This window comes from Pezoporus flaviventris, unplaced genomic scaffold (assembly GCF_033815535.1).
Source record: "Pezoporus flaviventris isolate CSIRO_AGI_PZ_B2104156 unplaced genomic scaffold, CSIRO_AGI_Pfla_v1 ptg000002l, whole genome shotgun sequence".
Taxonomy (NCBI): Eukaryota; Metazoa; Chordata; class Aves; order Psittaciformes; family Psittacidae; genus Pezoporus; species Pezoporus flaviventris.
In genome coordinates this window covers 42,542,742-42,686,269 of record NW_026892550.1, presented here as the reverse complement: position 1 = coordinate 42,686,269, position 143,528 = coordinate 42,542,742, and the positions used below count along the sequence as shown (strand labels likewise).

The window sequence follows — 143,528 nt, the reverse complement described above, 5'->3', positions numbered from 1 at the left end:
TCATTTTGGCTTACACTCTTGGAACAGGCTGCTGTTTTCTCTGTAGCTCAGTTGTGCGATATTTCACCTCACTCTTCATCAAGAACCAGGAGGGGTCCGTATTGCAATGGAATCTAAAGAATAACAGCGGTTTTAATTTAACGTGCATTTCATTTATGAGAGGCCTTTTGAAATGACAGGATTTTTATTTTCATACACAAAGACATTCTCTGTGAGGGGAAGAGTTCAGGTCTGCCTTTACTCTTTTTCCTCTGTCATGAAAGAGCTGCTTTCAGTAGTTGACAGAGGCTGTCAGGATTTCACTGTACTAAACAGATTGTTGGCAGCTGATGGGAAGGTAAACTGACTTAATCTACACTGAAATAACAGTTTGTACTTTGAAAGTGGCATTCATTTGTGAGTCCTAAAGCTCTCTACAGATGTGAATGGATGAATGAAGCTTTACAGCAATCTTGTCAGAGGCATAAGCAGAGCATGCACATTTGATTCCCAAGCACAGAAGGCACCTGAGTTGTCCAAGGTTAGACTGAATGCACCTGATCCAAAATCTACTGAAATCAATGAAAGTTCTTCTGTGATTTCAAGGCATTCTGAGCTAAGACCTAAACTAGTGACAGAAATAGAAAATAATTCATGACCCTCAAACCTCTATTCTAATTGCTATTTTAGGCTACTTTCCTTCCTTCTGTTTTAGAGCAGACTTAAACCAGAACATCAGCCAAAACATGATAATTTATTATAACACAATACGATATAAGAGAACTTGTGGTAAAGCTTTCCAGAAAATTTCATATTGCAAGGGCGAATAACAGTACTTTGTGGCCAAGGTAATCTTTAAAGGAAATCAGAATGAGTTGAAATACCCCCATGGGCTTCGTTGCTTGATCACTAATGCACTTATTTGAAATGCTTTATTTACTGCAATAATTTCATGTCATTACTGCGTAGATTAATCGCCTGACAGAAGTATAGCAGAAGTACCACCTAGAAGTCAGGACTCAATAGTGTACCAGGGAAATGAAAAACCCAGACCACTCGGAACTGCACACCATTAGGCTAATAAACAGATGTCTTCCGCAATGAGCAATTAAATCTTCTTAATAATTTTAAATACACTTTTTCAACTGCATAAATAACAGCTATGTAATCCTAACTGTGGGATCAATTCGGAAATACAGATAGCTGCCAGTTATGTGGAAATAAATTATTGTGGCTGGGAATTAGTCATACCACAGGTATGGAAGACACTCCAGCTGCTCTGAAAAAACAAGCTTATTTACTTGCTTGCGGCAGCACCCAAACAGCCCTACTCCTTCCACACCTGAGCTGAGCAACATGGATTTGTCAGCAAAGGCTTGGGACCTCTGCACTATGCAGTCATCAGCGTTTTCCTCCTGCCAGTTGTTTGTAATACCTTCTCACACTCTGATTTACTTAGGCTTTATATTAGCTATAGTTTTATTTTCTCTGGGTGGCCACTTCCTACTTCACTGGATATTTAAACCTACTGAAGTTACAATAATAGAGGATTCCCCCAACTGCCTGCTAACAAGAGTCTTGCAACAGAAAATAGCACGACATTAGCTTCAGCCTTTTCCTCTCCTCTAAACTTCAAACCACTTAATTCACCCCACTCAAGGCATTCTGACCAAGAAGAGAAAGCAAGTTTCCAAGTCAAAGATCTTGAACAGAAAATGACTCTCCTGCTACCCCTTTTCTCTCTCACATTAGCAGCTTTCCAGGCCGAGGGCCAGCACTAGCTGGTGGCTGGGCCAGGAAAGGACAAGCTCCCTTGGATTGCTGGAGCTTGCCGGGCCAAAACTAACATGTTCAAACCAAGGCAAGAAGTGGCCAAAGTAGACTGTGGAGCACAGGCTCACGGGGGATAAAACCAGCTCATAATCTCCATGGTATTGCTTTCTGATCTGATGGAAGATGCATCTTTGTAAGAAAGATGTTGAACAAACCCGCAGCTGGGAGGCAAAGGCCTGGATGAAATGGCAAGGTCTGTTTCCAGAAGGATTCATCAGAGTCAATCCTGGCCAGGCAACAAACAAAAACAACAGAAAATATTTGTCCTGGCTACTAACACGGTTCTGAGTATTTAGAAATCCAGCCAGAACAAGACTGGAAACCCAACCAGGCCTTTGGACTGTAGACTTGGAACAACCTAAGACAGACTTGCTCAAAGGGCAAGATACTCGCTTTGCTTTCTGCTCATGTTACAACCCCCATCCAGACAACATCACCTCAGCCCCCTTCAGATCTGGTTTCAGACATTTTCTTCCCATCTGTGCTCCTTTCTCAGCTAACCTCTGTGTAACGCTGCCATTGATGGATTATACAAAAGAGAGATAAAAGATAAAGTATGTAACTTTAATGCAGTAAAGACTCTCCCATCCACATTTCTTTCTGAGAACTCAGACCCATATAGTAAGCCACAAATGAAGATTACTCCCCCCAAGGTAGAGAAGAGCAATCTTCTTATATTCTCTACAGGTAATTGTTTTAGTTCATTCATGAATTATCATAACATATAAAAACATATGTAAAAAGTATCAGGTGAAATGCTGGCCTGACTGAAGTCAATGGCAAATCTCCCATCTACTCCACAGGGACTAGATTTTTTCCACTAAGTTCCAAAATAAACCTTTTTTTGCGTACATTTCCTTGAATATGCATAATGCATATAAGGCAGACGCTCTGTATTTGCTCAACAGCTAAAGAAAATTGTTCTTTTCTCCCAAAACACGAAAATACACTTGGAATAATTCCTTCAGAAAATGATACCAAATTGTCAGAGTTTGTACTGTCTAATCTGGGTTTGGCATAGCCAAGTGAACTCACTGGCTGCTAGCCCTGCTGCTAATATTGTGCAGCAGCACAGTTTAAGACCCATCCTTCAGTTTTCTGCTCGTACACGTCTCCATGTCCAATTTCAAACACAATCAATCATGAAACAAGGAACAAACTGTGAAGTGGAATGTTTAAGGACAGGGAAATGCATTGAAGCGCCTCTCAACAAGTACAAGGGCAATTACCCACACTAGTGAGAGTAAGCTGGGCAGAGAAAAGTATTCAAAGATGCATAACCATCACAGCAGTGGCACATGACCTACCGCTCCCTGCCCTCTGCTACTCTTCTGCAATGATTGCTGTCCCACAGTCACAGGACCAGACCCAGGTCATCATTTCAGCTTCTCCACACTCCCATGAGTTAACCTTAAGTACCTCAATTTGTATTAACATATGGGGCAGCAAATTGCCGCTGCTGCAAGGGAGGCAGGCTCCTCCTGACAGCTGCCTTAGGCCAGGGCACCATGGCCAGGCAGGTACAGGGTGATGACCCAGGGACTGCAACCCATTCTCATGTACACCCCAACATGAGCAGCAATATGGGATATCTGAGGATCTCAAACTGTTGCAGATAACAGGTAAGAACTCCCCACAAGGAGAGAGATGCTTGGAAAAATAAATATCTCTTGGGAAAGGAGAAAGCGGTAACATTCTCTCTTGGGAGACTTTGATTTCCTACTAAATTGCTGTTCTGTGAACTCTTGCCTGGCTTTCCCCCACACATCAATTCAGGTATTAAAAAGCCTCAACAGAGCTCTGGAAGATGCAATTCTCTCTTCAAAACCCAGATCTAACACAGCCATTTGATGCAGGGAGTTTTTGTACGCCCAAGTTCAGAAGCCACTTAATGTTATTTGACCTTTCTGTTGGAAAGACAAAACACTTGTGTTGATATCCCAGCCTGGGTTTTTTTCCCTTTTTGAAGAAACTTACGGAAAAGGCAAAGGCATAAAAACAAGAAAATGGTTCAAAGCAGTGTTTTAAACAGGTGTTTAGACAGAACAAATATTGATCCTATGATTTATCACTTTCTGAGCTGGGGAAGGACATTAAAGAAAGAAGCAGCACATTAACACTGTTAGAACGTTTTAAAAGGAATGAAAACATCTCATCTCAGCACGCCTAGATTACCCTCACCTCAATTAGCATTAACTGATTGTAACTGAATATACTTTGAGAAAGGAAACCGCTCAGTATGGTAGAAATCAACTCCCCTGTTAGTACAGCTTCGAGGCACAAACACAACTGCAGAATTTGCTGCAAAGGGCTTATGACCAGAAGTACTAGCAGAGAGAAACATCATAGAAAATGCAGCCATGAGGACAATGTAGCTTTTTAATTTCCCCATAGGTGTATGTCGGGTGGATTTATTGCCCTTTGGGCTATGAGGCAAGGTTTATCTGTTGGCTTAAATCTTTGCAAGGGGAGAAAAAAGGAAAAATTAAGGATTTGATAGAGGAAGCTTTACAGTATGAAATCTGGAAGGCTTGATCCTCTGGTTCTACTGCTGGTGAGTTTATAGGACACAAAGAGAATATGAAAGACCTCACTTCAGCATTATTTCTCAATACTCTCGCGCACTCTTTCTTAATCTTCTTTTTTCCCTACTTCCTTTTAAAGGAAGCAAAACCCCTGAACAGATATGGAACATATAGAGGTAGATGGAAAGTGAGTCAGGCAACCAGCTGGGACAGGTATTTAAAGTAATGCTGCTATTTAACCACACCATGCTTTTTTTCACCTGTCATCATCTTGTCTCTGGTACCTCCGGTGCCCTGTTCCCAGCACACTGGTCAGCTGGGCTCTCCCTACCGCGGGCAGACAGCAGGAGTTTGTGTGTGCAGCACAAAGTACACGGAAACATTAAACTCAGTGTGTGGGTGAGCAAGGCTGGCTCAAAGAAAAGGAGTGAAACAAAGGAAAAAAAAAGGAAAAAAAAAGGAAAATGGGTGAAGAGCATGAGGAAAATAAAAAAAAAAACACAACAGTCTTCCAACGATTTATCAGGCCATTGTGTTATTTTTTCCACTTAAAAAGCAATATTTAAGAATAACAAGAAAGAAACTCATCATTTTAACTGAGGCAACTAATGCAAAACAAATGCATGGCTCCAATGAGCCAGATAGGGAGAAAATGCCAATGAAGAGATTTTGGCAAGGCAAAGACCACTTCAGAACAGAGCATATACAAGCAACACTTCCTCTCTTCCTTCCATTATGAGATGCAGCAGCAAGGATTGCCACACACACACACAATACAACTCACAGCATTGCTGTCTTGATACTTCATGTAAAATGAGACGAAAAGAACACATGAAATAGGAGCTGCAAACTTATCTTCCCAAATTTTATGTGCTCAGGAATGTGCATATGCTTTATTTTTCTTGCTTAACGTCCATCATGCAACATAGATGGTTAAGTTGTGAAGCACACTTGGTTTGGCATAAAGATCTCACATTGTTAATGACAAGAGAGATAGGGCTGAGCATTTTGAGCGAAACCCTACCTCCCCCACCAAGTCTGGCAGCATAGGCCACAACAGTGCCCTTATGGATCTAGCATGCATTTCAGTGGCCTACTGCCTCTTTCCCAGAGGGGACAGGGAACGGATGAGGCAGCAGCAAACAGCCTGAACAGCTGGGCATGCTTGCAAATAGCTCACACTGCACTGCCAAAGCTGCTGTCACTGCCAGTCATCCCTAGGAAAGTGAGGCAAGAGGTGGAACACGTATGGAGAGCAGAGGTGGGATCTACACAGGAGGTACCTGTGAGGAAACCTCCAGACAGTGACATGGCCCCCATGGCTGATAGGACTACACCACCCTGAGTCCCGTGGGAAACATTTTATGGGCTTTTTAACAATAAAAATAATCAACACTAGCATCTTCTATCAGTGGCCTAGATCAAAACCATCCAAGCAACCACCAGAGATAATGCAATTTGTGATGAACAAGCTTTACAAGTAACTATAGTCATACAGTCCTATCACCATAGCTGTAGGAGCAGGAGCCCACTCTGCCATGCTCAGTTACTGCTCAGGCTGTATGTTTGCTAGGGACAATGATTGCTGCAGTGAAGCGGTGAGCAAAGCCAGCTATGTTTTATATTCATTTGTACAGTTTCTTTTCTATAAACCACGTTGATCTCACCAAACAAAATCTAGAAATCCAATGGAGTTAATCAGTGATGCTGCCCAGTCCCATTTCAAAGACAAAATCGAAAAGAAGATAAAAATCTGGAAAAAAAGCATGTGAAAATATAACTCCACACTCAGTGCTCGTTGTGGTATATGATAGATCACCAGCATTATTTTTATCCTTCTGCTGCTTTCAGACAAGAGAAAGCAGGAGATCCCTTTCTCATCTCTCAGTATCAAAGAGGAAAAAATAATTCATTCCCTGCAATACACTCACCTTCATGATGGTCTCTGATGCACATGAAGGAAATAAGAGAATACTCTTTTATTGCGCTCATGAACAAGTAAGAGGCAAAGAGGCTTTGGGTATGACTGGAGGAAGGGGCAGAGCTCTGGGTTGTGGCTGGATTTCTGCTCACCACCTCCCTGGGAGAGACAGGCTGCAGATGAGGAAGGAGGGAAGCAGAATTTCACTCTGCTGCGCTGGTACCCTTATCAGCCTTGGCACAGGGTGAAATTACAGCAGCCTAAGGAAATCTGAAAGCACTGAAAGTGCCTTCTAAGAGCTGAGACATCAAACGCATTTTTTGCAAGAGGCTTAGCTGACTGTATCTCCTTTATATCCGCTTATCAACAGAAAAAAGTTAAGCTAATACTTTTTAATCTTTCCCACGTAAAGTCTTAGGGAACTTTACTTTTACCCTCTCTTGCTTAATACTGATTCGGTTCCCATTCTATTGAGGAAATTATATGAACTGCATGTGAGAAAGTGCAGGAAAACCTTTCAATAAAACCCATGGGAGAGAAAAGATGAAAGAGGATGAGGTTTCCTGTTCTTGGCAAAGCGTATCCTTCCATACAGCAATGTTCCTAAATTCCACCACATATTCCTCTGGTCCTGTCTCCACCAGAGAAACACACCAAGTTAAAAAAAGTGTGAACTGATACGCCTTAAAACTGGGGCAGCGTGAAAACACGCTATTGCCCTTAGGTATGAGTTACAACAGCTGTGTTATGTTAACATGTGCTGGCTCCTGGTGGTTAATTGTAAGGTGTCCCCTGCAGATAATCACCAGTTTTGTTTTTCACATGCAAGGTTCACCTCTCCACACAGATATCAGTTTCAAATGAACTGCCTCAGTATAAACAGGGTGTAAAGCATACATTTACACTACAGCACGCAGACATTTATGCTCTGGCCATTCCATTTCTAAACACACACGCACACACATACCCCACCACCCCTTCCGACATTCAGATGTGGATTCTAAGGAGCAGAAAGTTCTCCCATTTCCTAATTGTGACTATAATTGATAGTGGCTTCTTGGCTGTTGTTTTCTTATAGTAAGAGATACCATGTTATAGTAAGTCTTGGGATATTCTGGTGCCCACAATCTTAAGACAATTTAGAAGTTCTGTCCATAATTTAGAGACCTATATTACCTGCAACATTAGGTCTTTTTACTACACTATTCAGAGCAACTATTTACAGTGTTTAAGAAATGAAGAGTACTTTGTGAAACAGAGAAAAGCTAGACACTGTCCCCTCACAAGGAAGACAGCCTTTCACTAGCAGAGTTTTGGGCATTTCTCCACCTCATCTTCCACTCAGCTGAACCAATACAAAGCATCTGCTGGGACAGTCTCAGCTCAGTCAGCCTGAACTTATCTGAGAGTAAGCTCAGACCAATAAACTGGAACTGAGCATGATGCTGAGCAGAACAGGAGGTTAAAGAGAAAAAGCCTACAGATATGATTTACTTAAACAGCTTCTGAATTTGGTTTAGGTTTCCAGGGCATGAATCTCATTCAGTCTTAGCCTTTACCATTTGCCTTTATTCTGCCAAGAATGTGAAAATTGTTGTCAGATTTTGTTAGGAAAATCATTGTGAGGTGTTGCTAGCAACCACTGGCATATGTTATACACAGTGTGCTGTACACCAGAAGGATACCTCAAGAAAAATCAAGTGGGGTAAGAACTGGGAGGATGGAGGGAGAACAGTCACCTCTTGACATCAGGTTGCATATCAGGAGAGAAAATAAGATTTTATCCAGTCAATATTTTCCTCATCTCCAAGAACAACTTCCCACCACATAGTTCAGTTTCCATGTTTGATATAATGAGGCAGAGCCATGTGGACACCTGGAAGAGCAATCCATAGCACTGCACACTGTAACTGGACAGTGTGAAGCTCACCAGAACAGCTGAGGATCTTGCAGGCTCCATGGGGATGCTGTTGATGGAAGAAGACCAGAACAAGTTTGGGTAAAGGAATAAAAGGAGTTACCAGGTCATAATTAATCAGGCTGGAGATACAGGCTAGAGATAGCTTCCAATTTCTTAGCAGTGTTTTCCCCATTAAAGGCTACAGTCACCTTAAAAACCAAAAATCAAGTAGAAATTGAAACCTGTGGGAGAGAACACACTACAAAACGCACTGCCACAGACCACAGGGCTATGTTGCTACAAAGCATCTGGAACTTTTCTTCCGCGTGTGAAAGTCTGAAACACATTGTGCTGTTTTAAGCACAGTCATCCCACTTTAATGGCTGGGGAAAAACTGCATCATTGACCTGGCAACTGCATGTACCTACACAGCTAAAGCTGGAGAAACAACAGGAGCAGTTTTCTTTCCCCTTATGTGATTAAAGGACATTTAAAAGCTCACCTACAAATTAAGAAATAAATTAACAAAATAGACTCGCTCCGGAAGAGAAATACACTGCATTTCACTACATTCATTTTAATTAGAAGCAAGCATTTTTACCTATTTCATTTAGCTACCATGATGACTCCAAGTCGCTAGTTACTTTTGAATTTCCTGTTACACATTGATTTTGAGCAACATGGAATAATAAAACTCCTTCACTGGGATTTTCAGTTCCAAAATAGAACAAAGCCATTAACAGAACTGATTGATCCCTGTAGGTTTGCACTGCCAAGCTTTCTTTGAAAGAAGCATGGTCATTACCATGTTGCATGGGAAGAAAATAAATTGAATGAGCAGGAAAGAATTACTATACTTTGAGATGAAATTTGAGTCATCTGGCAGCTGAATCCATGTTCAAATTTTTGTATGGAATTTTTCTATTCATACTCTATATTGCTGCTTTATTGACAGCAGATCTCTAGTTGTCAATGCAGGAAGCTTGCTTGTCAAGGGGATTACTTGGAAACAGTTAAGTCATGTTACAATTCGTAGTGTCTTTTCCTATTTAAGAAAAGCACTGTTGGATGCAGCACAAAAGTTTTTCTGATTGCATACACTACGCCCTTATTTATCACATGATAGTCTCCCAACAGCAATGCATCCTGTCAGCATGATATCTCCATGGCTAGAGTCACATCTCATTCTACAGCACACCATTGGCCTGTCAGAAAGAAGCATACGCAAGTGTTGTAAGGCAATCCTTACACTCAATCAGCTGTGAAAATCAGTCTCACCGTATTTTAAGCTATTCACAATGCAAACTTTGGTTTCACTCTTCACGCTTTACTCTTTGGTCTTGTTTAGAATTGCACTTGTGTTTCCTTTATAAAAATCCCATTGTGACAGCAAAACCCTCCAGACTCCTCACTGCATTGCTCTGCTATTTTTCATGTGCCACAGAATTTTCTAAGGTATACGTTATACTTCAGAGCATGAGGGTACCTGGACCATGCAGATACATGCAATGCCAGCGCTTCTCAGAAATGCATTTGTAAGTTGCTGTCAAATGAATTTGCATTCAGGTGCTCACGTTTTCACTTTCACCACTGCCTGCGCCCACACTAGCACACTGTTCTCTCCCATTCCTTCATTTATACCCGTACAGCATTCATCTAATCCAGAAATATCTCCTTTCCTCCAGCCTGACAGGTAAATGCAGCATGTTTTCAAACACTTTCTTTCAGATGTCATAGCTCTGGTCTCCTCTACTCTGTTTTTCCACTGTCCTTTTCACCTCCCTGAGAGATTTCCATTAATTACAGCTCTTTCTTATTGGGTCTCTAGGAGGTCTCTCTCTTCTCTAGGTGTAGCCCTTGGTATCCATAATTCATATTGATCTTGCATTGATTTTTCCTTGCTCTGGAGGGCTTAACCCTTCAGCCCTCCTCCTAGCAATGCATCAGCTGAAAAGAAAACCCAAACAAATCCTCAAACATTTGCAGCATCCAAAAAAAAGCTGAAGAGCTTTTCCTGCAGCAGAAGGAGTAAAGGTGAAGTGTCTTACAGGGACACTTACTCTCCCTAAAAATAAAGCAAAAAGGGTTGGTAGAAACAAGTGTTCCACGTACATTACCTGCACTTCTCAAGCACAAGTGCAAGGTGTGTTTTTTTTTTCAAGAAAATAAAAACCCCAGCAGCATAAAGTTTTTCCAAGCCTGTGCAAGCTTAAGATTTCTCATTTTCAGCTGTAGTTTTCTTGTCAGTGATTTCAGTCTTCCTTACCTGAAGACAATTAGCTCAGTTATTGTGTGTACTGTTGAGGTCTAATTTGCAGGAAAGTGCCCCAATTAATCCATGCTTCAGATACACATTTGAGGCTTGTGTACTTATTATATTCAAAACAAAAACCTAAAGAAAGACTATCAAAAGCCTGGTGACAACATGCACCTGAAGGAAGTTATAATGTTACTGACTTTAAAGTTCAAAACTAAACCCTACAAAGCTAATATTACAGTTTCAATGCAAGCAGCAATAGGAAACTAGTTAACACCTAAGGGCTGACCCTGCAAATCCCTAAAGTCAAAATAATGGAAAAGATTTTCAAGTGAATGTTTTGAAAAAAGCAAATCCACACCTAGAAACTTCACAGTTCCCATTTAAAGCAAATCCCATGGAGTTTTCCACACATCCTTAAAAATACCCAAGCATTGCTTCACAGGAATTTGTAAATAGATACTAATTAATGTGAAAATTATGCCGATTAGATCATTTTACTGGACAACCTCTCAAGTAATCTCCAACATCAAAATTTGTGTTTGTACTGATACCGACTTGAAAAATGCTGATACTTTTCTTGGAAGAATCATCTTTAGACGGGGATGGCCATGCATTTTTCATTCAACATTTTTTTGCCAGTTTTCAGACAGCTTCTGTCCTACTAAGCCAGAAAGCTGCTTCTTAGCTGCTGCCATTAAAGTAGCATCAGATGGAGTTTTCCAGAAGTGACCCAAATGACCACCAGTGAAATTCAGCTCCCTGTCTGCCAAGTTTTCAAACCACAGACAAAAAAAAAAGTCAAGAAGCGTTTCTCCCTCTTCATGCAGCCTCCAAGCTCATTTTAGCTGTTTGCCTGCTTTCAAAGAAATGAAGTGATTCACCACCTGCATATTCTGCTTATGGAACAGCTTCCACAGAAAGTCATATTTACACTAGTTTCAAGGCCTGCTAATCTAGTATTAAATTTACAGAAAAATTGCAAACTGACATTTTTTCAGCTGATCAGGCTTATCAGCATTCATCAGTTTCCAAATCCTCACCATTTTCTTTGGTATACTAATAATTTTGAAGCCCCACCTAAAAAAGAATGATGCATCTTGTGCACAAATGAAAACCCTGCACCTTGTGCGGGTACTTACATACATGATGTGCCAGACTTGATGGTTTCTCCAACTCACTTGAAAACAACAAAATCAAAACCAAAGCACCCCACTGAGTGAAATCTTGACTTGAAAAAAAAAGAAAAAAAAGTCAAAATTAATGCTAAGCTCCCATTGATTTCACTGCAACAAAATTTTCGGTTATGTGCCACAGACAGAAATACCCCTTTAATTTGTTCCCCATAAACATACCAAAATTAAACACGATAGAGAAAAATTAATGAACAATACTGCATTTGTTTTGCTAATCCTTTCATGCAAATAGGAAGCTGTGCATAAAATAGCTAGCAATGCTTTCTCTCCATTACAGCTGATCTGCAAGAGTATTTGTTACTGTACTGTGGGAAACAATCCATTTTAATTCTAAATAACTTTAACTTTCAATACACAGTTATTTTCCGTTCTTCTAGCTACAAAACCCCAAATAGAAAAAAAAAAAAAAGACATCATATTGTATTGAAGGCTTTATTGATGGCTAAACTGCTGTCACTTAAATCCGGCATAGCGCTTTTAATTTTTATCTAACAGGACTAAAAAGAAATTGGCTATTAAAGATTTACTTCTGTAGGTCTTTAAGGTGCCAAACACATACCGTTCTGCACAATTTTCATGCTGCCAGCAAATGGCAGCATTCTAGCTCCATAGTTTACATTGTAAGCTTCAGTATACAGCAAAGAGTGATCTTAAAAACTCTCAATTTTACCAGTTACACTTTTTTGAATTATGTTACAAACAAACAAAAAAAAACCATTTTCTTCTCTGCAATTATGTAGAGTATAAAACAAAACTCAGGGTTTGTGGTAGAAATGTGTATGATTTAATCATATACAGAAGATAACAAAATTTTATGAAATAAATTACAATTGTTTTCTGAGATTAGGCTCCTATTAACTGACATTGCAGTGCGACGCTTTCCAGAATCATGGACAATACATCCAGTGGACCAGACCCTCCTATTTTGCTTTACCTTGTGACTTACACGGACAAATCTAATATCACTGTGTATCCTCCACAAACAGATATATGTGTATAAATTCAGGCACACTTTGCACTAGAGAAGAACTTAAATGAAATCCAATAATTTAGACATGTCATGAATACTACATACGTGATGCTATTCACATTACTGTCAAGCGGAAGAAAAACACTGTTGGGATGGAAATGAACATGCAAATCAAATGTTAAAGAATACAATTTTAAAGAAAAAAGACATTTAGAACTGGAACAACATATTATAGAACCAAAAAGGAAAAGTGTTATTCTAAATAATAGTGAGTAGCCTTTTCTGCAAGCCAAATATTTACCCTGTGCACAGGTTCTGCAGGAGACTTTCTGATCGATCTTCAAAGTGATAGTGGAATAAATGCAGTTTTTAAAGGAGAAGAGATGTGCTGGAACTGTAAGCCAAAATCTCTGATTTCCCCTTCCTGACTCCAAATTGTCACAAGAAATAGACACTAAAAAAAACTCCAACAAAACAACTCCCCCCAAAACCAAAAAACCTCACAACAATCCCGCCCACAATCCCACCCCTTTTCAAGTGCATTATTCCTCTCTTCCTCTCCACTCTGGTTACCTTCAGGGGATTTCACTGTGAGCAAGAAACTTTTGTGTAATACCAATAATTCAACGGTTTCTGGAACGAAGTATTAGCAGTAATACAAAATACATCTAAGTCACAATCTGTGTTTTCCCCTGTTACGTTAGTTAACATCATAACAGCTGTAATAAAGATCTAGAAAAAAATCAAATTATCAAAATAAAAGATGTTTAATCCAACTTGTAATACCAAATACGGCCCTCTCTCTTTTGTAAAGATGCTTCAGACAATAGCTGTCAACCAAAAATCAGGTATTTATGCAGCATGGAATCCCTTAAAATGATATTGTCAAACATTCAAATTATAAGTAGAAGACTTCCTGAGTACCATAAAAAAAAGACAAAAATTCTCGTAATTTAAGCAACACCTAGTTTTACTAGCTTTTTGTAAGTTACATTGCAAGTAACTGTCATTTCTCCAACATTAATTCCAGGCTTGAAAAAAGTCAGACTGACAGAGAACAGAAATAATTATTATGAACTCCTTGCTATCAATGCTGCGGCCACAGAACAATTCTCAGGACCTACCCAGCATGAAACTTGCTGCTGCACCTATTAAAACTGCTAGCAAAGTTGCCAACAACTGGATGGCTTGATGGCTTTAACACTTCTCTCCCCCATGAATAGAAAGCGCTTCAGAGCATCACATACATCACAGAAAAGTTGTAGCAAGGAGGCTTTTATGTTTACTGCATGTTATGTGACTGTTTGTAAACACAATGAAAGATTTGTCCCTTCAGGAGGACAAATTATCTTTCAGAAATATTTTAAATTCCTTCAGAAGATCATGGGGAGACAGCAACATGTAAAATTAAGGCTGGAATGACTTAAGAGCTTTTCCTCTTAGACCTCAGTTTTAAAGGTTAACTGTACTCTAATGTCATATATACTTTAGATAACTGAAAAAACCAAACAGGTGGTTTACAAAGAAAGTCAACTGGTCCTAACACTATGGCGATGGTGAACAGTATGATTTGACAGTGGTACTTCCTATAGGAGGTCCACTCTGAAATGAAATGAGTAGTTGCATATGAAAGCTTTCCTAAGGAAAGAAACACTTTGAAGATCTATTTCATTCAATAATACAGCACTGGCAATGCTCAGTGGCTGAGTTTATAAGGTAAACTACATCATTATTATACTGTCCTCCTCCTTTCTTGATTACAGTTACTCTGTAATTTAGTATATATACCGTTTCATTGCAGTATACAATTAGCATATGTACACTAAGCTATACTGGTCTAAAATCTAAAAGTGTCAATCAACAAATTCCCAGTACATGGCTTCTATGCATGAACTTGCAATTAACTTCTGGAGTCAAGTAAAGGTCTTTTAGAAAACCTGGCTCATCAAAATATGTTTAGACCTACACTCAGCAGATTCATACAAAAAAGTAACCACCTGCACACCTATCCTTTTCATGAACTATACATGCTCCACAGAAAGAAAGTTAACAGCTGCAAGTGGTTTGCTGGGATCACACCAAAACAAAAAAAAATACAAAAGGGAAGAGAAATAAGATTTATTATAAAACATGTTGAAATAGCAATGACTTAGCTGACTTCCTGCTCTGCTGTTCTAGACAGAGCAAAATGTGACTGAATGCTCTCAGGAAAGCCAAAACAAAATTATAGTATAAGTATCCTGCTGCACTAAAATCGCTTTCTCTTGATAATTTCTGGCTTCCAGCTGACAGGATGAGTTTCTTCAGTCTAAAGGAAAAAAAGAAAAATCTCATAAGGTTTTTTTTAACACAAAATTCACCTCTAATTAGGGTTTAGTTTAAAATTACTCACATAGCATATATACTCTATGACATATGTAACATTGTAATTACCTAATCTACTATGGAATTAATTTATCCATATGGAACTTTATCCCAATGTCTGAAGTACATGACAAAACTTATTCTGTGGGTTTGTTTTTTTTTTTTTGCAACACGGACAAAAAACAGGTTGCCAGTGGCATTTCAGGAACAACACTGTAGTGATCAAAGCACAAGAACATGAATTCCAGAGACAGTCCTTCCAGCAATATTAACATCAGTACTGGCTGATGCCAGAGTCTACATTCTGCCCAGTCACAAAATGGATAAAATAGTCCATATTCCTTCAGACCTAAGAGTTGTTCCAAGTCTAATTCAATGCAAAAATCCTAAGATTTAATGAAAATCCTTATATCCTTTATATCGAAGACATACGCTGATAAACTATATAATAATCTTCTGTCTTATCTATTAGTAAATGGATCTGGATTTCAGAATAACAGCTTAAAAATAGACTATTTACTCTAGAAATTGCCAAAGCAAATGACTAATCTAAATCATATACAGAAGTACAATAAATCTTTCAAATGTAATCTTTTTTCAAATTCCCATGTTTTAATCAATACAAACACACACAGTCCCCTACTGGCTTTAAAATGCAGTATGCATCATTGTATTAAGATTTCTCCAAGCCTCATCACAAGGGACTTCTGCAGAAGAGTTGACAGGCCTGACACTTATTTGTACTATAGCATATAATAAAAAATTAGGAGTGCAGAAACTAGCTACTGTCCTCTTAATGTTATTGCAAACATATTGCTTCCAAACTTCAATAAAATTGATTACACAAGTCTGTGCATGTCTCTTATTGATCTGCATAACATTAAAAAGCCACTATGACATACCGCAGTATCATCTTCTTTGTATACTTTGATGGTCTTATCAGCTTCAGCAGTTAGCAGTCTGCTTTCTGACTGGTCAAACACACATGCAAATATTCCTGATTCACTGTCCAAAGAGCCTGGCTGCACAGCTGCATGTACTCTCTGGAAGTTGTATCCAGTTCTCCAGTCCCAAAGATGCATTGTACCATTGTCAGCTAAAACAAAGAAACAGTATTTTTAACCAGTTAATTTCTACTAGTTTTCTAAAAACAGTATCATGAACAAGTAATTAATACATCAGCTATAACATTCACGCAGAACAGCTCAGTAGAGCCTACAAGGTTTCCTATTTTCTACTAGTTTCCTTCTCAGTTAAGAAAGGCTGATCTTGTTTAAGGCTGATAGAAGCTTCCTCAGAATCTCATCCAGCTTTGTATTAGATAACCCAGAGAGATGACACACTACATCACATGGCAACTGAAGCAAGGTGCTTTGGAAGCACAGCAAGGACTGGCATTCTCAGTATCAAGCTCCTTGTTCAGTAGCTCAACTAAAGTTGAACAGACATCATCCTGTCAAACAGATTACAGACATTAAGGAGTCGGTAATGGGAAATAGCTTAATGTTTGCAGAGGTTCTATTTCAAATCCAGTTCAAACCACTGCCAGCATTACTGCTACTGTCATCAGCTACAGCGTATTCATAGCAATCTGAGCTCTGTATTCACAAGGATGATCTCAAAGGAATTTTTCAGTTACAAAAAACAACCTCTCCTCCCAAAGCATTATCTAACCAAAACAGATCTATTAAAAAATGCTCCACAGCTATGAGATAGAAAAAAAAAACGAAACAACCAAAACAAACTAAGAAGGGTGTTTTTACAGTTCCTAAGGTAACCTCAACTTATTTTAATTCAGCATCAACTTATTTATACATGCTTGAAAACATAATCAGGGTAAAGTGACTTACTATCAGCTATCTTCCAAATCCTGCTTAGCACATTTCCATCTTATCCACATCCCTAGCCTACAGGATATACTGTATCTAATGAGACCAACAGGGACCAAATCTAATTCCACAGTGTAGCTTCAGTTACTTTTCTTGTTATTCTCTGGTTACAAACACACATACGTTTTTTTGTAACTATCATGTAAACTCATGGAACGCATCTTAAGCTATCATGTGCGATGCTGTGAATTGAGTCCTCTCCTTGCTCGCAACTAGCCAAAGTATTAGACAAGCAAAACTGAGACATAAAAACTCATGCTCTGCAAGTTATGTGGAACACCACAGCCTGGCCTCTTAATTCACTTTTCTCTGCTAGAGCTCTCCCAGGACAATCTCGTAATTAAGCAACTGCTCTAGGACCTCAGAGATTTGGGTTTAAACTCCCATGCAATCCTGAACTGTTACTCTAGAGCTGAGCTCTCAAGCTGTAAAATTAGCACTTTCTTTTTCCACACTGTTTATTCCTTCCCTGTTTATAACAACATCTACATTAAAAACACACCGTCTTCCTATTGGGATTTCTAAAAGCTTTTTTAGTGACAAGCTTTTTTTGAAAGAAAGTCTACTGTCATGGTTTAAACCCAGCGGGCAACTGGACATCTATGTATGTACTTTGTCTTGTACAAACACAGAACTCAAATTTCACAAACTACGGTTTAAGTAACACATACTTCCAACAAAATAATTCTATAACAGTGCTTGGATAACTAATATACAGAAAAATGCTACCTACAATGAGGTAACTGTTCTGACATAAAATTATTCATGATCAGACACAGTAAGCATTTGGGATTCTTCTGCTACCCCAACACAGATACATGAAAGCAAACTAATAGCTCCAAGAGGTCGGGGGCTCACAGACCGCTAAACAATAATGTATCAGATTATTATTAAATTCTGGAACCTTTTGAATGAAAAAATTAAATCCGTGTGTCACAATAGACATAAAATCCTCCCATAAGCACTGGAGCCAAAGGACTAGTTTCTTAATTTCTGAACGTTTGAACACATAATATTGCTAAGTAAACATGGGTTTGATTCACAGTAATATTTGGAGATTAGCCATCAATCTTTTGAACAATCAAAGTAACATCAGAAAACGTGTGCAGGAAACCTTAAGACAACAGAACCAGTCCATTTGTGCTGCATAAGGACCAAGGAAGAGTTCACATTTAAATGGTACAGCAAGCCTGGGCAAGATGTTTCTATATGCTCTACCCATTCTCACTGCATCAACTTGTTACTAACAGAGACACCAGGTTCTTTAGCTGCTCTCTGAGGCAGCTCCCAGTTTCCACACCACTCCTGAGGGAATTCTAATCATCAGGAGATCACAGAAGGTGAAATCTGGAGCCCTGCACAAGCAGTCAGGTGAGAAGAGGAAACCTCTTCCCTGCAGCACATTAAATGTAACTTCAAATACATTTTTGTGCATGCAGCTCGGTAACATCCAAGAAGATAAAAGTGGCCCTACTGACTATGAAATTGTATGCTGTAGCACGTTTATAGGCCCAGATAAAGGACATCTCAGCTAGCATCTTTGTCTAAGGACCTCCAGCCATTGTAGAGGAGTGTAAAGGGGAAATACAAGCATTTGTTTCTCATTTTTACCTCCTGAGACCAGAACACCATCGGAATTTACAGCCAGTGTGTTGATAATAGCATTGTGACCAGACAGGTTCTGAATGAAATTTCCATCTGGGAATTTCCACTGCTTAATATTATCTGGAGAACCAGACGCAAATGTGTAACTGAAAGAAAATAAGCACAGTATGTTGAAATTCAAAACAGCTGTAGGTATAGCAGACATCCTTCACTGAAACTGCTGTTAAATGCTAGCTTCAAAGTTACTTCAAACTGCTTTTCTGACATTTTTACTTCACATAAAATGAAGCAAATTTATGACGTCATGAATTACCTATTTGTACTGTTTTCTTTCTGTTCCATAGACTACCTAAAATTTATTAGTCCTATGCCATATAGAGTGTTAATATGCCAACAAATATTAAAAATGCACACTAAGTTCTTCTCAATTGTTATTCTGGCAAATTTTCAGGTTTAAGTGCACCCTCAGCAAAGGTACCAAAGGAAAAAAAAGCAGCACACCCGAAACAAAACAAATCCCACTATTGGTTAGTCATTCAAAACTATACAACCAAAGATAAAGAACTGCAAAAAAGTGAACTATGAAAGACAACTTGTTTTACCGAGTTACCCTAAAACAAGCAATTCCCTCATTTTAGTATGTGCAAGGAGTTACACTGTTATTTGGGTAGCACATACAAAACCCTGTAGGAATATTTTCAATTGACACAACGTCTAAGCCATTTGCTGTCTATTCAATATACCCTTCAACTAAAAAAATAATTAGGAAAAGAACTAGACCTTTTTAAAAAAACAGAAATACTAAAATATAAAAAATATACTAGGCTGACAGCTGCTATAGCTTGATAAAACCTGTTCAAGTTTAGTTCCAAAGAGGTACAACTGATGAATCTGAAACCAGACTGTTTTTCAGAATGTAAGTAAAATTAGGGTTTTTCTCTGGTCCAGCTAACAGGCATAGCGTAAGACCATCGCAATTTTTAAGACGCACAGATTGGTCAGAATTTATTAATATTAAAGATTCTGAATTTCTGCATTGACAGAATTTTAAAATATTAGAAGTGAAGTATTATAGTTCTATTTGAATTCCTTTTCTGCATTGTTTTAATGTGTATTTATTCAAACAGGCAACTGCTGATGCATCAAAATATAGCATCTAAATTGAGAACACTTCCAACAACACCTGCTTCAAAGACTAAGCTCAAGAAGTTTCTTTTTAAGATCAGTTAGACTGGAATGTTTTGTGCAGAGAACCACATATTCAAAACCCCCACTTTGTATTAATCCCTGTCTCCTTTAGCATTATTCACACATGCATCATTCTACAAACCGACTTCACTTTCTGCTAACAATCATTTAGTTACACCTTTATCATTAGCCTTACTGTGTCACTGATTTCAATGACTTCAAAGGCACATATATAAGAAATTCTGTGGGATGTAACACATTCTCAGGATTGCTAATGTACAGCAATGCCTGGGGAGCACAATCAATGTAGTAAAAGGTATTTGAGAACTGATATACGTACTTTTTACAGCATTCTAAGCTCACAAGTTTTTCCACATTATTATGCCCTACCATTCTAAATCATCACTCACATTGGCTTTCTGTCACCACGCAATGTTCTGAACTGCGAAAGTGTAAAAGAATGAGGAAAACTTACTGTCTTGGGTGTAGCACTACTGCTCTAACAGATTTCTTGTGATTTGTTAAAGTAACACGAGTTTTTCCTGCCACTAAATCCCAGAGCCGTATGGTAGTATCATGACTGCCTACAATGAAAACAAGAAGTAGTAGCAACCATCATATTGATTCTATCACCGTTATTATTTTGACAAGGCAGCCAAAACCTTATATGCAAAAAAGACAAAAACACCATGCTTGTTACAAAAATATTCTATTAAATGCCTCTGTAGGTGAAGAAGATGCTGGGTTGTAGTGGTCTTTTTACACCGTTTGAAATTTAAGAGCTAAGTTACACAGCAAAGCTGAATTTTTATGCAATGGGAAAGAAGATAAACAATATTTTACCATGGTACCAGACACGTCTTAACTTCATTTGGGAGAACTGTGATATATCACAGAGAAGGCAAGTCTCAATTCATAGTACAACAGAAAAAGTAAACACCAGAAACAAAGTGCAGAAAAATATTCTAGCAATGTACATCTATATTTGCTTAAACATACAATTTAATAAACATAACAGCATGAAATAACCACAGCATTGACTATTTTCAACAGAAAACTAATAAGAGAAATTAAGTAACTTAACAAGGATTGCATTATGAACCTCACATAATTAATGAGCACATACAAAAATTATTAGGTTTTTCAATCATGTTACTTGTGAAGTAACCTATAAGCCCACCATACCTGTAATAATTTGTGGTTCTGCAGCCTGGCACTTCACTGTTGCTACTGCATTTGTGTGTCCCGATAGTGTGTGCACGCTGGCTTTTGTCCTTACATCCCAGATCTATGAATTTACAGTAAGTATGTCAGAGGTCAGTAAGAGGTGCACATTCAATGTATCTTAGGCACTGTCATTGATTACATGAATTCCTTGCCATAGTTCTACAGATTAAAAAGTATTTAGGTTGTATTTTTTTTCATCCAACAGTTCATCACACAGTTGCCTCAGCTGGAAAACTGCAAGGGGAGCAGGAAGCCTGCCACTGAATTTTTAAACATACAAATAACTTGAAGTCACCATAAAGCCATACTACCCTTCTAAATGCTAAGCAATCCTATATAAACACTATGAGGTCTACCCACTAAATTAAGAAATAAAACCTTATCTTAAAGTGACACTGCATTTTTGTGTATTCAGGCTTGAGTTTTATCAACAACGGAAGACAAAGCTAAAATAAATCATCTTAGTATTTTCATCTTGATTTCATGTTAACTTTTACAAATGGAAGATGTTGAAACACTGACATACCAAGATATTAAAAAGTAACAATGCTATACTTACTCGTGCTGTTGAATCTCTACTACACGTTACCAGTACATCTATTGTTGGATGCAGGTCTAAACCATACACAGCACTGAGATGACCATGGTAATGCCTAATAACCTAGATGAGTAAAAAAAATGCACACATGCTAACTTGATATTTGAAAGAATTTTCTAAATGCTTTGATTTTTATATTTGACACCACCAATTAATTCAAATTAAAGAAACTAGCTTACCTTATTGTACTCAAGATCCCAGCATTTCACTTGTTTGTCTTCTCCACAAGAAAAGAGGTATGGACTTCTTGCACTTACTATCACCCCTCGCACAGTACTGATGTGTCCCGTCAAAGACAATTTCAATTTGCCGCTAGCAAGGTCCCAGATCTGCATCAAAATAGGGGTTTTGAGGTAGACAGGTAAAAGCTATCTAGTAACAGTCTGGGTAAACAGCCCAGATGTAAGTGACCCTGCTGCACTGTAAATCAAAACTTACAGTAACATAGACATTTGCCCTCCAGCTATTACCATGTAATAAATGAAATCTTAAGAAGTAGTAGTACTCCACAAATCCTTTATGACTAGGTGATAAATTAAAAAAAACTGCTCTGCAGTTCATTATTCTGCAAGCAGTTATGCTACAAGGAGTTGCAAGAAGTTGTTTCCAAGGGCTGAAGACATTTTTAAATAACAAAACAAAAAGCTAAACACCCCCACCTCAACTTTGTCAGCGATTTCTTCCAGCCTCTTACCTTTATGGTTCTGTCAGCAGAGCCAGTAACAAACCACTGATTTCCTGGTTCTACTGCAATACATCTCACCCAGCCCAGGTGACCACTGATAACCTTTAGAAAGAATAAATTTTTTTTAAATAAGAAATAATACACATACATCTGCCAGTATAACTTTCATTTCTCAGCACTGGAATTCGTTTGTACTCATCAGGAAATGTATACTCCCCAAAAAGTCAAATGTAAAATTAGATCTGAAGAGAGCTTGATTTCTACTTTAGTTAAATGAAGAAACTAATGAAAATTTAGAAGTCATACAGACTTTGGGAACTTGCAATATAGAAAGATCCTGTTCCTATATGCAACCTTTTCAAGTCCTTTGACAGTCCATAACACTGTGGCTCACCACTTGAGGCTTTGCAGAGAAAGACTGGACTTAAGCACAAGTTCCTTTTGCTGCTTCATACCACTTACACAAAAATAAAGAACAATTATATAAAATCTTAGCTATTAAATCATGTTGCCATATAAGAACTTGTTAAAGCATACTACCACCTCCTTTTCTCTAAATAAGGGATAATACGTCAGAAGCTTTCTGGTAACAAAATGCTGGAGACAGATCTCATAAGGAAAGCTCTACCAACACAGGGCTTGTTTACAGCCGCTTGTCTCTTTAATTTCTCTGAAGTCAAACAGCTAAACATCAAACCCCGTATTTGGTTTCACTGGATGTTGTATTTCATGCACTGTTACACAGTTAATTTTAAAAAAATCTGAAACAATAAAAGTTCTTAGATAGAAATACTTTGGAAAGCTAAAGTGGATTCTTCTGACCAGATAAGACCACAGCCACATTTGAGATAGCTGTCTAGATTTCTTCCTAGTCTAAAAATAGAAACAGGAATTTCCAGGGAAGAAATCTAAGAAATAGTTTATCTGACCTATTTGAGGTCCTCACCTTTCACAAACTTGGGGAGATCAGTTAAAATGCAACAGACAAGATGAAACCCACATTTACCATTCTATCTATGCTTTATTTCTGAAAAAGCTTCTTCATGCTGAGCAAGGATTTTAACAGCAAACTCCCACTAAAACCGTTTACATGTAGAATTAATACAGTGACTTCAATTGTATTTACAGTCTCTCTGAAAAGAAAGTGTTCCTTAACAAGTACGCATTTTTCACTTATCTTAAATCTTTCATGGGTTTATTTTGGTGCAATTTTTTTCACATGGCATTTGCTTTGATTTTTATGAAGAGCACATTCCACTACTGCCACATTTAGAAAACCTCTGTATTCCTTTGAGCTAAAGTGCTTTTCTCAAAAAGGCTAATCTCAAAAAGTAATTTAAGATTCATGACTAATGCAGCACTCAGTACTCTTCTGAAAATCTAAATGCCTATACATGGTGCTACATTCAGATGAAAATTGCTAATCCAGTTCTGATACCAGAGCATAAGATTTTTCAGTGTCAGGAAAGCCTAACATTCATAATGTTGACCCTTTCTTTCGTATCCTGGGCTGCATCAAAAGGAGCGTGACCAGCAGGTCGAAGGAGGTGATCCTGCCCCTTTACTCTGCTCTTGTGAGACCTCACCTGGAGTATTGTGTGCAGTTCTGGTGTCCTCAACATAAAAAGGACATGGAACTGTTGGAACAAGTCCAAAGAAGGGCCACAAGGATGATCAGGGGACTGGAGCACCTCCCGTATGAAGACTGGCTGAGAAAGCTGGGGCTGTTCAGCCTGGAGAAGAGAAGGCTGCGTGGAGACCTCATAGCAGCCTTCCAGTATCTGAAGGGGGCTATAGGGATGCTGGAGAGGGACTCTTCATTAGGGACTGTAGTGACAGGACAAGGGGTAATGGGTTAAAACTTAAACAGGGGAAGCTTAGGTTGGATATAAGAAGGAAATTCTTTCCTGTTAGGGTGGTGAGGCACTGGAATGGGTTGCCCAGGGAGGTTGTGAATGCTCCATCCCTGGCAGTGTTCAAGGCCAGGCTGGACGAGGCCTTGGGTGATATGATTTAGTGTAAGGTGTCCCTGCCCACGGCAGGGGGGTTGGAACTAGATGATCTTAAGTTCTTTTTCAACCCTAATGATTCTATGATTCACATAAAAATACACAACCAATACAAAATATCAAATTGCTCAAATTTCATAGTAAGAATCAGCCCCTTAAGAAAAAAAGGTACATGTTCAAACAGATGCACCTGAAAAGTTAAAAAGATCTGAACAGATACACATGCTTAGAGATTTTCTCTTCAACTCAGCTCCTTTGCCATACTTATCACCAAAACATTTGAAGATGGTATCAGATTTGGGGGGAATGGCTAAGAAAATTAAAAGGCAAATTAGAGTAATTAAAAGACAAGACTAGAAGTCAACCAATCTAAACCACAGAGATAATTTGTAATTTAAGTATTCAGCTCTTCTCCCCATTTTCATATCAAGTAAAAGAAGTCTTGCTGATTCAGTGACTGCCTTTAAGTGTTTCTGGTGACAATTTTACTGCATTAACAGTATTTCTTGAACATGTTATCAGTTTCAAATTTTGCACTTTGCCTTTAGGTTCCTCTATCAAAGAATCACACTAGAAAAAACAAACTCTATAACAAATTTATCACAACACAGCTACACGTAAGTAAATATAAGGGTAAAATTTACAATGTTTACAAAAAAATTTGCCATATAGAATGATGTTCGTAATTTAACCTCTTTGTTATTTAAGGAAGTGTACATATGCAACTTAGCTGTGATCACTTTTAATTTGATTTAATTTTTGTGAATGAGAAGGAAAATTATGCTTTGAGGTCTTCATAGAACATTAAATACTCATTTACTTTTATGTGCATGTTCATATTCACGTATTTGTAACTTACTCTGTACAGTTTCCAAGGCGGATGCCACTGAGGTTTGGGCATGGTTGGAGCCTTCTTTGCCATTAATGCTGAATTTTTGTTTCCACCAGCTTCCACCATAGCCTGTAAGTCAAAAGGAAGGTTACTCTTATGTTTTATAACTTACCTCCTTACCTAGAACCTAAAGCCTTCTTGCTGTGACATCTCAACACTGATTATGTTTAGTCAGTCAGGAGATTTCCACACAACACACAAATGTATCCAGAAGCAAATCTGGTGAATACTACATACTTTTCACATTAGATGTGCAACTCACCACAGACATCCCAGGAGGCTGTGAACGCTCAGATATTCCAGCATGTCTGTAAATATCACCCACACCAGCAGCTGTTCGACTTGCATCCAACCTAGGTTGAATGAAAATGATTGATGGATTGGAATCAACTTTCTTTTACTAAACAATAAGTTATCGCAGGGCTACATCCAGTTGAGCGTTGTACACCTCCAAGAATGGAGACTCCACAACCTCTCTGGGCAACCTGCTCCTGTGACTGACCACCTCAAGGTAAAAGACATCCACAAACAAAGCCTCATTTTTTCTTTTCCATGAAAACAGTAGGGCACAGAAAAATGACGCCTGACCACACTAAAAGTAGTTTCTTTAATCATTTCATAAATGAGTTCATAAAAAATACTCAAAGTAGCTCCTATTCTGACTTCAGTATTTTGCCTTGAAATCCCCGTAGAAAAGTGTTAATGAAGTAACACATCAGTACCTGGATTGAGAAGCAGGAAGTGCCACAGCTAAGGACTGTGCTGCAGATTCACTAGGCATCCTCTGTACCTTAGTATCTGCTGTCAGAGCCACACCTTGAAAAAAATAAAACAGTAGTGACAATTAGCAATGGCCAATGTAACAACATAGAAACATAACCCTTCCAAGCACAGACAAAACCAAATGACACAAATTATTAGACCTAATGTCTCTTTCTCAGGGAAAAGTCTCCCAGAGAAAGAGGACCACAATATCAAAGAGCAGATTTCTAAAACATTTTTGTCATAATGTTACCACAGAAGGTGAAACCTCATAGAAATGAATGACTACCTCACAGCAAGCTTATATTCACTGAGGCTCAGTGAGAAGACACAGCATCTGTACCTAGATCCTCCTCCTTCCTATCAGTCACAAAACTATCTGCATCAATACCATGAAAGTCTTCAACTGCATTTCCCACTACTATAAGATACGGATTCACAGCAAGAGAAAGACTGCTCCTGCTAGGATGGAGGCAAAAAACCCCGGCACACACAGAATTTTACTTACCAGGCCCGGGTGGATATGGATGTGTGCCAGTTATCAAATATTCAAGTTCTTGTCCTGAAAAGCAACAAAATGTTGTATTAATAATTACATCTCATACTGCAAATGATGTACTCAAACAGGAAATAAATCAAAACAGCAGTAGAAGAAACTAACAATCACTTCTAGTGTACTACACAAGCATTTTTATTTTAATTTCATTTGTTCCAATTACCTCTGTATTCTAAAACTCAATAGTAAAAAAAATAAAATAATTTTTTAAATGGTGAGGATACCCATTATCAAGAGGGACTCTCAAGAGAAAAATCTTCATACTGTCAAAGATGCCTTTTGTAGCAGCAATCATAGAAAAGAATTCAAGTACACAAATAGCACTGGTATCTGAAATGTAAGCTAGTAAAGACAACTGGTTGTCTATGGTATCAGAAAAGAAAAGTTTTTCTTTTTCTTTAAAGATTTTTCATTATCTCTCAACATATTTCAGAATACTCCCACATAAAGTACCTTGAGAAAAAAAACAACAAATCTTAACTGAAATAAGGTGGCATTTGGCACTCTTTAGAAGAGAAGTTTCCATATGGGATCTACTTATTACATACAGATTTTATATATAACCAAACATCGGTTGAAAAAAAGCCTACAGATTTAATATAATTTTCTGGTTTCATAGTCGCAGAGCTAAAGGAAGCATGAAAAAATGTTATGAAACAAAATAAAAACAAAACCAAAACAAACCCCAACCAAATAAACACGCCCTTGACCATCATGAATATGTAAAAAGGAGAAATATATTACTCATCTTTCTAACACCCAAGTATAGCTTACACTAATGTTACCATAAAATTTGCTCTTTTTACTAATGCATCAGTGTAAAACCTTCACAGCAGCCTATTATTCCTTGTTAAAACAAATTTCCTCCTTGTTCTGAATCACTTGACTCCTATGGACCGTAGCAAGAAAAATATGAAACAATAAAAAATAAATAAAAAAAGTATTTTGTTTTCCACATTTATTACCAATGGATTAACACTGTACTGCATTCTTTGGATTATACATCAGTGAGGCTGTTACAAAAGAAAGGACAAATATACCCTTAAAAGCAAACTAACCTTGATTTCCAGAGTACTGTTTGTGTCCATAAGGATCCCCGGTGTTTGGACCTCCTTTTTCTCTCAAGTTTTCTTTAAGAGTAGGCATGTGTAATACTGAGCCATACTCCGTACGTAACTTGACTGCCATCTTTACTTTGTGACTGTTGGGAGAGTAAAGCACAATCCTGAATAAACCCTGATTTTTGTTGTTACTAAGTTTTGAAAGATCTGAGAGACTTTATATGACTCACTTTATGGTATTTTTTTTCCCCTTAAGACTACTTTGTTAACTCTACAGAACCTTCTGAACTTCTGACTTGGATGGAGCAATCGCTAACAGGTTAAAACCTGACTGAGTGCAGTACTTACCTTTCATCATCTAATGGGATAGGCTTGGCATTATCAGCTACAAACATATCATGAGTCCTCTTCAAAGATCTGAACACAAGTGTATGCACAGAATGCTTTTGGACTTCCTAAGAGGAAAGAAAAGAACATTTAAACACATTTGATTATAATTACATGAAAAACTGAAACACAGGTTAAACCAAGTAGCAATTTCCAGACTTCAGTCCCATTAGATAACATAGCACTGTTTAGTTCACAGAAAACACCACTCATCTTGGAAACTAGAAAATTATGTTTAGCTGTTAATTGTTAATTTATCATTTACTCAAAATAACAATCCCTTTCTTGAAAACTGCCAAAAACTTTGATCAGGCTTTCTGCACTGGCATCTACAAAACAGCTCCATGAGCGTACAAGCTTTTTCCCCCTCCTCCTTTCACATTCTGTTTTTGTAAGCAGGCAATAAAATAACGAATTCTGAAAACAGTTCTGTAAGTTTTATTTCACTACCACCAGAAAAAGAACAAGAGCAATCACCAGTTTCTGTGACACCTTACATAAACACGGCAGTTTACTAAGAGAAAACTTGGGATAAAACCTGACAAAACTTGTTTTCCTTTTGTAATATTCATTTGTTACTATGAGCAAAACATACTTACAATTCCCATCCAGAAACTAACAAGCAAGGTTAAAGCTATTAATTTATAGAGGCTTTTTACTTATTAACAGCACAAGTAATTTCTTGCTAATATTTTCCTCCCAATGGAAAAAAAAAAAAATCATTGTAAATCTGAGCCTGCTTGCTCAGGTACAAAGCCAAAACTCTTTGCATGACTGTACGTTCTGTATGTCACACAAAAAACAGCAACAAATTGGAAGCTACTTGAATAACTTCTGGCACTGCCCAGCCTTCAAGAATCACTACACAAGCGCTTTCCCTATTTAGTTATCTGTAAGTTTTGTTTTCCTGCCTTCAAAGTTGTTTGGCCACTTACCAGCCCATTTTGCAGTGGCTATTAGCTTCCTGACTCAGTAGCAGCTACACAAAGTTTGCTGCTCTAGCTCAATACTTTCCTACAATCTCCAGGTATTAAACAGGAGAAAAAAAAACAAGCCAAAACATTTAGAGTAGGATTAGGAATTTCATACATCTGAAGAAAGAGATTAGAATAATAGAAGCTAATTACTATTCAACAACAGCAGCTGTTGAAATCAACACGAGTACTAGGTAACACAACACCTCCCCAGTAGGGAAAAAGCATTTCAAATATTTTCTGACAAACATTCTTTTGTAAAAAAAAGCCCTGCTACCGTTACATACAGCAGCAGTGTCTGCATCTTCGTACATGCTCCTGACAACACTACATGCTTTTAGAAATGCATGATGTTCACTCCACAGTAACTATTCCAGGGTCCGTAAAAACAGTGGCTTTCTCCATGATTTCACTTCCAAGCCCTCACAGGCCGGATTCCGTTTCTTTGGCTAGCTGACCAAGCCAATAAGTCACCGGAGGCTGGGAATCACAACACCATTTCCCAGCACAAATACCGCATACGGCGTAAGTCTTTCAAATCAAAACTGCTGCCTGCCGCTTACTCCCGCCCGAAACCCGCGCCCGGCAGCCTTCACACCGGCGCCCCACTCGCTGTCCCCGCGGCAGGGGCTAGGAAGGCAGAGGGACAGCCGTGGTCTATCACCACAGCGGCGCTTTCACACCGAGGTCGAAGTGGGGGTGCGCTGAGGTGCTCGGTAGTCCCCGCCGGCTTCCCCCCCATCACGGGCCCAAGCCGCCCCGCCGCCCCAGCAGCGCTCCCTAGTCCCTCCCGGCACGACTCAACGGCAAGGCAGGGACCACGCAAGGTACCCACTGGAGGTAACCGAACCCCCTCCGGCCTCTCACCTCCACCATGGCGCCGGCAAGCACCGAACACCACCACCACCGCACTCCGACACCGCTATGGAGAGACTTCCGGCACCTGCCCCGCGCCGCAACGGAAGTGACGCATCGCGAAGGCGCGGGCACAGACTCGCGCGCGCAAGAGGCGGAGCAGATAAAGGCCCGGGGGCGGGACCTGATGGAGGTGGGATTTACGGATCTTGTGGTGCGGGCTGAGGTCGTAGGTTCGAGACCTGCGAGTGGTGTGGGAGTGTGCGGTGAGAGGGCTGCAGTGAGCGGTACCCGCCAGGAGAGAGCAATGCTCACCTTTGTGAAAGGCGCCTGGACTTTCATGAACCAGGGCGATGGAGGAGTCGGCGCCGTTTACGCAGCGGTTCCCCTCGCTGAGGGGTTGGGTGCCCTCTGGTCAGCCTGGTTTTACAGAAATCTTTGGCCTTTGCCGTTGTTTTGGGCCGTGCAGCTACAGCGTTTAGGCGTCGTGTTCGTTGTGGGTTCCCAAGGTTAAATTCAGTTCAGGGAATTGCACAGCACGAGCGGGATGTGGGAAAATAGTCCCAGGCCTGAAATGCAACCTCTAAACAAAAGAAAACATTGCAATAGGGGATGCTAGCCATTATACTTGGCATTTTGGAGAAAGTACTTTTAGTGTGAGTCTACAGGATTGTCTTTTAGCGGAGACTGATATCTGGCAATCCCTACACCTAATGGCATGTATGCTGTGTAAGGGCTTGTAGTTCTTTTCCAAAGGTACCCGGATACTCCAGTTGATTTTTCACTTGCCTTCGTAGGCAGAATAACCAAATGCATATGTGCAAATTGGCATCGACTTTCTTCACATACACTCACTTGCTCTTAAACTTAGGAAGTCTTAACCTCCCAAGCTAAAGCTGGCATTTGGCAAACACATCTTCTGCAACCCTACCATCACATTGCTTTTCTTTACCACTGTGCCTGCCACTTACTACATCTCTCTGTGTGCCTGAGCTGTGAGGAGTTTGCAAACTGATTTGGTTTAAATGCAATCCAGTGCAACATCACTCAGCCCAAACCTGTGCTTTTGATTAGCCACAGGATAGAATTAACTTGGCATTATTTCTGGCACATGAACTGCCTGCTTGACATAATGACCATCTCTTCTCTCTTTTGGAGTTGATGGGTCATGCCTGGTGGCGGCACTGGCAGTTTATATTTAGTTATTTAAGGTACAGTGACAGCTGGACATGTGCTGCAAGTGGCTTTGGCTCCCAGTTCCTGGTTTGGGGTTGAGGTGTGGGAGAGGTGTCGGTTATGTTGTACCGCTAACAGCAGAGGAGCATTGCCAGTTCAGTTTCAAGACAAGCCAGCCAGGTTTCATGTTTAACAAGAGGACCTATTTTGATAGTCCCTCTGGTGATCCCTGTTAGGTTTCTGAGCCTTGGGTAAAGGCCAGCACAGCACCTTAAGGAGGAGGAGCATCATCCGTCCGGTCTTAAAGCGCAAACTCCATGGGGTGGTGTGTTAAAATGAGGCAAAGCTGTTGCATCCTCCCAAGCTGGTGAGGCTAGATTGAAGACACACAAGGTTTAAAAGGAGATTTTGGGGGCAAGGGATTTCAAACAGGTTTGGTGGTTTTTAAGTTTACACAGAGTAGTCTGTGCCTGTTGATTGGTCAGTGGATTTGATATGTGGAAATGGTTTAAGGGCTAATTTCTGGCAACACAGAGTATCATAATGCAGTTGTTTCTATTGTCTGTTGAAAGAAATCAGGCTTATTTTTACTGCCTTTTTAAAGGAAACTAAATTTCAAATACAGGCTCTTGTAGCAGTGCAAAAATAAATAAAAAATTATCCATTTATATTTTCCAAGAAATTTTGCTCCTATGTGTTGTTTCTTGCTATTATTACTAGTGTGCACATGGCCCTGTAGTTGCTCTCATTTTTATTTTTGTTTTTTACAAATAAACATTCCCCTCAGAAGTTTATAATCTCACCTTATTTCCTGGTGTCCTTGGAAAGCTTTAGAAAATCAGGGGCCAAATTAATCTCTGTAATAATTTTTTTTTTTGACAGAATACGTAGTCCAAGGTGAAATTTAGCCCCAGAATTTCAATAAATTAATGACAGCAGTACTAATTAGGGTATGCACTTTATTAATTTTCTTCATTATATGTCTTCTTGCATGTCAGCAGCAGTTGCCAGCTGTAATTCTGGAAATAATACGCTATGTAATTTTTTATAAATTGCTACTTAGATGAAGGTGACTAGTAAGTTGCATGTGCTTTTAGTGCTTTTTTAAGTTCAAAGTGAACAGCCCCACTCATTAATGTTTGAGAATTTGTTTGCTTCCAGATCATGCATAGAGCATTAATTCTCATTTATGAAAAACCTTTGAAGTAATATTTCTTACCAGTAAAAGCAAGAAATGGGGATGTTCATCTCAGCAGAGACCAACATTAAAGTTTACAGTATTCTTTTCATAGTATGACACTATTACAACACTAGTTGTTCAAAAGGACATTTATAAATGAACCGCTATTTTAAAGTTTAATTTAGTCAATACTACATCTCATCGTGGCACATCGTGTTCTCCCACCCCAAGAACACTTCAGAAGGCACATTCAACTCTGAAAAGCTGTGATTCAGTGACCATGACTTGCCTGACAGGGGTTTGTGTAAAGAGGGTTCCACCACTGCCAGACACGTCGGCACAACAAACACAAGGGGCAGCAAGCAAATAGTCATTCCTCCAAACATACACATACACCTCTGCCAGTAAGTGCCTTTTCAGTACAAAAATACTGTACAAAGGGATGTCCTGAAACACCATCAGGTCCATGTTGTATTATTGCAGTTCCTAATAGCAGGTTTGTTGTGGTACCGTTAACTCTGGGAACAGCTTCTCATTAACCACAAGTTGGAGGAGGGCATATGAAGGAACAAAGATTAGGTGTCCTGTTTTGAAAAGAAAGCCTTTTTGGTATCATTTTTAGAAGAAATTTAAGCCATGGCTGTGGTTGTTAATAAGGCTTCATTCAGTCCTTAGAAAGCATCAATCAAACTGTATTTGGTTGCAAGCATGAGAGAAAAATCACATCTCATAACCAGCATGCTAATGTAGATTAAATTCTGCTGCCAAAATGTTCTTTGTATACACATTTGCCAGTGTAGGTTGCTTTATAGGCAGTTCAAATTTGGACCATTTTTTGCTGATAAAACTCCAGGCAAAATCTTTGCAGTGTAGACAAGGCATTGGCTCACTAGGTGGGGCTTCTGCTCCTCTGACACAAACCCAGTGTGGTATGACACACGTGTGGTTCACAGAAAATCCCCAGAGAGACACAACTCTCTTGTGGAAACCAAAGAAAAGTACTGGAGGTGGGAGGGTCAAAGGACAAGCTTCAAAGAGGAAGTCCCATCTGAAGGCAGATGGAGCCTAGGGGTTCCCTGTCTGGGACTCTGCATCAAGCCTGGGGGCTTCTGTGCCAATCCCTGTCATCTGGTCCCTGACATTCTCTGCACAGGCATAGCCACGCTTCTTCGTAGGGGGACAAAGTGTACTTAATGCCTGAAGAAGGACACCATAAGTTACTGCAGAACATGGCTATGGTTTCAGAATGGATTTAGGACAAATATCATACATTTAATTAAGTTTTGTTTGGACTGAGACAGGATAATTTAGTAGCAAGTTTCTAGGTCAGGACTAGTGAGACCTTCTTTTAGTTCTGCTGTACATGACCCTGAGCAAGGGTTCAGCATCGCTATGTCCCTTCCTTATACGTAAGATGAGGGTGACTGAACTTCCCTCAGAGGTACATGGGGGGAAAACTGCATTTAAGGTTGGGACATGCCCAGAATCAGTGATAATATCTTGGAAATTGTATGTTAATTGATGTCAGTTTTGGCTTTAGGCAGAATTCTCTAATGCCTGAGAGGAGAAGTTTGTGTTCTTCCAAATCAAAGTGTTGTTGATGTCCTCCTGCAAGGGATCAAATTCAGTGGAGTTAGAGCTCCTTGAGCCACAACTGATGTTAGTCCAAGCTATTTAATAATTAAACCGGTCAGGTTAAATAGTTTTCATATTTCAGGAATCTCCATAGTTTACAAGAATTCTGGCAACAGCACAGAAAAAAGGACTAAACCAAGTAATTTTAGCTGTCCTCATCTTTACTTACCATAAAATCTCCCACTTCATCAAGTTGATCTTTGAAATGGAACATCAGCCCATGGTTTGCATCTCTGTGTCTTCAGACACCAGAATGAATGGCTTTTGAAAAGCGTGCTATGGTCATTTATAATGCATGAGAAAATCACATTATATAAAGACACAAAAATGTTAAAAGCCTGCTAATATGAGAGCAGTGATATGTCATACTCTTATAAAGCATCAGAAAACATGTTTGAGTATTTCACTATGATTACAGATAACTTAATGCTGTATTCTTTTAAAAGATTATTAAAAACCTGTAAATAATATTCAACAGATATACTTTTTGTATTAAAAAAATAAAACCAGCAAATTCATATGTAAAATTATTTACTTTAGTTAATTTACAATACTAAAGTGGTGGAATAGCTTACAATATTCATCTGATCTTTAATGTTTTCATTCAAAATTATTTACATATTGAACATAATATACTCCTTTTTGCTCTTGTACTTAAAGAGACCCAAAGACTTGCATACCTCTCAGGCACCAGAAGAATGTAGCAATCTGTATGATGTGAGTTTAATTCAAATTTATGTGATATTTCTGAAATGCTCAAATATTCAGCAGAGAAAAAAGGGAGACATCACAGTGAGATATGATGTGTTGGTTTTTTTTTTCTTTTGATGTTCACCTTTTCAGCTATTTTGAAAGACTTGTGATTTTTGAGAAAATTGTAACCTTGCGTAATCTGAGCAGGAGATACTTTTAAGGATTTAAACATCTATTTGGTGCCAGCACCAACAGAGGTCTCTGGGACATGTAGATAAGATTTGTCCAAAGAAATTGCTCAACAACAAATGCATTCCGGCACACAGTGAAGAGAAAGGTTGAATATTAACAGACATACAGTGATTGCTCAGAAGGGTTGATCCTATCACTGTGAAGCTGGAAATTAGGATTGCCGCCTATATATATGGGAATAGAGAGGACATCTCCCTGTCAGAGCTGCTGGTGGGAGAAAGTCACTGAACTGCTCAAGCAAGCCAGCACCATGAAACTGCTCCTGCTGTTCCTGCTCTGTGTTTCCTCTGTTAAACCCCAGGCCTCTACAGACTATGATGATGAGGTTGTAGTACTGATCATCAATAATAATAAGAGCAATAATAATTATAATTATGATAATAATTATAATAATTATTAATAATTAATTTAATTGTGTGCATGACTTATGTGAATTAACTAAGTTTGAAGCTGTGGGAAAAAATGATCCAGTGCATATTCTTTATGCCCACTTGAAGTGTTAAAAGAAATGACCTTTGTATTATATATTCATGTACATGTAACTGCATGATAGTTCTTTTCTCAGTTTGGATATTTTATTCCTATTTATTTTATTCTTCTGTAGGGAATGAAAAATGTCCAATGGTAAGATTAATTATTTAGCTGAATTTTGTTAAAAATATTAATTTAGCAATGCTGTTGATGATGTTACACACAAGTAGTATCAGGTGCAAAAGAGCAGAATTAATGTGTAATTAATCATGTCCTGTCTCAAAGCCAGTAAAAACTTCCCTGTGGACTCAATAGACATTGCCAGCTCACAGCTTAACATTAGAAATGGAGAGGTAGCAATTGTTAAACAAAAAAGGCAAGCGTGAGGATCAATCTAAAATAACAGTTTAACCTGTATGTAATTTTAAGTAAAATGTTTAATGGAAAATATAATTTAGAATCTCAGTATATTTTTTTATATTTTTGAAAATTCCTGCAAAAATTACATAGGTCAGGGTAGCCAAAATGTGGTGATTTTCTCTAGTACAATCTAAACATTTGTGTCTGTATGTTTACTACTGATAACGCTACCATGCTAAGGAAGGCTAATTCAGGAATTTTGTGATTTGTATGCTGCCTACTTTTGAAACCACTTGAAGTCCTGATCCTGGTTTCCTACAAATGTTTATTATTTGTAGCTAAGTTGGAGTGGAATCTGAGATTGTTGAAGATTTTGATTCTGTAGATCAAACAACTATTAATTCAAATAGTTTAATTTCAACAACCGTTTAGGGCCTGTTTTCCTTCACAGCCTCTTAGATTTTACCATTTCTGGCAGGGATGGGGAACATATGCATCAGAGCAAGCTCTAAAAACCTAGCCCGAGAGACAGCATTGAATGCTTTTCCTAATTCCATCAGTTAATATCTGGCATGTGGCCTGAGACCTGATGATGTATTTGACTGTGGCTTGATTTTCTGAGACCTTACAAATTTTCCTGTAGCCTGATGAAAAATTGGGACACTGATAACATAATGCTGAATATTCTTCTTAAGCCCAAGAATGTGTTGGGGTTTGGTTTTGTATCCTACTACATGGCCTCATGGTGCTTAGTGGCTCCGAACTACATAAACTTTATTCTTGATCAGAATGAGCTACTGAAATACTGTTTTGCTTTGGTTTGAAGACTTTTTAGTTTGTCTATATCAGGGTAGAGGGAGTGTGACTAGTTTTACAAGAGAGGCATAGCAATGACTTTTAGATAATGTCAGCGTAATGTTTCCATTATTGCTTTTTTGCATTCCATTCCATGGTTCTCCTTGCTGTTTAAGATACTAAAGAATGGATGCCTCTACCCTGTGCATCACGTTTTACAACAGCAATCCCAGATTCAGTTTCCTCCCTCCTTGGTTTTGCAGGATGACAGCCCTCAGCTTGGGGTTCGAGGCCACCGACCCCTGGACAAAAGGCGGGAAGTGGCTCCCACACTCCGGCCCGTAGCACCTCCCATCAGTGGAACTGGATACCAGCCACGGCCCCCAAAGAGAGTGAAACCAGGAGACAAGAAAGAACGTATCATATACCCCGATGCTGGTGGCTGTAAGCATCCTTTAGAAGAGCTGGTAGGTGTCTGCCTGCTGATAAGAGACTGTCCTTTTCTTCTAGTGCACCCAACATGGAGTTTTCTTTGCCACACAAGGGACAGTCATTCATTTAAAGCAGTCCAACTTTGCTTCATTTTATTTGAGTTTGGTAGGACTGCATTCAGAAAAGGTAATGACACAGAGCTCATAGGATTCGTCACAGAGTCAGACAGCCAATGGGATTTGAACTGCAAATGAGGAAAGGAAGTACCTGTGGGTTAGCCTGCAATATCCATATGATTTTGAACATGTAACTGTTAAGAAGGAAAAAAAAAAAAACACCCCAAAAAACCCACTGCAGAAGCACTGGCTTGAATTTCAGATAATCTCAAGGAACCTGGAGAGCAAAAAAGTAACCTCCCATTCGTTTCAAACTAATTACCCTCAGTCATTGCCCCAGTACTTACGTAGAAGTGTGCAAGCATGCTGAGACCTAGCATACTCCTTGCACCCTTGCAGTAGTCCCTGCTGTGCTCTCTGCTGGAAAATGCAAGCTGTGACAGTGCTAAGGGACATTTTGTTGTCTGGGAGCAAATTTGAGTATGGAGGTTGACAACAAATGAAGTCTGTTAAAGCTTAATGAGTACACAGCTGTGGTAAGTCCCACTGCTGCCTGGGTATTTTGGTTCTTACAGGACCTCAGAATTTCCCACCTCTTTTTAAAACATTGCTGTCCGTGACGGTGCAGCACTTGTTGCGGAAGCAAGGGTGCCTAGTTTCTTGAGATGGTAATTTTTAAATGAATTGTGTGGCTGTTTCACAACAGATATCTATAACAAGGTATGGATAACATGGTTGATTCTCTGAGGACAGAGAAAGAGGAGAGGAGTAGGTATAAACATGGCACAGGCACCAGGTAGTTCCTGATAGGCTTTAATCATAGTTCAGGTGGCCTAACACTGTGAACATTTAGCAGGGCAGAAAAGTGAAAAGCAAATAGTGGACCAAAAAAGTATGAAGAGAGAGGGCTTTTCCTAAGATCTTCTATGAAAGAATCCTTACGGGGAACTCAGGGCTCCTGCCTGACCTTCAGCTGCAGCTGCTTTGCAAAAGTTTGATGTCTTGAGTGCTTATCTAGATAGTTAAATATCTGGTCTCACACTGCTAACTATTCAGTGCATTCAGAGGTGTGGTCATACACTAATGGAAATAGATACTTTTTATATTGACTTTATTGATTGTTTGTTGTTTTTAAGGGAGTGCTGTGTCCAACTGGATGCGAGCTGCAAACTACACTGGTAAAACAGGAAAAAAATGTGAAATCAGTTGTTCGTGATCTAAAGGACAAAGTGAGCAAGCTGTCTGAAACCTCTGCAACTTTCTATGAATATGTGAATGTTCTAGATGATAAATTGGTAAATAGGCAAAAACAAAGAAGAGGTATGTTATTTCTATGAATTACTAGTGTAAATGCTATTTCAATTCTATTGGTATTGCCGCTGTTGTTAATGGAATTTCTTCAAAAACTTAAAAATACAATGGAATATCTAGCAAAGCAGGGTTCCATAACCATGTCCTCTTAAATCTTAAAAAAAGAATCATTTGAGAGGGTCAAAGGAATGGATCTCATACCAAGGCAAGATTCATATGAAGCCCCTAAACATGAAGGTCATGTGTTCCCCCTTACCTGCTTTCCTATGTCCATCCAATGTGTTATGCCCAGCACCTGGCTTGGCACTATGGCTCCCTAGAGAGAAACTCATTATAGTTCTTTGGCAGAATATAGCACCACTGATAAACCTAATAGCTAGCAAAGAAATAACAATACATATGCACCACTTTCCTGAGAATCTCTGCATATTTTTTTGCATTGTGGAAATGCAAGCAAATGAAATGCCTATCCTTCCTCCCTGCTAAGGAAAGAAGTGGCTTATTAAGTTGTGGTTACAGATTGCTCTTTATTATTCCGTAACTGGAAAACATGTTGAAAACTAATCTGCTTTTCATCTCTTTGCTTTTCTAGACAATGATGATATACTTTCTCAGTACAACACAGAAGTGGAATTGCATTATAATTATATAAAGGATAATCTGGACAATAACATCCCATCTAGCCTCAGGGTCCTTCGTTCAGTTGTGGATACTTTACACAAAAAGATACAAAAACTAGAAAATGCCATTGCAACCCAGACAGACTACTGCCGTTCCCCATGTGTTGTTTCCTGCAATATTCCAGTGGTTTCAGGCAAAGGTACTTATTCACCTATAATGACATCAATCCTCCCATTTATATCACTGTGCAAATAGATAGATGCATCATTCAATTGATTTGAATGAGCTCTGAAGTCTGTCATTGATTAGGATAGCAGAAAAAATGGAAGGTTATCCTAAATGCAAAAAATCTTTCACAGATGTCTATACTGGTCAGACCAAAAATCTTCTTACGCAAGATCAGTCTTTGCTAGTGGCATTTTAAAGAAATAGGTGCTTCAGCATTTTGTAAGGTGGAGGTGATACATTTGTGACCCTTGATTATTTTTAGTCAGGAAAGGTTCTTTCACGAGTTTGTCTAGTTCAAAAAGTCTTTGGGAAATATACAGTCTTCCACCACTCAGTCTGAACTTTTAGAAATTCCTATTTGGAAAAGTAGAACAATGAAAGTGAGCTGTTCTTTCTTCCTTCACTCTTTCACATCATGTATCACAGAAATCAAAATGAAAGTAGAATTATATGTATATTTAAAATTGTTCTCTTATAATCATCAAACAAAAGGATAAGAAGATTGTTGAAGAAGTTCATAGCTTTTTCAGTAACAGTCTCTGGTTATTCTCTCAGAATGTGAGGATATTATCAGAAAAGGAGGCGAGACATCTGAAATGTACCTCATCCAGCCAGATCCTTTCGTCAGACCATACAGAGTATACTGTGACATGGAAACAGATAACGGAGGTTAGTGTGAAATAACTGGGGTGTTAAAATATTAATTAATATGGATGTTTCAAAAAACATTTTAGTAATTTGCATTTTATAACAACTAATATGGAGTTATCACTTTTGTAATTACTTGAGGTTTAAGTATGATTGACTGATTCTGAAAAGTCTTCTCGGTCTTCTTCAAATGCACAGTAGGATACTTCTATAATGAAACTGGAGATAAATTGCTGGGATAGGGTTGGCAAATAAAAACGTATCTTACTGTGACTAGAATAAACAATATCTGGGTGGGCAGACCAGGAAAGCCTGTCTCATTCCTTACCCTGCTACCATGTGCTAGACAAAAGACCAGGGCAGTCCTTCAAGTTCTGCTTTTCCCACCTTTCCTTATGAAGCAAGGCACTACTTAAGTGTGAGTAAGAATGGTAAGACTGAGCTTGAAAATTCAGACCTGATGCAATATGCTCCACTTGTCTTGAGATGAAGATCAAAGGACTGTATCTTAACAATTCGTGTTCCTTTCTTAATGGCAATTTAATCTAAAAACTGTTGCTCCTGCAGGCTGGACATTGATTCAGAACCGCCAGGATGGCAGTGTTAATTTCGGAAGAGTATGGGATCAGTATAAAAAAGGATTTGGCAATGTTGCAAAGAGTGGAGGGAAGAACTACTGTGATACACCAGGTAAAACACCGAGCGTGAAACACAAAGAGCTCTTCTTACTGAAACTGTTTTCTTGTATTTCTTTAAGATCTTGATTTTTTTTTCTTTTAATTAACTAATCCACTTTTAGGCAGACCTATAGGCAAATAATAGATTTGCCTTGAAGTATATTTGAAGTCTATTTCACAGAGCAATCACTTGTTGCTTCTCAGGTGAATATTGGCTTGGAAATGACAAAATCAGCCAACTTACCAAAATAGGGCCCACTGAAGTTTTAATTGAAATGGAAGACTGGAATGGCAATAAAGTGTCCGCTCATTATGGAGGTTTCACCATACAGAATGAAGGAAACAAGTACCAACTTTCAGTTAGTAACTACAAAGGCAATGCAGGCAATGCGCTAATGGAAGGAGCTTCACAGATGCATGGAGAAAACAGAACAATGACAATTCACAATGGCATGTTCTTCAGTACTTTTGACAGAGACAATGATGGATGGTATGTACTTGTGTTAGAAATTTAAAAAAATAATAGAACTGAGTATATAATATTTCTTTAGTTTGCTGTTAGTTTTCACAGGATTTTGTAGTTTATTAAAATGTGCTTTATCCCTGCAAGTTATCAGCCAAATGTCCATGCAGTTCTTTTGACATAGCCAAGGGCAGGTAAAACTATATAAAATGTTAGTGCAGCTCTACAAACAAGTAAGAAGCAAGCACACTGAATTTTATTCATTCCATGAATGATGTTACCATAGGCAAATCCGCAGATCTGGATGCAATATTGTTCTATGTGCTGATGGCACTGTCTTGCTTAAGTAGGAATATTGTTACTCACTCCAGTAACACATACTGGGTCATAGAATCATAGAATGTTTTGGATTGGAAGGCACCTTTAAGATCACCTATTTCCAACCCCCTGCCACAGGCAGGGACACCTTCCACTAGACCAAGTTGCTCAAAGCCCCATCCAACTTGCCTTGAACACTGCCAGGGATGGGACATCCCCAGCTTCTCTGGGCAACCTGTGCCAGTGTCTCATCACCCTCATAGTGAAAATTTTTTTCCTAATATCTAATCTAAATCTCCCCTCTGTCATCTTAAAGCCATTCCCCTTGTCCTGTCACTACATATTTATTACGGTTTGAAAATTTCAGTACAGTCGCAGGTGTATGTACTCTGTTGATCTGTTTGCTTACAGTTCGTCATTCTTCCCTTCATCAGGTTAACTACAGATCCAAGAAAACAGTGCTCCAAAGAAGATGGTGGTGGATGGTGGTACAACCGCTGCCACTCAGCCAACCCCAATGGTAGATACTACTGGGGAGGGGCCTACAGCTGGGATATGGCAAAACACGGTACAGATGATGGTGTTGTATGGATGAATTGGAAAGGGTCATGGTATTCAATGAAGAAGATGAGCATGAAAATCAGGCCATACTTTCCACATTAACTGTTATCAAAATGTACAGAATCAGGGATTTTCTTTTAATATTTGTACTTGGTTATCTTTTTAGGCATGGTATTCAGGCTTGTTTTTACGTATGAGAGCCAAATATGTATGTATGAGCATATTGTGACCTAAAGTGAAAAGCAATGTCAACTGTAAATCAAAATCTGACTGATGAAAATAACTCAAGTGTATTTTGTTCCATTTTTTGCTTGTTCACAAGACAGTGGTAGCTAGTATAGAATAGCACTGATAAAAAAAAAACAATCCCGACTTGTTTCACAACGGACTTCTATACCACATTTGAAGAGGGAGAGGATTATTCTGTTTTCTGAAAACTAAATAAAGCCTTAAAACTAAAGTTTTGTTCACATGATTCCTACATATTTATGAATTATCTGGGAAGGAGCGAACACATTCCACTAAATAAGGGACAGTAATTTTCTTTTATATTATAATGGCAACTACCTGTGTAAAAAGTTGAGAAGGAATAAAGTGAAAAGACACTATCTAACAAATGGGTAGGTCACCAGTCACTTAGTTCAAACCCTGTATGCTGGATAAAATATGCCCTTTCCTGGGATCTGGCTCACATACTGTGCCTCTCAATATCTCTTCCACCATCCCACACCATAGAATCATACAATCATAGAATAGTTTGGGTTGGAAGGGACCTTCAAAGGTCATCTAGTCCAAGCCCTTTCCAGTGAGCAGGGTCATCTTCAACTAGATCAGGTTGCCCAGAAGCCACCTCCAGCCTGGCCTTGAATGTCCTCAGGGGTGGTACATCCACCATCTCCCTGGACAACGTGTGCCAGTGCTTTACCACCCTCTGTGTAAATTTTTTTTTTGTCACATCCAGCCTGAATCTCCTCTCTTTTAGTTTAAAAACATTGCTCATTGTTCTATCACAAGAAGCCCTGCTCAGATGTTCCTTAAAGGAGAGCTGTTCCATATCTCTGATCATTTTTGTGGCCCTCCTCTGTACCCTCTCCAACAGGTCCATGTCTTTCCTAGACTGAGGACTCCAGAGCTGGATGCAGTACTCCAGGCAAGGTCTCACCAAAGCAGAGTAGAGGGGCAGAACTATCTCTCTTGACCTTCTGGCCACACTCCTTAGGATTGGCCTCCAGGGCTGCAGGCACATGTTGCCAGCTCATACCCAATCTTTCATCCACCAGCACCCCCAGGGCCTTTTCCTCAGGGATGCTCTCAATCTCTTTATCCCCCAGCCTGTATTGATACTGGGAGTTGCCCCTACCCAGGTTCAGGACCCAGCACGTGGCCCTGTTGAACTTCATGAGGTTCGCATGGGCCCACCTCTCGAGCCTGTCCAAGTCCTGCTGGATATCTTCCTGTCCCTTGGGTGTGTCAACTGCACCAACCTTAGCTTGGTGTGATCTGCAAACTTGCTGACAATGCAGTCAATCCTACTGTCTATGTTGTTGATGAAGATATTAAACTTACTTTTATCACAGAATAAAATACAGCAATAGAAGACCTGGCTGATATGTTTTTCATGCAATCACTTTTGTGGGACTAGAGCAATTAGTGACTCCAGTCATAGGGGAGATTATGTGTTTCACTGAAGTTGGTAGTCTGTGCTTCCCTATGTAGCCAGAAGCAGAGGTTGTCCCAAAGACAGGACTTCCCAAGCCTGGTAGGCAGGATTGAACAACTTTCAGAGGGGACTGCCTTCCTCCATAGAGGAAGCAACCCAGATAGCTAGCAGTAGATGGATCCCATCTGTAACCTCTTGTGTTAATCTATGGAGTTTGGGAGGGCAAGGAGGAGATATAATGGCATCATCTAAATACATGAGTGCAAATGTGCAGCATTCCCACAGGCAGGCTTCCACTGAGGCTAGGGAACAAGAAAACAAGGTGTAAAGCAGAAGCCCATTTTCCAACAGTACGGATGCTTCTCTGCACTTGGCTGTAAAGATGTCTTTGGTCTTCAGCAGACTCTCCAAAAAGGTTAGACAGTGGCTGTGTTTGAGAAGCACTGGGAAAAGGCTCAAAGTGAGCTATTTTGCCAATATTTAGTGATACTATTAAATAGTATGAAACACGCTGGCCAATGAGGTTGGAGGCAAGAAAGTTTGCTCATGCTTGTTTCTCAACAGAAGCACAGAAATATTAAACAGAGTAAGTACTTGTATAATTTTATGTCAGCATGTTCTTGTGCAGTTGTGTAACTGATATAATTGTTTTTCCATGCACCAGCTTTTTGCTAAAAAAACCTTACCATACACTCTCAGTAAGTTGCTGATTTAAACACCTTACCTGTAGAAGAATCCTTGCTTGACACATGTGCCAAGGAACATTCTAAACCAAGGAAAGATACTTGGTTTACAGGCTACATACTACTGCCATCCGGATGATGCATATCTTGCTTGTGCTGGTTATAGTCATAACCTTTTAGTGGTCACTAGAAAATAATTGCCTGTTCTGAGAAGTTGTATTTTGGTGATTTATCATGATCTGTCTTATTTTGATGCTACAGTATGCGTGGCAATCTGCCTAGAATTCATCAAAGGGATGGAAGGTCTATGTCCATATTTGTAAAACCACACCTTAGGAGATCCTGAAAAGTTAGTCCTAAAATGGATGCACCATTTATCAAAGTGTACTCCATGTTAGGTCTGTGACAAAAGCAAGAACCCAAACCATCTGTGGCTCTGCCTGAGAACTGACTCCTCTGATACTGTTATGCTGCCCTCAAAATGGAAATGGACAAAACGGACACCCAGAAGCATGACTGTTGAACTTGATCAGACTTTCATGGTTGATGCTAGCGGAGGCAGGACTTCGTGGTGAACATACTTCTAAATTATCTTATTTCTTTAACACTTTTAAACAAAATAAATAATTCAAATTATAAATATTTTTAGCTCCAGCTTAGGTGTGACCTGTCAAAGACAGAACTCTGGATGGCATTCTCTAGGATGAGGTGTCCCTGCCCATTGCTGGGGGTTTGGAACTAGGTGATCTTAAGGTCCTTTCCAGCTGTAACTATTCTGTGATTCTACTCTTGTGAAAGGCAGAGACAAAGTTCATATAAAAAGGGGTTTAAAATCAATGTTTCCCTGAAAAGTTTTAGAAATTGCAAATAAGATGAAAGAACTGTTTTGTTGATTATTAATCAGTGTTTATTTTTAAAGCCACAGATGTGCCCAGTTGCCTTCAAATTCACAGAGTAAAGGTACATCATGCACATTCACATATAAAAAAATCTTTTCAACATAAAATTGTAACATACATTAAAAGCCTGTCTTTCTACATGGTTTGAATGGGCCTGATTTTCATTCTAACAATTTTGAGGGAATAGTCAGAGGCTCTAAATGGCAGCCAGACCACACCATTTTCGATCTCATAAGGAACGTTGTACCTGGGGTCATAGTGGCCCCCCAGGTAGTAAATGCCATTGAGGTTGGCTGCCTGGCAGCTGTTGTACCACCAGCCGCCCCCGTACATCTCTGCACAGCTCTCCTCCCAGCGGTCCTGGTCCCGGTCGAAGGTGCTAAACCGCATCTGGGCATGGGATGTGTATTCAGTGCCATCTTCCAGCCAGCCCTCTATCAGCGCATCCCCAGCAGTCCCCTCATAAGAGGACACGGCAAGGGCGTACCCTTCTGCTTCAGATCCTACCTGTATGATATACTCTGCATACTCAGCATTTCCATCCCAGTCCTCTAACTCTACCCGAAGGAGAGTGTCGTTTTGAGTCAGCAAGTGTATGTTTTCATTGCCCAGCCAGAACTCTCCTTGCCCTTTGCCATCCACGCTGCCGAAACCTCTCTTGTAGTCTTGCCAGGTCCGGTTAAAATTCACTGATCCATCCATTCTCTGTTGGATCAATAGCCATCCTCCCAAAGTTGTCTCTTGGTCGCAATAAACTGACAAAACCTTATTCGATCCCGCTGGCTTGATTTTGAAAATGCCACTTTTGGCACCAAAAGTGTGTTTCTGGCGGATATCATCACAGTCTAAAAAAAAAAGTTGATCTGGTTTGACAGGAGTTATCAGCAAAATTTAATAAAAGGTTCAGAGGAATCCAAGTACCAATAGTTCTGAGGAAAATTGTTAAACATGTCTTGAAATACACTAGGTATAGGGACAGGCAACATTAAAAAGGATTCAGAGAAGAAAACTACATACATCTTAAATTGTGAATTGTCTATGTAATACCCGCGTATCAATGAAATATTTTCCTTTTTGTTTCCAAGATGGCAATAAATGGACACAGTGTTCACATTTTAACATCACACTGTTTTACTACGGTATCTGAAACCAATGTGTCAGTTTGGTTATTGATGGAGTTTGGCTCCACTACCTCAATTAACTACTTCTGTGATGCCTGTGTACCTTTCCCAGTGCTGGCTCTCCTTTGCTTCTTTCCTGATGGTCTGATGCTGCGTGCCTGAAAGTCTGGGGTATCCTCTGCACTCTGATCATGTTGCACCCCACCTAGCTCCTCAGTTATTTCACGGGTCTTTAGGGATTTGGTTTCAAAAGTGGAGCCTCCCTTGTTGAAACTAGAAGAGGCGCTGGTCACTACAGTCTTGGAGTGACTTGCGCTGCCAGATGGCAATCCAGATGGCTGAAGGTGAAGTCCTCCAAAGTCATCTTCTTCCTCCTCTCCTAAGTCTGTAAATTTGCCTTTCTCCCCATAAGTCCCCGAATGACTGGATACTCCAGTACCTAAGTGGCTACTGCCTGTACCAGTTGCGTGGCTGCTAGATGAAATGCTGCTTGATCCACCAAAGTGCTTGCTAGCAGTGGATGCAGAGTCAGGAGTAAAAAAGGACTCTAGCTCAGGGAATAACCTCTCTAGCTTGTGGAAGCCATCTGTCCCACCAACATGGTACATGCTCCCTTCCTCTCTAACATTTCCTGCCCCTTGCAAATAGGAGCAGTCTGAGCCATCAGAAGAAACTGTTTTTTCAACTACTTCTTCTCTAGGGCCATCGGGGCCAGTGACAACTCTTTTGGTGGTAGTTTTGGTGCATCTACGGACAGTGGAGGAGGTTTTGTCTCCCAGACTAATAGTTTCTCTCCCGTGAGTAGGAGTAACTAATTTGCTGGTGTGTGAAGGTCCATCCCCCCTTGATTCTGCCGCGAGATACACGCTGTCGCCTCGGGAGGACTTTGTGTCTGTTTCTGATCTTTCTAATACCACTTGCATCTGCTTGATGTTATTAATTATATTCAGAGCTTGCATTTCTGGCAGAGGCTTATGCTTAAAATGCTCAGGAACATTTGAGTCCTTAATTGGCCTCATTTTCAGCGTGCTCAAGGTGGTTGTTTGAAGCTCTGGGTGCAAGTTGATGGAGTTGGCTTGGGTAAGCTGCTTCTGGATATTGTCATAGCTTTCTTTGTCCACCTGGTAATCAAAACTTCTATCACAGGTTCCTTTGCAAGCTCGTATCTTAATATCAATGTCCACCTATGTAAACAGAGAGAAATAATTTGGTTAGGGACCTTTCCTGACTTTCTCAAGCAAGTGTATTCTTTAATTGGACTGGAGGAAAGGTGAGGGATCCTGGCACCTCCCACCTACAGCAGAGCTTTTCCAAAGCTCAGTTTTGAAATAACCCCTGGGTTTATTTCCAATAAATACAACACATGCAATAGCACACTGCACATGAGCTCCACGGAGAAGTGCATTGTAGCACGTTCCCAATCTCTGCTCCATTTATGCTTGGTGCATAGGGGTGTCTTCCTGGGTCTGGAGGGAGTGCTGTAGACCTGGGCAACTCCCTGGGGACCGGGACAGAAATGAGTCCTCCAAGGAGAGGGCAAGACACTGGGCTTGTCCCAGAGCCTGTCATGGCCCTGCTGTGAGGCCTGCCATACTGAGGCTACCACTGCTTTCCTAGATGATTCAAAAGATGGATCTCTGATCTGGGGATCAAAACAGGCTTTTGAGCAAAACCACTGTTTGTGCCAGGACTTTTGCTTTCATTACTGTCAAAAGGATTGCCTGTAGCTTGGGAACATGGGCTCTAGTGCCAGCACTGGCTTGGGCAGCAGTGGTAGCACTAGGGAAGGACAGGGTACACCCCTCTCATCCTAGCTGCTCAGCAACTCCTTATAGGAGGAGAAACACCTCCTGCAGAGCCAGTTATCAGTAGATATAAGATCTTTGAGAGAAGTGAGAAATGAGTCCTCCTGAGCTCATACTCGTTTCCAAACCTAGCTGCACAAAAAGCAACTAATTTGGGGATTTGTTTCAGCAAATCAGGTCCTGTGAGAGTTGCATCAAGTTTTCTTCTAGAGGGGGCACTGCTCACCATGTACAGTGTAATGGATAGACCCTCCTTCTGTAGCTAAGCCCTAGAAAGAATGGAAACTACATAGCAGCTACCCACCTCCAAGCGCTTCATCTCTGTCACCTGTTCCTGGATGCTGCTCTGCAGAGCTTTAATTCTGTTTACTTGAGTGACAACCCTCTGCTTTAATGTCACAATTCTCTGTCTCAGTTCTCCTGACACGCGACCATAATCATCATCAATCTCTGAAACAGAAATGCCTCACAGTCAGCTATGCACGTGTGATTTTCTTTCCTAAAAGGGTAGTGTTTTTTAAAATAAGTAATTAAAACATGTAATTAAGCATATATTTCTCACAGTACTCGACAGATAAAAAGTACATTAGTTTTTACTAGTTAGCAGTTAAGAGTCTTAATTACTATGTTTATTCTGGGTCTTGTTCATAAGGTCCAGTGCAGCATATCCTTTCCAACCCTAACTATTCTATGATTCCATGATATATTTTCACTACATATTGCTTATGCACAAAAAAAAAAAAAAAAAGCTATTCAGCAATATAAACTGGGTGCAAGATACTCACTCTGAGCACTGTCCAGGTTTGGTTTCAGTACATTTACAGTTTCCACAACTATCCGATTTGATTTTTTATAGTTGTTTTGATTTTCTAGGAGCAGCTTCCTGATTTTGTCTATTCTGTGACTATAATCCTGGTCTGTTTCATCAATCAATCCTTGCATTCTGCAGCCTGATGGACATTTTGTACCCTAAAATCAGAAGATGGAAATAATTGTGTTAAAATCTTCATGAGTAAACCTTTTTTAGCATTATATTTTCAGACTTTTGGCCAACACTGAAAACACATGAAAAATTAAAAAAAAAAAAAAAGTTAGGGCAAGATTCTGCAAGTTTTCTTCAGATGTCCATTTTTATATATATGTATGTATTTCCCAAAGGGTTGCTGTAAGAAGTCTGTTGTCTGGTTCAAGCAAGGATGTTAGAGGCCAACTTATTTAAGCAAAATTTTCCTTGGAAAAGCTTAATGTTCTTACAGACTAAAGCTCTTAGGCAAGATTTCATCAAATAAATGTAGCCTAGAGATGGGCTAAGACGCATGAGGCAGGAGAGAGACAAATGAACAGTTTATACACAAAGACATCCAATCAATCATTATGAAGCTTTTACTGAACTTTTTGTCATCTAATGTCCTAGAAAGTAAGTAGTGAAGAGAAAGTTATTTCTAGCTATTGATTTTCTTTGTCACACATCTTTCTGGTGCCTTTTTCTTACCAAGTACAAAAGTGGCAATTATCAAAATTATTTAAAAAAAAAAAAAAATCCTTCTTATTTTTTTCTAGGTATAACCTTCTTTTATTTCATCTCTCTTTTCTAGACTTATGCTCTCTTCTGATTCTACACCCTGGCAAACTTCCACCTCTTTCTTCCTCCTAATTATTTCCTTTCTTGCTTTCCTGCAGATCTTTCCAGGCTGCCCTGACGTGAAGTTTTACCCATCCTCCCTAAGACCCAAGTCCCAACTGCATGCTGGCTGCATGGCACCCATCATAGCAGTCCAGCTGAGGTCCATGAGCACTCTACTGATAGGCCCCTCTTTCGCCCCCAGAGCTCATTGCTCACCCAGTCATCATCTGCACAGATGGGCCAGTTCTTCTCATACTGGCAGGTGGACTGGGACATGTGCTCCACAATCCTGGGACCACGCACTCCTCCACCCTCCTTTTCAAAGGTGCTTTCTCCATCTTGTGCCTGCCAGGAGGAAAAAGGGCAAAAGCAAAACCAAGATTAACCAAACAGCTGCCAAGAGAACAGAAACAGAATGTTGATGTCCTCAGACACTCAGTGGCACAGCTGATGTGTGGCAGTTACACCCATCTGGAAAGCATCACACTGAACAGTGCCCTTGCACTGTTTTATTCCTGACATTTCTTGGAAGATATGATTTTGTTTGTTTTGTCAGAGTAAAGCTTTTCATCTCTTAGAATTAATGCTGCTATGTAGAGAGCTGGTGATGCTCAAGATATATTATGGTAATCTAATTCCATAAAAATCTTTTGTTCTGTGTGTAAATATAAAATTAACTTCAAATCAGATTGAAACTGGTTAAGTTAAAGCCAATACTTAAAAAATCCTATGTTCTATTTTCACTTGCTGCAATATTGTTAAATTTGTGTTTTCATTCTACCACCTTCAGTCTACACAAAACTGGCTTAAATATAGATATATATATATGAAGAGTGTTTTCCCATTAGTGTTTCTGATTTTAATTACAGTTGCTACATGTAAGCTTGTAGCCATGTTTTGCCTGGCATAAAGAGCAAGAAAGCTAATAACATTGTAATAAAAATAGTAACGTCACTGATGGGTGGATTCCACTGTGCTAATGGAAAGAAGAGAAATAAATATACTGAGATCTTCTTCAAACCTCAGGAGAAGGGCATCTATACAAGCTAATTCTAAGCCAAAACAATGTAAGGATTTCTACTGTGTTACTTATATATGTTATATATAGCTACATTATACTGTTGTTAAGCCCTGGGAAACTGGAATGTATTATTAAAATTGGCAGATTCACTCTGGTTTGATTAATCCTGAGGATCTGGCCTTTTAAAAGTAACAAATAAAAACTTTACTTTTAAGTGGTTTGTGCCCCTTCAGCATTGACAGCTCCAGTATGACTGCTTCTGTTTTGTCCCATCGGCTTTCTGTAATTTCTGTCATTTGTTAAAATATGCATTTTCTTCAAAAGACAGTCATAAAGAGAAATGTGAAGAATCTAACACATCTAACCTATGGCCTGAGACCTCAATAAGAAAAACAAGCTTATATTAACATAGCTGAAAATCAAGTCTATCTGTTTCCTTATCTAAAAATTGTTTCTTACTTAGCCCTAGTTTAACCTGATATTGCTGCTACAGAAATCCTTGGGTTTTAATGTGTGTTTTATAATAAAGGTATTGTGTATCATTTGTAGGTGTAAAACCCTGCTAAAGTACCATCCAAAGGAGAGCAGAATTCACCCTAATAAACATGAAAATTCCTGGCTGGCTGGAGCCACAGGCATCCACAGACTTACAGCATCACCTATGAATCTAGAAATTCAGATTAATGGATTAATGTATATGCTGCTCATGAATCCAGGTAGACTCAGCAAAACCAAATTAAGGAAAACTAGAGAGAGCTGGATGCTCAAGAACTATTGATGAAAGTCCAGCAGTGAAATGGTTGCAGTAGGCTTGTGTATATGGGTGTGCATTGAATTTTACAAGCTAGATGACAGTCAAAATTTATCTATCTAATAAACACTCTTCAAAACAGAAAGATATGAAAAGAATCAAATTCATACCCAGGCTAAGCAGAGGCACAGCAACACACAGAGGATCCTCATTGATGTCATCTTCAGGAGAAGAGCAAGCAGAACTTTAACTGAAAGGATACTCTTCCCCCATCTCTGGGTGCAATTTAAACCTTAGCGTGAAGCTGAGATTAATCATTATGCTCACTTCTGTTTGGAGACAAAACATGCCAGATATCCCCCTCCCCCTTAGGTGATTACTTAAGGCGTGTTGCACAAGTTTGGGCTGTTATTTGCTCCAGATAAGTTTGTACAACACCAACATGTGGACAACATCATGTATTCCAGGAAAATAAAAATCTGTCTAAAGCTTGGTTTCTCGTAAATGGACGTTCAACTTAGATGTACACAGGACCTAGCGAGATCCAGCAATGCTTACCTCCTGGAAGACACACACTATGCAATGGGAACTTAGTTAACATAATCGAAGAGCTGCTATTTGAAACAGGAAGTCATTGGTTTGCCCTTTCTCTGTGACTGTGTTCCACTGCTGTGAAATTCACCAGCCTTTCCAAGGCAAGTACTGGTCTAAGAAAGTTTATCTGTGACCACCTGGTCACCAACTAAATTAATTACTGAGGAGTCCAGAGCCCAATTTACAACAGTTTTTACAGCTAGACCTTACTGGTATTTGTATGATGCATGATGTGTTTAACATTATGCTGTCTCTTACACAAATGGTATATTATAACTTTTTATAAAGTAGGATTCGTTTGAAATAAACACAAATTTATGAAGAGTACCACAGTAGAGTGGTACATGAAAACGTCCCAGAACAGATGTTAAGCATAATAAAATATTCCTAAAGAGTCATGCCTTCTTAAATGTTTGCATAATGGGTATAGTTTGTATGTGGTAATTGATGATAATAATGTGAGCTCTATAACTATCCCGTTACTGGGGAATGATGCACATGGCTGTCAGACACTTGAGAGATGCTGCCCATCTCAAAAGCTGCCACCACAGTGATCAGGAATGAGCAAGAAAATCTTTGTTTAGAGCACATGTTGATCTCATCAGTCAAAAGAACAAAATTCTCTCTTGGCTTTTTAAAACCACATGACGTTTGAAAAACTCATAATTTATAGGCTGCAACACCTTGCCATGTTCTGCTTTACAGAGATGTGAATGGGACCCTTTGTTTCCTCCCAATTCTGGCCTTGTATTTCATGCTTCTCTTATCTAGGGAACCCCTCTTAAATCTAACGTATACCGGTATCAGAGAACCATAGAATGGTTTGGGTTAGAAGGGACCTTAAAGATCACCTAGTTCCAAACCCCCTGCCACGGGCAGGGATGCCTTCCACTAGACCAGGTTGCTCAAAGCTCTATTCAACCTGGCCTTGAACACTGCCAAAGATGGGGCATCCACAACTTTTTTGGGTAATGTGTGCCAATGTCTCATCACATTTTTGTGTGAAGAATTTTTTCTTAATGTATAATCTAAATCTACCCAAGTCTTATTCTCAGGTAGCAGAAGAGCTCATTAAGATGGTGCTAAATTGATTAACACACCACCAAGACCTGGTTTTACATGACAAAGTGTTTCTATTATGTTTAAGGCTTAGTCTTATTTTGTCTGTGCACATTCTGAAACAAGACATTTTGTTCATATAAATTCCCTGCAACATGCTCTGTAAATCTTCTGCTGAATCTCAGTGCTAGTAATCCCACTGCTAGTGCAGCGCTAGTAATGCTGTGATTCAACAGACTTCTATTTCAGCAACAAGACAGCCCAAATAACTTCTGCAACAAACGTCCAAACAGACCATGTATTACCTTTGCTCAGTTTGAAGATCAGCCAGCCGTTGCTGTGTTCTTTGATAAATGTCCATAAGGCAGCTCCTAAACTCAAAGCAGATAATCAATATTCTTACACACCAAAACCCCCAGCTACTAACTTCATCTGGGGCACAATTGGTGATGCTTCCCCACTCCAAGTCCTACACAGTTTTATTCATTCTGTTGCAGCAATTCTGTGGAAGACTTATTAAAAGCTTATCAGACAATCAAATGCTTGAAGGAGGAAAAGACAGCAAGCAGCTGCTCAGAGCTGTACATTCTTTTCATTGTATGATGATGCTCTGCAGACTGTTTAAAGCTTCACATATTTTCCTATAGTGCTCATCACTCAGCTACCGCAGTGCTTTACCCGAGTATCTTGCTTCTGATCCCACAGGAACTGAGGGATGAGGGCAGGAATAGCACCTGATTTTGCAGGGTAACAGCTGTAAGTAAGAGACAACTATATCCCACCTGGTTTTATTCCCTACCTGCATTACAACCTATGCAACAACGAAAGCATCCTTCATAATTCAGATGTGATGTGACATGGCACCTTAGTTCTGGCTTCTCTCACTTTGGAAGAGCTTGACTTTGTGATCTTCAATAATGTCTGAACATTATTTTGGTAATTTAATAGGACTTAGAAATTGATAGTAGTCAGAGCACACCAAGCAGATGATTTTCTGCCTTTCCAACTGTGCTCACAGAGGATGCAACAATTTGCTAGGTGGTGACCCAGATACCAGCTACCAGTGTAAAACTGGACACGGCACAAAGCATGTGCTGGGCCTCCACAAACCCTGATGGAGGACAAAGCTCTCTGGTGACCTTCAAATGTAGAAAACTAAAGCTCTGGTCCAAGAAAAACTTGGCCACCATGGCTAAAGGGACTGGAAAAAGCTGATAACCAACCATTACCATTAAGTAAACTAAGTGGTGTTTCCTGCTTCATGTGAAGGGGTTTCTGGGTGAAGCTGAGGTGAAGGAGGATCTCCTCAGGATTTCCAGTTGAGGACTGAATCTGGGCCTGACCTTCAGCCTGTACCTTTGCTTTCCTGTTGCAATCATCCAATCACTTCTCCCTGTGTTTGTTTGAAAGGCTAAAGGCCAAGAGCTAGATAAACTTTGGATTTAACTTTAATTCACCATCAAAGGACAGACTTCATCTGCCCTGCTCCTGGCAGGTTGCCACAGCAATAGCTGGGAATCTGGGATTTAACTCTGGCTTGTGTACCCTAGATGTGAGCCAGCCCTTGTTTGCCCAGCAGTGCCCCTGTCTCCTATACTACCACAAGTCCTTACCATCAGTTCTCAAACACTGACTTCTCCTCTTGCCTGCTCATTCATGTTCCTCCTCTAGATACCCTGCCTTAGATTCCAGTCTTCTTCAGCTCCAGCTCTCAGCTCTACCTTCTCTTCATATGTTCCTCATACTACTTAACTCTTTTAAATTTGTCACTAGCCAGTCCCAGCATCTGGTTCCACATTGTCTCCGTGCAATGTCCCAAAGACTGAGGGACCCAGCAAGTCCTCCAGTCCATCCACCTTACTTGCTTTTTTCTACCTCTACCCTTTCCTCATCCACTTTCTTCTGTTTTGTGCTACACTGGTCTTTGGAAGAGTGACTGCAAGCATGAGGTGTGAGAGAAAGGCAAACTCATCATAGCCACCAAATCCTATAATGAACTTTTACAAACTCAGAGCGGGGCAGGCTTGCCCAAAACCAGACAACTTTCACTATAGATAATATAGCTAATAGTTTGAGGGTCATGTATGATAAAGACTGATTTAGAAAAGAGAAATATGACCTCCCAGTATAGAATCATAGAATCACCTAGGTTGGAAAAGACCTTTAAGATCATCAAGTCCAACCATTACCCCAGGACTGCCAAGACCACCACTAAACCATGTCACTGAGGGCCTCATCTACATGGTTTTCAAACACTTTCCAGGGATGGTGATTCCACCACTACTACAGAATAAGGGCATTAATTCAAACTGAAATATATTTTCTTGCAAAAAAATAATATCCAGAGTATTATTCTCTAAGAGTCAGAAGAAACATGAGATCTTTTCAGGCCCCTTTCTGATAGTTAGATGGTTGGAAACAGTAGAAAGAAGTGCCAAAAGGCATGAGTGTTTCCAGTCTTCTTTCAGGACTCAGAGAATGTAACTGCAGACTGGGATCCTGCAGACTCCCTGATAAATTCTGGCAGAGAACTTTTTCTAGTTCTTGGATTTGATAGCTCTGACCACTGGAGCAGATGGTCCTCTCCAAAGAGGTTAAAATGAGTTGTAAAAACTTAGGACACCAGTCAACAAATCAACTAGAAGAATAAGGCAATCTTGGTTCTGGTGAGCAACCTACAAAATGCCAACTCACACCACTGAAATGTGTGCAGACACAGCAAATTCTCATCTAATAAATCATGGTGTCCGAAAGCTAATCAGGAGAGGCCAATCACAGTTCAGACCTAGTAGAGTGTGGATACAGAAGTCAAAGCAGTGGAGGGGAAAGGAGTATTTTATAATTCCATGTTGCAAACATGTAGATAATAACTTTAATGTCATGTCATAGGTGGTATAAACTGAAAACAGAAAGTGGAAGGGACTTGGGCAATGCCACTCAAGTGGCTGTTTGCAGAACCAGGATCAGACAGGACTTGCCAATCCCCAGCTCATATCTTTCCACCAGGCCTCTCTACACGTACTGCTTCAGCTACAAGGAACCATGGGAGAGGCCTCACAGCACAAAATGGTGAGAAAAACTGCTTTGCGTTGTGAGGAATTAGATGTCAAGGCTTGTGGTGAGCCAGCAGCGTGGCTGGTTGCATGGGTGCAATATTGCTGTGCAAATATTGTGTTCAGTAGTATGGAGGGGTTGTCCCTCATCCCAAACAGTTTTTAAACCCATGCTGACCCTATGTTACACAATGGCTTCTACTCACCTACTCCTGGGAAACCTGCCTTCCTCTTAGATTTTGGCTCAAGTCTGAAACTTCACCAAGTCAAAACAACCTCAGTAAAAATTACATGGGGACAGAAATTTATCATGCTGTGGGGTCTCAGATCCAGGGAAAGAGGCTCAGCATCAGCCTTGCATCAGACCTGGAAAAGTGTTGAGGCTGCATAAACTGCCTTTTAGATCTGTATTATAAGACTAATGTCTTTCTGTCTTTAAAGCATTTGAATGTGCTATTCAGAAATATCAGGTGAACCTCTGGCCTTTTACTAGTAACTGAAAATAAAGACCAGGATATACTTTGTATTTCACTTCTAAATATATCAACTTGAGCTATATAGATATAGATACAGATATGTAGATATAGACATAGATACAGAGACATAGATATAGAGGTATAGATTCTAGGTCTGAGTGTATTTTTTGTTGAGCAATTTATCCGCAAATCTAATTTGATTTCCTAATGCACCCCTCAAATGCACTCGTCAGATACTCTGAGTGAGTACATTCAGACACCATTGCAAATTCTTTGCTGTTCTTGAACTGTGCTGCAAGTTTGCTTATGTGGATCACATGGAAAATTATTACCAGATCTAAAAAAAGAAAATGCAAATAAAATACAATGAATTTCTGCTGTAATTTTTGTTGTTGTTGTTGTTGTTGGATAATGGCACTAGATATGTTAGATTCATTTTTAGATATTTATGCATAAAAAGGGGGCATTTGAGAGTAATGGTTGGTAGTGTAATACTATGCGCTATAAAGCAAATGAAACTTTTATTATCAGTAATATTTGAGAAACTTGTTGGTTTGGAGTAAAATATTTGTTCTTGGTCATTGATAGTATACTTCCTAACGCATCCTGATTTAAAATACGTTCATTACTTCATTGTAAGCTCAATTAAGTAGCACTCAGCAGCAACCTAGTCCTCTTTCAAGTTGCTATGTACAAAAGTATCTATGTCACAAATCAGTTTCATCAGAAAATAGAATGAAAACTTTTGGAAACAGCCACTTTCAGGAGAAATAACTCCAACACTCACCTCTAAAAAAAAAGCAGAAACTACTGGTGTGCAATTCAGAAATGACTGAATGAGGGTTACAACTTTACATGTTTGATCATCAACCCTCCAACAATCATAAATTTTACTTTGTTTTGTTTGGCCAACAGTAAAGCACAGAAATTCAGATTTTTTGTAATAATCAAAAATTTATTGAGAATTTGTACAGAAAAAAATAACCATGTACAAAGGTAAGCACTGCTCAGGGAAGAGGCTTGGGCATTTTACAGTCAACAGTGTTTTAAAGTCAAAACTGAATTCTTTAGTGTTAGGTAAGTTCAGTGCCTAAAAAGATAATAGATTTGTTCTCCCTGTTCAGACCAGTCTTTGTAGAATTGTCCCTTTATGAGTCTCCAACCTACAACAGAAAAAAAAGAAAGAGCATTTTAATGTTCTTCTAAAGAAAAAAGTACATAAAGCTATAATGACATGTTGATAGCATTCATACATATTTGAAGCACATGAAAGCAGGGAATTATTTCTGATCACAAGACTATACATTTAGTTATCTGTTAAAAGAATCGGTGAGAATAAAATCAAAGTACAAATATTTCTGTGACAAAATGGGAATCAAACCCAACTTCTCTAAGATGCAGTGGGATTAACGCTTCAGCTTTCCACGCTCAGTGTTTGAAGTGATTAACTATGTTCTGTTGTCATGTTTAATATTGCCTTAGCCCTGTGGTCTAACCTGTTTGGCGCTACCCAAGTTGTGCTGCTGTCCGTCTACTGACAGTCTGTTGAATGGAATGATTTTCATTGCAGTTTTCTTCATGGAGTACCACCGGTCACGCCAGGTTGCCCAGGTAATACCATTGTCATATCCAGATGGACCAGCATCTTTTGATGTGTACACACCATCTGAAAAATACCAGTTGGAGCAAAACCATTAGTTGCTTTCTAGAATACTTAATGTGCCCATACATTTTTCTGGTACTAACACCTCCATGGCATCCCTGGGCATGCTAACAGGCCTTGTCCACTACCCTTCCTTGTTTCTGTCAGGACTGATTTTCCCACTCAGATGTGAGTTCCTACTGCTAGCGTTATCACCTATTGCAAAGAATGGGCTACCTCAGCTCTGGGAAATCCAGATGACAAAACATACTCAATGAAAGTGACCCATTTTTCTTTGTCACTGAAATGTGGTGTCCTGGATTACAGGTATTTAGGAGATACTTTACCTATATAATATTTGCCATTGAGGTGACCAGCATGACACCTATTCATCCACCATCCAGATCCATCTTGCTCAGCACAGTTGCCAGCAAAGTTATCATTGTCGTTATCATAGGTACTGAACCGCATGCCATTATGATAGGTAAAGGACTTGTCACTTGGATCATCTCCGAAATCAAAGCCATCAAAGGCATCCCCAGCTTCACCACCAATAAAGTAGGCATAAGTCAGTCGATACTTGTCTCCTTCACTTCCCACTTTGAATACAGCATAGTCAGCAGTGCTGTTAACAAAACAGAATGGTGAATATGAGAATGTTGCATTTCCAGTACATGAAAAAATGAAAAATACGTGTTAGAAATGCAGAAAAGGCATAATAGTGTCTGAAAGGAATTGGTTTTGCATGACTATGTGCCTCAGTTCAATGACACACATCCAATGAACTTTTGTGCTCCAGTATCAGAGATGTTTTCTGACTACTAGTCTTCAGTGATGTATGAATAATCTATGTTATATATACCCACATATATATATCTCCCAGGTTCATAATGCTAAGGCTTCCTTAGGTCATGAGGAAATTCTCGGTGGGAAGAAGGAGCTCATGTCTCATGTGAAGAAAGAAGAAACATCCTTTCTGCCAAAAAAACTAGGGCTGCCAGCACACGGCCTTCAGACACATACATTTGCATGCCAACAGGTCACATGTGGTGACTACTGTCACAGTGGTGAGTTCAGGAGCCAAAGCAGTGTCATACGCATGACAGCAGGTCTAAGGGCTCAGTATTTTTTCAGAAAGCTGCACAAATGGACACAGCAACAGGAGCAGTAGGCTTGAAGCTGTCATGTTTAGAAGCATCATGAGCACATACCTTTTTTTGCCACTCCAGTCCTCCAGTTCTATTCGTAAGGTGTATGGCAGAGTGGACTGCGTGGTTATTAAATGGATCTTTTCATTACCCAGCCAGAACTCCGTGGTGTCATCTGGAGACAGGTGTCCGAATCCTTCCTTGTACTGAACCCAATTTCTCCTGAAGTCCTCACTCCCGTCCAGTCTCTGGGAAAATAAACAAGCAAACAAGCAAGCAAAATAAAAAACCTCAGTAAAAAATATGTGCACCTGGTGTAGGTAAATAAAGACAGTGCTGATGCAATAAGCTTGCTTGTGGTAATAATACGTAAGTGGCATACCCTCTGTAATACTGTCCAGCCGTTGCCATATGAATCAATCTCACAGTAGACTAGGAATGACTGCTTGGCTTTTTGAGGCTTGATAAAGTAAAGACCACTTTTTCTGGCACCTTTATTTGCAATGTCTTGGCAATCTGAAGCAAAGATATTCAAAGGATCGTTATTTAACCTACAGCTCTATCCTCACATTTATTTGATATTGTAGCTTTCTTAGTAGAAGAAATATAACTAATCTAAACGTCATTGTTGCAAAGTTAGCTATTTAGTCCATATACTTTAATGCCATTTCTATAAGAAATCCTACTGAATGTCACAGGAGTTGTGTGAGATGAGGAGAAGTTTAGTCTCACATAGAAGTTGAGCAACTTAAATATAAAATACAGTCACTGCATTAATGCACTTTTGGAGCTAATGGAATAATTAAATTTTTTTTCAGATGACTCAGTAGAAATGTGATAATGGGTTATCTTCTCTTTGTCCTATGTCCATGAAAACCCTACTCAGGTCCCTCATGTTTAGCATACATTTGGGGATAATCACATTTTGGCCAAAAAGGCCAAAAGAACAAACAAGAACTCTGTCCCATCTGAATGCCTTGTTTGCAGAGCATCTACCTGGTGCTTATATTGATCTAAGCACTGTTTTCATAACTTGCAATTTTATTCATCTTTGCAGAAATCTGTGGCCCATAAGATTACAAATAACTCATTGCTGTTATGCCACCTGGCAATACTTGTAAGTGAACAAACCCTCGACCATACAAGAAGCATTTGGGGTACCTCTTCCAGTTGTCTCTTGTATTTCAGCTGTGTCTCTGCATGGCTCCTGACATTCTGACTCAAGCTGGGCAATCTTCTGTTTCAGCTGCGTGATTCTGTTGCTGTTCATTATATGTGCATCTGTCAACTGCCTAGACAGAGAGACATAAAAATGGCTTATTGTTTCAGCTGTTTCTGAATAAGTAATACACATGCCCATGCTTCACCTATGTAGCATGCTGCTACATACAGCCATGTAAAAGGGTCTGCTTCTATGAGCACTGATTAAATGTTGCAGAAACTAACCAAAACAGGAAAGCACACACTTAACCTTAAACTAAACTTAACCTGACTCTAATCTGCAAAACTCAAACCAGTAATTAATGTATGAATATTATGCTATGGAAAGTTTTTCTTTGTTCTCCAAAAGTCAATGCCAGCTCACATCATGGATGCATTTGTAAAACATAAATACTGTAAATAAACTGCTGCAAATGTCAGAATACCTAAACCATCTTTGATATAATGTTAAAAAGGTGGATATTTCTCTACTTTGAAATAAAAAAAAAATACCCTTAAGATTTAGAAAAGTTAATGATGTTTTTCAATTTTATTTTCAATATCAGTTTACAAAAGACTACCACTGAGTTTATAGCTGCTTATGATTTACATTGATGTACTGAGCTGATTTTCATGGTTGTATGCAGCAAAATTAGCTAGATATTAGTCAGGTTATATAAGCATTCCACACACTATGCTTTACAGCACAAACTCATAGAAATAAAATATCCAAAGGTCATGAAAAAGATTTTAGGACCAGCTGGCACAGCAAAAGAAATGTAAATAAAAATATTGCCAGGCTTCCTGACATTCTTATCTTGCACTTCTTGCACAATTAATGGCTTATGCAGATAGCGGGGAATGCAGTATGTGATCTTCATGCTCTTTCTGTGTCATACTAGGCAGCTACTAATGAAAGTGTGGGCACAATTGTCTACATGAGAACAAAACCACCTTCTGGGGGATCCTTAGCTGCACTTTATAAAAGAACAAAAAGAAAACAATGTGGATTGTCAAATGGTATAAAATAGAATGAAAGATACCTACTGTATAGTACTTTCATGAGTGAAAATTGTGTTTTCATATCTGATGATTTCTTCAATTATTTTCTTGGACTTCTTAGTGAAATCTTCAATTGAATCTGTAAAACAGAGGTATAAAATTATTGCAATTTGATGAATAAAAAACCCAACAAAGGTACATAAATTATATTTATCAGTTGTGTAGTTATTTTTATATTCTCACTTGGTAGTGTCTGCTTCTCTGGAGGGTAGAGGCTTTGAATGTGTTGAATCAAATGATCTGCTGTTACTGAGGAATTAGCAATTTCCCGCAAAATTCTCTCCATTTCCTGCAGTTCATTATCCATGGTAAGATGGTATTTATTAAAGAAATCTGCAATGCCACAGGTCGTTGGGCAGTAGCTACCCTAAAGAGGAAAGAATAATCATAGGCAATGTTTCAGGAGCAACAAAAGGAAAGCAGAGTATTTGGGCAGGGGAACTTTCGGGCACTGCTTACACAGACAATTGCGGATAACAAAGGGTAGGCATTCGCCACTTTGCTGTATTTGAATTTACAGAGGTGGTTTACTTCCACACCGTGTGCACACATAGCAGGAAAACAGTGCACGCTATTATTTGCACTGTATTCTAGATATATGCTTTCATCAATGGTGCAGCCTCCCCTGTGTTTTTACCAAGCATGTACTGCTATTAATAAGTAACAGGTTTAAGCACAGAGCATTTAATAGGTATTGAAAATAACAGTGAGGATCGGGTGATAACGGTAGTTCATAATCAGTGTAGGAAAACTCTAATTAGGCTTTTAAAATACAAGAAAATCGTTCAGGTACTTACAAATCGTTCATCTAATATGCAGCAGTTTTCTCTGGTAGCAATGTACTGAAGGGAAGAAAGAAGACCATTTCCAGTGAATTTTCTCCAACAGTGCTTTCTGTGCCAACACAGTTTTTAACACTGTCTCCTCACTTACCGCCACACTGGTAGAAAAGAGCAGGGAGAGGAGAGGCCCCAAGGCAGCCCAGTCCTGTAACCTCAGCACCATCATGTCTGCCCCACTGGGTGCCGACTGCTGCTCAGTGTAGTCGGCGCAGCCAGCAGCCGAAAATGTTCAACCCAGCACAGGGCGGCAGTAGTTTAAGGCAGCAGGCTGGGGCTGGGGGCGGGCACCAGGAGGTGGCGGGAGGAGGTGGGGTAGGGATTGAGGTGGATTCCCAGAATTTGCACACTTCTCTTACTCCTCCCATTTTCAGAACCTGCTTCCCAGTTATCTGCTTGATCTCTGCTCCAGCCAGGAGGTCTCAGGGGAGGCAGGAAGGTGAGATGAGGCATGGAGATGCTACTTTTAGTAATATGAGCGTAAGGAAACGCATACATGGCACTGGGATGGTAGCTGGTAGAAGTTTCACTTAAACAGCACAAGGAAAAGCCACAGTAGTTACCTGAATTATGTGTAGCAACTGTTGATAGCCTGACAATAAATACTGTTTCGTGGTTATGTAGCACTTCCCTGACACAGAACTCTTTGTAAAGAGAATCAGCACTATTTTCCCTATCCTGCAGATGACAAAACTGAGGCACAGAAAGGTACGAAGTCATGTTAGGCAGTGGCACATCTGGAAAAGAAGCCTGTGGTATTTCTCAGAGACAATGAAAGTATGACTCTTCCTTACCCTTCAACACAAAGAGTCCACCTGAACGACTGTGGTCAAAGCTTCCTTGCTGGGGAACTAACGTTGTCAGTGCCTGCCTTATGCGATACACCTACAAAACTGGTGACTGGCTCTGTCTTCTACTTTGGCCTTTATCCCAAATAAATTATTTCATGTATGTGCCTCTGCTTGCTATCTGTATTATAGCATTAATAGCTTTAACTGCATGCCCTGCACCTGATCTTTAGGCTGTTGCTTCTCCAGTGAAATCCTCATTTGTGTCCGTACAGTATCATCTGTGATGAGACAATGTTGAATGAAGCTTTTGACTTCAATACATCATGCTTAAGGATCCAGCCACATACTACTATAAGAAAACCTGAGCATTTATGATGCCAAAAATCAAATTCATGTGACACTTATGTGAAACTGAAGCACTGTTCATGGGAGAGCCAGCTTTCCAGTAACTCTACTGATGACCAGTGAGTTAGCTGCCACACTGCCAAAAGTCCTTTCCAATGGATGGCCAATGGTAGAAGTTTGTCCTTCCAAATCTGGCATTAATCCACTTGCCCACTTCAAAGAGTCATGTGCAGAATCTGCTTCTGTTGTCCTTACTGACACAAATAGGACACAGCTCCACCTTTCACATGGTTAGCCCTGTTTCCTAAAGAGTGAAAATAAAGTAAATACAACTGCCTAAAAGTCTACCTGCTCTTGTGTCTTCTATTGTTTCATTAGTGCTGTTAACATGTTAATCTCCTTGCCACTGCTGCTCACATACTGAGCTTGCTTTGCTGCTTCACTGGCTGCAGGTCATGACATGGGATCCAGAGAGTCCTGAAGGTGGGTGTGCACTGCCAAGATTCCCTTAGATGACAATATAGCAGGAGTATGTCGCTGGTATGAACTTTGTATACTGACTGGCCAAGCTCCAAGCACAGATGTACACTCAAGAGTGCAGACAGGCACGTAATGTTCATGATATGACGGGCGAACCAGGTAACACAATCCAAGTACCCTTCATCCTTTAACAGATTAAAGAATACACCCTTCCCTTTTGTCACTAATAGCAGTACGTACAGGCTTGAAACAATTTCAGAAGAATATCTGGTAACAGAATAAGGAAAAATTTTTCTTACGTTCCTAGGCAGGAATTTCAGGAGTCAGAAAAGATTACAACATTCAACACTGGCGGTAATACCTTAGTTAATCTTGACATTAAATGCCTAACATTTTACAATTAAAACATGAAAATGGCTGTAATCAAATAATTTCAATGTATAAGTAGAGTTTAACTGTTCTAGACAATTAGCTAGTTCAGTGGGTAAAACAAAAGGATCATTATGCCTGCAAATAGGTTAGGAATTGGAAAACTGAATTTTCAGTGAGATACTTGTGCTACACAAAATTGTTACTACATATATTTACATGCATGAAGGAATCGATAAATTTTGAATAAAGCAAAAACATTGCTTTACTGTATAAAATACCTGTACACCGCATTTATAAGTGTTGCATAGCTGTATTTCTGGTTGCAAACACTTGTACTTCTTAGCAGAAGATGTAAATATTTAAACCTCAGGAAATTTTGGTTTGCTTTACTGATTACATGATCATGATTTAGCCTTGAATAATTAATCCCTTCCTATATTTGCTTCCTTTTCTTCAAAAGTTTTACCTTGCATGACTTAGAAATAAATTGTTCCTGCTTTTCATTCAGTTGGAAAACCAGGTATTCTTAGTGGAATGACTATGTAGTATTTTTCCTCCCTTACATGTAATTTTGTCTTGGATTGCCCTGGCTGCAAAGGAGCTGACCCATTTACCAAACAAATGTGCTAGAGACCTAGTTGTACCCTGAGACGTGTCCAACGTAATTTGACTGCATTGATTTTCTGAACAGCTTTTTCTTTCCAGTAAGTCTATTTGCTAATTTGGTAACAAATGAGGAACAACTCGTGTAGCACAGGTGAAAAGAAGAGTTCTCAGTCAGTTTACTCTTTTCCTTCAACTTATTTTTGAGCAGATAGGAAAGGTGAATCATTATTTGTTTAAAAAGAGCTTTCTCCAACTCAATTTTAGTTAGTATTTTTGTCAAACAGCCACTGGGAGACTATCCAACACCTTCCCATTATTCATAGTAAATCTTCCCTCAGAAATACAAATCAGAAATATGCTTGTGTTTGTTTAGTTCCTGAGTATTAGTTCCAGAGTATTCTCATGTCTGTCTCGGAAAAATAAGTGTTCTTTAAATTATGACTCGTACATACATGCCTTAACAATCTAACTTGAAAACTCAGTTGCAACATTTCAGAAATACTTTAGTGATACATTTTAACATTTCCCAGTGGATTTTATTATTGTTTTAACTGAAGATCTTCGCTTTTTTTTTTCTCCCCAGATGCTCCAGAAGTTGATTTTCTTATTTAAAAATAAATACCAAAAGTAAAAGTTGAAAAATTCCCAATAGTAAATACTGAAAAAAATTGTCTCCATTGCAGTCTATCACTAATAAGCATCACCCTGCTTGTACAACTAATAAGCTATAAGCTATACAGATTAGTGGGCAAAATTCCCTTTGCTAGGTCAGTCAATGAGTGAGTCATAATTAGGATGAGAAACAGAGACGAGAAAAAAGCAGTCTAGTGTTGAAGTTATGTTGCTGGTGTGCTAAACAAACAACTGCAGGAAAGTGAAAATGAAAAAAAAAAAGTTTTGTAACTCACCTTTCTCTTTCAATATGAAAAACTTGGGCAAAAGTGAAATCACAACATTCTTGGCAAATGGCCAAAATAGTCCATTCTGTGCAACAGATTTCCTTCTCACCCCTCCTGAAGTGAAATGCCTGGAGGATTTGTGAGTCAGCAAAAATCAGTTGCTCTGCGTGGGAGATGCTTTAATTTCTTTTTCACCTGTGACAGCAGTACAGATATTCTCTATAATTCTGTTTAAATACAGGCTGGAAATGATTCATTCTTTGAAAACTGAGTGAGGAAAAAATAAATTTTTATATTTCATCTCAGCCAGAAGCTTCAATTTTGAAAGAATTTATGGGATACGCTGCTGCATGCAAACCATGAATGCAGAAGAGATGCTTTCACTCACTTTAGAGTGTATTCTTACATAACCATGGGATACTATAGTTTCTTAAACCTAAGCATGGATATTACACTGATGCATGACTGCTGAAAGTCATCTAGTTTGTTAGTAATGTTCTTGTGGTAATTTTTCCCATCACTTTTTGTACATAATATAGGAACATAAAAGACTGTTGGATTTCTGCAAAGAATAACCAAGGGGTGTTTATGCAGCTAATGCATCATCAGTTCAATACATAGTTCTTATTTTGATTTTGAATATTATTACAGATTTTCAAAAATAGTTAACAATTAAAAAGGTCAAAAATCAAGGCACCTCATCATTAACATACTTCTGAAAATAACTCATGTCCATAAGCCAGATGTTTGATGGTTTGGATGAGATATTATCTTATGTTATAAAAATCATATAATGTTTTTGTTTAGTCCTTGCTTACTTTCATACGTCAAAGACTTTATTTATATTTCATCCAAATCTTAAGGAACTAAGAGAGAACATATCTCTAAACACAACAGAAATAGGATATAAAGGAACAAAATCAATATAGCTCAGAAGATTACATTTTTGTTGATTTGTCACAGCTGAGGTTTTCCTGAGTCCCAGAGCATAGGATGTTAAACTTCAACATGCTAAACATCTACTAAAATACTATAAAGCCCCAAACCAGGTGTTGTGATGAGTTAAACATCATTATTGAGCTTTGAGTTGTTTGTGCCTTAAATAGGAGTATTAGATGCAACATGGCAAATTCTCTCCCTTTACTGATTTACAGAGATCATTTTCAACTGTTGATTCACTTAGAAAAGGTTGGCTTTCAGACCGTCTGCAAAAGAGAGATTGCAATGTATACTTTACCTTGAGGGCAAGAGCAGTGAACTCCATTTGTTAAACAGAGATACACTAATTTGTGGGAATGAGATAAGTAATAAATTCAAATATTTGCTGAATATTTTGTAATTAGTTGAGAGGACAGACCCTCAATAAACAGAGCCTATTCAGGCCAGTAAAATCCTGGCATGTGAAATACGTTTCTTGTACGTTTTTTAAGCAGTTAAAGGAAGCCTGACTGTCAGAAAAATCCTAGAGAAATTATGCACAATGTATTTGCTTTGTTAAAATGCACTCTTTGTTGTCTTCCCTGACTTCCAGGATTATCTCAGAACACTATTAATTCAGGATGATATTAGTAGAAGAATGAATTTCACATTTCTTTTACACATCATGTGTGCTCCATGCTGGTGCACAAATCTGTTTACAGGGAGGGAAGCACGGGCCTATGTTTGAAACATCAACGGCACTAGCATGATAAAAGTAAATTGAAGTATTTACAGTCACTGAAGGAAACTGGATCTTGGATTCACCAACATTTGACCCTTGAACAATACTCTTTGCTGTTTTGCTTTTTTCCTACTCTGAAGCTTTTTTTTTTTCTCCAGTATGAAAATTTAAGCCATAATTTATGAGATTTATGAGAAGAATTCAGAATCTTGCTTACTCAAAAGCTACACATTAAACAATGGATTCCTATTATGTGACAGAATTACAGCATCTATTATTATTGACCTATGTCCCCTTGTAGGCCACAAATACAGTCAAGTGTTTTAGTAGTACTTCCGATATGAATTTCACATAGGCATGTCATTGACTGTAGTTTCTTCTTCTGGGTTTCATCAATAACCACACAGTGCCACCTAATGTCCTCAAAGAGCAACAAACCGTTTCTAAAATCTCACCGGAAGCCCACAGTCTCAAAATTAAGACTTGATGGTGACAGAACGTTGTTTCCTGAGCCTACCTGGTAAAGAGCCTCTAAATAATTTTGCCTCTGTTTTCATCAATACAACCCTAGCCTAACGGATGAAATGATAGGGTCTGAGCTAATTATTAGTGCTCAAAATGGAATGATGATGATGATGATGAAAACTCACAGTCTTTAAGAAAATAATTTGTCTAATCAAATGGAAGGAATAGAGGAACTGTATAATTTACTCTTGCCAGTAAAATGGATTATTTTGTTGGAGCCTCAACCTTCTTATCGACAAGTCTAAATTGTGTAAGAAACAAACTGATGGGGGAACCAACAGAATACAGTCTTTGACCCCTCCATCTCTTCAGTGCACCATTGCAAATAATGGAAACAATATGGAAACAATCCTAAACCCTTTCCTTGTGTTTTTGGTAGATCAACTAAGAAGTGTTGGCACAGTTTAAGCCACAACAAATAATTCTATCCCAGCTGAAACAACGACAGTTGTGTATTAGTATTTTATGCACGTTAGATATTAATTTTCTCACACACATGTAAACATCATTTTCAAACCTTCTAAAATTGCATTTAAGGCTCCCTAAGACCTTAAAATGGTTTCTGACAAAGCAAGACCCAGCCCTTCACAGAACAAATGGCAGTTGCTGGCAAACCAGGCTACAAAAATTTTTGAAAGTTAAAAGAATAAAGCACCCTCTAGATTCCGAAACTGTTCTGCCAGTGAACACAGGTGCAGGTGAATACTTATATCGTAATATAGATAAAATGCATTTGTTCATCCAGGGCGAAATGGTCACATTTGACTCTAAATAGTGCAGTCGGCACAGGGGATGCTGGGAGCAGATGATACTTCGTGGGGCAACTTGCCGGCGAAGCGGGTGCGGCTCGTGTTGAAACACAGCCACCTACTGGCCTCTGGTCCGCACTGTTCATGTCGCCTAGGCTTCTCGTATCCAGAAACTCAGTTTTGGAGCACGAAATCTTGTCCCAGCCCATTTCAGCAGGAGCTTTACTTATATTCATGGGGTATAAATTATGATGTTCATTCGTGATTGGCATTTATTTTGGCTATGCTTAAGCACAGATGTGAATGAGGACTGCAGCATGTTGGTTATGGAGCCTCAGCCAAGGTAAACGGCATTTTATTTTCACTACTGGATTTGAGATCATTTGAAGACTTGCTATGGATTAGCCATGTTTCCTCCTATGTTACAGTAAGTTGGATCTTCAATACACATTGCAATGTATTCCGATGTGCATCGTAACACACATGGAAGCCACTTATAATTTAACTACAGAAAGCATGTGCCAGGAAACCTGTGCCAGTGTTTTACCACCCTCTGTGTAAAAATTTTTCTTCCTCACATCCAGCCTGAATCTCCCCTCTTTTTTAGTTTAAAACCATTACCCCTCATCCTATTGCAACAGGCCCTGCTGAAAAGCCTCTCTCCATAATAAGCCTTTCCTCATAATATACAGTGTGTTCAAAGACAGCTCTCCAATGCAGACCACAGGACTGCGAAATTGTTCCTCCCCAAATACTGGGGAATTTGCTGCTTTGGTGACATTTACCTCTCACTAGAAATACAGTCTGGGACCTGCAAAACCCTTCCTGTCGAAACTGAGACATGTACTCCCACAGAAAGCCTTATTTTTAAATAAACACATCTTTTATCTACGGGAGAAGGAGGTAGCGTCATTAAAATTTCATACCCAGACTGACATTACTGTAGCCCTAAATGGGGTTTCCACTTTATGGTTAACCCCACACTCCAAACGTGGAGCTCCAGAAGTGGCACGGGTGCCCTTGCCAACCCTGAGCACCTCCGTGATGCAGCAGCCCCAAACCTGCCTGCCATGGATCCACGTCTGGCATGGGACAGAATAAAACCAAAAGCCAGATGCCCCGTTTAGGCACATGCTGCCTGGAGCCACCGCAGCCGTTCAGCATCGGCCGGCCCGAGCGGGAGCTCCCCAACTCCTGCCATTCTTTCCATCAAGATCGGGTTTATAAGCCTTCCCCAGTCACCCCGCCTGCCCCCTGTGCGACCCCAGCAATCTATCAGCTCGCTTCCGCGCGTTGGGCTGGGCCGCTCTGCGGGGCGGGACCGGGCCTCAGCCAAGGGCGGTGCCGCTGAGCCCCGAGGTCGCTCGGCCGCCATCGCCATGAGCTGTACCGCGCTGCTGGGGCTTAGGGGACAGCGGTTGTTGAGGGCCGTCGCCCGCCCTCCCCGCTGGAGCAGGCGGCGCAGCACCGGCTGCGAGCCCCCGGCGGGAGCCGCGGTGCGCATCGGCTGCGCTTCGGGCTTCTGGGGAGACACGACGATAGCGGGTAGGTATAAGCACGGGGCCAGGGAGGCAGCTGCCCGCGGGGGTTGCGGGGAGAGCCGGCTGGGCGGTGGGGGCTGTCGGTGGGGCACGGAGGCCTGGCGAGGCCCGCGGCAGGGCGGGCGGCGGCTACTAGCGCCGCAAACAGCCCCGTTGCGTAAGCGCCCGGTCAGGGCTGCCGCTGCACGCCCGGGCGGGGCGGGCTGCCCGCATGGCAGCCGCCGAGAGCAGGGGTGGGCCGGCTCGGCGCGCCCCGCCTCAGCGCTATCCCGCGGCCGGGCCGGGAAACCGCGATGCTCACGGCCGGTTCTTCCCTGCCCCGCCAGTGCCGCAGCTGCTGTACGGAGGGAAGCTGGATTTCCTCGTCTTCGATTATCTCTCGGAGATTACCATGTCGTTGCTGGCGGCTGCCAAAGCCCGGTCTCCCGTAAGTAGCTGCGCCTCAGTCCCGGACTGCCCGACTTAGCTCTGGCGAGAAGCCGGGCTGGGTAGTGAAGCTCCACGTTGATGCGAGGGCTCCCGTGCCTCCGAGCTCTCCTCCGATGCGGGTGATACTCCGGGTCTGCTTAGGACATGTCAGGTTATGGGGACACGTTTGCTTTTGCGTACTTGTTACTTAAATGTATTCATCTCATAGAATCATACAATGGTTTGGGTTGGAAGGGACCTTACGCATAATCTAGGTCCAAGCCCCCTGCCGTGGTCAGGGGCACCTCCCGCTAGACCAGGTAGCTCGAAGCCCCATAGAGCTTGGCCGTTATTTTTACATATTCTGTTTCACCTAGTAGAAGTGATCACGTCCTTTTCCATAGCATTATCCAAACATCTTGAGACCTAGTTGTTCTTCCCTCTTAACCAGGGAAGGGGATGGGGTTGACTTAATCATAACCGATGGTTACAGCTTTTAATTATTTCAGGTTTTAGGTTGCACTCCAGATTTTGTCTCTGCTGCCATGGCTCCCTATATAAAAGATGTTCACAGGAAAGGTATGCTACTCTTCGTGTGAGTTTGTATGTTAATTCAGTTCACTTTTTTAGGTGAGTTTTGTGTTGTTTCTGTTACTATAAATGGATGGTTTTTACCCCAGTGTTTTGCTGTCCTCTAGGAATAATACTTTAACCATCAGCAAAAACCTGTCATAATAGATGTGAAGTGCAGTCTGATGGTGATGTTTAAATTTGATTAATTTGAAATGCTTGTTATAAATGTGTACATACATCTCCATATATTTCTTACTGTAGCTTTAATTTTTGAATGGAAGATCACTTTGCAGGTCTTTGTTAAAACATCAGAGCTAGACATTTTCAATGCAGTGTAGAAGTTTTTGAGCCTTCCCATATAATTGTAGAATATATTTTCTGATTACTTTCTCCTCTGTTTACATTAGTATGTCTATACAGCTTTCTGAGCTTGAGAGGAGAAAGGGAATCACGTCGAAGTACCTAGTACCTTGCTAACACAGTCTGGAGTTTCTAAGAGGTAGATGAGTATTTCTGCTAAAATGCAGTTGTTTGAAGAGCAAGGGTTCTTGAATGACTGGTGTCAAATACTGTTTCTGTAGAAGTTGTTTTGATACTGTCTGCCTCATCATGTATGTGTTTGTGGTCAGTTTCTCCTTCCGTGTGTAAAGGAAAGGTGGGAAGTGTCTGTAACAATTACTTTTCTGTGAACTATTCTGCATTGACTTATTCTGATCCTTTGACAGATTAAGTGGGGTACATATGTTAACATGATTTTAGTACTCTATTAGATGTCTGATGGTACCTTGCTTGTGTTCCAGCCTGCTTTTTAAAGTTTTTTAAATATAAGTGATTGTTGATGCTGCTGCACTTGATGTTTCTTTTTTGTTTAGGTGTTCGTGTCATCAGTAACGCTGGTGGAGTTAATCCGCTAGCTTGTGCAGCTGCCCTTCAGGAGGTGGCAAAGAAAGCAGATGTTGATTTGAAAATAGCTGTTGTTGCTGGAGATGATTTAATGAGTGAGGTATTGTACTTTGTCTTAAGGCGTAGTAGCACTGTGAAAATTAGTCTATATAGCTTGAAGGTGGCATTTACTGTCCTATAGGAACTTATTTTGTGTATCTTTATGCAGTAGTCTCCTACCATTAAAGGCATCTAAAAATTATTGCTTCATTTTTTGTGCATGAAAACAATTCATGGCACATCTATGTTTAGTGTGTGTAGGGGGTGAATTTTATGACTGGGTCTGGTGCTTATCTTTTTTAAGTGAACTGAGTGTGATCTAAGGGTTGCTTACTCTTCAGGAGAAGCTAGGGTGTTACTTACTGTTTCTGCCTAAACTAAATAATCCTGACTGTTAAAATCTCTTGGACTGAAATGTGATGTAGTTACCACATATTCAAATGTTCATCTCTTCTAGCCGTTTTTAGTAATTTACAGGCATTTCCTGATGTCATTTTGTTTATAGGTAGCAATTTCTGTTTCCAAGTAATTAATTTATGGCTGGTAAGGTAATGTTAAGTGGGAGTATTGAAACTGTAACATTAAACAAACAAACAAAACTTGAAAGATGAAATATATAGGTTTTTTGAATTAAAGGATGGTGCTTTATGTATAAACTCTGGTTCTGCAAAAAGCATTGGCCATACCTGAAAAGATATTGTGAAAACAGTTTACACGTTGATAATGGTTAAGAGGAGATAGGTTTGTGCTGTGGTTAGATCTCTGCTTTTAACTTGGAAAATTATTTATCTGTGTAGGCTCTGTTCCTCCTTGCATGCTATTGAATGTGGAAGATGGTCAAGTAAGATTCTTTATTTGCAAATTATGTGCAGTGCTTGGACTTCCTTTCAAGGAACTTCTGTCCTACTAAGATCTCTTTAGCATTCATGGTCCAGAATTTCATTACTGGCATGACAGTGAAATAGTAATTATTTGAGCTTGGCACAGACATTTCTGATCTGAGATGATTTTTCTATTGTGAGTACATAACTTACAGGAACAAAAAGAGACAGCATTTACTGTCTAGACAACTCTTACTGTTGATACCAGACATCATAAATAAAACGAGGAAATGTTACTTGTGGTTTGGAGGATTTCAGTAGAATACCAAAATAATTCAACATGGATTTTTTTTTTTTCCACACTCTAGTTTCCCCCTGTAACTAGCATTATCTGCTGAGTCTATGCAGTCACTGGCCCCTTGAGCCACTGGTTTCCCAAGCTACCAATACATGGTCAAAAATGCCCTCCTCCCCTACCTACATACCTCTCTGGAAACACAATGTATTCCAGGTATGACCTGGAGCTGCAGAATTAGCCATGTTTTCTGGACACGCCACCACTGCTGTTATGGCAGACAAATTTCTATTTTCAGGGTTTGATTTATACAGTTCTACAGCAATTAAAGATAGTTTTAAAGCCCAGGGAGTATACAAGTTCATTTCAGTTATCATCTGTGAATAAACTAGGATTCTTCAAAGACTGGTTTATTTTAATGTGTGCTGGAAAACTGTGGTTAAAAGTGTGTCTCAGGGTTTTAGCCATTCAGCTGATTTGTGTTGTTGCTAATTTTAATGATTGTATGTTGCTCAGAGTTGCTATGAAGTAGACCTGTTGTCTGATACTAATAAAAGGCTTGGAGCAGGTAACTACAAAATGCTCATTGGTGTGGTGTTCTGTTTGTTTTCTGACAGAAGGAGAACTTAAAAGGAGCTGGTATCACTGATATAGACAGTGGCAAGCAATTTCCAGAGAGCATTCATAGCATGAATGCGTATCTTGGGTGAGTTATTTCACAAGTTGTTTTTATTATGGAAAAATACTTTTTACACATTGGCTACAACCACCTACTATGTGAGGTTCACATCTGTGTTATTCAGGCAACCAGAAAAAATTTTCTTTGTAACTTGTAAGTAAGCTTTTAATTTAGAACCTTACCAGGTTCTGAAAAGAACTGAGAAATGGGGCAATCATAGTATCATAGAATACCAGTTTGGAAGGGACCTCAGGGATCACCTGGTCCATTCTTTCTAGGCAAAGCATGACCTAGACTAGGTGTCCCAGCACCCTGTCCAGCTGAATCTTGAAAATGTCCAGCTGGGGAATCCATCACTTCCCTGGGGAGATTATTCCAATGGCTAATTGTTTTCATTGTGGAAATTCTTCTCTTGTGCCCAGCCAGAATCTCCCCAGCAATAACTTCTGCCCATTAGCCTTTGTATTTTACATGTGATTACTTGTAAAAAGGGAGTCTCTATCTTTGTAGTCACTCTTGAAATAGTGGAACATGTTGGTAAGGCCTGTCATGAGCTGCCTTTTCTCTAAGCTGAGCAAACTCGGCTGTCTTGGCCACTGCTTGTGCAGCAGGCTTCCCAGTCCTTTCATAGTCCTTGTAGTTTTCTCTGGACCTTCTTCAGCCTGTCCATGTTTTTTTTAGTACAACAGGGGCTAAAACTGAACATAGTATTATAGATGTGGCCTGACAAGTTTGAAGTGGCATGATGACTTCTTTGTCTTTGCTGGTGATGCCCTGTGGTCAGGTGTTCCCAAAAAGCCAGAATCTCTCCCAGTTGATGATCCTGGTGATCCTGGTTTTGCATCCTCCATGTCATGTATGTGATGCCTGCTGTTTTTCTGTTCGGCGTTTTTCTGGAGTCTGCACACAGTAGCTCCTCTTTTACATTAATGTTCATGGAAAAACTGCCGTGCTCTGTCTCTTACTATCATTGCATTTTTAAAACACATCACTGGTACATAACAGGGTATGTCTGTACCTGAACCAGCATATATTTTAATTTGTAAAATAAAGCCTTTTAGTAGATGAGTCTTTTTAAATTCTTCAGCATTTTCTGTTGTAGCTGGATTTTCTGTTTGTTAAACTTTGACTTGCATCATTTGCAGATCATGGGTAACAACATGAAATCAAATAAATAATGTTTAAGATTTGTAATTGTGAGAAAGCATTCATTCCGATTCTGGTGGTTTATGATTTATTAGAGATTAAAAAAGCAATGTAAATTGAAGCAGAGAGGACAAAAGCAGGCTAGTATGAGGATGAGGTATTTTAAAAATCCATTACCTCTGGTTCGTTAACAGATTCTAGAACATTGGACTTGAGGTCTTGGTTTTCTAATAAAACCAGTATTTCTTTATGGGCCCCTTAAACTCAGTTGCACTGACACATAACACTATTACCAGCCTCTTAAATGGGTTGTTTCTGAAGTTACAGTTTTCTTTGATAGCATCAGCAGTGGATGCTTATTCGTAAACCAAATAATAGATTTATATATAGGCACCTGTAAAACAAGTCAACATCAGAGTGAATTGGGTACAACCTGTAAGGTCTGTAGATAGTTCACTCTTCATTCCCTGATACTGATGATGTTTTGATTCTTGATTCAAGTATGTAAACTCCCAGTGAAATTTTTCAGATGGATATCAGTCCTGAAGGGTTTCTTTTGTCTCTCCTGATTTGGGCTATTAGGAGTTCTGTGGACTAAGCTCGCATGCATTTTTAACAGTAAGAACCAAACAGCTGTATTTACTGCTTTCTAAAGGTAGTTATGCAGTTTTTCCTCAGTGTCCTGTATGTATACAGAAACCCCATTTGGTTTTTTTACCTATGAGGGTTACTTAATGCTGTGCCCAGAGGTATAAATTGTTTCTGTGTGCTGTATATTTGCTTGTTGTTTTAGCTAGTATCCTTTGGTTCAGGTAGTATTGGAAAAACAAATCCAAAACCAAGCCACTGTACTTAATGCTTACATTACTAAGAACTTCTGTGTCTTCTAAATTACCTCTTGACAAAAACAGGGCTATGTCTATAGAAACTGTGGAAAAACACTGCACTTGGTTTTGTTCTTTGAGGCCCATGGTTTATGTGGTTTGTGTCTTCAAGCTGCCTATTTGATGAAGAATAGAAGGGTCCAGCAGATATCATGGGTTTAGAAGCCAGGAGCCATGCACTCTGGTCAAAGCTTGCTCCCTAAAGTATATAAACTTGAGCAGTTCACCTGGGTGAATATTTTCAAGCCTGACAAATTTTAACTGCGCTGACTCCTACCTGAAGAATCTGGAAAATCTGTGGTCTTGAGTTTCTTCAGAAATAATGATTGCACAGTGATTTTTCTTTGAAGTTGGTTGATATTGCAAGTTGTAAAAACACGGAAATTCATCTGGAGGGTTTAAAATCGGAGCGGAAAGACACCAAGCTTTCTCTGTGAAGAATATTGGGGTTTTTTATATACTCATTTACAAATGAAGTGAGTAATGAATCTCTGAAAAACAGTATTTTCTCTTACTGATGATAGAAGTGGTCCTCTATGCACTGTGTTCAGGACAGTTTCTGTGAGCATTATGTGTTTTGATTATGCCATTTAGGTACCTGTATTTGATAAGGTATTCTGATATTTGCTTTTTAAAATAATCTTGGTGTATGTACGAAATGACAAATTGATTTTACTGATTTCCCACAGGATTTTTTAAGTGATTTTTATCCTGTGTATGGCAGGAAACTGATGTTTGGTTTTGTTTTTTTTTTTAAATAATCATTAAAAAAATGAAGTATTTGCTGTTTTGTTTTTTTCATCTCTAGAGCAAGGCCAATAAGCAGAGCTCTTGACCTTGGAGCTGATATTGTTGTGACAGGTAGATGTGTCGACAGTGGGATTGTATTAGGACCGCTCATTCATTCTGTAAGTACAAGTTAATTCCCATATAGGGAACTTAATTGAATGAATATTCAACAATCATTGTCAGCCAGTTTTTGTCCATTATTAAAATGCAGATACTAAATTAAAAATAGTACGCACCTTAATTATTTTTTTCCTGACATGCATGAAAAGTTGCCAGTTTTCACTTCTAAACTTACAGCAGGAATGTTTATGAACTTGACTATCATGAAGCTGGATTTGGTGAAGCTAAGAATCTTGCCATGTTTCACCAGCATTTCACTACTTAACTTTCCCCCTTTTAAAATTTGATGTGTGAGGTTAAGAAAAACTGTGTTTTTCTTTACCACAAGATGGCGATAGTAGAGCTCACTTTGTTTTTTCTTGGGAGGCGCATCAGGTGGTCTGAAACACTGGTCTCTTTTTAGTGGGTAAACAGTATTATTTTAAGTAGTTGAATTTCAGTGCAACATTTATAAAATTTTTTGAATTTCATTAAATTATAGAAGTAGTATATGTGGTTTTCTGAAGTATTTTAGATAGGTTATACATTTCTGTGAATGACCACACACTGTGAAATATGCAAGCTTAGTTTTGGTGCACATTAAGAAAAATAAAACACGGTATACATTAATGTCTGGTTACAAACATCCTTTCTAAAACTTCATACTCTCCTGACTTCCTCCATATCCAATACTGCCTAATCTAGAATTAAACTTTCCCATTTGTAGTTGCCATTGTGTGTGGTTATTTTATTCCTAGCTATTTACATTCTTAAAATAGCTGTCAGTGTGTTTTATCTACTCCAGAGGAGCCTTATCTAACTTACTGAAAGATTTTAGGGAGTCTTCTGCCATAGTCTAAATAAGAAACAATGAATATATTGCTTGCATTGTGTTTAACTTGGGGGAAAAATAATTTCTAGTTAAACAGAAAACATATTTCCAGTTATTAAGGATGACTGGTAGTACTTCAGTAAGTGATAATCTTCAAAAACTGAAAATCTGTACTGGTCTGTTTCCATGACACCAAATAGATGCTAGACTTTTAAAATTCTGGGTCATGCAAATTTTTAATAATATTTCACTTCCAGTTTGTTTAAAGAATGTGTTGACTATAAGAAATTATATTTGTGTATTAGTAAGAGGGAAACTGAAATACATCAGAGCTCTTTTACAAACTTACTGTATAGCAACTCAAATCCACTTAACAGCCTCTGCCAGTTATTGTTCTTTAGATTTCTGCAATTAAGTAAAAACATGTCCAATGCATTGTCACTCAAAGCAGTGAACATACTATATGCAGTTTTCTGTACTGTATGAAATGTCTCTGTATTTAACAGTTTTGTATTTTTCTTCTAGTTTGGCTGGAATAGGGATGAATTTGACTTGCTTGCTGCGGGAAGGTAAGTGATATAGGAAGAAATGGGTAAATTTATATTTCGTAGCAAAATGTCAGGATAACAAACTTTTTAATCTGTGATTTTGCATGTTATTATTGAAATTATTTATTTAAATGTTTTTGTTAGGTTTTGGGTTCTTTTGTAAGGCTCGTTTAATACTGTTGCTTGGAATTGAAATTACAGAAACTTCATTTTGGAATCAACTTAAAATACAAAATGAGGAAAGGAGTGAATGATTTTATTTAAACAGCTTAACTTTCTCTTCCTCTCCATTTTGTGTCAAGAGGTGAAACCTTACAGTGTAGATCAGCAATTCCCAGCTTTTTCTGTTTGCCATCACTATTGGTAGTTGAGATGGTAGCAGCTCTTATCCTCAGAGATGCATAGTGATTCAGTCAGAGATCAGCATCGTTGTATGGTTTTGCAGAAGCTCAGTGTCAGTACTCCATTTGCAAACCCTAGTTGTAAGCCCTAAGGTTAGGAATCTGGTGCAAAAAGCATGGGGTAAAATTCTGTCACCTAGTTTAATATTCTGTGTAATCTGACTGTGTTGAAGTCTATAAAAATGAGTGTCTGCATAGGTACCTGAGTATGCCTAGTAATAATATGATTGGATCTCCTTTTCCATGAGAATAAATGTGGAGAGAAACTTTGTCTCCGCTGAATTGGGGATGATAGATAAGGATTTTCCCTCTAATTCTGTTGAGTGTTTGTGGGCTATCACAATTAGAGATTTGAAAATCATAGTACGTAATCATAATACATTCTGTCCTTCACATTTGAAGTGAGATCTTTCATTTCTTGATTTAAAAATGGGCTGTGCATATTTAGATAAGCTTGTAAGTGTTCGTATTTCCCTGGAAGTTAATTTGATTCTTCATGTAGAAGTTATTCCTTTCAACTCTTCTTACACTCATCTTTCAGAATCCCTTGTTATTACTATTATATTTTTAAAGCTGGATTTGTGAAACTTGATTTTACAGAATACTTAGTTATTTGAATGTCATTTTCCCAGCCTTGCAGGTCATCTCATTGAATGTGGTGCTCAATGTACAGGTGGAATATTCACTGATTGGCATGCGGTACCAGACTGGTACGTAATTGTGACATCAGCATGTACGTCTGTAGGGGACCAAAGATGAGGTTTCCTACTATATGTGTTGTGATAACTGCTTCTACTTTATTCTTTTGGAGGAAGCAAGATGGGCCTCTTGATATTTTTCCATCTTAATGTTACTTTTCTGTGGTCTGTTCTCCCTGTTGCAGTTTTCCTTTCTGGCCAACTGGGGGCTTGCTTTGTTAACTTAAGCAGATGATTTGAAAAAATTATATCACTTTGATTTTTTTTTTAACTGTTTTTTTCCTTTATCATCTGCTCTTTTGAAAGATTTGTTATTGGCTCTTATGTATTATTGTAATGGGACAAACAATATGCATCAGTCATCAGCTAGAACAGTTGCCTACTGTTCAGTCACGAATTTTATGTAATTTCTTTGATAGAGATGAATGTATACCACAGTCTTCTCTTGCTGTATGATGTAGCTCAATACATTTCTGGAGATCACAAGTCCTTTCAAAAAGTTACGTATCTTGTGTTCAGTCTTACTGAATTGGATTTTCACGCAGGTAGGTCCTTCTGCCTGCTAAGGAAGGACTTAATGTAGCCTCCTTTTGACCAACTTGTTTTTAAGAGCAGCTTAAAATAGGGAATATATTTTAGGTAGGATGAGTGATTCTGGCTGCAGTTTATCCCTGTTGTCACTGGGATAAGAGAGAAGAATCTTGTCCTGTGCCATGTCACATAAAAGGCAGTGCTGCTTTTACATGGCTGAGGAGAGTGCTGAAGAGCAGTGGGAGGAATGCAGGAGAGAAGTGTGGTTTTAATCCTGTGTGTTCTTGCTCCTAATGTCACTCTGGGATGAAGGCCACTGGGAGCAACCTGTAGTCCAGGTGAATGAACCAGCAGGACATTGGGCCCTTCAATCTGAAGAGCTGCTCTCCTGAGTAGTTCCTTAGGGCTGCCAAGATTTTTTTCTTCTTGTAGTGACTGTTTCAGATTGAGTGTGATCCTGAAAGGTGCATTCTGCTCTTCTGAGTTCCTGAACACTGCTGATGTATAGGTGAAAGGTCAGACCATTTCTTTTCACTTACTGTCAGGCTAGTAGCCCTGAACAAGCTGGACTTACTGTTGTATTTAGTAGGAGGTCACATGAGAGAGTTTACAGTAACAAGACAGTGTTCAGTTTGGAAATGTGTAAGTGCTAATTTTATTCCTATTCTGTTGTATTTCCTGATGACTTAACTATGCTGTATTATTTTTAAGGATTTTTATTTGAGAAATGGCAGTCTGGTTTGGGAAAAAAAGAAAAAAGGAAGTTTGAGTTTATTAAGCTATGAGCTACTGGTGTAGCTCATAAAAATTAGGGTGTACCTAATTTTATAGACAAGTGTACATACCTTGGATATGCTTACCTAATACCTGTGGGGGTATATGTAAAAATCATGTAACTGTATCTAAAATCATAGTAGTCTTGTGGCTTAGAGCTGACTGGTCCTAGCTTGTATAGCTGCTAAACAATATAGAAGGTCAGCACCTAATACGGGTCTGTTACCTTGTCCCATTGCATCCTTCTGAACTATGCATGATTGTAACTGTGCTAATATAACAGTAATTTATTTACTTTCAGGTTGCCTACTAAAGAATTAATCATGGTGCTTTAAAACTAGTGGGTTTGTTTGCAAATTCAATCAGTCTTAAGCATTTAGTTGATGAAATTTTTGAAATAAAAGCAGGTTGTGTGTCAGCCTGTGTGATAAACTCGTGAATCTAGTCAAAACTAAACTAACATGTGAGCTTTAATTTTATATTTGGAGAGGCAGAGTAGATGACTGACTAAAGTGGGCTTGTAGTCCAGCACATCCACTTAGGAGGGGAGGAGATCTGTTAGAACTTTGCTGTTCTCCCCCACCCCAATAAATAGATACTATATTTAAGCCCAAATGCATGAAGAGGAAATACAAAAGCTTTTGGTCTATACTAAACTGCATTTTCCATCCAATAGCTTAATAGTAACCTATTGACTCCTTAAGTTAAAGAAACTTGATGGCATGTTTTTTTTTTGTTATTAGACAGTCTGAATCTTTTATCAATGCATGCAGATAATGCGTTGTGTAATAATGCACATTAATAATACAGTAATTTGTAGTCTTAATGCCCAAAACATGCAATATTTGCTGCCACCAGCATCAGTTGTATTGCCAGTAGGTCAGCAGAGCTCTGACAGAGTTTGCAGAAGTTACTTCAGTATGCTGTATTAATGATTTCTCCCTCATTTAGGAAAAGCTACATTTTTAGCAGTCTCCTGAAAGTAAGTGTATATAGTTTAGATCTCAATAAATCATAGCGTCTGTGATACATAATGTTAATTCCAGATCAGCCCAACGAAGTCATTAAATGCGGGGGAAGAAGCAAAGTCAAATCTCTGTTAGTCGTTAAGAGTGCCTTTCAAATATAAATTTCCCACTGCTGTGAGTGTGTTCATGCAGCCAAGACTACTTACCATTCAGCTCTGCAAATGTTTTCTGGACCTTTACACTAGAGCTTAAGAGAACCTTTCACAGTATTTATGCTGTTCTCTGGTGGCTAAACACAAGAGGTCAGTCTGTCTTTTTGTCACATCTTACTGCAGAGTGTAGGTTTGGTTATGATTGGACTCGGGTCATATTTAGACTCTCTTTGGATTTTATTTCTCCCCAAGAACAGTAGTGTACATTGCTGTTCTGTGTTTGGCTGCTGAAAGAGGTGTAAGTTTACTGTAAAGAAGCACTGATGGGTGTGAGTTCTTTTAACTTGTAAACAAAAAAGGAAGCATTTATCCAATTTTAGGCTTATAAACCTTATCTGTCTGTTGTTTATGTATAAGCAAAAATAATCAGCTGGGTAAACAAGAGCACTTTAACTTAAACCAAGTAAAGCTAGGCAAATCAGAGTCAGAGCTCAAATTCCATGCATATATTATCATGTCTTTAGGAGTATTGAGGCACTGGATTAGACCCACTTCATTCATCCACCTTAGTTTTTGAGTTTTATGGGAGTTGTTTGTTTGTTTAAGAAATTTTCTCGAAATGGTTGATGCATGCCACTTCTGGGAACTTAATTCCACTGCAAAAAGGTGCTTTAAGCCTCAGTAATGTTCATGTGGGTATATAGTGGCCATTGAATGATTAGCTGTTAAAACTTCTTTCTTTTTGTCTTGTTAAAGTAAGCTTTTAATGTAAAACAAGTAAAGTATATGTTCCAACTTGTGACTCTCCAAGTTACTTTAGTTAATAGAAGCCAAACTTAATTGGTTTCTGTCTGTTTAACTGAGGCACTGGGATTTTTAAATTGTGCTGGCAGTATCTCCTGAATGTATTTGACTTAAAGGCAAGGATCTTGAAGCTGTAAGGTTTTCTCCAGTTTGCACGAAAATGGTCAGACAGATAGAGGGGCTAGATGCTGTTTACTTTTCCAGTGAGAAGAGTGCTGCTTGGCTTGCCTCTTGTGTGAATTCTTTCATGTTTAGCAGAGAAAATGCAAGAAACTATCAGTTCACAGTTTATAGAAGACTAGTGTGCATTCTTAATTGACTGATTTAAAATAAATGTTGTCAAAAAAAGCACTTACTCCTGTTATTTGTGTAGTAATATATGTCAGCATATGGCCGGAAGAAGTGATAATACATCACTGCTCCCTATTTACTGTCTAGTGTGCAGCACTCTGTAGGGAATTCATGTAATGTGCAAAAGTGAACCATGATGCCAGACCTATACTGATAATGCACAGCTCTGTTTTTAATTTCATTTAACCCAAGACATTGCTGTCTCTTACTATTATTTAGTGCCAGTGGGTGATTAGTACATTGTTTTGTTTTGTTTTGAAATGCAGGAGAGAATAAACTAATGCTGATCAGTAGAGTAATCATTTTGAGGAGATGATAAACACTGACATTTTGCCCTAAGCCAAGAGCGTGCAATGGTTGAGACTGCATAATCCTCTGGCCTGGGATGACCAAAAGGGTAAGTCAATAGTTGTAGTTTCTTAAGGGCTGGATCCAGATTGCTTAATTTGGGACTTGAACAGAATCCAGCATGTGAGTCCCAATCAGCAATGTGGAATGCCTTTTTCTATGTAATGCCATCTATTCCAGGCAGCTGAAAACACCAGGCACCCAGTCTGGTTGGCCTGAAATTGCCTGGGTATTAAGTGTTTACATACAATGCATACTCTGAAATGCCCTAGTCAGAGAAGATAAGTGATCCAATAATTTTTGCCTAAATTGGAATTGCAGCAGAAGTTAGGAAGCGTGTTGGTACCTACATGTAAAGAGATGCCTGTATCTTACCTGTAAGTTTGTGCTGATCGTGCCTGACGTGTTAGCAGTTTTGAATTGGTTGTAAAAACACCGCTAAAGTGGTAGCAGTTTCTGCTTTTTACTTAATGGCATAGTGGTTAAAATACATGCCCAGGGAGTTGAGAAGGTCAGCTTAGAGCTGTCCTCAGCGTGACATTCATTGAGTCATATCCCAGGAAACAGCATTAATTGTAAAGCTAAAAGTTCATACCACAGCCTAGTTGGACCCTGGTTCACTTCCATGTCATGCGTATTGCTGTGGCTTTTTTGGTTTGTTTTGTTTTTTTCTTCCAGGATCTTCCCCTGCAAGTTAATGTACTACACCAGCTGCCCCATCTTTTGTTGCCAGTAGTCTCAGTCTATCAGCAGTGGCCAGAATGAGATACTTGTGGGTTTGGCAGCTTATGAGGGAAGAAATACCCATTTTATCTCAGTATCTTTCTCCCTGAGCCAAACAGGACTCAGTACTGATAATGGATTTTATTTTTTGGGGTAATACAAATGGTGTAAGATTTGTGGCAAAATGAGAAGGAAGGCTGTCTTCATAGCTGCCAGAGATTGAATAGTGCATTATCACAGAGTAGGCAGAAGATCTTTGCTTAGATAGTTCACATTATCACTTGTGACATGCCCATGAACTGTAACATTTGTGACAGCCAGAATGGAAGAAAAAACAGCATTTTACATGGAAAAAATAATCCAAGATTAAGTCATTGGCAGGCAGAGAAAGGACAGGAGACTGTTTCAGAGTCCTTACTCTATTACAGTAGGGCAGCAGCTGTGGGTGTTCAATGAGAAAGGTAGCTTGAGCAACAAAGCCTATTTTAGAGCTTTATCTGTGTGCTGTAGTCAGTGAGGACCTGATTTAACTGTTAGGGGGTTTCTGAGGTTTAATCTTGGCTTATGTTTATTCAGTGGCTGGTTTACTAATGCATATAATTTATTGGTTATTTAAATACCAAACACACAAGCCAAAACTTGTTTTGGATGAACGAGTGGTAGTTGTCATCTCCTTTCACAAACTGATGTATGTTATTTCTGTATTTGAACTCTGTGCGAAAAGAACTACTCAAAATGTTTTAAAAATAATATTTTTTTCCTCATATTTTATTAATCACACTGTCATATAATTTGATTAGAATTCATTTTAGTAGTTTCCTTTCAGGATTGTTTACATTGCTTGATATTGCCCCATTCTGCTAGGGGATTTTATGGCCGAACTGATGCAATTCTCTTATTAAAACCACTTGGCTCCTGTGCCGCTTTGGATGCCATGACTGTAGTTGTTGTTAAGTTCAAGTTCATAGGTCTGCGGTTTAACTCCCCTGCTACACTGTACAAAATTACAACATGGCTGTGGGTTAGGCCAGCATAAAGCTGGAATGTTATGGTGTGTCGCTACCAAGCAAAACCTACTAGTGAATTGGGCAAAGAGTTACTTCCTTCAGTGGAAATGTGGATCAGGGTGATGGTGTGATCAAAGTACTGCTGCTATGTGCTAGAATAGCTCATCCAGGGAGTTGTTGCTGCTGGCAAGCTCTAATGACAAATTTAAGTAGCTGTCACTTGACTGAATCATGCCATAGGAGCGACTTATCCCAGTTTGTTTCCAAGCAGAAAATTTATTTTAATTAAGGTCTATTAACAATGCACAAAAGACCTTTTTCTCTTATGCATAATGTAGGTTATTATTGGCATCTGCTACAAGGCAGTATAGGATGTATATATTTTCTCAGTCATCCAGTTACAGAACAGGTAGAATCCAGGGGCATCTTACTCAATTCGTTTGATCGTTATGTTCTGAATTGTTAAAAACTGAGGGAAACTTTCAAGGATGATGTGGCCTGGGAGAACACACATCTCTGAACTAACTGAACATTCAGGGAAGTTCATGGGGTAATGGTGTACCTGGAGGAGGAAATATCCCTCACGCATATCTCGGACAAAAGCAAAAAGTCTTCCTTGATACCTTTGCTAACTTTTGAAACATGAATGAAGTAAATGAACATTTTGAGAAATGAACGAAGAGTAAGTCACTGATTGTAGTGTTCTTTTCACTGACCTTCTGGGTCTTGGATTTCAGAATGCTTTATAGCATAAAAATTCTTATGCTAGGACATGCTAGTGTGCTGTGTAGGCATGCCTTTCCTAGGAAGACTTTGGGTGTCACCTTTTGGTTTTGGTTGCTTGGGGTGTTTTTTAGGGAAGGGGAGGAAAGGCTGGTATGGGTTTGGTTTTGTTTGGATTTTTGTCTGTTTTTTTTTTTGTGTTAGAATGGCTCTTCTCCTTGTGATTTTCTTACAAGCTTTGGGTCAGCACTTCGCTCTAAGTGGTAAGAACTGAGTTTAATTTTTATGTGGCAAGTATGTCTCAACCCTTGGAGGTTATTTGGAAGTGGTTGCAGACAGTATATTTGTACCTATATGGTCTCCTTTCAGGAACTCTGGCAGCATAAAAAATTCTACCATAAAGATTTTCTGACTTTGATGGTCCTAAGATAACAGGAAAATCAGTCTGTCCTTCCTTTTGCATATGAAGGGACCTGAATAATAGTATTGTTTATACTGATACTGTTTATCTCTTGCCTTCCATGACTGGGCTACTTTTAATGACTTAAGTGTTTGCCATATTTTAACCATTTTAGGGACTGAAATTTTTTTTTTTTTGCCTCACTATACTGTTGCTGTTTTTTGTTTTTTGAATGGTTCGGGTCTTCTGAGAGTGGAGCTTGAGCAAACTGAAGTTAAATTGATGTTGGTAGATTGAGTGGTTCAGAGTAGGAAGTTGGGTCTACAGTTCACCTCTTTTTCCTTCAAAACAAAGATCACTGGGCCATAGGTTCAGGAATGTATAATAAGAGTTGCATGTGCTGGTGACTTGGCTCAAAGTGGGCTGTAGCAAGGATACCAGTTGTCACTGCAGTGGGATAGATTGCACTGGGTAATGTGTCTTTATGGAAGTCATTTCACTTGTGGGTAGGTGATTCAAATAAGCTTCATTGAGCTTGCTGGCAAGGTACCTGAGGCTGTTGCCTTAAGACAAGACAGATAGATGGTAGCGTCAAACGCATAGGCATGGCACCAACAGAGTAAAAGCTTCTTAATTCTAGCATTACTGTTCATTCACTGATCCTGCTGTGTAACACTGGGCAAATTGTGATGCTTCTTGTACATGTCTCCTTACCTCTAAAATTGTTATAATGACACATTAGTCTGTTATTCTGCATTAATACTGAGGGCCAGGAATTGAGGGGGGGTTGGGGTGTTACTTTTTTCTGTGTCAGACTTTTAAAATGTTGAATGTTACATGCTTCTTGCAGCCATTTTTGTCCCTCTTTTCCCCTCACAACCCCCTCCAACCCTAGAATAATTGTGTAAGGAATTGTTAATTCTATTCAATTCTTTGTATTCAGCAGGGTGAGGGTTTGGGGTTGTTGTTGTTTGTTTACATTTATCTGTTTAGTGGTTTAAATAGTTTCAAAGCCCAGTCTAATGAAGTGTAATTGTTACTGATTTGAAATGGGCTTTTCTAGGTGTCTTCCAGCTACCATACTTCGCAAGTTTTGTACGCTATCAGTATTAAAATTGCTGATCTCTGGTAACAGAGCTTGTCTCATAATCCTTTTTTTAAATAACAGGGTTATGTTTGAAGCTTCCCAATGATAAGGAATCTGTTCAAGCTCCCATGAACTTTCACAAATGTCACTGAAGAGTTCACTGGTTTCTTTGCTTACTTCCTTCAGAACTTTGTGGATTTATGTTATACAAACTATGTTCGTCTAACCTTTGCTGATAACCAATGTGGTTGTATGTTCAGCACATTGTTACCACTAGCACCCAAAACCAGTTAATTTCAGGGATGGGCTAACTTTAATTTTGTACAATGGACCTGAAGGCCATTGATTAATCTCATTCTTTAATGAGAATCTTGATGTTCACCACCTTTCATTATTAGGACCCTTTTAGAACAATTTTGCTTTTGCAAGGGGCTGTATCTCCTTAACTCCTTGTGTCTCTTGGATACTTTACTTGCACAGATTTCCAACTTCCTGTGAGAGGGATTGAGCCAGGTGACCTTTTTAGAAAAATATTAAGTCTCTCTTAATTTTCAGGCACCTCGTTATTTTTAGGTTATTACTTTCACTCACATTCTCTGTAAATAAAATAAAAACCTTTTATTCGGGAGAGCAGATATCCACATAAAACTGAAATTCTGCCCTGCTACTGTAATGACCAAATTACAAACTATGAGTTACTTGATCACTTTCTGTATATTACTCTGGTGAGAATGTGAGGAGAAAGAGTATTTTCATTTACAAGCATATCTATAACTTTCTGGTTTACTGCTTTTCTTTTTGGTATGCCTCATAATTTTCTGTTCATTCTATTATTATTATTGTTCTGGGCTGAAGATCTTAATTTTCATATATCTTTCTGCTTTCTGATTATAACTTTTCTGTGTGTAAATTATTATTAACCTGTGAGATTGCCCGTAGTAAGTGTGATTACTCCTGTCTCCTGCTTCCCTTCATCTCTGAGATTTCCAGCATAGTCTGTTCTTCCTGCTTTGACTGATTTTTCAAATCCAGAGTGCCGGATATATTTACATGTCTTCACCTTCATGCTGTGTGTGCTTTCATAGCCAGATGAGCCTAGAATTAGCAGTTGTGGTGCCTCTTCTGAATTTACCTCTTTAATTGTAGTTCTCTAATTCTTTAAGTTTCTTTTTACTTTAACTATTTTTGTTAGTGTCCTTCTCCATTTCCTGTTCCAATTCTGTCTGTTTACTGTTGATATCTCTTGTTACATCTGCAGTCTTTGCCAGGAAATAAAATGTTTGGTCAGTGCTTTTTCTCATGTGTTTTTCAGTAGAAACAACCAGATATGTTACAAATCTTGATCAGTTTTATTTAATTAGTCATTACTGTAAAATTCTGGTATGTTACTCGTTTTTCTTTTCACTTTCCCTGTGTATTTATAGGGTTTTTTCAATGTCTTTCATATTCTAGGCACAACATAGGCTTTCCCATTGTAGAATGTTCCTCTGAAGGAGACTTCATTCTTTCCAAACCACCAGACACTGGGGGACTAATCTCTTTTGGCACTGTAGCTGAACAGCTGGTGTATGAATTGGGCGATCCTCAGCGCTATCTCTTACCAGATGTCACATGTGACTTTTCCAAAGTTTCCATCACTGAAATTCCAGGTTAGTTCCCTTATATGTTAAGAGATCTGTGTCAGTGAACTGAGGTATCAAACTAAAGCATTTATTTGAATTTCCAAGCTTTATCAAACTAAAGCAATTAATTTCCATATTTTCTCTGCATATTCCTTGTTCAATCAGTTCCTTAAAGTGTGATATGTATTAAACTGATTTTTCAATGACTTTTGCTAGAAATTCCTTTAGAAGTTCTGATCATGCTCTTGATTTATCTTGTTGGCTGGCTAATTTAAATGTTTGCTCACTGCTCCTTTTGCTTTACTTCTTATTCCATGCCTTGCACATACCAAGTCTTTAAACTGTGTTCTGGATAAGCAACATTGAGACAGCTCCACTATGATTTCAGTATTCTTTTTAAACTGCTCCTCAGTTTTTTTGCTAAAAAGAAAAAAAAAAATTTTTGTCCTTTTTTTGTCTCATATGGCATTTGAAATGTTAGTAACAATGGAAAAGTTGTGTCTTTCAAAGCACTACGTGGTAATGCTTTTCTTAGGCATTTGGTTGGATCTTCTTAACTGGTAGAAGTGTGCTGAGGTACAGGATTTCCACCAAAGAATGTCAGTTTGAAAAGGTCCATTTACTATTCTTGAAACTCTCAAAAGCTGGTAGATTAAAGGTGGATATGTATGTTCTGCATTTAGCTTTAGAAACAAAACAAACGGAAAGGCCCCAGGCTTAACAGATTTGAAGATCTGTTGGTTGCATAAGACAGCTTGGAAACAATGCTTAGCTATGGTCATTTGATGTTTGTTTTTTACCAGATCTGTATTATATATTCTTTCATTCTAATGGAAATTACCTGTGACAGTATGCTGAGTGTCTTTATAAGACTTAGAAGAATTGATATCTTAAAATAAAATCTTACTGTGATAAAACTTAAAACACCGTAGCATCAAAAATGTTTTGCATCAAAAATGTTTTGCATCAATAATAAAAGTACTGTAAAATTGCACAGTGAACCAAATGGCTGTCTGATAAGACCAGTTTGCTGCTCTTAGCCACTAGTTCTTATTATAAAACTAAAAAAGAAACCCTAACCTTCCTATGAACTTTTAGCTTGCAAATGACCTGATATGACATGTTTGAACTTAAAATGAACTTCCACATGAACTTTCAGTTAGCCCTCTTAGAAATGTAACAGATGGAAAATGGGCAGATTTCTTAAATATTTTTAGTTTGAAGTGCTTTGACACGTACACCAGTAAAAACAAGCAAGCTATCTATTTTTGCTGTTTACATTGCTGATTTTATTGTCCTGCTGGATTACTTGCAATGTTTGAACTGAGAGGTGCTTCTGTTTTCTTTTTGTTGATGCATGCTATGCATTTTGTTTTGTGCAGGTTTTTTTTGCTTTGTATTACTCCTTCACCTGTGTGAAACTCTTTCAGATTTTTCACTCTGACTGTAGGGATATCATTCTTTATTGAGAATTAAATTAGTTTTATGTCAGTCTAGCAGAGAGAGTGATGATGTTGTCTGAGTGATGTGTAAGATTTCTGCTGGTCACATTCACTTTTTCAGATAGGTTCTGATTTGATCTTTTCAGAGTATTTGTGTAAAGCTTTGAACTGCTTCCTCAATATTTGCAAGCTCAGGTTAACTGCAAGTGAGCTATAGTGAAATGCTGTCTGTCTGACTTGAGGTCTGACGCTGATCCTGCACGGCTGATTTTCAAGGAGCTGTTTCTCCAGTTCAAGCTTGAACCTGATGCCATGATGGCAATTTTCTGCAGTTCCCTTTTAGTATTAATATTCCTAATACTGAACATGGTAATTGCCCTGGAACATACATTCAGACTGTTCTGTTTCTGTTAATTGATAAAAAAGCTAAAGTTGTCTCTTGACTTAATAAGCTATCAGCAAATAAGCTGTCATTTTTGGTTTCTCATCTTTGTTGTACTGTTTCTTTACCAAGTGAAGGACCTCAGTTGACTCCAGCCAAGTACAGCAAATTGTTTGCTCTGTGTGTGTGCAATAACTTTATGTTAAGTGGAGAATAACTGTTGGGCCTGAAGTCCTAAGGCTGCTTTCTATGTTAAGTGTTTTTTAAGTACATGAATAAACATTTCAGTCATTCTGTTAAAAGCCTCCTTGAAATCACAAATTCAGTCACTAATTTGTTGTTTGGGTTTCTAAGGCAGGGAGGACTGTTTCCTGAAAGGTTCTCTCTTCTGTGGCAGTGCAGCTATCAGTGACTTGCTTTTTAATTAAGTGCATTTGCTTAATAATTATCACAGAAGAATGTCTTTGAAGTTATATTGAAGAAGGTTAAATACTGATTTTTAACCACTGTAGGTTTTGATGGTGGGGCAGTGAAAGTTCACGGAGCAAAAGGATCACCTCCTTCAGCATTTTATAAGGTATTACCTCTTTGTATGGCAGGTATTTTTGATTTGCAAAATTTTGTATTTTGGAGAAAATACTATATATTTTCTACCATAAACTGTTACCACTTTAAAATCCTCCTCCTTCCCCTTGCCAAAGAAATAAATTATTTGGTACGTAAAAAAATGTTAATTCATCTAACAAGCATATCCACAAACCTACTGTGAAGGCTGGGATCATTCTTTTGTACTACTACTAATAATAATTTTTAAAACGTCTTAGCCCAGTCACACCTTTGTACTTGTTGATTTTTATACTGGTGTGTTAATTTTGTTCTCTTTCCTTGTGAAATTTATCTACCAAGTTTTCAAAAGGTAAGTGATGAGTAGCTACATCTGTCAAGAGAGCAACTAAGAATGAGACAGATCATCTCCTGAAATGCTCTGTTGAAAGAAAACTGCAGTGCCAGTAAAATCATGAAGTTGTCTGTTTGTCTTCTAGTCTATAGTTTTCTAGTGATGGTCTTTCCCTGAATGAATGATAAGGTAATACAGGTCTAGTGAAGTATCAGTAGGGCTGGATCCTTTTCTTGTTTAAACTAGTGTCAAACTGACTTTTACAGAAGCAAGGTTGAGATCAGAAATTAACTGCTTAGTACAGCCATATCAAGTGAGTTCACCTAAGCAGGGAACTGTGCTAATATTTATGCTTGAATAATATAATGTGTGCCTGAGCATAATTTTCTTTGGAACTTTTTACTGCAGTTTTAAAATATTTCTGAAACTCTCAAAACCATTTTTTTATAAGTTTCGGTTTTTAAAAGATGCAGTATTTAAAAAATAAATAATAATGTCACCCCAGCAGGTTTGGTTTTTGTAAAGGCAGAATGGAAGAGCTCTCTAGAGACTCGGTAATTAAAGCATACTCATAAAGCAGTTTTAGAATTTAGTAGTACACCACAGGTCACTTTACTTATGACCTTAGTTAGTTTTTCAGTTCTGTATCAGCTTTATGAAGAAGGAATTTGTTATTTTTAAAGTATTGTGGAAGTGTAATCTGAACATGAATTTTTCTAAACTTTCATCTAATGAAGTGTTGATTTTCGTTCTTTTTTTGGTAGGCAGCCTACAATTTCAGCACAATATTGTCTGTCAGGTCTTTGCATTTGCTCAGAATTGCTAGTTCCAACAGTTCAAGTTACATAATGCTGGAACAGTAAATTAATTTCTGAGTCTGTGTCTGCATTATCTGCATCTGGGAATATCTCTGTCTTTTTAATCTGAAAATAACATTTTTGTTGTGTTTGAAACAACAGAAAAAATAAATTATAGCACATTTCTAAAAGATGTTCAGTTTCAAAAATGTTTTGTTCTGTGTTTTTTTTTGTTGTTTTTTTTCCATTTATGGCCATGCATTATGGTTATTACTGTCACTGTATTACAGCTCTATTAAGCAGCTATAGCACTAGAAGTCTAGTAAGATGCCTGTTAGTTCTGTGTTTGCACTGCATAGCATGTTCTTTTGTGTGTTCATATGTATTTGATATTTTTCCATATTTTCTTCAATACTTCTGGGAAGCTTGCATCTGATCTGTTTTACTGTGATAGGTTATTCAGCTTTTCAACATTAGAATGTGTTCCATGTAGCAAAAGTGATAAACACAGGAAAATTTAAGGATAACAACGAGAAGTGATTCCAAGTTCCAGAGTTTTGCAGATTTGACTCTTCCTCCAATACAATTCTGAATTTTAAATAATAAGAGGAAATTCGTGTGGTGATGGTTCCTTTCTATTCTGCTTCTCCTTTATGTGTGGATGATTGTCAGAGAGCATTAATAGCATATCAGTACTGAATCCCATGTAATTTTATAATCCCTTTATCATCAGGTTAATGCCACTTATCTTGATGGCTTCAGAGCTACTGCTGTCTGTCCAGTGGGAGGTCCAAAAGCAGTACAAAAAGGAAAACGCACTGCAGAAGGTATTCTGCAGAGGTTAGTATCTGTGTCTTGGAAGGGGTTTGGGCTTTTTCTTTTCAGAGATGATGAAAATAGAACTGTAATATACAATGCCAACCATATGAACCTTGTAAGAACCCTAAAAGACTGTAATCTTGCAGTTCAGAAAACATTTCAAGACTTAAGTAGCCTGTTTAGGAAATGTGTTTTCAGTGTATAACTACACTTCGGCTACATTTGACAGAGAAAGAAAGGTCTCAAATACTATTGAAAATAGATGGCTGGACAGTGGAGAGAATCCGAAATTAATGATGGAAAAACTGTGCTTCAGATTAAAATTTATTCAGTGCCAGAGAGCAACCCTTATGAAACTGTTTTTCACTGATTTTCACAGAACTTGATTAAAAATCCTAGTGCTATGAAATGTAGGCAGTTTGTGTTTAAAACAAAATTCTTAGTTCCTGGTAAAACCTGACTAACGGTTTTGTTTGCTTGAATAATTTTACAGCTGTGTGACAGACTGATAAACCTCTAGTCATACTGTTACTTGGGTTAAGAGGGATTCCTCTTAAATACAATTCCATATCCTCATGAAAGTGTTGGAACATTTACTCCAATAGTTCCAACCTTTCTAGACCTCTAGTGAGGTCAGTCTCTTTGTGCCATGTTTTATAAAACTCCCTGTTACACCCTAGTACAGGCCTATGCAGCAAGTACAGTAGGATAGACACCTGTCAGAAATGCAAGGTGTGACTTACTGCTTATGTGCCCATGTACTGTGGTGAAGGAGGAGCTATGTGATTTCACTCGAGAGACGTAGCAGATGACAGCAGGCTGTTGCAGGATGTGTAATGAAGTCAAGGAACCTTTTCTTAAGAGTCATGTGGATAAGTGTATGTGTCCAAGAGCTACTGAGAAAATCAGTGAAAGGAAAGCCTTTCAAGAGCTGTTAAAATACAAAGAGGCCTCCCAAGTATCTGAGAAATAAAAAAACCAAACAAACCCACAACCCAAGAACAAACCAAACCAAACAAAAACCCAACAGAACAAAAAAAAAAAGGGGTATGTTGTCCCTTTCGTGTTTGCTCTTGGACATTATTTCAGACCAGACTGCCGATTGAAACAGCTTGTGGTGGTTAGTGCCTCTACTTATTTTCTCTATTAGAAAATAAATTCAGCCTGCTTGCTGTGCTGTCCTGAGTAATCCTCAGATGAGGGCTGATGGGAGATAGCCAAAGACTCGTTAGCTGGCTTGCTAAGTGGCCTCTAGCCCATGAGGCATGCCTGCAGCAGCTGTGGTTTGTTCTGTGTGTTAAAAATCACAACAGTTTTACCCATAAGACTGTTTGAGATGGAGAACATATTAACAACTTAATGTGTGAAATCATTTATTCAGCATCTTTGAAAGATTTGTCTGTGTCAACCCAGACACAGGAGTTAAGCTATTCTGGTTACCTTCAGGGAATGTTCTACCAGCAACTGCATCTCATCAGAAAGTTACAACTTCAGTCTTTTCACCACTTCCTGTTGCAAGAGAATGTTGTAAGGACATGATCTGTCAGCTAGCCAGCTTCTAGTCCATTACAGGTTAAACTCTGTCCAGTAGTCTAATGGCAATGAGTACAGAATAAGGTGCACAGATTTAAGGTGCTTCAATCATATAGGTCAATCTAGTTGGCAGTCTAAGTCGTCAAGCAGTTTTGGCAGTTTGTAATACGACTTCTTTCATTTCTTTTCTGCATGCCTATACTTTATTTGTTTATTCATTTTCAAAAGCAGGAACAATTTGGCAAGTATGTATGTGAAGAAGTCTTTTTGGAGTAGTCTTTGGTGTCCTTTTATTTTTGATGGTACTCTGTTGCATTACCAAGACACATGAAAGGGCTAAAGGTTACCCACAGAATGTATTTTGAACTCTAGGATCTCTAAAGGTAACGTTTGTAGATAAGTAACTTAAAATAACTTACTAGACATGGTTTTCAAATTTAGGTACCTTAAATCAAGTGTCTGTCTTTCCGTGGTCGTAAAGATGGCTACCTTATTTGTGGTACGTGGACCACCTTCATCTCATTACAACAATTAGAAAATCATATTTTCTGTTTAGGTTGTCTATACTGCTAATATTTGCAAAGATGATGATATATTAAAAGTGTCTTCAAAATGTTTCACTGATGAAAAATATTTTTCTCATCCTAACATAATTCCAGTGTTTCAACTGACAAAATCTTTTATACATCTAGAAGGACACCAGATTACTGGGAGATCAGTTTAGGTGCTTAAGCATTCAGCTGACTTTTCCAATTTGCAAGATGTTAATAAATTGGACTGATTTTAATGGTTGGATTCTTTTAAAACTTTTTTCTAACTTGTTTACTGTGATTTTTGTGATTTTTTTTTTTTTTTTTTTTGGGGGGGGGGGAGGGGAACGACAGGATTTGGACCTCAGTTGATTATGGTTTTAAAACTGTAGCGATCATTTTCAGTTTTAGTGCTTGAGCGTTGGGCTGTTTTTTCTAATAGTTGTAGCAAACAGTCTGTTAAATTTAGTATTTGTCAAAAAATTCTTGGCTCTCTTAAAGAAGTGTGTGTTTTCATGGTGTATGAAAAGGTAATATTCAGCCCCATTATTAATCATGATTGGACAAACTTGGCGCTCTTGACAGAACGTGCTTTTGGTGGAAATAACCTTATAGAAAGAGTCAGAGGGCTTTCAGTGCCAGACTGGAAAGGTATGAGTAATAAAGAAATGTTCTGTCCAAAAACTTGACCTACTTTTTGGTATTTGAGCTGTATGTTCAGGAATCTCAAGTAAATATCTTTAAGGTTTGAAGAGACGTTCCTTCTTCAGTTTGACTTTTTTTTGATTCATTGGTGCCTGTGATGTAACAAGGTAGTTCCATGTACTTACTGGTAGTTTATAATGCCTTGTAGCACAAACAGAGCTAAAAACTGAATTACCAGTATGAAAACCAGGAATACTGCATATCTGTAATTACATTTCAAGCTGTCTTTGTTTTAAAGATAAAAGTAAGAGCTGAAATCCATTTATTTGTCTTTGACTGTCATCTTTCAATTAATGTAAATAAACAAAAGGCTCAGTTTGAAACCTGGGGATAAACTCAGAGGTATGACTTCCTTGTCAGTAATTGCTTGATTTGTAGTGTTCAGATACGTTTGCTTAGTGTAAAGTATTCATAGTCCAGTTTACATGACAAAGCTAACCCCTGTGGACCACACAGGACTTCTTCAGGTAATCAGGAAGTTTACTAATAAAAATCATTTGTTGCAGGACTCGTCTTATTTTCAGTCAGCTTGGGTATGAAGATTACAGTGCAGTTAACATACAGGTTTTAGGGTCTGAAGATACATATGGACCTCATGCTAGAAGGAGTATAGATGGTGTAAGTATTCAGTGGAGTGTTCTTAAACTTTTACTGACCTCTCTTAATCTCTCCATATTGTTATCTTTTCCACAACTTTAAAGGAAGTCACTATCATCTTGGGACTTTCACCCCATCATCTTGCAAAGAATTCAGTGTCACTACTTAGTGTATAAAATTAACACTGACAAGGTCTTTGCAGTATTGGATCTTCCAAAAGCACTGATATGAAATCTTACAAAAATGTTGTTGTAGTCTGTTCTAATGTTATTCATCTAAAGAAATGTCTTCTTATAAAAGTTCTCATGATGTAAACTTAAATTGCATTAGATGTAACTAAAAGACCACATTATAAAGATTGCAGAGTCAGGAAATGACAGAATTACTGTTACCTCTGCAAATTTAAAACTGTCTGTGAGTACTATTCGTGAAACAATCATCAACTATATAATTATGCATTGTAGTTTGTGACTTAATAAATGTATATGTAAGAATATGAATGATGGCCATAGCCACTGCAGCTGTGATGTGCCATGGTCTGTTTTCCAGATCTAGAATATGAAAGTTTAGGGACTTTTTGGTTGGTTGGTTTGGTTTTTTTTTTGGTTGGTTTTGGGGTTTTTGTTTTTTTTTTTTTGTTTGTTTGGTTGGTTTTTTTTGAGGAAAAAGACTTCAAATCTTGTCCTCACTTACATGCACTTTAAATATTTAGACAGTTTAGTGTATTCCAGAACGGCAGCATTTATTTCTTCTTTAACAGTGGTAGTCTTGCAACGCTCTTAAGGTACATGTGGCAAAACTCAGCTCTGAGGTCAATCTTAGGAGTGCTGACACTTAAAATAGCTGACAATTTGTATGTATAGGAAACAAGAACATGATGTGGAGAAAGAGAGCAAACGTCTTACTAGTGTTCTTAGGAATTGGGCAAGTTACATCTGTAGCTGCTCATTTTAGTGCTTCAGCTTCCATTTCATTCTGCCCAGGAGCAAGAGTTGCTTCATGAGAAACAAGGTCTTTTTCCTTTCAGGACCATAAACCCTGCAATGTGAAGTGTGTTGCTGAGATTGCAGAATCAAAGTTTTGAAACAAAGGAACAAGTGTTCCAGTTGTTGAACTTGTCTGTATTCTGTTCATACCAGCTCCTTATGGTTATCTGCTGTAATACATTCTTTAATGTTACATAGAAAGTTTTCTCTCTGATCCTATAGAGTGAAGAATGATTTGAAAAAGAGTGGGTTTTTTTTTCTTTCTTACTGTTCATTCTGTCTTGTTAAGAGTACAGTATACGAATTTTCCAAATGAAATTGCGTAATTGTAATTATTTTCTGTATTTTCAGCCTCAACTCCCAGGCCCTACATTAAAAATAGTGTTATCTCTATTATATGTGCTTCCTATACATGCCTGAAATAGTATGTGAGAGCTAAGGCTGAATCATACTATTGCCTTTCCCCTTTACTTGGTTCCTCCAAAAGTTCAGAAGACACTAACCCGACGAGTTTTCATCTGGAAAGTAGCCATAGTAGAAGGGGTGGGGGGTGGTGTTTGCTTTTCCGTTTAAAATACAAAGTCATGGAATCCTAAGGAAAACATCTGCCTTTTGGGGCTTCATGTAGAAATAACGTAGTCTCTTAAATGCTCTTTCCAACTGTGTGTTTCCATCCAAATTAGACATGGTTATTTGGGTTGCAAATAACAGTGCTCAAAATCAGAGCTATGTTGTGTTAAGCAATGTATTAGCACAGCAGGAAAACAGTTCTAAGGTTCTAATGTCTAAATTTAGAGAGAAGTAAATATGTATATAAATACCAAGACAGGGTAAGTTGAACAACAGTTGGAGCTCAGTGTGGATGGCTGGTGTGGCTCGACTAATCCTCATACAGGTCTGTCAGCAGGTCTGTCAAACTGGGTGCAAAGGTTTGCCTTTGCAGATGTAAAATGGCTGTACATCCTGTCTTATGTAGGCCTGTATGCTGTAGTTTGAGCTGCTGTGTGGAGTCTTGACTGTTCTGACAACACAAAGTATCCTGAGAAATGAAGAAATGCTTGCCTCCTCTCTTCTCTTGGTCTTCCTCACCTCTTTATGTGGTGGTTGTTTGCCGTTCCAATAGCTTGCTTTAGCAGCAGCAGCCCAGCATGAGCAACAAAGGGACCTGAGTCAGTACTGAGTAACTTAATTAAGCAGTATCTCCTGCTTTATTGCTTTCTGTGACAGGGGAAGAAGGCGGTTATGATAGTGTCACAGCATCAGTGAGTTCATGGTTTAGAGATACTTGATGTGTTTCATGTGAAAGATTGATTACCTATTAATAGTACATCAGGTATTAAGAGTTTGGTGTATTAAAAACTGCTGTGTATTCTCATCTTATACTAACCATTTGTTAACCAGGTTGCAACACACTGTAAATGTGTTGTAAACACATCTTAAGACTTGATGGAATATAACTTTTTTCTATTTTTTTATTATGATACTGTAAGATATCATACTTTAAAATAGTCTGTATATCTGGATTCATCCACTCAAAACAGGAATCAGCTTATTATTTTCACAGACCACTGTATTTTGGATCTGTGAGCAAGGAAGAAAACGTGGTAGTTTAGAACAAGGAAGCAGATGTGAGTGCATAATTATATTTTTTGCAAGAGTATTTCCTATTAAGTATTATTTGTAGTAATTTAATCTTGTGGTAGACTGTTAAATGGAAATACTTGGAAATAATGTTAAATGCATTTGTTGAATGTGGCATGGCTGCATATTTTCTGTGTAGCAACAAGAATGTAGTGAAACTTTTAAATTGGAAACCTGTTTGGTTTCTTATTTATATTATCTTGATCAGGACATCTGTTTCTGTATTCATAGAGGGAAATTTCTGTCCTTTCAGTGATGCATTCCTGCCTGACTTTTCCAACCCTATTCTGTGATACATGGTCTGCTGGAATAATATAACCTCTCCTACATTGGCTCTGCTAAACTTTTATTTTAGGGTTTATCTACATGAGTATTGAGGTAAACTAACAAAAATGTGAACCAAGTTTGCAGGATCTCCTGAATCATAGTAGTGCGGTAGGTATTTTCCAGGCTGGGATCTTGGAGGCTGAGAAATGAACTGTGTGTGTCTCCCTGTGAGTATATCTACACAGGGGTACCTAAGCAAGCTGAAAGCAATTACGTTTATCATTACAGTATCTCAGAGTACCTCTGTGAGGATATGCCACTAGAATAGGAAATAGAGAAAAGTCATCTTTCAAATTTATGAATATTTAGAATTTAGGTTTAAACGTACTGAACCAAGAAGGCCCTTTATCATTAGGTTTTCCCTGATCACCAGCTATAAAGTCAGGAAGCTTTCCTGCCTTGATACAAGCTGGCATAAGGGAGCTTGTTTGTGTTGGGATTTTGTCATGTATTTGAGCTAGAACGGAGGGTTTGGTAGTGTGTTAACATAACGGTCTCTTTGGGATACTCTTACAGTAGCCAGAACACTCGTGCAGTGTATTACAACATTTATGATAAATACCATTTCAGCAGCTGCCACTAGGAAATACATCCATGTTCCTACATTGCTGAAGTTACTTAAATTCCTCAGATTGACTTGAGATTTTGAATGTTGACGTGTTCAACAGTATTGCTTTTAAGAAAAATGTGCTGTATACAGAGAGGAAAATTATACTAATATACAAGGCATCAATATTTTTAAAGTTGATGCTCGGATTTCACATCTGGTTTATGTGGTTTTAAACAACACAGCTTTACAGAAATGTGGGCAATTAAAATAATTATTTTAAGATTTAGGAGATGCATTAAAAGATGGGCAATTTAGGAGTTCAGATCCAGCATGTAGTTTCTTAGGAAAAAACATAAGTTCAAAACATTTAGTCAAGTATTAAAATTGGGAGTGAGAAGTAGGGGGTGGAATACACTTTATTTTGTTATGATACTGTTAGATTCACTAGAATTCTAAGGAGTAAATTTCCATTTTGTCAGGTGTGCGAGTCTTTTCACTGCTATCTGCGTAAATTGACAGTGGGTTAAAGTAATTTTAGAATTGACATGGTTTCTAGTTCTTGTAATCAGGGACACCTATTCGACTTTGGGTAGTGAATAAACATCAAAACATACAGCAAAAAGGCTGAGATGTGGTTTTAGATGAACTGAATTAAATTTGTGATCAAACAACTGCTTGCATATAATAACAACTTCAAGATGTTCATTTTTTCTCTCCTGTTCCTATCTATTAGACAAAGGATGCTGTTAGCATGAAGAAAGGTTCCTCTGTCTGTACAGTGTTAAGTCATGAAAAATTCGGTGCTGTGTAGGGTTTTGCTGTTCCTTAGCCTAGAGGTGAGAGGACTCCTTTAAGGAGTCACGGCTCTGTTCTTTTCATCTGACCATAAAATGTGTCTCCTCTCCTCCATACATCAATCCCCAACAATTTGAAGTTGATGCTGTTGAATTCTAGCAGCATCTATATCTTTCCTGTGTGCTGAGTACTTAGAGTCTCTGATGCTTTCAGAAGTGTCACTGGTTTCTGCATTTGTAAAGAAATAGGTTTTTTGCTAAAATCCATTAAAAATGTTATACTAGCCAGAAAAACATTATTTTAAAATTATTATATGTAAGGAAAAAGTTGGAATAAACTAAAGCCGGGTTATTTAGTCATGTGTATTCACTTCCTGGTATAGTAAACATCTGCCATAAATTAAAAAAAGGTTGGCTCTTCCAGAATCCAATTGTTCCTTTCTTCCAGGAGAATGTCCTTTTCTGTATCCTAAGTAGCTATATGTTCAATTTTTTTTTTCTTTTTTACTTTTCTACATTTTTAGTAGAACAGCTGCCGTATCTACAGAAACTCTTTAGCCCCAGGGCATTTAGAGAGGTGTGAAGTGCTCTGAGCTCTATAGAACTGTAGAATAAAAGAACCCAAAAAAACCCAACCAACCAGACTTTGGTGTTTTGTTTGTTTTGTTTTTTCATTTTTTTTCATGCCTTCATGAAATACATCCTTTCCTGTTTATATAGAAAAAGAACATAAACACTGGAAGAAATACCCTAGTATCTTGTGGTCAAACTCCTTTGTATTTTACATTGCTATAAGTAAGCCAAGAATTTCATGTAACATTACCAAAGAATCTTTAGAAAGTTCTTTGTGTTCACTAACAAAAAAAAGCTGACTTTGACTACCAGAGAGAAGTACTCTGCTGCAAAACTCTATACTTGAAGTAGTTTTGCATGAGAAACTCCTGACCAGTAGATCTTGATGTCTTATGCAGTCCCTTTTCATATGTATGATTGAAGTGGTTGTGCTTGTGCTTTGGGACAAGTAAGAGACACTTAAGGACAGACTTGTATTGTGAACAGGCTTCATATTTTTAGATTCAAAGGCAGACCAAAGGTGGTTCTTACTGACGGATGCAGATTCTCAAATAAATACAGTCTTTGCCCTCAGTGAGACCTAAAGTTCATTCTAAGGCTTTTGCCAGTGTATTAATTCCAACAGTAGATTTTGTGGTGGCAGAAAGGAGATTTTTAAAGAAGTAAAATCGTAAGTGAGAGAGTTCTCGTCTGCAAGGGTGGGTGTCTTAGCTGACTGCAGATTAGGGAACAGAGTACTGGTTGGGTTTCCCTTCAGAAGAGATCTGCTCTTTTCTCTGGAAACGTGGTGGCTTTTACAAGTTATATTTTCCTATTTAACTCCCAAGGATTAGGTTGGAGTTCTTTTCTGTGAGCAGATTTGCTTATTTCTTGATGCTAAGAAAAGTAATTCTGGCTCTTGATTTGACCCTAAAGTATTCTCAGTGCACTTCAAGTAAGAGGAGAGTTTGTTTGCCAGTTCCACTGAGTGAAGCCAAGTGTTTAGTTTCTTATAAAGTACTGTTAGTTCTAGTACTTTGAGAACAGTGGAGAAACAGCACAGTGTTCTAGCAGTCTGAAGTATCCAATAGCTGATTTCATGGTAGTAAATTAAAAACAGATAATGAAACGTTAACAGAAAATTATAGTGATGCTGGATGAAAAGTCACTGAATGAAAGTTGTAGCTTGTGGCAGTGAGCACTAAATATTTCAGTTAAATATAACTTGAGTGCTGAGCTGCAGTTATTTTTCAGTTTGGTAAATTTAACTGACATTCTGCATCTAATCTAATGTCTGCTATTTTGAAGCAGGGTCCTCGAGAAGCTGTTATTTGGCTTGCTGTACACCATAAGCAAAAAGAAGCTGTAGAAATCTTCTCCAGAGAAGTTGCTTCAGCTGGAACTGGCATGGGTAAATATTCACGTTGTCTTCTGAGGATTTTAAAGTTACTTTTTTACTTTTCCATGAGCATGACTATCACCCAAAACTTAGCCGTGTTTGATTTCATTGCACTGTGCATAGTGAAATTGTAAGTTTTCAAAGGGTATTTATGTTTGGTGTAGAAATACAACCTGTAGATGTTAGAAAAATGATAAAAGGATATCTCTGGAAGTCCACCTTTTTGTTTCCTTGATACTCTTTATTCTTCCATTGCTACTACTGTCTTCCTGCCTTTTTTCCTTCTCTTCAGTAGTCTTTGTTTTCCTGCCCACGGTTACACCAATGTGCAACAGTGTCATACTCTGAACGTGCTGGGTTTGTTCAGGTTTCAGTTTTCCCTTTCACCATCATTCTTCACAGAATGAAAAAAGTAAAAAAATCTGCAGTACTTGGGTTGGGTGGAGTATGTACAGCATTGAAATTGAGTTACCGCAAGATGAGGACATCTGTGTCTTAAGGTGGCTGGCAAGCTTTCAGTTCATGTTATCAGGGCTTTTCCTGGTGAAACAGTGTAGAATCAGGTTGGGCAGTCTGCATGAATGATGGTTAAGGTGCTAGTTTTGTTTCCTAGAGAAATAGCTTAAACTTTTTAGAATATATTGTAGCAGTTATTCTCTAAAATATAATAATAGAAAATTAATTAAATAATAAATAATTTCATAGTAAGACTGATAGTGAGCAGCAATGGGAAAGACCATATTTCTGGAGTCATTTATTGAAAAACTGAGGAAAAGCAGGGACAAGTTACAAGTCCTTCCTAATGAGCAGCAAGGAGAAAGGAGGATTTGTTGTCTTGCAGGGCAATGTCACCTGAACTTAAGCACTTAATTCCATTATTTTTTGGACATTTAAGAAACAAAGAACAGTCACTTGGTCTGTACCAGACAAAAAGAGGAAAAAAGGGAAAGTTTTGGTCATCTGCTTGGACTGCATCTAATGATTGTGGAGTATTGTGGAGTATTGTTTTTAACTTTATTCTTCTTGCAGTTGATGTTTGTTACTGTAAGTGGTGTGTGGACAGTTGTACAGATAATAAGTTTCATATATGGTACCTTTTATCAAAGAATCTTCAAGCTGTGTAAACACCACCGACTAACCTTTCTAGTGTCTAGTAACATTGGAAAGTACTCTGCTTTATAGATGGTTTCCTGAGATAGCGGAAGGAAGCATAACCACAAAAGAATTTGGAGTCCTCGGTTCTGCTTTCCTGAAAGAAATGCTAGAGGGGAACTCCACCAGTATTTAAGGGAACCGGGCTGGCTAAAATTTAGGAATGGGGAGTAGAGGAGGAGAGGGTTAGAGAAAGAAGATTTGATGGTTCAGAATAAGAGTGGAGAGTCCTAATTGCTTCTGCTCTAGTCCATAGAATTTTCCAGTACTCATGTATCTGAGAGAGGCAGCACCAAGCCTAGTCTGTTAGACTTACTTGTGTTTATCAGATGCCTTTTTTTGAGATAAAATCCAGGAGCACTGTCACTGTTGATGAGGTCATTTCAGCTTAGTAGTTGCTACTTGTGGAGCCCTGAGCTAGGTTTGGTAAGCAGTTCTGGTTTGGTAATAGGATCATAATATGAGAATTACAAATTACAGGTAAAAAAGGTATTGGTATCTTTAGTAGCCAGTACTGAAAGCCTAGTTTGGTGGCTTTTGATTAGGCTGAAATTAAATCACTTGACTCAAAATTTTGGGGGAATTTTTTGTTATACTTTTTCAGACACTACAGGGAACAACAGTAAGATGAAAGAAATTCTTTTTCTTCCTGTGATTAAAAAGCTTATTGCAACAATTGTGTTGAGGGGTGATCTTTCTCATGCTTCACAGCAGAGATTTAAAACTTAGGTTGTTAGGTCTTGTGTCAGAGATGTGCTTTTTAGCTCTTCTAGTGAATTTAAAGTCTTGTTGTCAGTATTTCTGAATTTTTACTTATTTTGCAGCTTTTTTCCAAAATATATTTTGATACATTTTTGTGTAAATGTAATGGATAATAAAACTTGCGCTACATAAAAGGAGAGCACTAACTTGAGAGTGCTGATTATCCCCCACCACCCCTTTTATGGTAGATCTTCTGATAATGAGTAGAAAGGCATCTCAGGGCATTGTGCTGATTTGAAATTCCCTATTTCTTATGAAATCTCATCCTTGATGTCAGAAAGAAATGATAAAGGGATGCTACCTATGTGTTGGAATGGGCTGAAGCATGTGTGTGTTTGTGCTCTGCAATGTAGGCAAGGGGTTAGACCTGCAAGATCGAAGTTTGAGAAGGTGGCATATTCTAAAAAGCTTCCATAATCTGAAGTGAAAGACTGAGATTTTCATAGCTATTCCCTAATATGTTTTTCTAATCCTTTTTAAATTCCCAGTGTTTTGTTGAAGACCAATGGGCACATGAGTGTACTTGTACAAAAATTTTCTGAAGTGTTACTAAAACTGCAGATGTGATTCTTGAGGCCAGAGAAGAATTTGAAGTTACTGTATATAGACATGTCATATATTAGAGAGCGATTTGTTGTTCATTTACTGTTTGGAATGGAAGGCTTTTAGTGTAAACTTCTGTTAAGCATGGTATTTAGTCTGCCAGTTTCAATACTTTGTCAGTTTTCATTTGGATTATGTTGTTCTGAGGAGTTTAAAAGGGGATACAAGCTATTAAAAAAATATATATGCTGACACACCTAATCCAATTGCAGTTAATACCTGAGTTTGTTTAACTTTTGATTGGTAAAGGTATACTTTGTTTATTTCTCAATAGTTTGAAAGTTGATAGTAGCCTTTTTCTTTTTTTTTTAACAGCAATGAGCAAGTTTGGTTTTATGCATGTATGGTGTCCTGAAAAAAAATAAAATTTCAAATGCATCTGCGGTCTTCACAGCTATTTTCTTGTTCTATAAAGTAAGCTTTTCTATACTTGGCAGTGAAAAATCCTGGACACACAGACTCAGATTTTTAAATCTGCAGGAGCCTGTGGGAGTTCAGTGCAATTCTGCATTGCCCAGACTATGGAAATACACCTTCACTTCATAAAAGCTAGCAGTCACAGACCAGGTTTGTACTACTCAAGGAAAATGTCTTCATTATATACAGTCTGGTCAGCCACATGGTTAGCATGTAAATAATTTATGTTGATGTAGTGTATTCACTTTGTCTTCTTTGATTCGGAGATTTTACTCTGAATAAAATGTAGTGTAGCAGGGGTTCAAGAAAAGCTTTGCTGTGGGAAACTGACATTTATAGTTTAATAGGAGTTCAGTAGCTAAGAAATGTTTTAATAATAGCTGAAGTCATGTGCTGACCCTTATTTCACATTAAAATGACCGGAGTTTGACACTAAGATGACAGCTGGTTAATACAACTTGAGATTTTAAAGTGCTTGAGTATCTGTAAATATTATGACTGATATCCTAAGTGCATTGGAAGATGCTTCAAGAAATGTCCTCATTCTAGCAGTTTACTGCAGTCCCCAGTTTTTGAGAATAATATTGCTGAAGATAGTTTATCTGCTGTATTCAGAGGACATAGATAGAATAATTAAGAATTATGACTGACCCCTGTAAAAAACAGATTGTCTGCATTTTGTACTTCTACTCAACTATACTGGAAGAACTGTTGAGTGTAAAACCTGAGATTTCAGATTTGTCTAGTTTGATCACTTGAAGATGTCTTTAAAGTCTGCTTTTTATATAGAAATATATGGAGTTTATATATATAGATCTTTAGAATATGCAGTGAATATAGTAATAACATTTTGGTTTGGTCACTGGAAATGTAAGGAACAAACCATTTGGGGTCAAAAACTAAGTTGGTGAGCAGGAGACTTCATTGTGTTTTAAAACTCTGTGAAGTTCCAAAGAAAGAAGTGTCACCTGTTAAATTTAAAGTACTTAAAGTATTTCAGATTTCAACAAGTCAGAGCCTTTTCATGCTTCTTTACTCCGAAACATTTTACAAGATGTTTTGTGTAGTCTAGTGTCTTTCTTTGATATATTGCATAATGGTTTATTATGTTAAAAAATACAGATTTCTACAGAAAATTTGTACCTAAAATTTGGGGTCTTGCAGGAGCGCTGGAAGCATCATGACACAGAGGAAAAAACCTGACATGTATAAATATACATACATATACACACAGATGATGCTAGTCTGTTTTCCTTAAGGTAATTGGCCTGAAAATGAGTAAGATTGAAGGTAGGCTGGAGGGAGGAGTCATAAAATGAAGGTGGGATAAGACTATGAAGAATTGCACAGATTAACCAAAATGAAGCACTTGCTAACTAATAATTGATTCTTTGTTTTGTAGATTCAGTGTAGATTCAAACCTTCAAGTGCAGAATCCAGAGGAAGGGTCCTGTACTAGTGCTTAGTTACCTAGAAAGAATTTAATGGATTTAGTGCCTGACATTTCTTTAACCATGCTTGCCATGGTGTAAGCCCAGCCCCTAACTCAGAATTGTGCAGCCGCTCACTCACTCTCCCCCTTCTTCCCCCCCTGCTCCAGAACCCAGGGCAATGCCACATACTTGGGAGTTAATGAAAGCAGTGGATTCAGGTGGTGTAATCCCCAGTACTGACTCGTGGCTTTTACATGCCCAGCCAGCTGGAGAATTTGTAGTTCTCAGGCTAGGTTCTCTGGCACTGCAAAGGAAAATGTGCTCAGAAATGGTAGGCTTTTGGGTCAAACACTTGAAGCAAAATAAATAGCATCATATTCAGTTCGATGATTACACCAGAACAGTCCTGTACCTACAGATGAAGTGACTATAAATGGATTGAAAGGAAGGTCTCCAGCATTTAGCCATTTTGTAGTGAATCATTTTTGTGCCATTCTGAAGCAAAGAATCTGACAGATAGTGGTGGTGAAGTTGTTCATCAACTTGAAGTGAAGCAACTTGTTCAAGAGTGTGACTGGTCAGATAGGATGACGCTGTGCTACTGATACTTCTATCTGCCTTGAGGAACTAATGAATAGAGCTCTGATAACAAACAGTGATCACATAAAGTTTCTGGGAAAGGAGATCAGCAGCTTCAATCTAGCTGATAATCTTACTGACTTGATAATGCAGCCTGATTGATACTCTATGTCAAATTCTTCGTGTCGTAGATAAAGTGTTCCAGAAAAGAGGCAGAGGGGGCATCTGCACAGACAGATGCTCTGCAATGCAAAGTAAGCATAAAGTACGGCATGAGGAGATCTTGTTAAAGAAGGTGTCTTGGGCCAACTGTTGATTTAAGGAATCAGTTAACTTACCAGAAGTAGGTCTTGCAACAGTGACAAGTCCACTCTTACCAAGTTGCGCTTCATCTTCTATTGTCCTGTTTTACTGGGAGAGTGTAATAGGGATGTGAGCCCTGGGTTGAGGTGGGGTGGTGTGCTCTAGTGCTGTTTACACAAGTAAACTATTGAGTATAAGTCATCATCAATTTAAGATTTGCTTTGTTTTCTCTGCCTGAAGCCTAAATAGGAATTGCATATAGTAAAATTAAATTGTACTTACAAGCTCTCCCATTTTGCTATTGTTAATGTAAGCAGTGGCTTAGGTACAGAAGTTAATAACACTGTAACTGTGATGTTGCACCGGCGTAGCTTTGCTCTGCAATCGCATTTAAGTGCAGGGGTATCTAGTATCTCAAGAGGCAGATCTGTTGGTACAGTAGCTTGTACTAGAGAACTTTGAAAGACTAGCAGTAGCAAGCAGCAGTAGAAAGTTATTGTAGCCACGAGGTGTGAGCAGTGGTTGCTCTTAGATTGTTTTCTTGCTGTGATTAGAGCCCTGCTTTGTTGTAGGAGCCAATTTCTATTGTGTGAGAGCAGGCAAGTGAGAACTTTCAGGAAGTTGAAATTGGTGTCAGAACAAAATCTGGTATCCTTAATGAGCAGTTCAGCTGCCTAGCAGGAAGTGGGCCATGTGACAATCTGCAGATAATTTAAATGAACTAACTTTATGAACCTATACTTTCAACATGACCTTCCCATATCCAGCCTCCTCCACCAGCAACCTAAATAAACAAATTAGGAGGCACACAGTGCAGTAAAGTAAGTGTAGTTAGTTTTAATGTGGAATGGCAGTTTTATGCTTGAAAGAGTGCACAGGTAATATGAATAGAGAATCTTCACTGGATCATTTAAAGTTGTGTAACACTAATGTAAGGGATTCTTTCTCATTCTATCCACTGCCACATGTTTTGCAGCAGAACCTGCTGGGTAAGGAGGTGGTTCATGTCTTTTGTTGTTGGTTTTGGGGGGTTTTTTGATTCCTTTTGTTGAAGGCACTCTTTTTTTTTCCTGTACTAAAAAACATCATAGGCTTTTTTGTGGGAAAAGGAAGAGTTAATACTAACACTAGTAATCCCTTCTGGTTGTTCTCAACTGTAGCACCTTCTAAAGGTTGCTGTTATTTGAGGTCGATTGGTTGGTTTGGGTTTTTTTCAGCCTCTGACTAAAAGTATACTCAGTGAAGCCTGTTTATTTTGAGTTAAGTTACAATGTGCAAGTACTGTACTAGCACAATGGCCAGGCTGGCAGAGTTATTACAGGCTAGCTTTAGGCAAAAGACTCCGTCTAGATTTATTACTGTTACCATCTCTGAATCAGTCATTCAGATGTGCACTGAAATTTAGTTCTGTTGATTCCAAATGTGTTCGGTTACAGTGTAGTGTGATCAAGATAAGGACTGTGTAACAGCACCCACCTTCAAAAACTTCAGTAAGAAAAAAACCCTTGTTAATCACTATTTCAGGGAAATCACTTCCAGTGAATGAATATGGCAAGACTCTGTAATCTGTGCTGTGTTGTACATCTATGATGCTGCTGGTGTGTGTCAACATTACCAAGACACTGACTCCAACCTAAAAGAGCATGCTGAGAAGTAGAGGTTATTAGTGTAAGCTTAGTACCACAGCAGCAAGGTTACATGGCTTTTAGTCTGTTTGGAGCACAAACACAGAGGATTCACACCTGGAGGAAGCAGTAATCCCATTTTAGCCAGGATTAATTTGGGTAAATACACCATGTGGGCAGCTTCCCACAGCATTTGCTGCTAAGGGACTGCTTAACACACTTCTTAATTCCTCGACTGATTCAATGTATGCACTTTACCATTTCTTTCCCTTGCAGTATTATATGAAGCTTTATGCATGCTCCATGCCAGAAAAAAATGGTGTAAAGCTATGCTCAGGATGAGGAGAGCAGAAATGTTTGTTTCAGAGGTAGAGCTGGGTAGATGGATTTAATGGTAGGAAAACCTGGCAACCTGATACTGAGAATAAACAAGAGTCTAATCACAGTGCTGATTTACTGCAAATCTGGGATCATGCTAATGACTTAAGCTTCTAAATTACCTATGTATCAAAGAGAGAGGATGAGATCTGCACTACCCAGCACCTTAAGAAAAGCAAAGGTAGCCACTGAAAATGCTAAAGATGCAATTTAATCTTGAAATAGTTCATCTAGTAAGCAAGGCCATGCTAAGCAAGTGTTAAAACACAGCATGGTTCAGGTCAGAATTGTTTTTCTGCTCTCTTTAAATAAAACAACAGCAACAAAACCACCAAAGCTAAGCTCTTTTTTCTGTCAAATGTATTGCCTGACTTGTATTGGTATACAAAATATAATAACCTAAGATTAGTTTATAATTTGCACATTTTGAAATAAATTATTTTTATTAGAAGTCATAGTACCTTTTACATGTTTTAATTGTTGTATAAAATGTTCAGTTTTATTAATTTATGAGAATATGTGTGATTTGCTAGATATTTCCCAGCATTTATTAGATGTGCTTTATAGAAATTATTCAAGCTACATTAGTGTTTTGAAGATGGTTTTAACCGTTCTTTTGTGAATTTAATTTCCATTTCCAGCACCTGGCCTCACTGGAATTGTTGGAGGGCACCCCAGAGTGTAAGTTAACTCCTGATAATTAACTTCTTGTAATGTGTGATGGTCGTGTTCCTACCACTCACCATCGCAAGCTTCCCTACCTTGAAATACAGACCACAGAAGCAACTAGCCTGTGTTACATGCTGTGCTTAATAACTGATAACAAGATAATAGTGAGTACTACAAGATAAGTGCACAAATAGTGAAATTCTTTATTGAAATATTGAATGAGAGTTATTTTCTCAGTAGGTGTCAGATCAGCTCATAACAATATGCTTGTCTTTGCGTGATGAGCTGTAGGGAGAACTTTAAATATGACTTTATGGCAGAGCAGTAGCTCAAGCACATGCTAATACATGCAGATTTCTGGATGAGATTTCTCTTGTACCTGTTAGTTTGGAATGTGGGCACAGCAAATTTGTGTCTGTACCAGCTCACCTCACCTAGAAGTGTGAGGTCAAATGTCCTGGACCATCCCATAAAACATGAACCCATTGTGTTAGCAAGGTGAACAGAGTAATGTTGAGCATATGAAAAATAAAAAAAAAAAACAATAAAAATCCTGGTTTAATGCAGTATTTCCTAGGTATGGCTAAAATCTGCTGGTGATTGATATGCTCACCTTTCCATACTCATAAGGGCATCTACAACTTTCCTGTCCCTAAGTGAATACTTCATTATGTCTGTCTTGTGTATGGAGACTGGGGTAGAAACTACAGATATATTTCCAGTAGCTCTGTGTAACTAGCCTAGGTATCAGTGTGGGGCCAGTGATGTGCAGTAGACTTCAGTGTCATGAAGTGCATCCTTTGTGAAGAAAATATTTTCTATACTTTGGCTACTCCATCCCATAAAATTTTCTTGGGGTTTGTTTGTTTGTTTTTTAACAAAATCGTTTGTTTCTTAATGATGACATGGAAGTGTTTGTCTGGTGTATGAATAGTGTGCAGGTGTACGATCTGACATGTTCATTAATTTGTGGTTAAATGCATTTATGCTAGTTGTTTTGTGTGCCTAGGTCTCCAGTTTTGAAGCCATTTTTCTTCTATTATCCCAAAAGCAATGTTCAGGTAAGAGCCTACTATGTTCTTTTGAAGTAATTTGAAAGATGCTGTCGACACTGGCATTGTTTTGTGACTTCAAGTCCTAAATCTGCAAAGTATTCTTGTAACTTTTATTAAATACTTTCCTAGAGACTAATGTTATTCACACGGAACATTTTACAACAGTTGAACTTGGCAACCTTGCATGTTAGTTGCTGTGAATTGTGAAGTATCTTGCATCAAAACTGAACACCTCTTTTCAGGGTCCTGGAATTGTAGGTCTGAATTATTTTACCGCATTTGCAAAGAGTGCTAATGAAAATTATACATCTCTTGGGAGTTAAAGGGCCCTGTTTAAAGAGGGTATTTACAGTTGATCATTTTTCTTGTTAACAAGAAAGACACATCTTCTGACTTTTTGGGGTATCTGCATTTTGTATGTGTTGCTATTGGAGGGAAGTACAATCAGTGAATATCCTCTAATTCACATAGGTTTTACTACAGAGAGTTGGACCTTCTCCTGTCTGTAGAAGTAGGAGTAGTAATTTCTGCTCTTGCCTATACTGCAAAACCTGGAAAATTATGAAAGCCTGTGCAAGTATTGTGATGAGTATGATGGAGGACCCTGTAAATAATATCCCTGTGGTCGTATTCACTTCATAGCAGTAGGTCCTTTCAGTCTGAGAAATTATCGTTCAGATAACTAGGCGGTCCTAGGTGAAAAATTACAGTGTGAGATGGAACACTGAACTAGAGCCGTACTTCTGTTCCGTTGTTCACATACCCCTGTCTTGATTGAAATCCTCAAGGTAAACATGAGGAAACTGGTTTTACTGAAAATGTAAAATGTTTGGATTTATAAATATTGGTTTCTGCTTTTCTGAATGCCATCAGGTATTTAATTTATCCTTTGGAGGCTACAGACAAAACTGCATATATGCCTTTCTTTTTCCAATGCCCTTGTTAAGTCTTGCAGCTGTTGCATGCATCTTGTGCCAAGGTATCCTGATAATGGTGCTTCTCACTCAGTAAGAGCTTTCTCTCTAATTTACTCAAGAAAGTGGCCAAAGGCCAGAATGTTGGTCTGTGTCAGACTGCTGGTTTTGTGACAGGCTTAGGGTGGTGATGGGAAGCCTTAGAAGCACAGGCAGCAAGTGAAAAGGTGGGGGGAAGAGGCGAGGAACAAGCAAAAACCAGTTGATTAAAGGAAAAAAACTCCAACAACAAAAATCCCCACCTCAAACAAACAAAAAACCCAAACCAAACAACCCCTCCCCCCCCCCCCCCCCCCCAAACAAAAACAAAAAGCAACCAACCAAAAACCCAAGAAACCCAACCAAACTTAAAACAATTATCACAAATCAGTTTAAGTGTTCTGAGCATTTCAGGAAAGGACTGTTTCATTTCCATACAGTGGTTGGTACAAATGTGTCCAGACACTGCATTTTCTTTTCAGTAGTACTGTGCATTAGCGGGAAATAATTTAAGAATCATTTACTGAGGAGATGCTATTTAGTTATTAAAACTAAGTTCATAAACAGTGCATAGTGAAAAAGCATTAAACAAACACCTCAGCTTGTCAATTAAGTTCAAGTACTTATTGTTGTAATTTGCTTTACATGAATGGCTTGTCTTTGCCAAGTCTCATATGCAGTTATTATTTTAATGGAAATTTAGCCTATCATTCTTTTGTTCATCAAATTAAATGTAACCTTACTAATTATCACTGTGTTCCAGACTTTGTAAAATGCGGTTGAGTTCAGATAGTTATCTAATTTGGCAGGGAAGGAAAGCAGTGTCTCATCTACTCTTTTCCATACAGAAAATCAAAATCTCTGCTCTATGTAGCTAATCTGATGAGTGCATGAGTACACGGTTAACAGAATGTCACATGACCATCACTGTTGTACTGCAGTAATATTAAAGGTTACGTAACAGTGGGGTGTAAGTGATTCAAGTCCTTAATTCAGAGTTTCAGCCATGTATTAACAGCAGTGGCCTAGCTAGAGGTTAGAGAGTACATAAGGTTAGAGAGTACATAAGGAATTAACTGCTTTTCTAGATTGGAAGTTCAGGTACAAAGAGCCTACTTGCTCTAGTTCAGCATTTGACCTAAACCCAAAAGCACTCCATAAGGAGATTTGCAGATATGTTAATACTCCCACAGTGGGTTCTTTTGTTTTGTGTTTGATAAAACCATTCTGGGTGTCAGATACTGGTTTCAATATCTTGTTTGTTGTTCTCACTGCTTTTATGCAATTGTCCCAATTTTATCAGATCACCAGCGGTTTTACAGTGGTTATTTCCCATGCGTGGTTTCTCGTGTTTAAAAAGTAACCTAAAACTTTTCCTCAGGGAACAGGATTCCGGCAAATCTACTGATTCAGCTTTTCTGGGGCAATAAATCAATAAATTTTAAATCTTGCATAACCATTGGAGGCCTTTGTCACTATTAGCTGTTCTCTAATAACAATCCTAAAGAGGGCTGAGTAGCATTATCTTGCATTTGCTGACAACTGAGCACTGATAACTGCTGCAGCTAAGTTGGTGTATAGTTTTGTTGTGGCAGTGTAACCTGATTGTATGTCTGACTCTTTACTACTGGGAGTCCTCCAGTACAGATGAAATGGATGCAGTTAATGCCTCTACGTGTTTGTGCTATATGATTTATCCAGAGAAACTTTGCTTACATCTTAAGTGAATAGTTCGATCAGCTAATGAAATAGAACACTTGACTATGTATGTTTTCAGGTACCTTTGGGGTAGGGGATAGGAAGAGCTCATCATGCATGCTGTTCACAGCATGCATTCTTTAACTTCATATTTTTGTCTTAACCCCCAAATATCCAGTATTACTTTTTTTTTAATATATTATTTCAAGATAAATAAAGGATCCAGACAGAATTCCAGCATTAATACAGACAGTGACATTAAGAAGAAAAGGGGGCTATATCATGGAAGAGCTGGAAGCTTTCAGGTTTTGGGATCCAACTGTCAACAGTTGTGACGCAAAATTCCATGCAGTGCTGCGGTATATAGAGGAAGACGGAAAGAAAAAATCTGTCTTCTTTTAAAACATACCCAACTACATAGAGCATTTCTTTGATTTTTATGTTTTTTGCCCTACGTGAAGATTCCTTTTATGTTTATAATGGATCATTATTGTTATTGTGACTTTTTAAAAGAGAACAGCAGAATCTGATCTATAAAGCTGTTACTGAAAATGTGCCAGAGCAGTACTTAATTAGAAATATACTTTATTTATATGTTTCACTGAATTTCTAATTTGATGGTTTGAAAATGGGTATTTTTTTCCAGGTCAGCCTATTTCTAAATGGGCAGCACGTTGAGACGTTTGAGGAGGATATTACCTTTACATCAGATGAGGTTGTTTCATTTGATCCACCTGAGATTAGCACTGAATTGAAAGGTATGTTTGTCTTTGTCCTGGAAAATCACATGCTAGATTTTGTCTGTGAAATATATTTTACCTTTTTATATTTTTAAGTCCATTGTAAAATACTTAAGCAAAAGAGGTTAGCATCACACAGTATAAAATGAATTTTAGACTGTAACAGGTTTTTAAGTTGTTATTCAAAAAGCCTAAGCCTTAGACACAACTGAAGATGGTTAAAATGCTGACTTTAAATTGAAACATGGTTTCAAAGTATACTGCAATCTTACTTTGTTAATCCTGGGAATAGTTAAGTTTACCTTACATCAAAATAGATGTGTTCAGAATGGAGGACAGACTTAACAGAATGGTTAACATTTAGATAATTAAAACTTGGCCCTTCTCCATATGGCAGCTTTCACAAAATGCAGAAGAATGGGATCAACCTGGAACTGGTGAGTTTTAAAGAAAGACACACAGGGCTAATGATCCAGCATGGTAATTCCTGTGTTGCTGTTCGATTTGTCTAACCCAGTTTTCTGCAGAAATAAAAGAAACTTGAGAAGGGCAAACCAGTGAGCTGAATGGAGTGGGTCAGGATGTCAGCAATGAAAAGGAAGTGTTCAGTGTTGTTCATACAAGCTAGGTACTAGGTTACAGATTATTGCAAGTTAGACACTTGGAAAATTCTTATATTCTTTCTAATGACAGAACTATATACAGTACTTCTTAACGTATAGCACACTTTTTACTTGCCTTTCAGTCCTAGCAGAGTCTTTATTACCTTGCTCCTCCTCACTAGAGAAATGAGAGATTTAAAGCTGTATTTTAAAATCTAAGGTGGCTGTAGCTAAATATTACTTGTTAGAAATAGTTCTAAAAATAATACTGATGCTGAAAGAGTGATTCAGGTATTTAAGTCTGTGTATACTCAAAAAATTACTGATGTGAAGGTACCAATATGGTAACATTTATTCTGGATTCCACATATAGATGAGTAGCATTTCTCAAAAATTATTAATAGAATAGTGGAAGAACTAATTATAAGTTAGTAGGGAATGTTCTGGATCACAGAGAGAAATACTGGAATACACATATGACTGTGCATGATGCCATTTGAAAGTCACTGACAGTGGATGCCTGGTTGCCATGCATGAGTTTATTTTCCCCACGTAAACATCTCTAATGTGATGACTTGTGCGTAGCACAGAAACAAGTTAAACTCTGAAATGTGTTTTCAGCTCTTACATTTATTGCAAATCTGTTGTCACATCAGAATCCTTATGATACCTGAGAGTTCCCAGGTAGGGAGCAGTGGGGGATTTGCACCATTGAACTGTGCAAGTTTGTTCGGTTTAATAACAGGGTTAGCAAAGGTTCTGGTGTTTTGTTTGTTTTTTTTTTTTTGCTAAGGTGACTACAATCTTAAATATTGGAGAAACAAAAATCTATTGGGCTTCCCATTGCCTTCTTATCATTGGAGAAAACTTTCAGAGATGCCTGACATCAGTATTTAAGTACTGAATTCTTCAGTCTTCATTCAAGCAAACTGCACTTTTGAGGGACAGCAGAGCTCCTCTGGTTCCTTCTCCTGAGAAGGATCTCTGAACTTTTGCCTTTAGTTGTAAATAGAAACGTTTTCTTTATGTGGCTAAATACTTACCTACTTCTGTGGCTTAAGGCCATGGACAGCATGGATGAGAAATAGACAAATGGATTACACTGTAAAAGGAGTAGCTTCTGCTAAAACATTTTCTGTCAGCATTTATTAAGGAGGGAAGTAGTTTCATGGTTATCTCAAGTGTGAGGGACTGTTAGTTGTCTTTGAATAGATAAGAGAAATATGTGAAAATGGATTTCAAAAATGCTGCTGGATGTGGTTCTGGAAGGGTGGAATTTGAATTTACCATTTGCCCTAGCTTTGAAGGGAATTCTTTATGTAGATTTGTTTAAGATGTTTATTAAATGAAAACAATTTCCTGATAAACAGATCATGAAAGATAAATCAATTAGGGTAATAATGAGAACACCAGAACACTGCCTTGAACTGGTTTTGTTTAAAGAGAGGCTGTCAAAGACTGTCTGTGTAAAATGTCTGATGGAGAAAAGACTTCTACAGCTTATACAGTTTAAACATTGTCATACTTTAGCCTTTGACGAAGGACTGCATTTCTTCTTTAGGGGTGTATTGAATTCATTTATTAAAAATAATGTGATTTCTGTGGTGTATGAAATGTGGTAGTCTTGTCCAAAATTAACAGTGAGCTTTAGCTGGACTTTTTCAGATCCTCTCACAATGGAGACGGTTAATCAAATGTAATATTCCCCAATTAAATAAATACAATCTTTAATATTTTCTGAGACGTTTTATGGCACATTTCTGGTTGAAGTTGTGACAGAGCAGGAAGGCTGGTGCTTCTCTGCTCCAAATGTTCCCCCTACTGGTGTCTGAGAGCAGAGAGATGGAAGAGCAGCTACTTCTGTGCAGAAGGATCAGAAAACGGCAGGAAGGGGTCAGAGAGGAGGGCAGCTGAGGGATGGGAAGTCTGCTAGGGGTCAGGAGTATAGATGAGTCCTATCAGCAAACAACTGAAACTGGGTGGCAAAGTGAGCACTTCATATCTTGCTTTGGGGAACAGAAATTAAATGGTGACAGCCTACTAATCTTAGTTATTTCAAGAGGTCTGTGCGGTGTAACTTAACCATCAAACCTCACATATAAACTGTTCTGGATTTGGGCAGGAGTGGGTTTGCTTTTTTTGATGTATTGATGTAAATTGATAAAAATACCTAATATGAATTCTGATCAATGAAACACAACAATCTTTATGTTCCTAAAGGTTTGAAATTCCAATTTCAGACATCAACAAGTTAAAAAATAAGGTTGGCTTCCTGTAGCACATTTATGACCTTTTCTTAGATAATACTAAGATATTTACGAAATTAGTGATTTGAAAAAGAAATCTTGAATTTCTTCTATGCACCTGAATTAGTAACTGTTATAAGTGGCTGTGAAAGTCAGATACACGTGGTGTCTTGAAAAGGAATTTTAAATTGTGACTATTCTCTACAGACAGTGTCAGAATAAACAGACCTTACACGATTATCAGGATGGTAGCAACTACATGTGCTTTCTACCTGCACTGGAAGCAGAGAGATTTAAGGGGACAGAAGTTGTAACCTAGTCAAGAAATGACAGGAAGCTGCTATGCCTCCTTCAGAGATACCACATTGCTAAGATCAAGATGATTTTTCATATTCAAAGGTGGTGTAAGAGATGATGTCTGGCACAGCATTCAGCTGTAAAAAGATAATAGGGATTTGGGAGATGGAGCAAGAGGGATCAATTTTGTAGTTTTAGCCTTCAGCCTCGCCTCTTCTCTAGATGTTCCTGTGGGAAGAAAGCTTTAGAGAAATGTTTTCAGGAATACTACAAACAATGCAGGAAGTTAAAATGACAGTTACTACTTCAAAATATACTGTTATTTGCAGCTGTCTTTAAATGTATTCATTTTTATGTTGTATAGATCTGCCAAGTGGTCCACATACTTACCGCTTAGAAGATCTTGCCTATACTAGAAGTGGAGACAAAGGCAACTCTGCAAACATAGGTATTTTTCTTGCTTTCTGAACTGATGTAAGATTTTCACATAAGTTTCAGTATCAAGTGCTGTTCTTTTGTAAATCTCTCGCGTCACTTGATTTTTGTGGGGTGTTTTTAATTGTCTCTGCTGAAACAACAAATAGATATAAAACAAGGATTTTTGTAACGAAATATCGTTAGTTTTATGTTCAGCGGCTGTTGAAATCTGAGGTGCTAAGAAATAATACTTGAATGTCATGAAAAAAAATACATGCAAAGAAAAATCTTTGTTTAGGGCTGAAAAGTAAAGAAATGAAGTTAAAAAATGCCTTTTTAAGGTTTCCTTTACATGTCAGTTGCTACTCCTTCGTGGATATGTTGCGTCATGTAGTCTCTTGGTTGTTCAATCGTTTGTAATATTTCCGTACATGAATTTTGTGACATATATATGGCTAAAATACCAACAGTGTTTGGAAATACCAGTTGTTCTTGCATGTAAGAGAGTGGTTTTATTATACTGTTAATCCAAATGGTTTATTTAAGTGTGCATCTCTCTACCTTGATATGCTGCTTCTTGCATTGTTTAATAATTCCTTCTGTTCCTTACTTCTGCATGCAACAACTGGCTCTCTTACTTGTTGGAAGATGAGAGCGTGTGGTGTTCAAAGCTCAGTATGAATTAAAGGTGCGTTTGCGGTTTGATTTGCTGTCATGCTAAAAATGATGAATTTTATTCATTTATATTTAGGGATATAGTTTTCTTCTTCTTGTTTGTGAAACTGTTTTTTGGGTTGAATGAAGGAATTATTATTGTTATTGTTTAGTGTTATTAATTATTATTAATAATTTCCTTTTTTCTTTTTCTTTACTCATGGTTGGCCACTGTTGCAATATAGCGTTGCCAGATTGTGAATAATGCATAGCTAATAGCCTTCCTCAGATATAAAGACACTACTGCTTTATTAAGGAACAACAATAACAACAACAAACTTGACCTTGAAGATTAATTTGGCTTCAAAGTCCACAGAGAAAAAGATTCTTGTGACACCAGTCTGCTTTCCTGATCCTGCTGTGGAGCCTCAGCTTCAGCATAAAGTTAACCTGAAGTTTATGAAAGCGTATTTACAGCAATAAAAATGTAACTTCTCACACTTACATCAGGATTTCATGCTTAGGAGGAGGGCAAGATCCAAACTTTCAGTCACTGATGGTGCCTTGTTACGGTTAATTGCAATTACTTGTCTAAGTCTTGCAAACCATTTAGTGGAAGAGAACTGCCTGTGGGTTGTTTGTTGTGATGTCATTGTTCTTCAGGTGTCTTTTCAGTGGCAGGAACTGCAGCCAGAAAAAGTCCAACAGTCACAGTGTGGGAGCATTCTTTCATGTCATGCTCCGCACTACCTCTAGGGATAGAGGGAAAACTGTCATAGTGTTGTGTTTTATTCAAGAGTTCATTAAAAAAGATCCATATGTACAATTTCAGTTAAAAGGAGGATCACAGATCAGTTTTGAAAGCATAAATACAAATTGGTTTTAACAACCCCTATTCTAACTAACACCAGTTATACCCAACAGGTGTGATAGCACGGCATCCCCTCTACTATCCGTACCTAAAGAAAACTTTAACTGCTCAAGCCCTGGAGAACTACTTCCAACACCTTTTTGAGCAAGAAAAACCTGAAGAAGAGCTAGTAACGAGGTGAGTAGTTTGTTAGCATAAATAGTGCAAACACGGGTACTGTCTTCAGTATTTTTTCTTTGCCTTTTCAAATAGTAACTTAAACTATAGTCATTAAAAAAGGAACACAAGCTTGGGCCTCTCCTAAAACTGGACAAAGGCAGTTTAGTGAAGGTATTTAAATTCCCAGAATTAACATACTAGTGTTGGGGCTATTTCTTTGTTCTGTTCCAGTACAGAATGTCTCTACCAGATAAAAATAACTTAATGTCCTCTGAGAAATTTAACTTCCCATTGTTCCTTAACCATTTTGAGACTGCAGGAGCCTTAGTAACTGAAGCTTCCCAAGACTCAGCCACTGCAGAACTGGCAGCTTGACATCCCCAAAATGCTACCACAGCCATCAGACACATGAAGTTCACTTACTTGAGAGAAAGTATTCCTTTGAGTACCACACTCTGACCCATTTTTTTGCCATGCATACCAAGCCAGAATTTAAGGGAAGAAACCCCAAATGCACAGCTAATTTCCCTGTTTAAAATATGAAAGAGCATACATTGCAAACAGGACACTTGTACCTTGTATTCACCTACAAAAGAATATTGTCTGCCAGCAGACAGCATATGTAACATTTTTGGTTTCCTGATATCTTCACCTGATGCTCAGGGTCCTTCCTGAGCAAATGAGCCATACACTGTTATTCTAGGATGTTGTAGGATAATAGGACTCATTCTCCTAAGGATGTCCAATAAAACAGTCAACAGATTTTAAATCTTTTCCTGTTAAAAAAAATTCAAAAGCTTAATACTGCAACAAACCATTTAGTCTTCTAAAATATGTTTTGATAACAAAGTCAGTTATTCTGCAACTGTGGAGATTCTGCCAAAATCATATATTTCCATTGATAGTGGATAAACTGTTAAATGTTCTTTTGCTTATTCAAAGAGCTTGAGTTGGAGGAGTGCACCTCAGAGCTCAGAGAGTTCTGAGTTGTTTCAACCCCTGATCTTTGAGTTGTAAGTGCTGTTCTTTGTCTTTATAAGCGGCTCAGTGCAGATCTCACCCACTGTTTTGTAAGTGCTAACAAATCTATGTGTCTGATAAATTGTAATACTGAGAAATGTAATTAAATTTCCTCTGAAACAGCAGAGAAGGGAAGAGATCAAAAATGTCAAGCCTCTTAATGATACTTCTAGAAATTGATTCATTGTTGTTCCTTAATGCTGTTTATGTTCATAAATAAAAGTTTAAGTTTGCTGTGTCTGGATGAAGCCAATTTATTTTGATTAATTAGATTATCTGTTCCTGGGTTTGGCTTCCTTTAATGATGTGATAATGGAGCTCTGTGAGTGAATTGAAAAACTACTAGGGAAAAAGAGTAAATCCTTTTGTGGAAAAATTTAGGATTATAAGGATTATGCTCATGTGCTTCAGATTGTATAGTTTCTTTTTAAATTACTTTTTTATATTTTAGCTTTAATTGTCATAAAAAGAGCTATCTTACTCTTTCATTTTCCTTCATTTCTTTTATTTAAATTGAGTGGTTAAGAAATATATATTGGTTTTGCTACTAAAACCATACCAGCCATGGCTCTGCCTCACTACAGAACCAGTTGCCTTTCGTTGTTTCTCATTAAAACTGTTAAATAGGTGTACTGAACAGATAAAAGGTGGAATTATTTTGATAGAGAACAGTGAAAGCTCCTAAACTTCCAGATTTTCAGGTAGCATAGTAACAAAAGGTGGTCTTTCAACCCACTCACCCCCATACCCTAAAACCCCAAACCGATGCGATTGCTCCCCATTCTGTATAGAGTGCATTTGTAAAAGATCTGATAATCTTAAAATATGGAATAAGAAACTTTTAATATAGTGATATTAGGTTAGTCATTTAAGAAGGGTAGTAAAAATATCCTCTGAGAATTTGCTGGCTTCATCTTCTGAAATACTATTATCTTTATGTTTTGAGCATCCCATCAGAAATAAAAATGACAGACAATTTCTTCTTATGGGATATTTTTACTAAGAGCTGAAGAACAAGAAATGAGGATACTGATGCTTCTAGAATGCTTTTTTTTTTTCTTTTAAAGTATATTTATTACTGGGGAGTAAAAATACCATTCTGTAGTATATCTCATATGGAAACACCTCTTTAAGCCTATGGACTCAGTTCCTGCTTTCCTCTGATGGAAGGAATTCTATCTTTTCCTTGGTTTAAATGACATTACTATTTCTATGCATTTTAACAGGAAGTTCACAGGGAAACCTGACTTCTTTGAATATGTACAGACAGCACTTTAAAGGAAGTAGTTAAGTAGACACCCCATTGTGCATAAGAGTTCAGCTAGAACAGTGAATTTTCCTTGTTTTACTGGTTCCTGTCACAGACTTGGTATTCTTTGAAGGATTTATTTGTTTTCTGTGCTTTTTAAAAGGAGCTCTTAAAATTTTTGATTGAATTGTACAACTGGATAGTATTTTCTTCCTTTAGATCTCAGTTAATTAAATTGTTAAATTGTACTGGGTAAATGCATGTCAACAGTTTGGTTAATGTATTGTTGCTGCTTAAGACTGTTAGGACGGTTATAGTGGTTTTTCTTTTTTTTATTGTGGGAGTGTATTTATTGTGAAGAAATATTTTGGATGCTCAGATTCTTCAACCAGGACTTAAAATACTGAAAATGCTGATCTTTTTATATAATTCTGTAATCCTAGTTTTTAGCTAGAGTATCTTACTGTAAATACTTCCTCCAAGTACTTGAAGTGCATGTGCCATTCTGACGTTCAAAATGAAGATCTGTTGTTTGTGTTACATACTCCCTTTGCCAGAATGACTGCAGAAAGTGAAATGAAATTTTTCCACTCTTTTGTGTGCTTCTGCTGTTGTACACTCTTCAGTTTCTCTCATGATTTGTTTAAATGATTGATTTTCATGAAGCTTCTTTTGAGAGCTCTGTAATACGTATTCCATAAGTCAAGTTCTTGTGGAGAGATCTGCCATTTGTGAGATTGCTTGCTGCCTGGAAGTCTTCACTAGCTTTTCAGAGTAAAATTTACAGTATAGTATAGTAATACAATATAGACCTGTAGTTTTCATAGTATATGGTTATTGGTAATTTGCATTGAGTTTTTCGGTTGAAAATTTTGTGTGGTTCTCTGATCCTGCTATATGTAGTTGATTATCCTATTACATTTAGCAAATTATGTAGATGACTTATTGTGGAAATTGCTTTATTCCTTGTATTCCTGTTGTCTAGTAGAGCACAGATTAATCAAACTTTCCTGCCTTCTGACTGGATTTGCCTTTAAGCATGCATGATAGTGTTTCCTGTCAACTAGTTTTGAAGGAAGGTCAGCCGAATGCTAACACCAGTTTTCCTCTTAATAACTAACAATTATAATGCTAGAGTGTGGTAGTGTTGGGGGTTGGAGTGGCTGCCGTGCGTGTCGCCAGAGTTGGAGTACTGGTGTTCAAAACCCTTAAAATTCTCAAACACTGTAGCAAACAAACAGGGTAAAATTCTCAAACACTGTAATCAGCCTGGAGGAGAACAAAGAGGTCAGAAAGAAGGAAAATGTAGGAAGATGTGTGTCCCGTCCCCCCCTCCATAGGCTGGATCTCCGAGGAGAAAAGGCAAAAGGTGTAATTACTAGCAGTTCCCAATAGATGACTCCTGAAGTACAGCGGTGGCAGCTGTGCTAACTACACATACCGGATTAGTTTCACGGCCAGCAATTCTAACATTATAAACCCAGTGTTACAAAGTACAGCAGAATGATAATCTTAGGCCAGGCCCAAGGATAATAAACACCACTGCAGGGAATGCATGCTGCAAGTAAGGTATTATGTAATGCAACAGCTCTTGAGAGCAAGTAAATCAGCACTGTGAGCAGTGACTATTAAACCAATACAGTGAATGTTTATAATGTTTTGACACACTCTGGTCGGATCTGTCATTATTTCAGCCCTTTGTCCCCCACATTGGACACCAAAAAGGACTGTCGTGATAAGTGATGCACAGTTGCTCACCACTCACTGACATACACCCAGCCCAACCCGAGCAGCAATTGGTCCCTTTTGGGTGACTCCCCCCTAGTTTATGTGCTGGGCATGACGTGCTGTGGTATGGAATACCCCTTTGGCTAGTTTGGGTCAGGTGTCCTGTCTCTGCTTCCTCGTGGCTTCTTGTGCCCCTCCTCACTGGCAGAGCATGAGAGACTGAACAGTCCTTGATCAGAAAAAGCATTACTTAACACACCCATGTTTTAGGTGTTGCTATCAGTGTTATTCTCAGACTGAAACACAGCACTGCACCAGCTACATGGAAGAAAATTAACTTCATCCCAGTTAAAACCAGGACATAATGAAAGAGTACAAGGAACAGTGAAAACAGTGTCTTGCCTAGCAGATAGGTGCAGACATTCCACAACTACTGTTTGCAAGAGCATAGTGAGAACCTGAAGTGTTTGGAGGAATCGTCTCCTTCCAGGAGAGGTTTAGGTCATATGCCCAAGATACAAGGGTGGTGAATATCAGAAAGCCATAATTTTTACAATGGTAAAAAGGAGCTGAAAAAGATTAACCTCAGAATGACAAAATCAGCAGTACAAGACCACTGCAAGAATCCCAGCTATTTCAGAGAGCAGGTTTGGAGGGATCCATCTCAAACTGATGAAGATCAGATAGATGACTAAAGAAAAATAGGTGGTGGTGGAGGAAGTGGGATTCAAATTGCAGCAGTCACACCTCTGGAGACAGAGCAAGAATTGGATATAATCTTTCTCAGTTGTTCTTCATGTCACGTTCTGATTAAATCCTTTTCCTATGGAAAAAAAAAAGGAAAGCTATCAAGTCTTTAGACCAAGAAAATACTGGAGGAAAGCAAAGCCAAAGAAAATAATACAAGGAAGATGACGAAACACTGAAAATCTGTGCAAATGGAAATATGCTGTAGATCTATTTATAGAATTTGAAACAACTTTGTTAGGAAACCGCAGAGCCATTTTTCCAACTTCTGTGAAAGTTTCCAAATTGGAAATGCACCAGTCAAAAGCAAGGATGGAAAAATGCTTAGAGTGGCAATGAAGAAAAACAGGTCTGTAACATTGAAATAAAATTTTATCTGAGCAAAGTACATGGCTGCAAGAAAGCGTTGAAGTGTACCTGTACTTTTCATTTGCTATTATCTGTAGTTAAGGGTTCGATCTAGTGACTCATAGTTATTTCTCAGTAATAAAGAGGACGCATTATCAAGGAGCTGGCAGCCTTTGTTAGCAAAAGCGAGTTCCAGGAATTAAGTAATTGTACTTTTCAGTACAGAACTAGAAAATATTAAAAATACTTCCTTCTGGCCACTGTGTTCTCTGAGTTCATATTGGATCTTGAACCTCTTGTCTACGGAGCTTCCTATATGGGCTTCAGCTCTAGGGGGTGGGTGGGGGGCTGCTGGTGAAGTAGAAAGGGACCTCATGACAGATGAAGGAGTTCTGAACTTGAATAAGAGGAGAATTATTACTTTATGGTACTACCGTAAAACTATTACGGACTGTTGATTTGGAGTAAGGAGAAGGAACAAGAAGGCAGGGAAGATGATGGGTTCATTTTCGTTTAACTTTTAGGCTTGACTCAGTAGTGGGGTGCCATCAGTAGTGTGAAATTTTTGCATGCTGTCTTTTGCTTGGTGATCTGTGCAAGTGTTTCTTACAAAATCTCCTGAGAAACAATGTGCGGATTTTATTTTACAGATATGAGTTGCCAGGAATCCATGGATTAAATTTTGTTCTGAAGAATTCCCTTGGTGGTGGTGGCATAGCATCCCTAAGAAGTGACCCACAGGCATGTATCAAAGCATTGATTTTAATGTCATTATCTTTAATATCTGTGTATTAAACAGTCTGTTTGTAACCAACTTTTGGGCTGGAACTGTTAAGCTTTTGGCTTTTACTCTTTAGTTCCTTTTAATTTCCTGTTTATATATGTTATCTATGTATGTTGTTTTCAAACCTTAAAAGAATTAGGGAAGTAGAAAGTTATTTAGAGTATTTGGTGAAAAGGACGTGTACAAGGAACTATTCAGTGTCTTTGAATCAGTTAAGCTTTTTATGGTGTGCTGCTGGTGCTTAGATGCACCAGCAAAATTAGTTTCTCAGAAAAGGCTGTCTTGTTCTGGAGAATGCAGAATTACTAGACAATTCTGATTAAATGTTTCCAAGTGTATACAGGAACCATTAACTGTACAAGAGCTCCTCGAGCTTAGCCTGTATAGTTAAACCACTGATAATTAATATAAATGTGAAAGATAAAAGTAGATGGATAGGTGATCTCTTTTGTTGATGATATGTGAATGCAAAACTATATTTTTGCAAGCGTACAATTTCAGTGTTAAATATTTGAAATATCTAAACCTGAAGATGAGAGATCTTAATGAGGCAATCCTGTGGCTACAGCAAAGCACAGTTCTGCCACCATAGGCTGAGAAATGCTTATGTCCACAAATAAGTTCAGCATAGTCAAGACAACTGTTCACAAAATAAGCTGATGCTATGTATGAATCATATAGCAGAACTGAACCCCAAATAAATTGATTTTAGTACTAGGTACCAAGTAAGTTGAAGAAACCATTCAGTCTGTTCAGGTTTAGATGCTTGAAAATTCAGCTGTATAGTTCTTATTAGGTATACTGATTCACAAGTGAGAAATCCAAACTTCTATTTATCTTTTCCATTTATTTGGCTAACCTACAATCCAAGGCTTGAAAAAACTCACCCAAAATTTATGTAAAAGTATATTTAGAGATAAGTATTCATAAAACCTACAAAACATACTGAATTCTCACCCTGACTATAGGAAAAATACCTTACTAAACCATTTATAAGAATTTAATTTACAGAGGTGGTATATTTAAGATAGTAGAATGAGATGTTGGTTTTGTTCTTTTTCTTACAGGGCAAAGCACTTGGACAGATGCTGTTGGATTTTCAGATTAAAAATGTTCCTGATTTAAAATCACTGATAGAGTAACAGGTGTTTAATACATATGCTTTTAACACTGAGTGGTATCAAAACGTTACAAACAAGAACTGGCTTCTTGAGATATTCTTTTTTCTTAAAGAGTAGAAATTAGTGACAGTTATCTCTCAGAGGCTTAGCTATATGGCACAGATTAGCAAATGTTTTGAGCAATACAAGACTAATAGCTTTGTCTTTGACTGATAACATTTCCCGTCCAGATAATACATTGGATGAAGAATTAATTTATTTTCTGTAAAAAAGAATTAATTAAATTGCAACATAACATTTAATAATAAGATGAACTTTGTTCAAAGATGGAAATTACATCCTGTTCAGTCCATTTCCCTTTTCCTTCTGTCAGTCTTTATTTGAAAATTAAATGGACTGATCTAGCTGTTCTGTGCACAGAATGAGGCTGGATAACCTGCTGTGCATTGCTGCAGAGTCAGCATGGTCTGGTACTGGGGAGCAGCTTTCCCTGTGGGGCAGTAAAGGAAAGTTATAATTGCTGTTGTTGTACAGTGACTGGTAGTAAATGCTGACCTTTGATGGTGATCCACCAAACTTCCAGCACTTTGTCCAGCTAATGACAGGTTTCATTATTATATTTTACAACATCTCTTACTAGTTAATCTGTCGATTGAAAGCAGTGACTGTTAAGAAATTGCAGATCTTAGTGTGGGATTAAATCTGAAGATGAGAATGAAGACCTTGCGCCCACTGTAGGAGAGGAACTGGTTCGAGACCATCTTAAAAATCTGAATGCGTACAAGTCCATGGGACCTGATGAGATCCATCTGCAGGTCCTGAAGGAGCTGGCAAATGAAGTTGCTAAGCCATTGTCCATCATATTTGAAAAACTGTGGCAGTCAGGTGAAGTTCCCGATGACTGGAAAAAGGGAAATATAACCCCCATTGTCAAGAAGAGGAAAATGGATGACCCGGGGAATTACAGACCAGTCAGTCTCACCTCTGTGCCTGGCAAAATCTTGGAGCAGATTCTCCTGGATGGCATGCTAAGGCACATGAAAATCAACAAGGTGCTTGGTGACAGCCAGCATGGCTTCACTAAGGGGAAATCCTGCCTGACCAATTTGGTGGCCTTCTATGATGGGGCTACAGTACTGATGGACAGGAGTAGAGCAGTTGATGTCATCTACCTGGACTTCTGTAAAGCGTTCGACACTGTCCCACACGACATCCTTGTCTCTAAATTGGAGAGACATCAATTTGATGGATGGACCACTCGGTGGATAAAGAACTGGCTGGATGGCCGCACACACAGAGTTGTGGTCAATGGCTCAATGTCTGGCTGGAGACCAGTAACGAGTGATGTCCCTCAGGGATCAGTGTTGGGACCGGTCTTGTTCAACATCTTCATCGCTGACATGGACAGTGGGATTGAGTGCGTCCTCAGCAAGTTTGCCGATGACACCAAGCTGTGTGGTTCGGTTGATACGCTGGAGGGAAGGAATGCCATCCAGAGGGACCTTGACATGCTTGTGAGGTGGGCTGATGCCAACCTCATGAACTTTAACCATGCCAAGTGCAAGGTCCTACACCTGGGTCAGAGCAATCCCAGGCACAGCTACAGGTTGGGCAGAGGAGAGATTCAGAGCAGCCCTGTGGAGAAGGACTTGGGGGTGTTGGTTGATGAGAAAATGAACACGAGCCGGCTTCAGTGTGCGCTGGCAGCCCAGAAAGCCAACCGCATCCTGGGCTGCATTAAAAGGAACGTGACCAGCAGGTTGAAGGAGGTGATCCTGCCCCTCTACTCTGCTCTTGTGAGACCTCACTTGGAGTATTGTGTGCAGTTCTGGTGTCCTCAACATAAAAAGGACATGGAACTGTTGGAACAAGTCCAGAGGAGGACCATGAGGATGATCAGGGGGCTGGAGCACCTCCTGTATGAAGAGAGGCTGAGGAAGTTGGGGCTGTTCAGCCTGGAGAAGAGAAGGCTGCGTGGAGACCTCATATCATACTTCCTGGGACAGTATCAGGGTGGAAGTTCTGGCCTGACAACGGTGTGTATTTCTTCTGCAGAAGCCACAGAAATATTACTCCACATGTTCAGGTGTTATGTATTCAGAAATCAGTATTTTCCTTTATTTTGGGGAGACTATTAATTGTTAGTGCTGACAAACGAGATAAAATTATGAAAAATATTTTAAATTGTCACCAAAATACCTGTTGTTCCTAAATCTGTTTGTGCTACCCCTAATACTAATTTCCTAGCCTTCTGATTGCTAATGAAGACTATACAATGAATTATTCCCACCTTTTCTGTGGTTTTGTTCATTTGCATTGAAGACATCATAAATTAACGCTTTATCCAACTAAACACACTATTCTCTTAGTGAGTCATAAGTACGATCTATGTATACAGTATGATTCTGTCTAGTTGTAAACATGAGTCATTTCATTGCAGAAAAATACCCAGCTTAATAACCAGCATGCTGGTTTTATGTTTACAGCCCTTGTTTGTTAGAAAATTCTTGTTAATAATGTGGAATCCTAACAAAACAGACAAAGGTATTGAGAGGAAATGAAAAAGGGGTAGACTTCAGTAGCAAGGATATCCTACAAGGATAAAAAGGCTACAGTAAGTACTTGCAGTTCACTCAATATGCTGCTAAAGTGACTCTGTAAATGTGTATGCAATCATTTCTGAATAAAAGTGAACATTTATAACGAACAGATTTGTTGCAGTTATTTATGTTGTTTCTTCTACTGGAAGAAGAGATACTTAGTTCAAAGGTTCTTTGTTCTGGGGTGGTTTCATTTGCCTGCAGTTTCATGCATTGTCTTGCTAGGTCCCTTCTCCCTTCAGGTTTTATCTGTTCTGTCCCTGGTCTTTGTTAAATACAAAACCTGAAAAAGTGATACTCTTTTCTGGAGAGCTGGTCATTTACAGCTCTACAATGGAAGCAGCAATTAGCTGAAAAGAATGGTACAGTGTTCAAATGGGTTGGATATGGGAATACAAAGGAGTTATTTTATCTCTGGAATTGCCCTTTTGGATGCTGTGAGACCATCCCTCACAAACATGCTTTCTGTCCCATTATTTCTTTCAGTGCAGCAGCTTAAACCAAGTGGGCATTGCTTTTCAGATACTTTTCTTGCAAATCACAGCCTCCAAAAATCCATATCCAAGGATTTTATTCTCCTTGACCTCCTTCACATGTTTTGAATTCATGAACCTATACTTGTTCCAGCAATCCCAGCTGACCTGAAAGCTGGTTAAAGCTGCACTTGTTTCTTAATCTACAGAATTGAGAAAGGTTTGGTAAAACATACATTGTGCTCGAACATGAGTGTGTACGCAGGCAGCATAGGTTTGACCTCAGTCACTTAAAAGCGTTTTGCCTGCTTGTTAAACTAAGGCTGTTCCTCACATGGATGAGAATTTACCCTTTCAATTGCCTTCTTTCCTGCTTTTTCTCTACTGCATTAGCTGTGAGGGCAGGATGGAGATCATAGTGCCTAGTGTATAAAACAAGGTTCTATATAATATAAGTTTCAGTGCTTACATCTCTTATGTGGGATGTTTTTGTGCTGTAGCTCATCCACTCTACAAAACAAAGGCTGAATTCTCTTACCTCTCACAGTTTTCTTTTTGCATCTCACCTAACTCTTCAAAATAAATCATGGGGTTTATCATTATAAGTATTCTACAGCAGCTAACAGTCCAAGCAAATACTTTGCCAATGTTTGCTCTTTAATATTTCAAAGTGATTTTCCCACTGCAATTTGTGTGTTAAAGGTACAAAACTTATTATACAAAAGTGACTCAAGATAAAGGAGGATGTGCCAGGCAAAAGTGTATTTTCAGTTTAGCCAGCTCCAGTGAAGCCATTTTCCCACTAGAATAGGAGGGACCAGAGCAGAGGAAAAATAACTGTAAGTATACCTTTCAGATTTCACTTTGCATCATGGCAGTTTGAAAGTAATAGGACTGCAGCCCTTCAGGTTTGAAAGCAGAAAGTGTTGTGTTACATGTTGCCATTCAGGAATCTGAATGGCTTCATTCAGAAATGACTTGATGTTGTTTGAAGTGCTTTTCAGTCAGGGATGCTCACAACCATTATGAGGTACCGGTGAGGCAGTATCTGAGTGGATTTCCCTTAGTGGGGATGTGTGTTGGCTGGAGAAGTGAGGCTGTTCTGGAGACGTGTCTGCTGCCCCTAACTCTTGTTCTGTCTGAGCCTGAAAATAAGTGAGTAGTCATGGGGGAGGGAGAGGAGGGTCTTTAGTGCCTCGGGTATGAGGAAATTACACTGCAGAACTGTCACAGCTCTCGCCTTAGTCCTTTGAAACCCTCCCATGTAGTAAGTCTCCTCCTCCTGGCAATTCCTCTTCTTTGGTTTCATCCTGATTTCCTTTCCGGATTTACTTGAAATGGACCCTAGTGTTTTTGGGATTAAAGCTAGCTGGCATTAAGAAGACAAACAAAGGATGTCTCAAAGTAAAAGATGCCATTGGGAACTGTCTGTGTTTGCCAGGAGTTCACCGAATTCCTCTACCTTCCTTTGGGCTGAGGAGAGAAATCTGAACTGTAGAACTGAAGCATCTCTTAGCACCTAATTCAGCAACGCTCATCCAGGCATTCCCTTGACATCTTGGGGGTGGGTGTGTGGAGATGGCAGCCCAGGGCAGGACCAGTGCTCATCCCTGCAGGAAGGAGACAGGAACCTTTCTGTGCCAGGACTTTCTGTGGAGGCTTTGATAACCTTCTGGCTGTGGCACAATCAATGCTCCAGTGCTGTGACCATTGCCAGATGGGTGAGACCTGTTACCATGATGAGGGGGTTTAATCTTTTCTTTTTCCCCTGTCCCTTAAAAATATGCACTAATTTAAAATGAGAAAAGCTCCCCCCCCCCCCCCCCCCCCGTTTTTATTTACTAGTAGCAAAAGCTTCAAACCTTCCAAATACATTTAAACATCTTGATTCTGAATGAAAGAAGCTCTCTCAATTATGCAATTATGCAGGCTGGTGGCTAATGCTCAGGGCTCTTGTCAGCATCACAAGCCACATCTATGTAGTATTTTCTCTTTCATAAGTGACACAATTTGAAGTAGGGGATTTGACTGAGGTGAGCCTCTGTTGCATAAAAACTTGGCTGAGACTCTCCAAAGAAAATCCCAAATGCCTGATTGCTCTGGTGAGAGGTGCTGGGGCTCTGGGCTGTAATCAACGACCAAACAAGAGGATATGGCTGGTCTCTCTCATAGCAGGTGAAACAAGGTGAGGATGGCCTTCAGTTCTCTGAGAAGCTGCTCTCTGCTGCAAGCAGAAGGAAACAGGAGGGCAACACCAGCCACGGGGTTTTGTTGGCAAGCAGTGAGGTAACCCACTTGCCTGAAATACTGTATTCACAACGGTGTGTAAAACTTGCTTTGGGTCATCAATAAGCCTCATTTTCCCTGTGCACAAGATCCAGCCTGAAACCTTGGTTCGGTATCTATGGTAGTAGGAAGCTCTCACCCACTGGATCCTTCACATCCACTTTGCCTTTCTGCTCACACCAGAGCTGTTCCCTGATGGAAAGGAAAAGGGATGGAGAACCTTTCCTCTTCCTTTTCTAGTATGACCGAAGGAGGTCTACAGCTCGACAGCGGTCTAGACACCTCGTTCGTGATCCACAGACTCTCTGGTTGAAAGTCACAGAGGAGAGAAAAATGACTTGGTGTTCCAATAGGGCTGGCCTGGGGAGAGGCACAGGCACAGGCTCTTCCACACCAGCGCTCTTCTCGCTGCCTGTTTCCGTACTTGGCACCGCGTGTCTTGCCTTGCCTGCCCGCCGGCGAGCAGACCCGGGGCGCTGGCAGCTAAGGGGCTGGCTTTGGGGTAAGGTGCTCCAACAAACCACTTCTCCGGCAGTGCTCCCACCCCCTGCCCCTCTCACTCCGCGTTTCCCACGGGGCCGAGCGCTTCCCCTGCCGCCGAGCGGGGCTGTCTGCGGAGCGAACAGCCGCTGGCAGCGGGGATGCGGCCCCCACCCTCCCGCCGAGCCACTCGCAGGCCCTGTCATCTTCCAGGTAAGATGAATGTCTGCCCCATCCATCATCCCACGGTCCCCGAGGCGACGGGAATTCGAACCTCATCAGACGGGGATGGGCTGGCTTTGTTGGCCTGACAGGGCCGCTCTTTTGTGGGCTCCGTTGCCAGGATTTAGCCATTTACATAATGGATCAGCATGAAACAAAACGCGCGGGAATGCCTCTTCGCCTGTTCCCACTCTTTTTCAGCCGGGCGAGTTAATTCATAAATGCGGATTCCCTCTCTCCCTCGGAGACCTGTTTTCTGCCGAGGAAGAAAGGCGCGCTCCGAGGCCACCGCTCCGCTCCGCTCCTCGCCCGCCGCCGACTGAGCACCGCGGCAGTCCCCCGCCTCCCTCCCTTCCCCTCGCCACGCGGGGCTCAGCGGGGCGCTGCCTGGAGCCACTTGGGTCCCGTTAGCAGGGAAAGGTGAACGAGGCGGACCCGGTCCCGGGAGGGAACCCTCCTCGGCGTTGCCCTGGAGGGTGAAGGTCGCTGAGCGCACTTTGTCTTGCCCTTCTCTACCTGGGCAGCGCCGGCGGTTGCTGCAGGCGGCGGCCGGCCCCAGGGTCCACCGCGCCACCCCGAGGGCCGAGCCGGGACCGGACTGCGGGGTGAGCCGGGTGGGCTCCCCGGTGAAGCGTGGCTGCTCGTCGGGGCGGGCGCTCCCCGATGGGCTGGCCCAGGCGCCCGCCCCGCCCCGGCCGGTAGCCTAGAAAAGCGGGTGCGGGGGGCGGGGGCTGCTCGGCGGCTGCCAGGGCTGCCCCCGCCGACCATGAAGAACCCGGTGCCTCAGGTAGCGTCGCTGCTGCTGGAGAAGCTGCTGCTCCTCGTCCACGTCCGGCCCCTGCCCTCGAGCTCCAGCGGGGAACCGCCGCCGGCCCCCGCCTATTACGACACCAGCTGCTTCAAGCGGGGTGACCTGCTGGAGGTGCCCCGCACCCTTTTCATTCACTTCGGCATCTACCTGGGCGAGAACCGCGTTGCCCACCTGATGCCCGACATCCTGCCCGCCTTCACCGGCGACCGCCGACAGATCCAGCAGGTCGTGACCAACAAGCGGCTTATCCTGGGCGTCATCACCAAGACAGCCAGCATCCGCGTGGACACGGTGGAGGACTTCGCCTATGGCGGCAGCATCCTCGTCAACCACATGGACCGGCTGTTCCAGGACCAGGTGCTGAGTAGCGAGGAGGCGGCCCGCCGGGCGGAGAAGCTGGTGGGCGCCACGGCCTACAGCCTGCTCTGGAACAACTGCGAGCACTTCGTCACCTACTGCCGATACGGATCCCCCGTCAGCTTCCAGACCGACAAGGTATGGCCCGAGCCACCGCCGGGGAGGCGCGACCCGCGACGGCGCGCAGCTGCCTGGAGACGGGCGGCCGGGAGCGGCAAGGCACGGCCCTTCCCGGCTGCGGCGGTCTCCCGGGCGCTCCGCTCCCCTAAACTGAGTGAGCGCCGGACCCCCGGGATGCTGCCCGGGGCCGTTCTCCTGGAGCAGGCGGGCACTGCCGCGGCGCTGCTCGGCCGGGTGGGTGGCCGGGGCTCTGTTGGCTTCAGGTGGCGAGGAAAGCGAAGCGGAATTCATAATACAATTACTGTGCTCTTAAAATGCTCGGAAGCAAGTCAGTGCTGCGGCCGGAGCCAAAGCCGGGCCCGCGGGAGAGCCGGCTGGCAACTGCCTGTTCTGAGGGAAGGAGTGGGCATCTTCAGCTGTCCGGTTGAAGCTTTCCTCCTTAACCCTTATCTTTTCCTCTTTCCTTCTTTTTCCAGTTCTGTGAGACTGTGAAGATGATTATTCGCGATCAGAGGAGTGTTCTTGCTTCAGTGCTGGTGGGATTAGCATCGATATTCTGCCTCGGTTTGGCACCCTCCACCACGCTGCCTACGATCTTCATTCCCTTCTTTCTGTGGATGGCTGGCTAACAGCCTTCCCAAAGGCTCGTGACCAGCACCTGTATATAGGATGTATACTACTGTATTTATGAAAGCACACATTAGTCATCATCATTGTGTAAAGTCTCCTAACCTTGTGTGCCACTTTTAAATACAACTTTGTCTAGAACACAGTGCACAAGGCAAAGCTTACTGTGTAAGCCAAATAATAGATTTCCTGAAAATCTCGGTACATTTTAACACACCTTTAAATCATGAAAAAGTAGGGTTATGATGCAGTTCTGCTCCTTGCCTTTCACTGTAAGCGATTCCGGTAATATTCTTCATGTTCCTTAATTTCTTAGCTACATACCCAGGTGCCACAACTGTTACTAAAAATAGATGATGGAGTTCCACGAAGTGATGAATATTCAGAACAAACTGCTTACCTCTTCATTCGGTAGATATAGTGAGTATTCAGAAGTTACTGGCTCTGTCTCTAAAATACTCTTCAGTGGAGATCCAAGTGAGTAAACTGACTCTTTTTGATAGCAAAGCAATAAAACTAACCCTAGGTTGGGCTCTGGGTGCTGCAGAAGCACATCTGGGACTGGCCACAGTCATTTCCCTCTTGGGAAATGTTCGCAAATCTCTCATTCACATTAACTGCATAAACACTGCTGTACTGAACAACTCTTTAACTGAGTTCATGGTAAGGAAAGATGGCAATTCGTCAGCATTTTCTTGCCGCTGGGAGTGGCTAGTGTGGCTAAGAGAAATGGTGACAGAGGGCTTGAGGGGGTACAGGAAGAAGCTAGAATGCTTTATGACAACCAGTAACATCAGACATCAGAAATTTCCAGCGTTGCAGGGCACGTGGTAGGGAGGAGGAGGAGGACAGAGGCCAATTTAGTCCCTACCTTCCTTCGGTCACGTGACCCATGTGAGTGCCGTAAAGCATCCAACATCATTGAAGCATTTTCTGTGGTAGCTTTATTGTCATTTTGGATATTGCCTTAAAACAAACACCTCTTGGTGAAAGATGGCATGCCTTTGTATACTCATCTCTTGCAAGTAAGTACTCACTTTCAAGCCATCAGCTGGTGTTTCATCCTGTTTATTGAGAATGTGTACTGTTGGATTTGAAATCAAGTTAATCTGTTTGAGTGCTAAAAACCTTTGCTAATTTATTTCTTAGCAATATCTTGATGTATGCAGAGAAATTGTTCAGCTTCTGGAATGTCTTCTGTGTGACACATGTACTTATACACATTCACGTGCTGTTGCCTGTCTTCCTTTCTAGTCAAAGGCAAATACGGCGGTGTATTCACCAAGGACTGAACCTGAGATTTGTTTCTTTCTGTGGGCAATGCTCCGTATCTTGTCATCAGCTCTGCTACTGAAGTGGCCACTTTTGCCATTTTTAGAGACTCATTTTAACTGTGCTATAAACCCCCTTCTTTTCCCCTAGACCTTACAGCTGCTTGAAGATGGGATTCTTGAACTGTGAGTCTACTTGGCTGCTCTCTAACCATCTTTCTTCTGGCTTCTCCACTATAACCGACAAAGAATGTAAAGACTGGGGTGAAATTCCAGGCTCATAGGAAGCAGCAGCCTGACTGCTGCTGCCATCAGCCAAGAGGGGATTCCAACTCAGCTTTCGGTGCACATTCAGCCTGCAGCCCAGCTTCATGGTGCTCGGTACCAATTTCTGTTGGATCCTTGTAAGCTACTTCTGCTCTGCTTTCAAAGATTGCAATGCTCAGTGTAACTGTTTTTAGTAAACTTCTAAAATTAAGGTGTTTTTTAATTAACATGAATTGCTTTTTCACAGTGTATGCATTAGTAATATCTACATAAATTCCAGTGTGGTTTTTTTTACTTGCTGTGTATAAGGTATGAACTGTAGTCATTACTGTAATTATATAAATAGAATTTATTCATTTAAAAACATCTATCAGCCTCTTGAAATCGAGTATAATGCTATAGCATTACTCTAACATATCCCAGTAGGGCACTGAACAGTCCATTAACATGCAGCTACATGGTGTCTGATTACAGGTGGGCTTTTCTTTTCCCCTTTGTTTACTTGGGATTTATAAGAATTCCAGTAATTCTTATGATTTGCTTATACAATAAACAGTGGGGTCATGACCACTAACCAAATCACAAGTGAGATTTCTGGAAGGCAAAGAAATGTTCCCGCTTTAACTTCAGTATCTAAGGACCTTGAACATTGTGTTCAGTTCTGGGCCCCTCACTACAAGAGAAATACTGAGGTGTTGGAGCAGGTCCAGAGAAGGGCAACAAAGCTGGTGAAGGCCTTGGAGCACAGGTCTTATGGGGAGTGGCTGAGGGAACTGGGAGTGTTTAGTTTGTAGAAGGACTGGGGGGACCTTATCATTCTCTACAACTACCTGAAAGGAGGCTGGAGTGAGGAGGTGGCTGGTCTCCCAAGTAACAAGCGATAGGACAAGAGGTAATGGCCTCAAGCTGCACAAGGGGAGGTTTAGTTGGATATTAGGAAACATTTCTTCACCAAAAGGATCATCAGGCATTGGAACAGGCTGCTCAGGGAAGAGGTGGAATCACTGTCCCTGGAAGTGTTCAAAAAGTGTGTAGATAAGGCCCATAGTGACATGGTTTAGTGGTGAACTTGGCAGTCCTGGGATAACAGTTGGACTTTATCATCTTAAAGGTCTTTTCCAACCTAGTTGATTCCCTGATTCTAAGACCAGCACTTTGCTAATGCTGTTGAGCAAAAAGCATCCAGATCAGACTGGGGGACTAAAGCAGGATTTTCACAGGTGTCTATGAAAGAAATGAAAGCAGTCTGGTGCAGACTTCCAGCTGCATTAGTAGAGAATTTTCCTTCAATATGTAAACTTCTAAGCTTATGACATAATGTTTTACTGTATCCTTTCATCAAAGACAAGTAATAATGTGGGTATAGGAACAGAAGTTCACTTGCATGTTCAGTTTTTCCTACCACCTATAATTCTAGCAGAGATCTGGAAATTTTGTTACAGGTCAGGCATGAGTTGATTCAGTCATACTCTGAGGGGGGAAAACATGACTAGTAGGCATGAATTCTCATGTTCAGCTCAGTGTGTGGTGTTTGTGCTTTGAAATATTTTGGTAAATGTCAGTGTCAACTTTTTTTCTGTAACTATGTGAGTAAAAATAAGCACTTGTCCTAGGTGGAGCACTGCATTTCAGGCGTGAGCTCAACTGTGATGCCACTGAAATGAAGGAGCTAGTTATAGTATGATAAACACAGAAAACTGTGGAGCAGTTCAACTGTTTGGAAGTGTGTGTGCTTAGAAATGAAGTTGTTCATTAGTAACTAAGTGATGGTGATGAGGAGTGTAAGTCTAGAGCTGCAGCTTATTTTAGTGGTGGGGCTATTTAGAAAAGCTGTGTGGTTAAGCCAGAATATGGAATGGAGGAGTGTAACAATCACCCCTGTGCCACTGGGAAAGGCAAGTAGTGAAGATACCAGATTAAAAGGATAGATATTTCACTTCAGGCTTTCCAAAGAAAACAAAAACAAAATGAGTATCCACAAGGCTTAAAATATTTTTACAAAACATGTATTTAAAAGAAAAAAAAGGAAAAAGAAATTTGCTAAATGAAGATATTAGAACAGTGAGCTTTCTGTTTGTATTAATTTTAGCTTGGAACATAAATGATTACTCATTTTGTGGTGAACAGTCATCTGCTGCTTGATTTCACCTTTGGGTCCTCCTGTGCTGAAGGAGAATTCTACATATAAATACCATTGAGGCTTTTAATGAAAACAAAATCATAGCAATACTTGTTAAAGTCTGAGGGGGTGGGGAAGAGGGAATTAAACTTGTGTGTGACTTGACATCGTCCAGACAGGTTTCAGACAGCAAGCTGCAGCAACAAATGTTAGAACTGTGATCTGTAGAAACAATATGGTGTTATATAATTTATTTCATGTTCTCGCATTGAAGTATCAGACACCACTGAATGATATAGAACTGTACCATACAGTCATTAGTTAGCATCTCCTTTATCCCCTGAACTTCCTTTAAAAGAAGTTCTCAGGTGACTCTAGGAGCCCTTTGCTGCTTATACTTTGTAATAGCTTAGGACCCGACTCTTCTGAGCACTTAACCATCATGAATGGGCTTACTGATGGGAAGTGAAGACAAAAGCTTAGTAGTTTTGAGGCTTTTCTGTAGTGCACTACACTCTCCTGTAAGCCTTACAGAAATCTTTCAGAACACTGCCAGTAGAATAAACAATTTCTGCTGTAGGAATAAATCACCAGAAGTATTTGAGAGCTATTTTTGGCATAATTTCCTAAAAATGTATTCTGTGCTGGATTTTGGGGCTTAGCTTTGCTTCTGAAGTCAAGGGAACATAAAGGAAATGGCCCTAAGTGCTCAGAGACTGTGGGAGAAAGGGGGAAGTGGGGTGATCTTTAGGAGACAAATAAGAATTACACTGATTGCAGTTCTGCTGTTCTGCAGTGATTTATATTTACTATCTGTCTCGTAGGGTAGAAAGCTTTCTCTAAGATGTTCTGTATCTTCTTAATGTTTTCCCTGATTATAAGGGATATTTAGCCCTGTGACCTTGTTTTAATAGTTGCCTCTTCTCTATGGTGTGTCTGTGAATTGGAAAACAGTCGGCTGCTCTTGTGACAGCGTGATTTGGATTCCCTGCAACTACATCACACCTATAACTAGGTGCTTGGCCTCACAAGGCAGTGAAAGTGGGGGAAGGCGGATAATGTAGGTTTATGTTACTTGCAAGGGCAAGGCACACTAAGCTTTCTGAAGGACCAGGGAGTGAATGCTGTACCTCTCTAACTATTGCCTACAGTTTCTCTTTTTCCAGTTCTTTCCAGTTTCTATAACTGATGATGACAATGATCATCTCTGTTTTCCCGCAAGCTGCGAGACTTAATATTTGCATAAGGTTGTGGGTACCCTGCATTGAACATACCAAATAAATAGAATGCATGGCTTTTTACCAGAAGGCAACCTCCCTGCCTGTGAAACCAGAGTTTTCCATGAGGCTCAGGAGGTATACTATTTTATGTAATTAAGAATACAAGCAAATGAAGGGTTATGCTCTGCTAAACTTGCCAAGCCACCTTATCTTCTGCTTCTGCATAGTCTTAGACCTGGCTCAGATGTGCACCTTGCTATTTTGCAGAAAGTACCTGCACATTTCCATTCAGTACTGCACAGAAATACAGAAAGGAGTAGGTCTGCTACTGCTCCACAGCAGGTAAAATGTTAGTAATTACTTCTAACCAAAAGGGAAGCAATGTGGGTGTGAAGATAATGAGAGGTCTCCTGCACCCCTGGTGGAAAAATAGCATTAAAGAGTAACTTTCTCTATTTCTGTTTGCAGACAAGGTTGTTGCAAGTGAATGCTCGGGGGGAGGGAGGCATGGTCTTTCAACCACTCTCATTGGGTCTGTCTAAAGGACTGGCAGTGCCCTCTATCAGTAGCCTGGAGCCAAGGATGACTTGGTTGCCTCCAGAACTAGAAACAGCACAGCTGTGAGAAACACCATACTGCATTTAGCCCTAGCAAAAGAAGGCTAGGGTTTGGTCATGCTGTATGTTAAGAAAGAACCACTTTGTTGTACAAGTAATTATTTTAGAATGACAATTCCATCACATATTGACAAACAGGGTGTAGACTGGGAATGTCTTTTCAAAAACTAGCCTGGAGAAAGCAGTAATTCTATGTGGCCAATGAACTGAAATTCTGCTGAGGAACAAAGTGTTTCCACTGCTGATATCTTTGAGAAATTCCAGTAACTCTCACTGTTCAAAAACTGAGAATTGCACAGGCAGTAGACCTGATGCATAGTTATGTAAATGTGTTTCAAAATTATAATGAGGTTTTTATGACTTGCAAATAATTTTTTTACAAGCAAACTGGAAATATCCACCCGAACCAGTTACAGAGATTCCTTTCCCTCAGTAACTTTCTAGTTTGCATTTTTCAGCTTCAGGACTGTTTGTGTTAAAAGCCCTCCCACAGACAGTTCTGCAATTAAATCCAAATTTGTGCTTGCAAAAAACAGTCTGCTCTTATGGGAAAGCCACTGGATTTGTGACTTTAACTGTGAGCTTACTGTATAACTGAGGAGGAAGAGAGCATGTGATGTGAGCAAAACATCTGTTTATACAAAACAAAATTTGAGCCTAATAAAAAAATAAAGAGAAGTTACTTTAAAAATAAAATCACTTTACTAGCACTGCATATTTAAAAAATACCCCATTTAGAAGAGTCACAGTAATTCACCAGATCTACCATTGAGTGTGTGGTAATGAAGGCTTCCTTATTACACCAGCATCACTGGGTTACATTTCTTCCAGCTCAAATCAACAGGAGCTTTGTCACTGGCTTCACAGAGAGCAAGACTAAGTGTGAAGTATTCCCACCATTTCATGACCTCCCCAAAATCTTGTACCTAAGGAAATTCAATAACAATGTTCAGCAATGAACCCCCTGGTGACTACGAACTTTACATTCAACTATGATTTGAAGAATCTTACAGGTCATAAACTGGGCAGCTTTTAAATTTTTTTCTGTAGTTTTTCAAATTATTCAGACAGCTGCCTGTGGACTGTCTGTCACCAGTGTTTCTGTCTCTTTTTGTTTTTTGCTGATCTCGTCAATGTATGCTTCAGCTGCCTTCTGTGATCTTTTTCTGTGAACACAATCATTCCCATTAAGCTTCAGGAAAACTCAACTCTCAATCCAGAGCTGCAGCAAGCCAAAAAGGAGCTGTTAATAACTATCTTTGAGAGCCATATATACAAGCACGAAATTTTTTCTGCAACATCAGAATGAGCTTGGCCATATGTGAAGGTCAGTTTAGCCCCATGTTGTTCTCCAACAGTGAGCCCTTGGGGACAGGGTACTGGTACAGGGTCTTGACACATTGTCAAATATTTCCGTAACCAACAATTCACGAATTTTCAGCTTTAAAGCTTGCATTCATTTCATCATGTTTAATACTCTTTCTCTACATTTGCTTGTCTTTCCTACTCCTTTTTTAGTTTATGTGTCTGGGCAAAGTGTTATATGGCAAGACTGTGATACAAAAAAGCACTTTCTTTTTATTTGGCTACTTGATGATTATGTTATCTGTCCCTCCCATTCTTGTATGACAGGGAACAATGAGTACTCATTTTGGGTTAATTTTTTTCCCCTTGCTGTCTTACAAATCAGATATTCCTGATGTGGAACTCAAGAGTTTTTGCGGTTTCTCCAGATCTGTAGTGAAATTCTTCAGAAATTTGGCACCATTATTCTAGGACCACGGCTGCCCTCAGAAACTTACTCCACATTACACCTCTCAGTCCAACTTCGCCATCCTGGAGTTTCCTTAGACTTGAATACAACCAGTCTTGTTAGTTTGTTCTGATTTACTCCTCTGTCCTAAAATGCCTTTTATAGACCCCTCAGTTTATGACTACTGTGAAGCTCTTACTGCCTGTAAACAAGAACTGGCTTGTTTTGAAAACTTTAGTGTTGAATATTAAAAAAGGTGGTGGTGTTTGGGTTTTTGTTGTTGTTTTTTGGGGGTTTTGTTTTGTTTTTTTCCCCCCTAACAGCCCAATTCCTCAAAAGGCCCTTTCTACATCATCTTCCATTCCTCTCTCTGGCAAATGCCTGTCTTTTAATATATTTTAACATGGCTGTTTTTTAAAAAAAATATTTATTAGATTTTATGTTAGCAAGGTGATCCTCTGAATCTATTTTAGCCTAGGTCCCTGGGGTTTTCTAATTAACTAGCTTTTGAAGAGTGCTTGTGCTGTTTGTTTAGGTAAGAGACCTGCTTTTTGAAGGGTGGCACTTCTAGTCGGCCTTTGCTTGTATCCATGCCCAGCTCTGGTCCTCCTGGGCTGAAGAAGGAGCAAAGCAGTGTCTCCTCAGCGTCCAGTGTAGACACGAGCATAAAAGAAAAAATCCCAAATCGCTCTCCAGCTCGGCATGGTGTGGACAGTGTTGCAGCATCTCTCGATGTTGGGAAAAGCAAAGTGCTGATCTACTTGAAAAGAAAACCAGCCGGGGCTGACAAAGCTTTTCTGAAGATAACATACTCCCACCTAGTGGCTCTCTTCCATTCAGGAAAATGCACCATCCCCAGCAAATACGGCAGTTAACTGTGAAACTCACATTTAAAGAATGGGTAAATCAGATTATTTAAGATGACATAACTGCTAAGTAGGTTTAGAAATGTTGATTTTTGAA

The 143,528-nt window shown here is 39.2% G+C and overlaps 6 protein-coding genes across 8 annotated transcripts; 3 read left to right on the top strand and 3 right to left on the bottom strand.

Annotated features, from left to right (window-relative positions):
• Positions 1–14,684: 14,684 nt before the first annotated feature.
• PLRG1 (pleiotropic regulator 1) lies at positions 14,685–29,767 on the bottom strand. Its single transcript, XM_061476156.1, has 15 exons — positions 29,646–29,767; positions 27,766–27,872; positions 27,415–27,557; positions 26,309–26,362; positions 25,761–25,854; positions 25,301–25,391; positions 25,006–25,107; positions 22,147–22,239; positions 21,632–21,781; positions 21,414–21,515; positions 20,813–20,915; positions 20,103–20,211; positions 18,446–18,585; positions 15,848–16,041; positions 14,685–14,889 (listed from the first exon to the last, which is right to left on the bottom strand). The coding sequence occupies exons 1-15, from the start codon at positions 29,652–29,654 to the stop codon at positions 14,830–14,832; spliced, it is 1,551 nt and encodes a 516-aa protein (XP_061332140.1). The 5' UTR covers positions 29,655–29,767; the 3' UTR covers positions 14,685–14,829.
• A 4,967-nt stretch (positions 29,768–34,734) lies between these two features.
• Positions 34,735–42,119, top strand: FGB (fibrinogen beta chain). The gene is made up of 8 exons (XM_061476143.1): positions 34,735–34,894; positions 36,459–36,662; positions 37,880–38,063; positions 38,647–38,874; positions 39,459–39,572; positions 40,119–40,241; positions 40,433–40,718; positions 41,444–42,119. The coding sequence occupies exons 1-8, from the start codon at positions 34,742–34,744 to the stop codon at positions 41,670–41,672; spliced, it is 1,521 nt and encodes a 506-aa protein (XP_061332127.1). The 5' UTR covers positions 34,735–34,741; the 3' UTR covers positions 41,673–42,119.
• Positions 42,120–44,797: 2,678 nt separating this feature from the next.
• FGA (fibrinogen alpha chain) lies at positions 44,798–51,449 on the bottom strand. The gene is made up of 6 exons (XM_061476131.1): positions 51,305–51,449; positions 49,579–49,707; positions 48,524–48,707; positions 48,043–48,188; positions 46,037–47,117; positions 44,798–45,657 (listed from the first exon to the last, which is right to left on the bottom strand). Exons 1-6 carry the CDS (start codon positions 51,353–51,355, stop codon positions 44,948–44,950), a joined length of 2,301 nt encoding a protein of 766 aa, XP_061332115.1. The 5' UTR covers positions 51,356–51,449; the 3' UTR covers positions 44,798–44,947.
• A 5,801-nt stretch (positions 51,450–57,250) lies between these two features.
• FGG (fibrinogen gamma chain) lies at positions 57,251–62,459 on the bottom strand. The gene is made up of 10 exons (XM_061476120.1): positions 62,302–62,459; positions 62,166–62,210; positions 61,552–61,735; positions 61,354–61,447; positions 60,268–60,398; positions 59,489–59,622; positions 59,170–59,354; positions 58,306–58,583; positions 57,813–57,982; positions 57,251–57,479 (listed from the first exon to the last, which is right to left on the bottom strand). The coding sequence occupies exons 1-10, from the start codon at positions 62,374–62,376 to the stop codon at positions 57,465–57,467; spliced, it is 1,311 nt and encodes a 436-aa protein (XP_061332104.1). The 5' UTR covers positions 62,377–62,459; the 3' UTR covers positions 57,251–57,464.
• Positions 62,460–69,991: 7,532 nt separating this feature from the next.
• On the top strand, positions 69,992–127,749 carry LOC133280997 (uncharacterized). Of its 3 annotated transcripts, XM_061476088.1 has the most exons (20): positions 69,992–70,179; positions 70,502–70,602; positions 71,093–71,162; positions 72,029–72,159; positions 73,832–73,920; positions 76,732–76,831; positions 78,169–78,212; positions 79,225–79,302; positions 88,611–88,807; positions 91,117–91,181; positions 93,033–93,139; positions 96,393–96,504; positions 102,645–102,744; positions 110,626–110,665; positions 111,663–111,714; positions 115,006–115,117; positions 118,609–118,692; positions 120,240–120,363; positions 126,088–126,178; positions 127,289–127,749. In XM_061476088.1, the coding sequence occupies exons 1-20, from the start codon at positions 70,014–70,016 to the stop codon at positions 127,361–127,363; spliced, it is 1,938 nt and encodes a 645-aa protein (XP_061332072.1). In that variant the 5' UTR covers positions 69,992–70,013; the 3' UTR covers positions 127,364–127,749. The 3 variants fall into 3 exon arrangements, with proteins under 3 accessions (XP_061332072.1, XP_061332091.1, XP_061332082.1); XM_061476107.1 differs by lacking the exons at positions 126,088–126,178; positions 127,289–127,749 and adding an exon at positions 119,310–119,349; XM_061476098.1 differs by lacking the exons at positions 76,732–76,831; positions 78,169–78,212; positions 79,225–79,302.
• A 6,316-nt stretch (positions 127,750–134,065) lies between these two features.
• On the top strand, positions 134,066–137,224 carry LRAT (lecithin retinol acyltransferase). Its single transcript, XM_061476078.1, has 2 exons — positions 134,066–134,709; positions 135,168–137,224. The coding sequence occupies exons 1-2, from the start codon at positions 134,170–134,172 to the stop codon at positions 135,318–135,320; spliced, it is 693 nt and encodes a 230-aa protein (XP_061332062.1). The 5' UTR covers positions 134,066–134,169; the 3' UTR covers positions 135,321–137,224.
• Positions 137,225–143,528: the final 6,304 nt, after the last annotated feature.

What these genes read in the sequence shown, in the direction of transcription:
- FGB (XM_061476143.1), top strand. Translation starts at nt 34,742, where the DNA reads ATGGGAATAGAGAGGACATCTCCCTGTCAGAGCTGCTGGTGGGAGAAA. An exon ending in CTACAGACTATGATGATGAG is followed by an intron (nt 34,895 to 36,458) that starts GTTGTAGTACTG and finishes TTGGTTTTGCAG; the next exon opens with GATGACAGCCCTCAGCTTGG. An exon ending in AGCATCCTTTAGAAGAGCTG is followed by an intron (nt 36,663 to 37,879) that starts GTAGGTGTCTGC and finishes GTTGTTTTTAAG; the next exon opens with GGAGTGCTGTGTCCAACTGG.
- LOC133280997 (XM_061476088.1), top strand. Translation starts at nt 70,014, where the DNA reads ATGAGCTGTACCGCGCTGCTGGGGCTTAGGGGACAGCGGTTGTTGAGG. An exon ending in GAGATGATTTAATGAGTGAG is followed by an intron (nt 72,160 to 73,831) that starts GTATTGTACTTT and finishes GTTTTCTGACAG; the next exon opens with AAGGAGAACTTAAAAGGAGC. An exon ending in ATCCCAAAAGCAATGTTCAG is followed by an intron (nt 111,715 to 115,005) that starts GTAAGAGCCTAC and finishes ATTTTTTTCCAG; the next exon opens with GTCAGCCTATTTCTAAATGG.
- FGG (XM_061476120.1), bottom strand. Translation starts at nt 62,376, where the DNA reads ATGATGGTGCTGAGGTTACAGGACTGGGCTGCCTTGGGGCCTCTCCTC. An exon ending in GCTGGACAGTATTACAGAGG is followed by an intron (nt 59,355 to 59,488) that starts GTATGCCACTTA and finishes TTATTTTCCCAG; the next exon opens with AGACTGGACGGGAGTGAGGA. An exon ending in GACTGGAGTGGCAAAAAAAG is followed by an intron (nt 58,584 to 59,169) that starts GTATGTGCTCAT and finishes TTTTGTTAACAG; the next exon opens with CACTGCTGACTATGCTGTAT.
- LRAT (XM_061476078.1), top strand. Translation starts at nt 134,170, where the DNA reads ATGAAGAACCCGGTGCCTCAGGTAGCGTCGCTGCTGCTGGAGAAGCTG. An exon ending in TCAGCTTCCAGACCGACAAG is followed by an intron (nt 134,710 to 135,167) that starts GTATGGCCCGAG and finishes TTCTTTTTCCAG; the next exon opens with TTCTGTGAGACTGTGAAGAT.
- PLRG1 (XM_061476156.1), bottom strand. An exon ending in AGAACCACAAATTATTACAG is followed by an intron (nt 20,212 to 20,812) that starts GTATGGTGGGCT and finishes TTTTCATTGTAG; the next exon opens with GCAGTCATGATACTACCATA. An exon ending in GTAGTGCTACACCCAAGACA is followed by an intron (nt 18,586 to 20,102) that starts GTAAGTTTTCCT and finishes ATTTTCTTTCAG; the next exon opens with TTACACATTTGCGTCTGGTT.
- FGA (XM_061476131.1), bottom strand. Translation starts at nt 51,355, where the DNA reads ATGACATCAATGAGGATCCTCTGTGTGTTGCTGTGCCTCTGCTTAGCC. An exon ending in TCTGTGCAGATGATGACTGG is followed by an intron (nt 48,708 to 49,578) that starts GTGAGCAATGAG and finishes TTCTGATTTTAG; the next exon opens with GGTACAAAATGTCCATCAGG. An exon ending in GAGAGCCAGCACTGGGAAAG is followed by an intron (nt 45,658 to 46,036) that starts GTACACAGGCAT and finishes TTTTTTTTTTAG; the next exon opens with ACTGTGATGATATCCGCCAG.